General features: G+C 40.3%; 4 protein-coding genes across 6 annotated transcripts; 3 read left to right on the top strand and 1 right to left on the bottom strand.

Moving 5' to 3' along the window:
- Positions 1–270: 270 nt before the first annotated feature.
- Positions 271–78,327, bottom strand: OSBPL1A (oxysterol binding protein like 1A). 2 transcript variants are annotated; one of them, XM_054285002.1, is made up of 29 exons: positions 78,094–78,327; positions 77,808–77,987; positions 72,371–72,493; positions 67,584–67,669; positions 65,621–65,695; positions 64,765–64,876; positions 63,579–63,664; positions 60,176–60,320; positions 59,374–59,441; positions 59,249–59,293; positions 57,798–57,871; positions 57,655–57,718; positions 56,628–56,729; positions 55,065–55,187; positions 53,225–53,306; positions 50,504–50,610; positions 30,623–30,785; positions 23,611–23,767; positions 18,526–18,601; positions 16,803–16,937; positions 13,165–13,262; positions 12,287–12,469; positions 11,694–11,801; positions 11,513–11,602; positions 11,139–11,265; positions 7,777–7,893; positions 6,870–6,993; positions 5,093–5,183; positions 271–1,431 (listed from the first exon to the last, which is right to left on the bottom strand). In XM_054285002.1, exons 3-29 carry the CDS (start codon positions 72,489–72,491, stop codon positions 1,329–1,331), a joined length of 2,862 nt encoding a protein of 953 aa, XP_054140977.1. In that variant the 5' UTR covers positions 72,492–72,493; positions 77,808–77,987; positions 78,094–78,327; the 3' UTR covers positions 271–1,328. The 2 variants fall into 2 exon arrangements, with proteins under 2 accessions (XP_054140977.1, XP_054140978.1); XM_054285003.1 differs by lacking the exons at positions 50,504–50,610; positions 53,225–53,306; positions 55,065–55,187; ... (11 more) ...; positions 77,808–77,987; positions 78,094–78,327 and adding an exon at positions 48,001–48,128.
- A 6,611-nt stretch (positions 78,328–84,938) lies between these two features.
- On the top strand, positions 84,939–98,427 carry IMPACT (impact RWD domain protein). Its single transcript, XM_054284871.1, has 11 exons — positions 84,939–85,014; positions 85,816–85,944; positions 86,675–86,727; positions 87,014–87,076; positions 89,130–89,215; positions 90,824–90,952; positions 91,242–91,336; positions 93,553–93,626; positions 95,190–95,280; positions 97,387–97,521; positions 97,769–98,427. The coding sequence occupies exons 1-11, from the start codon at positions 84,979–84,981 to the stop codon at positions 97,838–97,840; spliced, it is 963 nt and encodes a 320-aa protein (XP_054140846.1). The 5' UTR covers positions 84,939–84,978; the 3' UTR covers positions 97,841–98,427.
- A 2,507-nt stretch (positions 98,428–100,934) lies between these two features.
- Positions 100,935–112,952, top strand: LOC128942541 (histamine H3 receptor-like). Of its 2 annotated transcripts, XM_054285090.1 has the most exons (4): positions 100,935–101,467; positions 104,008–104,174; positions 106,763–107,561; positions 112,873–112,952. In XM_054285090.1, exons 1-3 carry the CDS (start codon positions 101,107–101,109, stop codon positions 107,555–107,557), a joined length of 1,323 nt encoding a protein of 440 aa, XP_054141065.1. In that variant the 5' UTR covers positions 100,935–101,106; the 3' UTR covers positions 107,558–107,561; positions 112,873–112,952. The 2 variants fall into 2 exon arrangements, with proteins under 2 accessions (XP_054141065.1, XP_054141064.1); XM_054285089.1 differs by lacking the exon at positions 112,873–112,952 and having other exon boundaries at positions 106,763–109,941.
- Positions 112,953–112,969: 17 nt separating this feature from the next.
- On the top strand, positions 112,970–119,572 carry LOC128942543 (histamine H3 receptor-like). Its single transcript, XM_054285092.1, has 3 exons — positions 112,970–113,216; positions 115,810–115,976; positions 117,728–119,572. Exons 1-3 carry the CDS (start codon positions 112,970–112,972, stop codon positions 118,511–118,513), a joined length of 1,200 nt encoding a protein of 399 aa, XP_054141067.1. The 3' UTR covers positions 118,514–119,572.
- The last annotated feature ends 2,324 nt before the right edge of the window (positions 119,573–121,896 follow it).

Below are 121,896 nucleotides of genomic sequence, written 5' to 3'. Positions count from 1 at the left end.
TATGGGGAATGCGAGAAGTGCCTAGGATAAAAATAGAAAGCATCTCATTGCCTTATTAACAGTTTCAGTAGTCACTCAAAGCTCAAGCTGCAGGAAGCTCAGTTCCCCAGCCCTCCCCACCCCCTAGAAAGAGACTCTGCTTATGGAGACGAGAGGTCCATGGAGCACAGGGAAACATAATACCTGTCCTCACTGCAGCAGGTTTGGGATGAGGCTTGCTCAGAAGGGGTCAGCACTGTTGAACATCACTCACTTTTTAGACTAGATGCAAGAAGTTTTGAAGCCTTTATTTAGTAGCAATTAAATTATTCAATTAACACTAACCTCCAGACAGCAGTTAAAATACTGTACAAAGAGCAGCTTGCCCTCTAGAAGCTCTGTACACAGTTCAGTATAAACAGACTAAGATTGAATGCACCCCACTGAAAAGGGGTAAAGCAGCTGTGCACAGGAGGCCTCACTGAGGTGCTGTACTACCTTTGAAATGCACAAGACTTCCTTGCAGGGAGTTTGCACAGTACAGACACAGTCCTGTCCCCCTGCCATGTTCCACCAGGTCATTCCTGGACTGATTAGGTTCTTGCGGTGGTGCTGGGCACCGGAACTTCTAGTGCATGAAACAGATTCTTTTAAAACCTGTTACTAGTGTGCAGTTCAAATCAAATCTGTAGATATTTAAATGGCTCTTAATTCCTTAAATCATAAGGTTGGTAGCAAAACAGGAGAGCAAAATTCAAAACACACTGCACAAAACATTGAATAAATAACCTCTGAGTAATGTTACCAGCTTAAACAACTGCATTACTGCTCCAGAGATGGGAACACTTCTGGAATCTCCTGAGCAGAGCTCAGCTTAAGGGAATTACTTTAGTAAAAGAAAAGTCACTTTATGAAAAATTACATCTTTACAGAAGTGACACCCTTTTCTTCATTTAAGAATAGAATATTGCAATTACTTTGTGTGCTTTTTAAACATTCCCATGTCACAATAAATAAAACCAGTTTTACTTGTGCCAATGTTATCTACAAAATAAAGTATTCACAGAACAGCTGAAGGTGTTCTATTCCTCATACACCACAACCTAATATAGGTGTACTCAGGGCAGCTTGAAACCACAGCAACTTTGTCCATGCAGGACCCACCATCAGCCAGAAAAGTTATTCCCCTACCTTTAGGACTGCAGATCATGTACCACCAGATTTATTGCAGAGATGCTTAATATTCTGCTTGATAACATGTCAGTATTTTCAGGAGATAAGTAGAACAAGGGAAAACATTAAAACAGATTAAGACTTATTTGTATTGGTCAGAGGCTCCTTACTGCATTTTAATAAATATCAGGCAAATTAAAGTAGTTTCTGTCCCAGTAGTTGCCAGAGTAAAGCCAGTCCTGTGTACCAGTGTGGGGATTGGGGCCTTGGTGGAACCATCTGCAAGGAAACACACAGCATGTTAGTGAAGCTATTAAGACTCCCTTGTACAAGTTCAGAACTACTATGCTGCATTTTCAGCAGATGTTATAAAATACACAGCACAAAATAATTGTTGCAGGAGTCCTCTTGGTTTTAAATTTGTGAGTTTAAAGTCATGTTCAGTGATTACATTTCCCCATTTGCAACATTGCTTAAACATCTCTGAGATGGAATTACTGACACCGGTGTTTTGCCATTTGAAGCTGCCAAGATTACTGCATAAAAAAAGGACAGATACAGCTTTATTTCAAAGCAGTTTTGAAAAACCATTCTGGCATGCACAAGCAGTAATAGTTGTTGCAAGACATGTAAACACCACAAGCACTGCAGTCCTGAAAACAAATAGATCCCTGGATCTAAATTACCCCTTGTTTTTTTAAAGCCTTGTTTTGCAATGCACTTCATCATAGAATTGTAGAGTGACCTGGGTTGGAAAACACCTTAAAAACCATCCCCTTGTTTGACCTTTCTTTTCTGGTTAACATATGTGTAGAAGCCCTTTGTGTTATTTCCCAGCGCTTTGCCAAGTTCTGGCTTTGCCTTGGCCTTCCTTACCCCATCCCTCTATAACTCATCTCTCGGTTCTTCACAGGTGACTCGTCCTTGTTCCCACTGCCTGTGCTTCCTTCCCTTTGGTTTGACCAGCAGGAAACTTGGAACAAGTGTGCCAGCTACCCTCAAGGAGGATGAAACATCACCCACGGGCTGCAGGAGGAGTTCTGCATTATGACAAGTTAACTCTGTTGTGTTACACTGTTGGCAGCAGGAGACTTGATCTGAATGCCCAGAAAGCTGATTCCATCTGCACAGAGCTCCTTGAAAGCTTTTACTAAGCTTGTTATTAATAGAAACACTGATGTTGAGCACCTGCTTTCTTTCCTTTCTTCCCTCTTCCTGCTTAATCTGGAGGCACCACATAGCACACAGTGAATGCCACTTTCTGTTTGGCCCAGTTACTCAATCTTGTGCCTCAACAGTGCACAGTACCAGACCTCAAGCATTTTGACTTCCTTCTGTATTTTGCCAAGCCACATTTATGGCACGAGCCAGCTTTGTGGAAGCTGTTTCTGTGGTAATGTGCTCCTCAGCTTCCTTTCACCTCTCACTGACCACAAAAACCAGTTGTTTCTGTGACTCACTAGAGTGACCACAGTCACTTACTTAAGTAAATGATCTGTGTGCAAGGCAGCCTGTTTAACTCTGCTCTTCCCTTCTCCAGCAGTGTTTCAGAAGAGAAAAGGCACATTTGAACCGAATCTGATTTAATCTCTTTAAAAGGCAAAAACCCAAAGGCCACCAGTACTGCAGGGTTGAGCTACAAAGCAGGGCAGCTAACAGGCAAGTCTTGCTTGGCTCAAAGGACTTGAGAGAGCTGTGCTGCAAGAAATGCCTTGTGCTGCCTTCCCAGGAGTAACTGACCAGGTGAACACTCCAGTGGTTCTCCTGCTGCCCTGGTTAGGTTAACTGAAGTCAACAGAAGTCATTCACCCCTAGTACTGTACACAGCTCACTCCAGCTTCTCCTCCCACAGGAGGAGTCAGTTATATCCAAATAAGAGGTGTATGGATCTGCTTAGGTGTCCAGTTCACTGGTGACAGCAGCTCATTCCAGAGCTAAAGCCAAACATTTGCTGTGAGACAGGGCTATAAGCACAGTGACCTCACCTCTCAGATTAAGAAATTCTACCAGCCTACACCTCATTAGTGTGTCCTCAACACTTGCACAGGTCAGGACAGAGTGCCCTTCCTCCAGTGTCCACCTACTTCAATAGGAAGGGGAAAGGCAGTGGGAGGAACTAAGCCTGAGAGACCTGCAAGACCTAAATCAGTCAGGGATGTGGGGAAGATGGGACAGACTTCATGAAAATCAACAGACCACTGCTGTACTTCAGAACTGAATTAGATATTGTTACTCGAGACTTAAGATTACTTGTCAACATCTAAAATATTCAGTGTTCAACATTAATCACCTCTTGAGAAACACCTCACTTGTAAAATGGGTTCAGAACAATAAAATTATATATATTAAATTGAAATATCACTGGGCACTTTGGAGAATCATCTTAGGAAGGAGGAATTCTACCAGACAAAGCAAGAAACCTGTTTTTCTGTGGCAAGGAAATGGCAGCAGTTTAGATCTGAGCTCATAATGCACTGCAGAATAAGACCTACAGATGACCTGGGAATGGGTAGGACAGTTCTTCACAGCATGCACTTTTTCCCCCAGAGCACAACTCTCCTTAAACTTAACATTCATCCTTTATAGGCAGCCACACCTGGCATTCCTACTAAAGAGATCAGACACCAGGAATTTTCTGCCAAAGCTTTAGGAACATCCTGGAAAGCAAAGAGTTCTTAAAGGATACCCCAGATTAGTGCTGAACAGTTTTACACAATGCACAACAGCAGATGCAGAACCTTGTGAATGGAATCTGTGCTAATTATATAACCCAAAAACCACAGCTCCATGGGAATCCTCCAATTTCCAGCCTCAGGTGCTTTGAGCTATATTTGCTACTTCAGGCACCTGGAAGAATACTGTGTAACTATCTCAGGTTTGAAAACATCTGGTGAGAGCTAGAAGCACTCTGAATTTGGGAAAGGAAGCGAAAGGTGCAAGGCTGTCCAGCACTTAGAACCTTTACAAAGATGTTATTCTCCATCAGTCTCTATGCAAACAAACCCAAACACTTCAGGAGAGCAGGCATAGGAAAAAGACAAAGGCAGACATGTCCAAACCTGGGATTTTGGGATGATGGGTGACTTCATTTCAAAAAAAAAAAAAAAAAAAAGAAAAACATGATTTATTGTTATAAACACTTTAAAGATATTTAATCCAGAGTGTCTGACTGTATTAATAATACAGAAGAGAAGAACCTTGCTTATTTTAAGTTCAGCACTACTGTTGTTTTTTCTGAGAAGATAATGCCAACTCATTATTATACTTTTAAATAGACTTTGTCTGGTCAAACTTGATTCATCTGGTTAGGTTTTCACAGCTTGTGTGTAAGAGCTCCCAGCTGACTCCTTGTAGTTTAAAGAAAACCCCCAAAACATACTGGCAGGCAGGTCCCTTGTATGCTAACTTCTCCCTTAGCTCCTCTTTTGTAGTTAGGGGCCCCCTCCATAGGAAGGCAGGGTCTTGGATAACTGGGTGATAAACTGTGAGAACACAGCATTGCCAGCACAGAGCCATGGGGCTGAGAAGTCATGGGTGAGCTCACAAGGAGGGAGCATCTCCTCTTCTCTTTGGCCAGGCATGCAAATGTGAGGCAATTACAAACTAACCAGCAACAACAGTCCTTACCAGCAGCCCTCAGAGGTAACATCTTTGTCATGCCAGAAGCAAGAAGTGCTCAGAGAAGACAACAGTTTGTGTTTGCATATGGGTGTGCAAGCAGTGAGAGAAGGAGCCAGAGCAAGCCTGGGGCTTCCCTCTGGAACTACATCCCGCTGGGAGCGAGTCTGCAAACACAAGGCAGCACTGCAGACCTGATGCTGTCTGTCTGCTCTTCATGCTGACACAACACTCGCTGCATGTCACCAGTGGAGACTGTCACCCAGCTTGAATGTTCAAAGCCTTTATGTAACCACACACACACAGAGGCAAGGGCACCAACCTCGTCTTCCAGTCTTCCTCTGACTTGGAACGATTTTTGCGGGCGGTCCTCTGTTTTTCCTCTAGCCTCTTCTTTTCTTCACTAGCCAGATCTTGAAGGAATAAAAATCCACAAAAATATAGATATTAAAGCATAATATATAAGACAGGGACATTACTTCATCTGACCCAGAAAATAAATAAGGGCAGTAGTAGGAAATGTCCATTTAAAAAGCTATCTACAGAACACTGATGGTGACTGGTTTAGTCTAAGAGCAAAGTCAGGCCAAAGGATCAGCCAGTGGCATCCTAGTCTTTAAGGCTGCTAAATATATATTTATCCATGGGCTGAGGACTCTGGAAATATGTCTACATGATAGCAAATGTGAGCTAAGGGAGGTGGCATACGTAGAATTTATTTCAGTAGGGAAACTTAAGATATGACCAATTTATTTCAGAAATCTGGCCACCTGCTTCTTGTTGAGTTTTGAGTTAAGTTGCTACTAGTGCCTAGTTCCTCATCACCAGAGGTATAGAATACTCATTTCCAGATTACAAAGAATTGTCTCTGCAGCATCCCCTCATTTTTTTTTTTGTAATGCAGTAATGCAGCATCCCAAACAAGCAGAGCAGTTGCTTCTCTTTGCCAAGAAAGGACAATCAGAAGGTCTGAGGAGTAAGTCAGACTCAGAAGCAGATTAGATGAAAGTCAATCTCACTGTCCTGAATCCTCTAAAAGCATTTCATAGACAAGTTTTCCAAGAATGATTTTTTAAACTATTTCTATCAGCCATTCCCTGTCAGCTACTAACCCACTGTGTATTACTAGCTGCAATACAAACTTCATGCTGCTAGTGTATCATGAAGGAATATGGTCTGTTGCTAACAGCATAGTTATTTGCTCTTTAAATTTACACAGACAGATTACTGGGGATGCTCTGAACCAACTATATCCATCATCCTGGCCACAAAACAGTTGTACAGGCAGGAGAGAGTGGTTGTGGGAATTCCCTGATCTGTTTTAAAAGCCTCAAAGAAACAGTTATCAGCTTCTGAGTAAAAAGAAATAAAACAGCACAACTGCACTGTGTTACACCATGACAGTGATTTTTATTGCTAGATCTCAGACTACTTACCAGAAGTCTCATAGTTTTGGCCCTGTTATACAGCTGAAACCAAATCAGGGTTTCATGACTTACCCAATCAGTTAGCAAGCCAGAGAAAACAAGAGCCCCCATACTGTTAGTCTACAAAGCTGGCCATCCTGCTTTAATGTTGGTTTAAAAGCACACTACTCTATTCACTGGAAGTCTCATCATGTATTTCTAATTCACTATTCTAGGACAGCAGAAGCATTCAACTCCCAGTGAAGTATAATTTTGCATCAAGTGTATTTTTTGGCTTTAATAGTTTTGACTGCGTTCTCAGAACTGGCACAACAAAACACTTCCTCTGGATCAGGCTGATGGAAACAGACAAACTGAAAAGTTCATGAGTATTTCTTTAACACTATGCAGGTATTGTTTATCAACACTGCTTTGGTCACCAGTCTAAACCACAGCAGCAGATATGGGTGACTATGAAGAAGATTACCTCCATCCCAACCATCCCCTGTACGGGTGGGTGACACCGGAAGCTAAACACAGCCTGCAGAAGGTTGTGCTAAAGAGTTACTGCCTGGCATCATGGAGGAATGCATGGGGAGCTACTTCCTCTGGCTGTTCATCTAACAACTTTTTTTCCCAGTCCCTCAAGTTTTATGAAAAAACAAAACCCCCTTTGCCCATAGCTGAAGTTACCTATTTCTCCATTTTCCATAGCTCTGATATCTGGTCGTAGCCGGCAGTCAGTTTTGGGAATGACACTCTCCATTTCTTTGTCCAACTCATTCAAAGCCATAGCAAAGCTTGTAAAATTATACATCTGAAATTCAGAGACAAAGATGAAAGGTGACTTTATGACACCTCTAGCTACTGTGTAAATACAAAAGGAAACTGCTGTCTAAAAAGAAACATCCAAGTGCTTTTGTATTTCTTAATCAGTCAATATAGGATTGCTCAAGATACCAGCAAAACTGCACTGTCAGGCAGTGTAGGTGATCCTTGCTGTTTCTGCTTAAGGAGGCCAGCATCCAATTACTCAGTGCACTATTTCTCCCTTATCTTCTTTTTCCAGTCCTACTGGTATTTTCTCTATCTCTGTGGAGAGATGTCTCCCTTGATTAATACAGTGGGGGCATCTTTTCTGTACCAATTTCTTTGTCTTCTCAGTTGCACAGAATACCCTTGTATTCTGCCTAGTGGTTCTCCAGCTTCACAGCCCTTCCCACACCAACTTGTGTGCCATGCAGGTCTGTCCTTGGAAATGTCTGGCCTCTAATAAAGCCCCTCAGTGTGATTTCTTACAAGGCTGGTGCCTCAGTGGGTGAAGCAGGGTGGAGAGAAGAGGTGGGGAAAGGCCCCATGCCCCTATCTACATGAAGCATCCCATTTTCCAGAGAAATTCCACGAATCCTAGATTGATCCCTGTGGCAGTTATCCTTCCAACCCCACATTAGAAAGTTACAGTTGTGGTGGGGAGGCTTGTTGCAATAAACAGGCAAACCCAGATTTGCTAATGACAAAGACAACAAATGGATGTGCTTTGTGTAAACCATACAGAGTAACAAGATAGCACACACTTTCAATAAGGAGAAGCATAGCTGACCTGTGCTGAATTTGGGGGTCTTGGAGTTATCTTCCATAGCAAAACACTTCCAGGAATAACATACACACTCTCAGAGTCAGGCAATGGCATCTCATCAGATTCCTCGGTATTGCCCACCTAAAGGCGGCACACAAAGAAAAGAGTGGTTCTTTGAAATCATGAACCATTTACACCCCATCATTCCAATATGGAACTTACAGAAAATTATTTCCTTGACTAAAGGTGAGTAATTTCAGCAAAGAAACTTTTCTTGCCAAGGATTGAGGCATTTATATAGCACACATACTCCCAATTCTCTCCCAGTGGAACTCTACCAACAGTTTCTTGCATCAACATCTTTGTAGATGTAAGCTGGATGTTCAAGCGCTAAGAAATGTCAATTTTTCCACCTCGGAGATATCCTCTTTCCTCAAGTACAAGCATTTTCATGCCTGATACTTAACTTCACTACTGCTTCATTAAAGGTGAAGAATGGAAGCCACATTCCTCATTCTTCCACAACAAAGAAATGCCAGCACATAATGCAGATGCTGCCCAGTTTGTGCACAACAAAAAGCCCTTTCTACTGCTCTGTGCCCAGAGGAACCTTCCTTTGCATTAACCACTGCACCACTGAAATGGCAAACTGTAAATGTGAAATTAATATCCTAATTAGCTACAGCTTCTGGAAAGGGGATGAAGGGTGACACATACAACCTTGAGGCAGCTGTAGCCACAGGACTTTTCCCAGAAAGTAAAAAAACCCACAGAGGGTTAGTGGGACAGGAGGTAACTGGTGATCACAGTGTAGGTGTGACCTGAGCTAGATCTGAACCATTTCCCATTTTACACACAGCTTAAAAGCAGCTGGACTCTGATGCTGCTGACATTAATTCCACCATAGAAGTGGATGCTGGAAGATCAAACTAAAGCCATGCTGGACAATGAGTAAGGCTCTCCCAGGAAAACCTGGTGTCACAATCACAGCTAAAAACAGCAGCATGTTTCAGAGATCACCAGAGATTAACACCAAACTTAAAGGCAACTAATGCTGTAAATACTTTGGCTACAGGCCAGCAGCTTTAATCCTGCTGCTAATAAGCTTTGCTCTGCCATGGTTGCATCAGATAATACTGAAAACATTCAGTACCCAACATGCACTCCAGTTGTCCTCTGAGATTATTCATGTGTTGCACTTCCAAGAAAATCAAAAGTAGTAGTAAGGATTCTGCTTCACTGAGAAGCCTTTCACCGTGCTTCTAATAATGAAAGTCAGCAGAACAATGTGCAGACCAGGTTCAGCCCCTCAGCTCTTAGGAAGACAAACAGGGCTTTTAGTTGACTGTATCTGAACTGGCAACCCATCATTCTGTTCCTTAAATGATCCTGATCAGTCCTTCAGAAATTGAGAATTTGAAGCAGAACCCATCAGAAAATTATCCTCATATCAAAACAAAGACAATTCAATATCAGACTGTCGAACTCCAAGGCTTTTATAGAAAGGCTACAATACACAATGCAATTTCTGCCTTGTTGGAGAAAACTTTAAAATAGCATAAGAATTACAGAGAAATAGGTAATGTGGATTTTCATGTGCTCTTGACACAATGATCCATATTTTATGCTCAATGCTACTCAAGTATTCAGTATATTGCTGTGAGAATAGTTAACACATCTGCCAAAGCAAGACCTCTATAAATGAGGTGTCTCTAAATGTGGCATGTGTGAGGGCAATTGCTATTGCCTACATTATTCTCTTCCATGTATTTGCATTGAAAATTCTCCACAAAATGCTTCATCTTGATTAAAAAAAGACTCCAGTTCATTCAGAGCAGAACCATCCTGGTCTAACTGTGGGTCTACTATAACTCTTCTGATGTAGTAAAATATCACTTTTGCATACATGAAGACTTGTCTAGTTACCTGAAAAATTATTTTCCCCTAAGTTTTATTCCTGTAAAAATGAAAGGGATTCAGGGGAAAATCTGGGGCAAGTTGCAAAAGGACTCTCATCCTAGCAGGTTCCCTCAAGGAAGGCAGAAGCATTTCCTGATTGGTAGCAATGTAGCACTAAGTAGTAGAAGTAATACCTGGAAAACAACTACATAAATCTGGAAATTCTAATGAGAAGTTTAAAAAGCCATGTACCTTCATGCCTGAATGAATCCTTCCCTACCATGAAGGGACAAACCACATTCAGACGTTGTATGTGAGACTTGGCTCACCTAAATGCCCCAAAACCATAGAATGTACCAGCTGCTCAGACAAGGGGCACTGGGAGTACATATTCAGCACAGAGTAACCTGGTTCATACCTAGCCTAGTTCATACAGAGCCTTCAGTTTTCTACATAGAAAGAGTTCTGATAATTGAGTAGGAAAAGCATTTTCCTAGAGTCACAGCAGCACTGCAGCTTGAGCTTTATGCAACAGGATGCTTCATTTCAAAGTGAAAAGCAGTGATCATCTTGAACATGGTTGGAAAATGCAAACAGGCAGCTGAACAAAGACACAGGGAGTGTTTTTCTTTATTCCTTCTCCCTAGAGTTCTCCAGGTTAGACTCCCAGAGAAGCAGCAATCCCCAGTGCTTTACCACTCTCCTGATGACAAGCACTGGAGCAAGCTCAGGTACAGCAACAATCTGAACCTGCACAGGCACAAGTGCTGTCAGAGTTCTCCCTCTATTTTCTTTATAAGTTTCTTCAAAAACTATCAACACCCAAACAAACAAACAAAAAAAAACTGGCTGCAGTCACCAAAGGGGAACAATCCCTGTTTAAACTACTGTCCCAGTGACTGCTCTTCACCAAGCTGTGTGTTGTCACCATCACCATTCATCCTAAACAAAAAGATTACTGCTAATCAGAAATTTGGAAGAATTATGAATGAGGTTTTTTTCACAAGAGAAAAAAAAAAATCAATTGTGAAGAAAAATAAAAAATTGCCAGCACTTCTACAGTTGTGAAAATTTAATAGAAAGCAATAAAACAATCCTTGTAAAAGCTGGAAAATATTATCTTCTATCAAGTTAAGAAACTAAGCTGTCCTTCTAAGAATCAAAATCCTCCCTCTAGAATATGTTATTATACATGATCAGAAATGGCCCAACTAATGCATATGTTATTTCCTCCATGTAACTTTGGAGGAAGAAGCAGGTAATGAACTAGACAGTATTTCAATCACACCAAGTTTTGGGAAGTTTGAATACAAATTCAAGAGAAAAAAAGCATTTTATCCCTTAATATTGGTACTCATCCAATCTGTTTTATAGCCTGCCAGGAAAGAGAAGATAAGTGAAGGAAATCGTAATGCTCTTAAACGCTACTACAATATTTAGCTCTCTGATCATGCTTTTGAGATCCCAACTCTTTACATGATTAATACCTGTTTACTGCTTTTCTTCTCTTCTGTATTTTTCTTGTCATTTTTCTTGTAAGCTTCAAATGTAGCTGGGTCAACACTGTACAAACACTCAGTCCACTTGCCATACAATGCACAGAGTTTCTTTTTGCTGTCATAAAAAGCAGACAAAGTTTACAAAGGAGCTTAAAGAGATTTATTTCCCACTTCAGACAAAAATATGCTAAAGAAGACCTTTTGAGGGCAATTTTAAAACTCCATTACTGGTACTGCAGAATTCATAACCCTGCTGTTGCAGGTTCTTGCCTTTGAAAGACTCTGTTGAAGGCATTAAGTTCTACAGCTCCCCTCAAAACCAAGGGCAGTCATTTGTTTCCCATTTGGAATTAAGCTGTTACCTTTTGTCCTGAATGTAGCCTTCAACTTTGTGCAGCTCCTTCCCAAAGAGGCCACAGGGCTTGAAGCTTAATACACACTTCTCCCCAGTTCTAAAGGCAGAACAAGAGAGCACTAGTTACTTCCAAATGCTTTTCCTTTTCAAACTTGCAGGAAGCGAAAGTGCTCACACTCTTAACTTACTTATGGTTAGTTATTTCCACGTTTCCATACTGCTCAATCCAAAGTTTGCCCACAATAATGTTATGCACACAGCAAGTAGGGTTTGTCCATGTGTAGGCTTCGTTGTGCCTAAGGGAAGGCAATAAAAATTAAAATATTGTATCTGTGTACAGGATGTCTGTCCTTCAATAAGTCATTATCATTCCAAGTCTTGAAGTGGGCATGGCAATAAGTCAGTAAACCCAAGAAGTTTATTAACCTGTTGCTACTGATTTTACCAGCTCCTTGGAACAGTCACTTTGGTGCCATCACTGTTAGCATGGAAAGGTGTGAGGAAAGCCAACAGGACTCAGGCATGCTGGCTTTAGCAGAACTGATGTCCAAGCACTTGGAGAACATCCAGGCCCAGGTCCCCACTGGTGCTATTAGCAGCATGCATGGGGAAACAATGGTAGTTCTTTTCATCTTCCTATCCCCTCCTCCCCACAAAGTGATCTGCCCTCAGGCTTTGGGATGTGGGTACTGGACACCTCCATTCCTAAGCCTGAGACTAATTCACTCTAATAATCAATGATGAGGCACTGTACCCCTTCAATTATTACCGATCCACTTACTCAAGAAGCTCCAAAGTCATCGTGCCTTTTGGTTCTGCTTCCACACTCTTGCCCCAGAATTTGAGTTTAGGATAAATTGATCCATGAAACACAAAATCATTATTTAAGCCTTCAGCATAGAAAGCACTGATTGGTGGATGATGGCTGACTTGCTCTGAGAGAAGTCTAAATCCAAGATCATCTCTGCAAAATAAAGATAACCAAACCATGTACCTACGTATCAAGTGTAGTGAAGCTGCAGTTGTTTTTCCTGAGGTGAAAGGGATAGTTGGATCCATGCATAGTTGCTGTACTCAGTGCAAGACATAATTAAAAGCCTAGGCTAAACTGAAAAGATCAACTAAAACACAGAAAATCCCCATCCTAAATAACTAAGGACTTAATATAAAAAAGAAACAAGAACTACCAGATCTGATGAGTCAATATAGCTACTTTTGATACTGATCTCTTTCTTAAATCTTTACCTAAACATGGGCCAAAATATTAACTGAAAGGAAAATCTGCCTTGTGTAGCTGTACCTATTAATAGACTCATGCTGCTTATTAGGTACTGTGAACACTCCTGTACACTCTCCTTATGTACCATTCACATTTTTCATTCATAAGGTTTCGGGGAAAAAAATTAATTTTTGTAGCTAAAACTTGCTTTTAAACCTGGCAAATTTCATTGCCTGCTCTGAATTGAAAAGTTAAGTAGTTTCTCTTCACTGAAAGGTCAATTGGTGAACATCAACACGCAGTGCATGCACCTGCAGCAGCTGCTGGGAGAAAGGCTGGAAGCTTATGAGCTCAAGTGCAGTCTGCAAGCCAGCCAACAGATCTAATGAACCATCTCTGCCATGGAATGCCCCCTCCAGTGCAGCAGCCCTGTTCATTACCTGATCAGTTCATAGGTCTCTCCAAGCAATGGGTTGAATGGCTTCCCAGTACGTTCCCACTGCGAGGCTACAGCAGACACAGCAAATGCAGCCACACACTGCTCGGAAGAGTAAAGTCACACAGTTAGCCAACAGTAGCCATGGTGTTACAGAATATCAAAATACTTTCCAAGACAGGAGTCCTGGTTTCTGCTGGGATAGAGCTGATTTTCTTCCTAGTAGCTGTTTTGGATTCAGAATGAGAACAATGCTCATAACTCAATGATGTTTTAATTGCTGCTAAGCAATGTCTAGCAACAAAGTCAAGGACTTTTCAACTTATTATACCACCCCACCAGGCTGGGGGGAACAAGAAATTGTGAGGGACACAGTTGGGAGAGCAGACACATTGACCAAGGGGATATTCCATGGCATATGACATCATGCTCAGTATATAAATAACCTAGAGGGGAAAGAAACCTGGCCAGGGGCTCCTGCTGCTTGAAAACTGCCTGGGCATTGGTCAGTGGGCAGTGCATGACTGCACTGTGCATCACTTATTTTGTATACTCAAATTATTATTTCTTCTCCTCTCCCCCCACTCCCTTCCCAGTTCTATCTCCCATCCCATGGAGGAGGTGGGGGGAATTAGGGTGAACAAGTGGCTGTCTGGTATTGAAGCTGCCTGCTGGCTTAAACTCTGACAGTTCTGGTCCTGTACAAACTCCCACCACATGGATCTGACTTACAGTGCACCTCTGGATACTGCTTCTTGTCCAGGTCATCATAAATCACCTCCAGCAGGGCTGCTTCCCTCAGGTACTTACACCTTTCTCCAAGGTGCTCCACTTGTCTGGGTGACGTGTAACATCACCCTTGAAGGAATATCTTTCCTTCACACCTGACATGAGTCCCCTCCACAGTGACTTGTGTCACTTTTCCAATCCCTCTGTCACTGCCTCAGTTCCTAAAAAGGGATCCTACCTGATTGGCTCCCTTATCCTTCAGTTCCAGACTACTGGCTCTGTTATTACCCCAACACTGGAGCAGGCTGGTGACAATGTGTTCGCCTGGACGACAGCCGAAATCTTTTTGTGTATCTCACAGCTCACTCAGGGACAGGGATTGTGTGGGTACTGCCTCATGTATGAATCTTTCACCTTCCTCCTCCCCAGTCAGCAGCTATCTCTCCTCCTTCTCCTGTTCTCTCATGACAGCCCTGCTTCAGAGTAGCCTGTCTTGTCTACATCTTTCTCCTGCTCTCTCTTGGCAGAAACTCCTTCATCCCTTACTAAAGGAGCTGATTTTTGCTTCCAACACTTCCTCTTGTGTATAGGGGTGACTGACACCAGCACAGGTTGGTTCTTAGGTTCAGCAGTGGTGCCAGACCCAGGAGTTGGAGTAGCTCCAGTGCCTCTTGTTCTATGGTCAGATCTGGAGGCCTTCTCTTGCCCTTGAGAGTACTGATGTGTTGAACAGAGCTCATTAGGCCTGGGCCAGGCCCCAGCACCTTGCAGTGAGTTCTGTCACTCTAGAATTGCCAGGGTGACAGCATACTTTTTCACAGAATCACAGAATAATGAGGTTGGAAGAGACCTCTAAGATTATCAAGTCCAACCTATGCCCTAACACCTCAACTAGACTATAGCACCAAGTGCTATGTCCATTCTTTTTTTAGATACATCCAGAGATGGTGATTCTACCACCTCCCTGGGCAGAGCATTCCAGTACTTTATTATTCTTTCGGAGAAATTTTTTTTCCTAATGTCCAATCTGTGCCTTCCCTGACATAGCTTGAGACTGTGTCCTCTGGTTCTGTCAGCTGCTGCCCCGTGGAAGAGACCAACTCTCACCTGTCTACAACCTCCCTTCAGGAAGTTGTAGAGAGCAATACGGTCACCTCTGAGTCTCCTTTTCTCCAGGCTAAACAACCTCAGTTCCTTCAAAGGTTCCTCACAGGGCTTGTGTTCCCAGCCCCTCACCAGCCTCATTGTCTCCTCTGGACATGCTCCAACATCTCAATGTCCTTCCCAAACTGAGGGCCCAGAACTGGACACACTCAAGGTGTGGCCTCACGAGTGCCAAGTGGAGGGGAAGAATGGCCTCCCTGGTACTGCTGACCACTCTATTCCTGATCCAGGCCAGGATGCCCTTGGCCTTCTTGGCCCCCAGGGCACACTGCTGGCTCATGTTCAGCCGGTTGTCAACCAGCACCCCCAGGTCCCTTTCTGCCTGGGCACTGTCCAGCCACACCGTCCCCAGCCTTTCCAAACATTTTATTAAATTCTCAGGATTCTGCACTTGCTTAGGAGTGAAATTTCAAGACTTTAGAGATGCCCACTATCCTACTGCTTACCCAGATTATCCCACACACCCTGCCACTCATAGTTTTCCAGTCCTGGGGCAGATCTCTGTGTGGTATCACCAAATAGTTGTTTTACCATAAACAAGACCAGAAACACATTCATGAGATGCAGCAAAGGAACAAATGGATTTGATATCCTGATGATATTCAAAATTCTCAAGAGGTAATCAGCCTGGAGGAGAAGGGGATGATGGAAGAAGGTATCTCCTACATGGATTGGCTCTCTGACAAGAAAAGGCAAGAGGTGTAACTATGAATGGTTTCCTATAGATGGCTCCCAAGATGTGGAAATGCTGGCAATGTACTAGCACCAGCTCAGAGGCACCACCAGGAATCAAAAGACAGTGTTACAAAGTACAACAAAATGTTAACCTTAATCCAGTCTCCAGAGGTGATAAACAGCACAGCAGGGAACATATACAGCAAATCAGATGTTGCATAACCCAGCTCAGAGAACATTCACAGCAGCAAATAAATCAACATTGCAACCAGAGACTACCAAACTAATATCATAAATGCTTATAATGAATTTTCTTTATTATGCTCTGATCAGATTCATTGTTGTCTCAACCCTTCAAGCTCAGCTCCTTGTGGGGTGCCATGAAGGACTATTGTGGTTTAACCCAGCAGGATAAACACCACACATTTGCTCACTCAGCTCCTCCCCAACCCAAATGGCATGGGGGATAGACTGAGGGGATAAAAAAGGTGAAATCAGCGGGTTGAGATAAAGGCAGCTTAATAGGGCAGAAAAGCAAGGGAAAATAATAATGATAAAAGAATGACAATCATCACAAGTAATGCACAGCACAATAGCTCATCACCCAGGGACTGATGACCCATCAGATCCTGAGCAGCAGCTCCCAGACAGCTTTCCCTTAGTTTATGTACTGAGCTCGACACCATATGGTATGGAATATCCCTCTGGACAGTTGGGGGACAGCTGTCCCAGCTCTGCCCCCATCCCTGCTTCTTGTGTCCTTACTAGTGGGGTGGCACACAAGGAGCAGAAAGTCTTTAAATTACTGTAAATTACACAGCTTAGGCACAACTAAAACAGTGTGTTACCAGCATTATTCTCATTCTAAATCCAAAATACAGCACCATACCAGCTTCCAGGAAGAAACTGAATATCCCTGTGAAAACCAGGACAATAAACAAAACTAGTAAATGAATAAGAGAACTCAACATGCAGCAAGTCACAGCAGTTCCTCCTACAATGAGACTACGTAGAAGGAAGAAAGATCCCATAACACTGAGCAAGAGCTCACATGAACAAGCAAAGCCAACACACCTGCATCCTCTCAGTGGTGCTGGAAAGCGAGCTGGCTTTGTGGATGAGGTACGTGTGCTCCATGTACTCCGTGAGGCGCTGCAGGAAGCTCAGGGGCTCGTTGAATATAACCGGCATTGTGATCTTCGACAGCTCCTGATGCACAAATGAAATTCCTGTTACAGGCTGAATGATTAGATACCCTGACCCACAGTAACCCAAGTGTAATTGGCTTATTACAAAAATAAATGATGCTCTTAGTGCTAATGCAATGTGCTTGACCTGGCTCTGCTAATACTGAAAGGACAAAACCCTTATGAGCTCAATAAGCAGAGCTGTGCTGGTGTTAAGGCTACTTTTAAAACAAAAAGTAAACCAAGCATCAAACTTCCTATCAATGAAAGCATTAAGAAGGTGAGATGAAACAACAGAAAGAAGTATTAGGGACCCCTTTAAAGACTAAGTTATTTTTTATTCCATAAACAGATATAGACCATAGGCCATCTAATCACTTAAACATATTATCTTTTTTTGGAGGCAGGTGGGCAGCTGGGGGGAGAAGAATAAGAAAGAACAGGGAAACATGGTGGTACAAGAGTAAAAAGAGGGATTCTGTATTCTGAAGAAAAAAGGGAGTTTGCAACAGGAATAAGAATTTAAAGGAAGCCCTACAAATTGGATGCTATCCTCTCTCTGCATTTTTAAAAAGCATGCCCTCTGAACACAGCAATGGTTTAAACTGCCTGCCACAGCAAATTAAAAGGCTATAAATGTGACTGCTGGCCAAGGGTGAGGCAAACAGCACCATCCTGAGCCATAACAGCAGCAGCACCTGGCACCAGGAGCCTTGGCAGATGCTTTGGTACAAGCCACTACAAGTTCTGCTGCCCCCCACAACTACAACTTCTCTGCAGAATTAAGACCCTTTTTTCCTGCACATACCTTATGCAAGGCAGGCTTTCAATCTGTTCTTTGTATTTTGTAACACTTTTCCACTAAAGACACTGGGAGAAGCCTCAGACACTTCACATCAACTCGGGAGACTTGGAGCTGCTGATTCAGGCATTCCCCAGCATTTCCACACCTCATTGCTTGATGCTGCTCCTAACTACACCAAGGGGAGGAGGAGAAAACAACAGCAACTAAACCCACAAACTTTCCCTTCTGTAGACTACTGTTAGAGACTGACGGAGGTTTATCAGCAGCAAATATTCCCAGCCTATTGTAGGATCTAATGGAGAGAAGAGCTCTTCTCAATTCACACCTAGCTGGAAGCAGATTAGGTGCCAACGAGCTAACTCTGATCTGGCCACCGTCTGGGCAGTAACACCATGGAAGGGGTTAGACTCAGATACTAAGGGGAAGGGACAAAAGCAAAATTAAAGTGGTTGTTTTTCTGGGGTTGTTTTGCTTTTCCACAGTCAAAATAAATTTTAAAAAAACCCGCAAAGTACTTAAAAGGCTCAAGTCAAGACACTTTACTGAAAGAATATTGCTCTGACTAGTTCCTACCTTATTAAGTTAAGAAGGTAAAGCATAAAGCAAATTAAGCATAAATAAAGCAGCAAATTAATAGAGCATAAGTAGCAAATTAAAACGAAAAAAACCAACCTAAAACAAACCAACCCCATAAACAAACAAAAAAAATACATACAAAAGACCTCTTCTCCCAAAAATGTTTTCGTTTGGGCCTCAAATAAAACAATCACTCCCCATTTTTTATCATAGCTTTCTGATTACCTACCATGCCAATGCATTTTCTTAAGATACTCCAGATACTGAAGTCATTTCTGGAAAACATTGGAGATGGTAAGCTTGTTCTGTGGAAAGAAACAAGGGAAAAAAGCAGAAGTAAGAAAAGTTTTCCAATACTAACCATGACTAAGAAATGCAAGTGCTTATTTATGAAAGGAACAGTTTCCCAATTTTTAAATCAAAATCCCTGGGGCAATGACAGTGCTACTTTGAAGCACTAAAACTGTTTTACCTACAAAGAAACATTAATTTCTCCAAAACCAAAACCATTACTTTTGCATAACACCAACAGAAGAGAATGTCTACAGCAGTCATCAGAACAGTTTTCACAATGGCACTACTAAGATATTTAGTTGTGTCTTTGTGAGAAAGTGGAAGTTAACTGAATAGGTACAAAAGTACATTCACTGTGTCTGAACAGATCTGAGGGTTAAAACAGTGTGTTTGTCTTGGGGTTTTTCTCCTAGTCACCTTTACGCTGACACTGAAGGGCCACAACATTTTTGGCCTGTTTAAAACCAGCCCTCAGGAACAACAGAAAAAAGCAGCATCATTAAAGAAGGGCAAACGGAGCAGCCTCTTCTACAGGGGGCTGACATATCCCAAAACAAGTCATGAGCATACTTTCAGGGACCAGCATTTAGGCTGAGAACACAGCATGCATTTCTCAGCCTCATGGGAAATCAAGCACGCAGTTTGTTCAGTTTTCTTACTGCTACTGAGCAGCTCAACTGTTAATCCAATTTACTTCTAGAAAGGCATAAATATTGGTCAAAGTCCTTTGTCCTTTGACAACATAAATCCATTTTTGGATCATGATGCTATTGCCAACAAACAAAATTCACAATTTTTCTGTTCTTATCAATAGATAAAAAGTACCTAGAGCTTACTCAAACTGCATGAACTATTAAAGTTTCAAAGTTTAGTTAACTCCAAATTATTGTGTTGCTATCCTAACCAAGGTTGCCTTGTCTTTGCTCAAGGTAGCTAAAGCAACCTTTTTCAGAGATTGTGAACAGGCTGTACCTTCCTTCTCCACCCCACCTTTCTGATAAACAGAAACACTGCCTTTAGAAAAAAAATACTCAGGCTAAATTGTTTGTTTCAGTAGCCCTACTTGCTGTGCTACCTCCCCTACTTATCTGCCACTGGAACACCTTTACCAGGGCTGATGCTTCAGTCTTCAGAAAGAACAAAACCAAGAAATGTTCCTTAAAATCAAACAAGCCCCACCCCATCAAAAACCCAGTCATGTCTGATCTCCTCATGGTAGCACACTATAGTGTTAGCAAGTAGCTACAAGCCCAACACAGACTTGTTTTACTCAGCTCCCCTGCAGAGGATGAGTGGGTAGGAGGATTTATTCTAATTGACCAACACACCCCACTCACTCCCCAGTCTGACTTTTCACTGAAACAAAAATATTTTGTGAAAAAGATCACCCTGAATAATATTAAGTATAAAATACTTCTGTGGATGTTTTGATACATATGTCCAGGAGAGGACAGTGTCCATCCACCAACTACTCAATCTTATCTTCACTTGTAATGTTAACTTGTTTTTCCTGCGTATCCTTTAATGCAGGCAGTCAGCAAAGTGGGTATTTTTGTTTTAGTAAGTCCTTCTGCATGTTAAACACATTAACCCTTAGTTTGCTGAAGTATACCAAGAAACTGCTTTCCTTACATACTAAAACTTACATTTTCATTAAAGTTAACCTGCCCTTTTGTTCAGTTTGAAGGTTGGCATTCAGTTTCAGCCACTCATCCATATTTGCTGCCTGTATCAGTCAAATCTGCTGTGGGAGTTAGTTCTCTTCTCCCTCTAGAACACACACACACACACTGAAAGAACAAAGCAGTTTTAAGCCACCAAGGAAGATCCCAGGGACAAGTAAGGACATGTGGACAAATGACAGGCAGCCAAGACTTGAGGTCTACTAACCTTGACATACTCCCTGTGATCAAACAAATTATTTTTGAATACAAAAATTCCTCTCCAGATGTCAGTTTCAAAAACAACTCGGGAAGTTAATTTTAGCTTTAAGTGACAAAAACATCTGCTGGAATTTCTGTGCAGTAGAACAGATGAGATTTATTTAGGATCCTTTACTTAAACAAAAAAACACTTGCCCAAAGCATTAGTTATTACACATCAACTGCTACAGGAATCTTGTGAGGAAGGAAACATATGGAGTGAAAAAGGCACGTTTAGCTCGCTTTTCATGCCAACCTGAACACTCTCCTGGCTCCCATGAAACTGAACACCAACATGTTTACATTCTGAAAGGCCCCCAGTGCAGGGACCAAAAGGAAAGCTGACAACAAAATTTAGCAACAAGAGGAAAACAGCAGTGACAAGTGGATATAAAATGTTGGCACTTCATACAGAACATTTTTATGCACTGGAGTTTTTGGGGGTTTGCTTGGACTTTTCTGAGGGGTGAGGTTTTCATGCCTTTTTTTTGGCTCAGATGAAAAAATTCCCCTCTTAAAAAGAAGTTATTTGCTTCCTGATTATTTACTGTACTACTCCGTCTCTCAAATCCTCTCCCAAGAAGTGTAACAAAAATTAGGTCTACTCTCAACTCTGTGAACAATTAGCAGGATGTACACTACATAAAAAAAACCCAAACCAACAAACAAATAAAAAACTCCCACCAAAACAAAAAAAACATCCCAAAACAACACCAAAAAACCCCCCCTAGAATAAACTTGCATATTATACTGGCTTCACTGATTTGTAGATGTACTTCTCAACACTTTTAATTCCTTGGAACCAACAGATTTATTCCTACGTTTCCAAACCCAAAGCATGTATGCCCCTCTTGCCAAGCAAAAACCAATCTCCACTCCTCTGTGGAAAATTCTCAACTACTCAAATAATATTTAGGCTCAGATTAAAGCTCAGGTTGTCTAGATGAAGACAGAAAATCTTATTTAAACTGTGGGCTGAGCAGTGTCAGGTAATCTCATGTGCAACCTAAAGGCACAGATGCTCTACTCATCTGAGGGTACCAAGATTTTAAGAAAAAGAAATTAATATGGTCTATTTTCTAAGGGACTTGTTTCCATGTGGTTAACACAAATAGAAGTTAAAAAAAGTAAAAGTTATAAGCAAATTCAAAGGTGGAAGGATGGAATTAAGTGATGTTAAAACATTCTGAATCCCTCACTTGTCCTAGCATCAAGAGGTTACAGTTTTTGCTCTGAAAGGCCCCAGGTGGCAAAGCAGGCAGTGCCTATTTGACCAATGCACACAGTTAGAAACAGACCCCCTGACAAAACAGGCACAAATTGGAGCCAGCAGCTCCAGGCAGGTAACACAGTTCTGAGGTCACAGGAAACAGATGCTGTACCAGGCCAAACGTGGCTACTACCAACAGCCTCAGAAAAGAGGCTAAAAACACCACACATCTCACATCCCCTGAGATGGTTCTCCTGATGGTGAAGTTTAAATTGTCTGAGCTTCTGGGGAGAAAGAGTTTGCATCAATATATTTGGGGACAACTCCCAGTGTGCCAGGTAAAAAAAGCCTAACATTACAGCTCAATCTATAATGCTGTTATAGTCATTTAATCCCATAAAATACAGCCATATATTCTATAGCCATTTAGTCACATAAAATAAGGCCACACATTCTTATCTAAATGCAGAATAAATTCAAAAAAGTTTCCACTTTTCTTTAGCAGTAAATTATTAGCAAATTTATGTACCCATTTTACTCCAACATCCTAGGCTCTCTTTACTACTAGAAAACAGGCAGCTCAGAGAAACAACTGAGGCACATGTATTTGTTACTCTTCATTACTCTTCATAAAATCAGGAGCTCTGAAATGCTCCTCCAGTCACCTGCTCCCTGCAGTTTTGACAGCACTGTGCAACATCACAAGAAGTTGGAAAGTAATTTTTTATAGTAGATGGAAGAGTAATTCCTGTTTGAGCTCCTCAATACAATGCAAGTCAACATGCACCATCATTTTCATGTTCATTATGTACTGCATTCTCTCTCCTCACTGTTTCCAAGGCAGTGAAGGCAATTCAGATGTCCACCTTCAACTACTGCTTCCTCCCCACTCACAAACTTCCTGCTCTGATTAGGGAAGGCACTTAGCCAAGGCCATAAATATCACTTTGCTAACAGCGCAAGAGCAAAACAACATGCTTAGTCAGCTGGTTTATGTTATCTCTCCAAAACACTCATTCCTCCACCCAAGCCCTCATTTGCTTCAGTCTGTGTCTAGCATGAGACACGCACAGGTCGACCCTTGAAATATCAGGTCTGATGCCACCAACTCACTTCAACAGCAAGTTGAAGTGAAGTCTGAACTACCAAGACACCAAGTAACTAAAGCCTATCTAGCTTCCTTCTGTAAAATTAAATATTATTTTCCTGGTTTTACAGAAATGTGGTGTCTCCTCATCATCATCCTGTACATCCAAAACACTTCCAGAATAGTCTCTTTGAAACATGCTGAAGTCTGGCTTTATTTGTAGCACAAATGTTATATTGCCCTTTCACTGAAACTGGAGAATAGTGGTGTCTGTTACATCTCATTAACTCCAGACCTATTGTCCTCCTTTATCGGCAAGGAAACAAACAAAAATGGATCATTTGACAACACAAAATAAGCACATAAAACATGGATGAGACTTTTAGAATAAGACTCCTTTTGTTCACATTTGAGTTTCTGATGCCAGGCTAGCAATATTTTTCATTCATTCCTGATACCAACAGAAGGATCAAATAACTCGAAATTAAAGAGGCAATAGGAGGTACAGGTCATTAAAGATAAATGAAGGAATTAAAATCCACATAGATTTCAATAAGATCTAATAAAAAACAAGTGTGTCCATTTTTAAACAGCACAATATGTTTTCTTTTTACTTATTTAGATTGGATCATCAAGATGAAAAGGAGCACACCTTGGAAAAACAGTCTTTATAAAATCATAGCACAACCAATTACTTGTCAATCATCCCTAGCAAAGTTTTAAAGTCAGTTTTTCAGAGATTCCTGTGGTCTATTACCATTAATGCACATGATAGAACTTTAAGAATGGACAATATCCTACCTGTGTTTTTTGATTCCGTTTGACAGCGCCTCCCCACTTCCACACACCTTTTCTTCAGACATGCTTGAAGTTATTGTATCTTTTGAATCCATGCTGTCCTCTAAGGAGTAGGCTGCTGCTGTTTCAAACCCACTTAATGATTTTTCAGATTCCGAATCTGCAAAAGAGCAGGTGCATGTTAATGAATCTACCGCCTGTGCTAGGCTTCAGCCACTAACAGATCTCCCTGCCTTGTACAAAACTGAAACCTAAGTAGCCTACTGTGTCCTGATGACAGCATCCATTTGGTAAGTAACTAGTACTGCCAGAGACTGCTGCAGCCCAGCATCTAGACATAAAGAAATTGCACAACAAGCAACACCACAGTACATTAAAAATCCTCTACCAAACTGAGCCAAAATCTGGCATATTTATTAAATTGAAGCTACTAGACCTTGCCTAGGACAAGTGCAAGTGCCATACAGATGCCAGTACCCTACCAAACAAACAGATACCTTGAGTAGTGACTCCTTCTTCAGCTAGGTGTAAGTTCTAAGACTCTCAGTGCTGTTCACCAACCTTCACTTCCCAACTCACTGAACAAGTATCAAAGAACAGAAGGATGTATCATATAGATAACACCAACTACGCAGGTCCCAGCAAAGTCTAAGTGATAAGCTCACCAATCAACAAGATAAACTTTGTTCTGTGGAAGGCAGGTTAATAGTACAATCCACATCACATCTCAAACTAAACCAAACATCAACAACAAAACCTTCTTTCCAACCAGAGTTTTGGTCAGGTAGTGTTTGTCCAGCTCTGGAGAACAGACAGTCTTGCCCCAAATCAGAAGGTACTAATTTCCTGGCAAAGGCTGTATTTTTGGGTTAGGTTTTCTTTCAAACCTGACAAGATTATCTAAGGCTTATCCAATTGCAAGTTCCAGGAAGTAAGGGAACAAGTCAAGACATCAACTTCTATCTCATTTGAAAAATTCTTTAGCAGAAACCAGGTACCACACTGAATGGCAAACAGCTTAATGCAAGCCTCACTGTTCCTGAAAAACATAAACTCAATCTACAGTAGATGGTATTCCTGCTATGTACTGCTTCCAGCATATGCTGTTGCTCTTGGCTGCAAAACCCCAGAGAAATAACTGCAAAATTAGCCATTCTCTCACACACTCGTTCTAATTCAAAACCAGTAATCAAAATCTGCTGAAGTAGCACAGAGTCCAGAAGAATATCTCGCTCACAGCTGTCTAATGCCAGGTGCTTTCTTGTTTTGGCTTTAAAAAGCTATGCCAGTAGCTTCTCCAGAACATGCAAATTATATATTGCTTTGCTGAAGAGTGTGTGTATATACATACATACATATATATAGATAGGAGGACTTTCTACCACATCCAGATCACACAAGGGTCAGGAACAGGACAGAATCCTGATAAAATGGATGGGCTATGTCACAATGTCTCCATCGCTTCTAGAGAGAGGGATCTAGAAGCATAAATGAGATTTTTCACTTAAAACATCCATGCCTATCCTCATCAAGACAGTTCTGAAATTAAGCCAGTTGCTAGGGAATGAAAAGAACTGCCAGCTGGTGCTCAGGATATGTTAAAGAAGTGGACTGGCACTCCAGAGAATCTTCTCACAATTTTCCCCAAATTTGTCAGTCTAGTTCTGTGCCAAGTTATGACATAACATATCAAAGCATTAGTTTGGTGGGTACTATATTTAACAAGTAGGGTAAGGAAAAGCATTTTTACTTGAGACAAGTTTGTTACATAAAATACAGATTTGTCCAGAGATCCTAAACCCTGGTAGCCAGGAAGATGGAATTTTCTTCCACATCCAAATACTGCAGAGGAAGAGACTCTAGGAGTGTGACCCAACTGGGGCCTCAGCTTTCTGACCACACAACAAGCTACAAAGCTCCTTGAGGTATGTACTCCACCTCTCTTTTGAAAGAGCCGCTCATCTGTGCCAACAGTTATCATGACAAGAAAAGCATGAAGCCAACCCAGTTACACAAGGAAAGGCTGGCTCCTGTAGGGTCCTTTCTTCTCTTGTACCATCCAGGACTGTCTTGCTTTCAGACAAGTCATAGCGTGCAAATTCCTTCAATCTGAGTCTCTGCAACAGACCCAGGACTCCAGAGCAGAAAGGTAAGAGCAGATAAGCTTCACCAGAACTGCCTGTCACTCTTGCATATAATTCTCAGTATAACAAAGATTTTTAAATACCAGACACATTCAGTTCTCCTCATGCTGGCCTTACAGTGCCAAGAGAGGATTCTGCTGGACTGAGCTCTGCATCTGTAAACCTCTCCAGAGCTGGAGACACTGACCAGACAGCCTTCCCCAGGGCATGAGCCTTACCTAATGCAAGAATACCATGCTATACAAGAAGAAACAGTAGAAGAATGAAACACAACTGTTATAAGAAACTGCTCCCTAGAGAAACCTCACCCATTTTCCTGAGAAACAGAGAAAGTACATCTACAACAGTACCTGCCATCAACAATCTCAGTCTCCAATCCCTAAACCTCAGCCACCTCCTTTAACCCAAGGAATTTAACAAGCCTTGAGAGACTGTTAGGATGTCAGAGTGCACAAGCCTGGTACTGTACTGGGAGCACAGATCAACAGGCAACTCAAAATGAGCTTTTCCCTGTGCACTTGCAGCGAACTCTTTTCTGAATTAAGATTTACATACTCCCCCGTCACTGCAAAAAAAGATTTATATTCACAAGTTTCTACAGAGCAGCTGTCAAACAGATGACTAGGAGAAAATGAAGGATTTTTTTTTTTAATTGAACTTAAGGGGTTGTGGGCTGAGGAGGGGGGAGAAGGAATAAGAGTCCCTGTACAGAAGCCAAAATTTTAAAGTGATCTCTGAGACAAGACCAGGCTGACTAGGAAGCTCTCCAGCTCACAAAACCTGAAAGAGTAATAGTACAAACACCAGCTAAATTTTGCGAAAGTGGGAGAGCACAGGGAAACAGCAGAAGCAATGACAGAAATTTAACTCAAGGGACTTCATTTCCTTTTGCGACAACTGGTAAGTTTTCAGATGCAGATAGGAAAGTCTGGCCAATATTTTTGATTAATAAATTAACCTGAGAAATATAGTGTTTAACCATTAGCACTGCTGGGTTTCAGTTCTGACCAGGTGTCTCCCATCCCTCTGAGACACCCGAGTTCATTTTTTAAATTCTATTCAAGGCAAGAAGTGGCAGGCAGCAGTGTTCTCACAGAGGCTGTGAAGTATTTTTGGTACATGTTCAAAAAAATCCACTTGACAAACTACTCTAAACATGGAAGGAAGGGCAAGAGGTTTGTTTGCTTTTTGTATCATTTTTACTTTCAAGTGATCTGATTACTGTAGACAAACTGGGAAACAACAAGGGATGTAGTCTGCTACTTATTGTACCATTTAGGAGAGTTATTTATAAACACAGCACCCAGTAGTGCTAGATACCAGCAGAAGCTATACTATGACAGGTTAGCTTCAGTGTACTTAAATATTCCTGTAGCTAAATAACTGTTTTTATTGCAAGATTGCATGAATGCAAAGCCATCAATAACCCTCTCAACACACACAAAAATCCTGTTTGCAGAAAAAACCCCACTTCTCAGATAAAACCCGTTTAAAAGAGAAAAACAAAGGAAGATCTAAATTCTTCCCAAACTGGGTGTACAATTTGCAAATGAAAAGGGAATCTTATCTGAAAGGCAAAAATGAAGTACTTTTACCCTTCAATTCTTGACCTGCTTAGCCATTTTTCAGCCTTTTGAATGACCTCTGCATTCCTATACCATTTTCATATGCTCCTGGTCTGTATTAATCAAAGCTAACAACTTCTCCACTTCTCTAGGAGACAGCATTGGTCTTCTTGAATTTTGCTACTTGTTCAGTGCTCCTTCCCTTCCCCAGAGCCCTCCCGTTCCACCCCACCCTGCTTTAAACATAGAAGAGTTTGACACATGTTAAGCATTCAATCCTGAAAGTGAGAGCTGCAGCACTCTGTGTGGTATCGAGTTTAATTACACATTTCCACCACGCCCATGATCAGCGGATCACCCCGCTGGGAAGCGCTGCTGACTGACCTATGGCTATCAGAGTTCAGATTAATAACACCCTTAACTTTGCTCTTCTTAACACTGCATATCATGCTTTGGTAAGACAAGTAACTGTAATTTTCTCTAGGTTCTTCCTTTAATTTCTCTCTCTTTGCAGGGATTTAGGAATTACTGCAACAGTCAAAAAGTACTGACAACAGCATATCACTTAAAGATACAAAGAAAGGAGACTTCAGAAAATCAACTCCAACTCCAGTAAGTAATCTTACCACATTGCAAACATTTTCCTCACTCCAGTTTTGGAAAAGGAAGAGGATATTTCTGTAACTCTGGCCACAATTTCTACAAACAGAACCACACACCACAGACTTTAACAGTGAACAATTCAGTCTATGCCAACACTAGCAGGTAGCATGGATCAGGCTGGAGCAGATCTGCAAGAGGAACAGATGGTGCTGAGGACTTGACAATCAAATCAGATACATTTCTAGTGCTGTTCTCTTCAGATCTGCTTTTACTCTGCTGCCATGGACTGAGCTCCAATAGGAGCTGGACTGTATCTTCTGATTCAGCTTCATTCAGGAGCAATTGGAATTTTCTACAATGTGAACCAGAACATGGCAAATAGGGACAAGTAGTTGCTGCACCGACTACATCCTTTTTGATACACCTCTTCCTCAAAAACCTGCTTGAAAATTGCTCTGAATTGCCCCATTAGTGATACTTCTGTTGAGAGTAAACAAAAAATTATTTTTAAAACATTAAATAAATAAATAAATAAAGCAGCAGTGGCATCTTTTTTCAACCTGTCAAGTCAAAACTAACAATTCTTCAGCTCAAAGTGCAAGCCTGCTTATGCAACACTCTCACTTCTAAACTCACTCCTACAGCAGGGATTTAAAAATTCATAGAACTGCAAGCAGAAAAAGATGGCATCCTGATAGAAAAAATACTCTAAGTAGTGGCATTTTCCCACTGACAGACATTATAACTTGTTCTATCACCCTGTTAAAATACATTGGTGTTTGCTCAATCTCCCACACAACTTCAAAAGGTAATTCATGAATATGGCTATTTGTCCAAAATCAATATAATTTGACACCATCAGTTTGCAAATCAGGTTAAGCAAAAGCTTTGCAGACAGTTGTAGCAATTTAGATTTCCAGAAACAAAAAAAACTCTCTCCTCAAACTATACCAACAAAAAACTAATTCCATTCATGCTTAAAGTGAAAGTGGTAACATGTATTCAGCAGTCAGGAAAATACATCACATTTCCCTTTTTCTAGCCACCTCCCCATCCCCACCCCCTTCAGAAACAGAAAGGACCTTAATCTCTGCAAAGCACTAAATGTGAACGACCTAGAGAAGAGAATCTAACACCAGTCTGATTAAATTGACAGACAGCCAAGAAAGTAAGTCTGTCCCAGAAAATTATTTAAAATGCAATTAAAATGAATTATGTCAAGTAAGTTCTCCCAAAGGAGAAAGAAATCATGTTTGGGTTTTTTTAGGTATGTTTGTATATATATATGCACTCAGCAAGTTTCCCAATTTTACAAATCCACTTGATACGATTTGTTTGTAGCTTGCAAGGACAAAACTACCACCTCTGACAACAGGAGAGGTGGCTTTGGACACTTTCATTCAACAGTATTTAGAGATCAGGTCAGTTATGAGATGTGTCAACTAGCAGCTCTTTAAAGCTTAATATTCTCTCATATGCACAAGGCAAGCCCAGCTGGAGAGACTACATTCCAAAAGCATCAGATAAAGAATTATTCTCTGCTTTGTTGACAATCAAAAGAGCCTGAGGCCTTTCAGCAGAATTGTTCCTTTGGTTCCAGAGGAAGAACCTGTTTTAGTGTTCCTCAGTCTCTTCTACTTGAAGGCTTGATAAATCTGCTGCCGTGCCAAACAGCAAAGTCTCCTTCACAAAGTTGATTCACTGTGTTCCTGTGCATAGACTTCCTTTCCCTGTTTTTTCACGGCTTAAGTTTCTCACTGCTGAACACCTACCAAGGAGTCTGGGAACACTGCTTTTCTCATCTGTTCAGTTCAGAACACTGCTTTTCTCATCTGTCAGAAGCATCAGACAGTTCAGTTCACAGAAAAAGTAACCCCATCCTTGCTAGTGAAGTTTGCCATCACAACCCAATTGTCAGCTACAGTTAGATTGTGTTCACCCTCAGGCTTTTCCAGATACTTTGTAGTTGTAGACAGGTGTGCACTGCCAGATCACCCAGTTAGAGCTACTGCTGAGCTGCATGCACTATGTACAGCCTCTCCATACAAATGCACGCTGCAGTAATTTCAGGCAGTTCAAAACCTTCCAACTATTGGCATGTTCTGCATATGAAATTATGAAACGTATTCAACTGAAGAACAGATAAGGAAAGAAAAGACATTTAAGAAATGCATGCAGGATTTTGATTCATCCTTTTCTTTCACGTTTAACACTTCATGTACACAAAACTGAAATAAAACAAGCCCTTCTTATTATCATTATCCCTAAAAATTAGGGTTTTTATGGTCTTAGTCTTAACAACACAACAAAGGAAAAAGCACACATCACCACAGACAAAGCAAGTCAGAAGGCTACAAGATACAGTTACCTTTCCCAAAATAGGAGCCTTATGTTTTGCTATTTAAAAAAAAGGGTGTAGACTCTCAAGCAATCAGACCTTTCACTTCTGTCCTGTGGTTTTCTAACCTTTGGTCATCCTAAGGTGAAGCAATACAATTCTGCAGGTGAGCTCTCTGGCAAATTTTTACAGTCTTACTCATAAAACACACCAAGCTTCCTCCTAAAATTAGGTCTGTGTTAGAAAGGCAGAAATTTCACTTGAAGTTAGACTGCTTCCACCTTCTTCCCCCACCCCACCTGCCCCCAAAGCATTTACTACACACATGTTGTCTACATACTCACATTCTAGACATCACCACTTACCTGAAACAGCATCATAGAACTGCTCTTCACTGAGGATGCTGAGAGGCGGAGATCCCTTAACCAGAGACTGCTCTAGTTCATGGTGCTCGGTAGCAAGTGTCTCTAATGCTTCTGACAAGATCTTGTTTTTCTCCTGCTCATGCTCCAGTTTCAAATTCCTCACCTATAAGTAGATACATGTATGAATAAAATCTCATCTCTCTGAAGAATGTGTAGCTGGAAGCTATTCAGAAAATAGACTCTAATGAATAAATAACTAGCAAACAGCTGGAACTGAAACCGCATGGATTAATGAGAATATTACAGTACTTGTGTGATGACAATAAGGTTGTTAGTCAGCACTTTTAGTAGCTGAAAAATCTGACACGTAAGATCTGACAGTATCAATCACAATTCTGTAAATGAATTGAAGCCAGATAACTATACCCTAAAACAGAGGGGAAATATTTACTGCTCTACTTGGATGACCTTAACTATGGAGTCAGTGATCGGTTTCTATGCGCACCAAGCTCCTTCTACTAGTCCGCTCCAATTTAGGCCAAGCAGCATCATCTAAATTGAATTACAGAGCAAATGTGAATGCCAGCTACAAATAACTACAACTGAACTATGAGCTGAAAACATTTAACCCTGAAGATTACAGAAGGAGGTTAAGAAAGAGATTCCTCTGGTAACTGACTTAACATTGATATAAACAGCCCTCCCTCTGAACTCCCTGAACAATTTGCACAGGAGCCAGAAGTTAACAAAAAGAGAAGCCCAGCCAGCAGACAGTGGACCTTTTTTAAAACCTTTTTTAAACACACATGCAATGGGCTCCAGGGCAGATGATGTTATCCATGTTTTGAGTTCAGTACTAGTAATGGAAAAGCAACATGTCCTTCCTATTTCCTCTTTTTAGTTTTTGCTGATGCCTCCCTGCCTTCTGTGTCTGCCAGTAGAGGGGAAAGGGCTGTGGCTGAAGGCTCAGAAATGGCCACTTCTCCCAGCCCAACAAGGCTTCAGTGTGCTGCTACCTCTCCTTCAGTCCCTGAACCATCGAGTCTTGCCCTTTCTTCCTTCCAGTCCCTTTTAGAAAGCATCCCCAACCCCTGCCTTGTCCTCTAGTTTACTCTCAAAGGTCAGTTTACAACACTAATTCCCCCTCCACTAAGAACAGGCAAGGACATGACAATTAATCTCTTGGAACAGTTACAGGGACAACTTACACATATACCAACATTACCTTTTTGAATCTAATTTAAGAACTGCTCCTATGTCCTCTCTGGTTACAGTTTACATTAAAGCTTTACTTTGGAGGCTTCAGCCCCCTCGGTTATAACCACTTCTCAAACAGTGGATTCAGAGCTGAGCACAAAAGGAGCTAGCAAGGAGATATTAAAAGAGATTTGCCACTTCCAGAAAAGAGCTTCTATGCTGGTGAAAACATATCCTCTAGAGAAAGATTTATAGAAGAAATTTTCACCCCCTCAGTTGTGCCAAATACTAAATCAGCTGTTTTGGCTGCCAGGCTCTGAGTATAAGGGGGGAATCCAATTAAATGATAATTAAAAGAGTATAAAATTGGGTTGCTAATTGAAAGCAGAAAAACCAGTAAGTCACTTACTGTCTAATAGTTTCACTCTGAACAAAATAAAAAAAGTCTGGACTAGTTACTGTCACTTTCATTTAAAGTTCACTCTGACAGTACCAATGAAGCCAATTACTGCAATGTTTCATACAAATCAGACATGCCATTGCAAAAGATCTGTTATTAGGCAGTTTCTGCTAAATACATTTGGTACGCTGTCAAACAGTTATGGAAACACCAGCTCAGAGAAACAGCATCAGTATTTTGCTCTCCTGATATAGGGAGGATAGAGGACTGAAAATAAAATGGTACTTTTCATTCTTATTAAACAGCAAAGTAAAATCAGTTATGAAAATGCTATTTGCAATAATACTGTATTTGTACAATTGAATTAGATGCCATTATACTATAATGCTTTGGTAAGTGATTTGAGTGATTTAAATCTTTATCTAAAACTTATAGCAAATTAAAATAAAATTAAAACAATCTAAAACCCTGGACCCTTTCAGCATCCTTTAGTCACAGTTGTGTGACTAAAGAAGCAACAACACACACAGGCCTAAGACCACACCTGCTCCAAAAAAGTATTTTCTTGACCTTAAGGTTGCTCTGTCCTATCATAATGTAGAGCTATTCAGAATTGCAGAAGGTGTACTACAAATAAATTCTCTTTCTGTAAAATCAATTTCCAGCTTAACAGTAAGGTTCACATTTCTGTATGCTCCCAGACCTCCTCAGTGCCAGACACTTACTAGTACAGCAATTATACACCAGTAGGCAACAAATACCCAAACTTTTCATCTGTTCCATAAGCAACAGAGTGCTAGCCAGAAGCTAAGGAATAAAGAAAACCCACTTAATTTTATTGCTTACAATTGTTGGGATGTTCATTCATAACTGAATAAACTGGATTTAAAGCAACCTTAATCAATATCTAGGGGCTTGAGATGGAAAGTTATAATATAGCCTTTTTTTTCAACAGTATGGAGGTTATGGGATGGACACACACATTCAGACAGAGTCCAGAGATTGCCCTACCAATCTCTACAGCCTGGCACCTCTACATTAGTCATTCCTTGAGGGCCGTTGTCAGGAAACACTGCAACAACACCACATCCTTAAGCACCAAAGCAGTTTCACAGCATCAACATGAGAATGAAAAAAGATTGAAAAAACTATTCTACTACCCTTATTTTATTGATTTTGCCTGTAGAGAAGCAATGCTGGGAGAAATAAAGCTGGCACAACCCTGACATACTCAACAACACAGGAGAAAGAACCTTGCTTGAAATAAGCAGGGGTTTTTTTGAACACCAAGCAGCTTTAAGAGATACTTCCATTTTGTCAATAATAAAAGTCAAAGTAATGAAGTTCACCTCCTAAAACCTACTTACAGTAAATTGAATGTAAAGGGATGATGATGTTTTGCTTTCTCAGAATCACATACACTCTCTTCCCAGTTTAACATGAAACACTGCAGGCAGATTGGTGCTGCTTTCAGAGCATAAGATTATTGTAATTGACCAACTGAGTGATAAGTTTTCCCAAAATGTAAGCAGCAGATTTCCATTTTGCATAATTTTGCCATGCTCTATTTCTCATTCACAAGACATGGCCAATGAACAGGATTCTGAGGTGAATTAGTCCATCTACCTTGCTACTCCACCACCACTTTTGGAGATGGCATTTCAGCTTTATCCCTTTTGCAGAAGCTGTTTCTTTCCCATTGTGTCTTTCTTCAGTGTCTCAACACAAAAACATCTGCAAGATTACAGAAGGAACGTCCAGACTAGCTTTAAAATTTGTTATTAACACAAAAAGTGTAGGATTCATGTAATAAGCAGGAAGAAGAGCATAAAACAAAGCTGAGAAGCATTTCAGTCTATTAAACTGATTGCAGAGAGATCAGTGTTCTTCAGTGAAGTATCACCTGATTTTGTGAAGTTGCATCAGCTGAATACTAAATCATTTTATGAACTGACAGAAATATTCATGTAATGCAGTAAATATCACACCAAAATGATGCAGATACCTGTGTTACACACAGTTCTGGAAATCCAGTCTGAGCAAGAGGAAGTATTGGGATAATCATTTTACTGACAGCCTGAGTAAGGCACAGCTGGTCATACAGCTGTGGTTTCTGTACCTTTCATGGTGGTGCCTGAGCTGACAGACAGATGGCAAATCTTACTGGGTTCAGCTCCTCATCCTCCAACCATGGATCGGCTGCCACCATTAGACCCCTGTCACTGGTGCCCACAATGCCTGTGCCACCAGCAGCATTCTCAGCTTTCCTCAGAGCCTTACACAGAAGGTGGCACCGAGTGCTCAAGTGAACCTGGCATGAGGCCAGCTGAGTTCCCAATGCCCAACTGGCCAGGCCTCCTACCTTATCCCTGTCAGGAGCTGTTGTGAACCACAGCAAATAGTTATCAATAAAGCTGGGCTTGTGCTCACTGTTAGACAAGGACACTTTAGATCAGTCCTGTTTCCATCTCCAAAGAGAATGGTATTACAGTCAAACTTCAGATTTCCTGTTTCTGATGGAAGCTATCGACCCTTGTCTCACAGAAGCAAACAATCACTCCATCATTATCCTTACAGCTATAGACATAGCTATAACCTCAGACTGAAGTCTTGGTGGTTCTCTGTCAGTGTATCTAGGTCAGTGCAACAATCCACTTTTAAAGACATACTTCTCCAGCTGAATGTTTGATATCCACGGTCTGGTAGCTAGTTTCACTTTTGGTTTAATCGAATAGAAATCTGCTACCAACAGCTTCCTATATAACATTCCTGTAAACACTACAGTAAAATTTGCTATTTGTGAACTCCACATTGTAAGTTTAAATGGTAGAAGTGAGTTATTTTAGCAATCAAACTGCTCTTTCTTTTGTTAAAGTAAAATAACAAACTATTTGCAGATACTCTATTGCCGTTCCATAATATCTGAAATCCTGCTAAGCACAAGAGCATGGTTTAAAAGTTAATTTCTTCATTGTGTACTACTGGCAAAAACTTCCTATGCTTATTCCAAAATATCAAAAAGCTTATCTGTGTGTAACATACACCAGTCCCACTCTGTTCTGTACCCTCAGTCTTACTTAGGTAGGTAGGAGACCAGTAACAAGCACCAAACCACTCTTTTTTATTCCCTTTTTTCTTTTTTAACGGGTAAAGTCTTGAACTATATCAGCACAGCCTGTAACCAAGGCCTCTCTGTCCATCCTGAAGACATCTTAGTACAATACACAAAATACTTGCTTTGTTTGGTGCTGGATGCCTTTAATTTAAATTAATGCACAACAACAGTGGCACTTCTGTGGGGTAGGAAAGGATCACACCACTCTATGCTCAGCTAATAACTGATCATCTCAACAACATGCTGCTGCAGCTGAAAATAAGCACTAAAGCAAACATACAGCAAGCAAGGCATAAAACAAATACAGACACCCAATAATATGCAGTGCTACATGCTTTCAACATTAGAACAGTAAATTAAAAGACAGCATACCTTAGATCCTACTTCTCCTGGACTGAGAGAAAAGACAGACTTCACAACACCGCAGTGTGATTTAGCTGAATTTTATTTTCAGGCACTCAACTTCAGTGCTAGGAGCGACTGCCCAAAGCACACAGACTTCAGAGTTGTGCTGAAAGGAAGTACCTCCTCTTTCACAGAGAAACCATGAGGGGATCTGAAGGCAGACTCTGCTGGAATGTCAGAACACTGCGTACCAACCCTGCTCTGCAGTAAGCTGAGCACAGGAGAGCTGCCCGTGACACCGCCTCACCAACCACTCTGATGCCTCAGAAGGGAGGGTTTGCTTTTCAAAATGAATGGCCTCGTCCAACTGCCACAGAAATTCCATCCCCCCAAAAATGTCATTTCTGATCGGATATTTGCCGCAAAGCACAGAAATGAGGTGCTAGTTCTCAGCTGGAAGGCAGGGGCTAGTCTAACACCTGGCTGGAAATTAACACATGACCAAGGAATCAGAAAAACACTGCTATAGTAGAACTGGCATTTTTATGTGAACATCTCCCAGTGCTTTATATGTGCAATAATAAAGTAAAGCAAATCAAACCTGCCATTTGTTTCACACTACATCTATTCTTCTGAAGCTGATCGTTTCCAGGGTCAGCTACTCCAACAGGACATACTAGACTGAAAGACAGAACTTAGCACTGCACTGTAACACACTGCACTACAGAAGATTCGTCACAGAAAGCACCAGGAATCCAAAGCAAGAACTCTGTCCCTTCTGTGATTTTCATACCAAACGAAAACCCCTACCAAAAATGTGAGGCAAAGAGTGGAAACCACAACCTCGATGCAGAGTTTGATATATACACAGTTTGTCTATTCTAACAAGCACAGTTGTAATTTTGCTGTTAGTACAATACAGTCCCTATTGCTAGTGCCTTCTTGCATAAGCCAGTCCCTTGTGATGTTCAGTTTGAACTAGTGCTGAGTAAATCTATTAATGTAGAATGAAAACTAAAAAGTTTTATAAAGAGCCAAGCCTGCCTCTGTGTCTTGAACAAAGGTAGAAATATAAAGACTATTTTCCTCGAGGTGTATCTGTTTAGAAATGGAACAGTTCTACATATTTTGCTAACTAACTTCAAAGCATGCTACTGCAGCACTAGTTCTACAGGATAGACTTCTAAGAAAAGTGCTGTTAAGACTTTCTGCTACCTGGAATAGTACCAAATTGCTGCTTAAGCCTGCTACTGAAGTGAAAACTGAAACCAGTTGTTCTCAAGGAGAACTCACTCCAAAAGTTCTCATAGTTTTAACCATAATTGAACTTCAATACTTCCCAGATGCTTCCCAGAAAGAAAACAAATTTTAGAAAAGGATTGATTTTTACCTCTTCTCATGGGACTTAACTCCCACTAAGCACACATCAGTATATGATATGAATATGTATAATCATGCTTTTCTCTTAAATCTTCCACCTCAAAAAGCAGGAACAGTTCTAGTTTCAGAATGCTGCTTTGCAAGTATGCCTCAGGTGTTTGAGGCACTAGATAAAGGAATGAGTGACTTACGAATACTCCTATGGCACATCAAAAAACTGCAAGTGTGACAGCACACATTAAAGCAACAACAGAGTGTTCCCAAACAGATGCAATCAATTTCATGAAGACATCCCCAGATTCCTAAAGCATGTAAATATTTTACACAAACCTTTCAGAGTTCTGATCTGTTTATACACAAGCCCTTCTACAAAGAACCTCTTGCTGACTCACTACTCCCCAGCACCATCAAGCACAAGGGACTTGTGACAAATGTCTGCTATGTAAACATATGTTAAAGTCTTGCATCCTAACTCTTCATTTGCTGGAGTAAACCAGCTCCTGTAAACTTCATCACAGCCTTGGCTTTTCCCAGGGAACAGAGGACTGATCCAAAAGAGGTCATTATTTACTTCAGCCATTACTTCTTGCTCAGGTTTTCCCCCTCTCTGTGCCATAAGCCTGTCAGTTACCCAGCTTCAGAGATCTATCACACCTAAATCCAGCATAGTTAGAAAGTGAAAGTGAATTAAACTACTGCTACTCCAACTACTGAAAAGCAAAACAAGATGTGATCACTTAATTGAGGAGGTAAGCTGAGCTCACTGGTGATAGGCAAATGGTTATTTACTGTATCACAAGACAGCATCAGTCTTCATCTCCAAAGTCCAGCCAGCCGACTCTACAGCATCAGAGTACCACATCTCACTGAGATGATCATATTCAAAAGAGAAAACACTTGGAGGCAACAGCTGGCTTGCTTTCAGACCCATATACAGAAAACATCACCAATACAGTTTCTTTTTGTACAAAGGCTGAAAGACCCACATACACACAACCAAACCCCATACATACCAATTTAAAGTCCTGGTAATCTGTTCTCTTACATCCCAACCCGAAGTCTATAGAGGAAAGCAAAGACTTTGTAGAACAAGTCATACGACTGCCTCAGTCATTCCCCAGATGAACACAAGAGTTCATTGTTAGTCAACCACGAACATTCACATCAAAGTTCAAGAGGACGAGTTTAGCAGGGCTGATTTGGAACTGTTACATTTCATTCTTCTGAGCACACAGTTGTAGTATCTCCCTATATTTGATTTATTAATATAAATTAAATTCTGCTAATAAAGGAAAGGATCAGGTATGATCATAAAACTTAGAAAAATACAGCAGAAGCAGCAGTAGAAGCAAAAGTCATGCTATCCACACAGAAGGAACTCTTACTTTGGCAGGATCATGTCAACTCAGGCAGACATTTAGGCTGTAAGAGATCAGATATTCAAGAGAAAAACCAGAGATGCTGAGAGCACGCAGCAGCCTTATCCCAGTGTACATGTCTAATATAAAAATTCATCATTCAAAACTGCTGGGAATAACAGTTTCTGAACTGGCCACATGCTAGGGACAAGGACTGTTTGCCTCCCACCTTTCCCTCCTAAGACACTAACACTTCCTCCTCAACATGGACCTTGCTGCCTTCCTTACCCTCTCCTGTTTCCACATTTGGCTATGTCAAAGTCTGTTTATTCAGAGGCTGTTGAAGCACTGCAATTTTAACCAGTGGAGAATGTCGCAGTTCCCAGCCAGGAACCTGTCTAAAAGCACATGAGCAAACTGCAGAGAATAATTGCTGATTGCAGATTAGAAGGCTGGTTTTGGCTAAAAATCTTGGATTTGAGTTTTCTGTCAGAGAAACTGCTTTCTTCAAAGTGTTTCTGCACAGTCAAGACCTAAAAAAGCTCTTTCTGGCTTGTTTCTAAAGTGAGACTCAATGGCAATTCCAAGTCTTCCTCTCAAATGTATTTGTTTTTCCCATTTTACTTTAACATTTTAACTGTAATCTGATAAATGCCATAAGGTCCACTTAGGTTTGAGAGCTACAGAAGTTGCCAGTCTCCAGAGCCCATTCTGTCCCTACTTGAGTTCCAGTACTATAATACTGATTAGTCAAATACCAGGACTTCAAAGAAAAAGCCTTCTGTTTTTGTCATTTTCTGTGAAGTATTGTTTCTATTCTGAGTAATGCTGAAATTAAATATTGCTGCTATTCACTCTTGCCAATACTAATGCCAAAACAAGCTGGGAGTCAATGACATCTGCAGCGATGCACGCATTTGGGAAGCACGCTTTGAGTTGCAGACCTACGAGATTACCAGAGAAAAACCACACCGCAAGGATATTTCACTGCCCCAGTGAGTTTAAGTGAGTTTATGTTCTCAGAGGCATATGCCACAAGTAACTTTTCTCAAACTAAAGGTCTCATTGAAGCTGATCTATCATACTGATACCAGCAGAACCAGAACACCACACTGCTGCATGCTTTCAGATCTGGTAGAGACAATTTTTTGTCGTCTCCTTTTGAGGGACTGGACATCTTTGAAGTTTGCTAGTCCTACAGAGAGACCAGATTTTAAGATGTAAGGGCTCTTAAGAATGCATACAGGAAACATTTTCTTTTTATTCTTGAGGACTGTTTTGAAAATAGATCTTAAGGCAGTTTTGATCTAACTACTTCCCTTAAGCATTCTTCCGTATACACCACTGATTACTTTGATCAACCCCTTTGTAATCTCTCCCCCACACTTCTTCCCAACTGGATTATGGCAAGTGCATGTAATGTTTTCTCTTTTGAAGCAAATGTCATGTTTTTGCCATGTTATTGTTGGCTCTTACTGGCTTAGTAGTGCTGCTGGACTCAATTGTTGACTCAGTGAAAACAGCTTCCTATTAAAAAAAAATTAACACTTCTGAGGCTGGCTGTCTGTTGTACAAGCTCTGCATTGGGAATCTTGTTAATTATTCATCATTCATTAAGTCCAACTGATGGGTTTTGTAAGGAGAAATTCCAAAACAAACATGCATGCCTGTACAGTTGTTCTGCATTTCTGAAAAACTCAAGATGTCTCACTTGCCAGTTTTTATTTCATTTTGGATACCAACCAAATTGAAGTGAAAAAATGTTACATAGGCCAGAAATCAACAGTGAGTTTTACAATGCAATGCTGGAGTTCTTGTCTCCAAATAAAATCCACCTTGGAAAGCATTCTTTGCTGTTTCTGCTATAGTCCAGAACACGTTCTTCCCACATTTCCAATATTAAAGAATCAAACTTCAAAGACCAATACAGATGCAAAAATCCCACTTCTACTTCAGATTTTAGAAGACTTGGAGCATTAAGAAGATTGCCCCTTCTTAGGGATGATTTTTCTCTGAGACACTGTTTTTGTCCTTACTCCTAAGCAGGCAACAGCCAGCAGACTTCAGCCAGGCCCTGGGTAGGGTAATAAGACATTTCCTGGAATTAGAGTCAGTCATGCAGACATTTGTCCAGCAGTTAGAGCAGACAGATAAATATGCTCTGGAGTACGGAAATTCAGTGCAGAACTAGATAATCCAACTGTTCTCATTAGTGGAACAGATCCTTTCTACTTATGAATGATCTCAAACACTTTCACCCTTATGTGATAGAGAATTTATACTGTTGTTGTGTTTGAGTTTTTAAAATTTTTTTCAAGAACATTGCAGCAACGTTATTTACTTTTAAGTATTCTATTTACTACTCTCCTATATGGAATCCAGCAGCATCTATAGTTCAGAGGAAGAAGTGACCCCAGATTAAACTTCTAAATTCTCCCCACTACAAGCTGAAACAGAATCTGACAGTCTAGAATGACATATCATTTTTTAGATTCATTAAATTGCATGTGTAAACAAAGACAATACTAGAAAAGCACTGACCACATATTATCAGCTCATCTTGGACACAGGGTTCCTTGAAATTTTCTAACATTACTGTACTGGACTGCCCCTTAAGTATTTGTATGTCGAAGGATTGTTCAAACTAGAGAAGAGGGGGCTCAGGGCAAATCTCATCTATATACATACCTGAAGGGAGGATGAGAAAACAGCTGAAGCCTGGCTCCTCTCAGTAGTGCCCAGTGGCAGGAGAGAAAAAAATGAGCACAAGTTGAAAGGCAGGAAATCCTCTATGATTGTCAAAATGTCTTCTTTTCACTGTGATGGTGACAGAGCACTGACACAGGCTGCCCACGGAGGTTATAGAGCCTTTATTCTTGGAGATACTCAAAAGCCATCTGGACATGGTCCTGAGCAACCAGCTCCAGGTTGCCTTGATTGAGCAGGGGGGGTGGACCAGAGGGCCTCCAGAGGTCCCTTCCAACCTCAACCATTTCCATTTTGCTCTTCTGTGAAATTAGGGTTTAGGCCTTAGTCCAAAATGTCACTTCAGGGGTGGAGGAGATTCAGGTCAGACAAAACTAGATTTCTGCTATCCATAGGCACAGATGCCTGCTGTCTAAGGTTTCCAGCTGTCTGAAACAGCCAGCTCATTTTAACCTCAATTTGATTTGTCTGACCTTGCAGCAAGGTGTTTCACTGGAAAAACACACAATCCAATTTGGATGCATAGCACAGGACACATCCACAATTAATAATCTTGGCATTTCCAGAAAGGTATAAACTACTCACAAACACGGATTACCACATTACCTAGACGAGGTATACTACTATATTGACAACTCAAGATTTGTCCTCACCACAATGATCAAAGCCTTGTTTATGGGTATCTCATTAGTTTATGTCTATCAAGGGAAAACCACCAAGTTCCTGCAGATGCTTTTCTGCTGCTGCAGCTCTGCACAAGACCTGGAGGCTGATACTCTGACCATTTACACTGAATATTTCCAGACAAGATTAGAGTAGTTTTGTTCTCTCTACCCTTTCTCTCACCATAGTTTTTGACTCAAAAAAGAGGGATGTGCAATAGCACCACTATTATATTTCAAGACTAACAAGAAGCCGTATTCCTATTTAAAGGTCAAACATATTTGAACAAGATTTTGTTGTGGAAGCTTGTGTAGCTTTGGCAACATAAAACTCCTTGAAGCAGATGAAAAAGTTTGCAGTCTACTAAAGTACCCCAACATCATGAAGGTACACTGCAGACCCTTTCAAATAGGCACACTCTAAAGCCATTCTCAAAGTCTCCTAGCACACCTATGGATCCAAGAGTTATTGCATTGATGTTCACATTTTAACATTGATAATGTAGCCCTGACAAGCACGAGAGGAGGGAAAACATTCCTATTAAAAAACACTGAGTCCATTTACCTTACAAATGGTTCAACATGAAGCTATGCAAACAAGGTAAGCACATCACAGGTGTCACTCCCAAAGACAAGATGTTCAGATGAGGGCTGTGCTTAGAAAGCCAGGCATCATCTTTATACAGGCCTCATCAGGATGTTCACAACAAATGGATACACTCTGTTTGTAAGAGGAGCTCTACCTTACCATTTATTTGCAGTAACATTCAGTTCACTATAAATGGAGCATAATTTGTTTTGTGTGTGCTAATCAACCAATGTGGAGAGCATAGGCCTGTATTTCCCATTTATACATAACACTGAAAGCGTTTATTATTAAAGTGTATTATTGCTGCATTTCAAGGAGAGTGACATTAAGAACAATACAAGCAATGTAGAAGGAGCTTACTAACATTCCTTTATGAACAGGCATGGCATGTACCTTCAAGGAAAACTTCAACACCAGTGATTTATTTTCAGGGTGTAAATGCTTTCTAAACACAGTCCATTTACCAATTCTAGTGATATTGTCAGTGACTCAGCAGCTAGCATTACACTAAGGCATTTCATCGGTGGACAGCAGAGCAAGCAGAGATAACACACTTCTGAATACTAATATTAAAACAAATAAAGCTTTTAAAGTCACTGGTTTTCTAGGGGGGTGGGGAGAGGGAGGCCAACAAGTACACATTTGGACACAAAAAAACCACACAAGAGGTCAAACTCCACCATTGCTTACCCTGATTATAAAAATGGTATCAGCTCTAATAAGTCAGAATAAAAAAAAGTCCAAAAAGCAGTTCTGGTTAAAATACCATGACTGTGACCTGGTGAAGTTTAGGTTATAAACAAAAAACACAATGGACAACACACCCTTCCCATAAACACTAGGACTGTCTAAATGGAAATCACCCCCTTTTTTTATTTTTACTTCATAGCTGGAACACCCCTATATTTCATGGAACCAAAGTGACTAAAATAAGCCAACTGAAAAAATGAGAAAGAACATCAGGAAAGTAAGTTTAGATTCAGTCAATCTTCTTTACTCAAGGAAAGGCTACACATGGACAGCTTATTAGCCCATAAGGCAAGAGATCTGGCATCGCTGATGTTTAAGGAAACCAATAAAACTAAAATATACTAAAATCTCACTACATGACAAATTTAAGATGATGGAACAACTGATAAGTGGCACAAAGCCTTAAGTTACTTACACTGCCCAGAAACTCTGCTTTAAAAACAGCTTCACACAAAATACATGCATAATAAAGAGTTAAAGTTCTGTCTCCCCCAAAAGCATGTGTTAATATCCAATACTGGATAGACTACATGAAATTTTTTTTTCATACATGTAGAAATTATTATTTTTCATACATGTAGAAATTATTTATCAATTATGAGAAATTATTCTCATAAAATAGCTTTTATCAGACTTACATAGAACAAGAGGCCTTATTTCCTTATATATGAATTTTTCATAAATCAAGTTTCAAGAAAGAGAGGTCAAGAAGAAAGATACATCTTCAGAGAATTAGTATATGCGTTTGACCACAGTTATCCAGTTTGGTGTTCTGATGTTTTATGCAGCTGAGACACAAAACCAGACCACTTAGCCAGATTGTGACTGCAGTCAATTAACTAACACGCTTGCCAAGCAAAATCCCAGCAAACAAAGTTAACAAATATGGTGATATGCATAGAGATTCAGCCTCCTGGGTTTTTTCAGGGCCTAATTTTTTTCCTGAACTGTTACCAGTCCTTAACTGATAATACACTGGTTGGCTTGGAGCAAACAAGTTTTAGAACTCTGCTCTTCAACCATTCTTCCAAAACACATCAGGTACAAATTAAACCAGAACATGGAAAACAAGCTGATCAGTTTTACATGCCATGATACATCACAATGACATCAGAAGAATAAAAGTGTGTACCCTTCTCATTCCAGTTTGTTCTCTAAGCAGGAGAAAAAAACAAACAATATTCTCATAGCATTAAGTAGTGAAAACACTTAGAGAAAATATCCATCTTATACATTTCTTTTTCTGTTTGTCTCCATTAGCTGGGAGACAAGGGCATAATTTCACAAATACATTCATAGAAAACAGAATTCCTAATTCATATTTGAGAAGCTTACTCTATCAAGAACTATTCCATTAAACTTGATTGCTGCTCAGTTTTTCCCCCTGCAGCCTCAGCTAAGACTGTTTTCTCAGCATTAAAAATTAAGTACTCAAACAAGTGGTACACAAGATCTTAGAAGTAAACCTCAGAGCAGGAGCTGCAGAAGCACATTAAGGAGGAGTCTCATTTCAAACCAGTATGTTTTTACACTGTGTTTCCCCAGAGGCCCATGAATGGATTCCAAGTTAGTTTACACAAGGCTGCTTAACAACAACCGCCAACAAAAAACACATCTATGGGCCAAGCATTAACCCACTGTGAAAAGTGCAAGAGCAGCTTAGCAGTGGGCTTCCAGCTGGGCTACAAAGTGAGCAGCAGGGAATGCCTTCAGACAAGCTGTCTGACCAGCTTCCATGCAGGCTCTTTGAGCTACAGGTCAGTAAGAGTCTCTGTGTCACTACAAGTCAGTATGTCACTTTGTACACTTCAAAGTAACCTCCTTCCTTGCAGGTGGTGATATGTTGTATCAGCAATCTTGAAGAAAACAAACAAATAAGAAAACAATAAAAAACCCAAACCCACCAAAAAAGTCTCCAGAGCTGGGACCCTGCAGTATTAAAAAGACCAGAAGCACTTGCCTTTTAGCCTATAGTAACATTGGAGCATCCTTTTGTGAGCCAGAACCATCTTTCACCCAGAAGCCTTTCCAATACAGCACTTGCCCAAGGATCTTACCAACTGCTTCAAAACCTATCAAATGCTTCAAAAAAAGCACTCTGTCAACATACATAATGCCCTTTCATAAAAGAACAGGAGTAATATTTACTTATCTTTCCCCTGAATGGAGACTCAGTATTTCTTATTTTAAAAAGCTTCTGTCTAAGGCTGCTGCTGCTTAGCTTCACTTCCCACTCTGGTGACCTATTGAATCTTGGCTGCTCTAGGGAAATCTCAGAAAAAAGAAGTTATGCTCTTTAACTCCCTCACCTCTGAGATACTTTGGACTTGCCAAACTCCTGCCTCTACTGGTAAGGACATTGTCTTCACAGACCGGTAGTTGGCTTTATACCTGCAAGGCTGCAGTACACTGGTAGAAAATAATGCTTTCAGAGGAAGAACACTATGCCATCCACAAACATCTCACTATCAGGTTACTCGAACTTTAATATCTTCACTATAGAGCTTTAGCCCAGATGAAAGATGTGCATATAGAGAACCCAAAAATTAGTATAGCACAAATCATCAAAGAACTGTCAACATTCTAGCAGGAGAAAAAAACCAAATGACTTTCCTGTCAGTACCTTTGTTCTCTTATACACACTGTCTATACAGCATTCCCCAACATTTTATATCCTCTGCTCCTTGCATAAGGGAAAAATACCATTCTTTACTAGGGAGCCCATCTGAGCATAGAGAAGCTTCCAATGAACTTGTAACCTTCAAACAAGATTCAAACTGCACTAAGTGTTCCTAGTACACTTCCACTCATTTGGAGGAGAAGGGATCCAACAGGATCAAGTCAGTTACTGACCAAGAGCCAAGAAAGGTTTTCTTGATGTAGGTACACCTCGATTCTCTCAATACCAAACAGCTCTTGCTGTGGTCAGTCCAACCATCAACTGTCTGAAAACTGTTCTCCTTCCCACAAGCACACAACCTGAACAGCATTCCAGTTGTTCAGGGCATTGCCTACAGGCCTTGACAGGCTGAGGTTTTCCCTGGATTGCCGCTACTTTCAGCAAGAGCTGAACAGAATGGACAACATTAGTTCCTCTGTGCTCCAGTGATTGAAAGGAATAAAAATTAAAAAATAGGGCTAGCTACTTGTTTCAAAACACAAAGAGAAAAGATCAGAAAAACAAAGGCAGTGGTTTTATCAGCTGAGGGAGTATGGATTCTATAGTTCTAGGTCTAGTTCAGAAGCCAACCAATACATGACCCCCCTACTAGACCTAACTTGGAAATCTTATCATTAACCTTTTTCTTAGCTTCTCTCATTTTATTTCAGTCCCTCACCCCTCTTCATCTCTCCCTCCCACACACACCAGAGGCTCCCTAGACCTTATAGAGGTTAATGTAGCTGATGATATTGCCAGATGGAAGAAAAGGACTGCTGATGGATGCCAGGACTTCTCTAGCAGATTTGCACAGGGTGCCTTTATCAGCATTTCTCCCTTGACTGCAGATTCTCATCACTGCTCTCCTCATCTGCACCCCCACAAAGAAACAGATAATAAAATTCCTCATTAAGGAGTCATCTGGACATAGCCTACAGGCACCTTCTTCATTCACAATACAGTAAGGTAGGAAGGAGGTTTAAGTGATAACAGCCGTGCTCACACTTGTCTCCCAGAAGACAAATCAGAAATATATTAAAGACAACTATTTATATGCCAAAGAGCATGCAAGCATTCACTCACAAGAACACATACAGACACATCTAACATTCAATTATGTTTCCAAGAAATCTGAAATAAACTAAGGCAGTGCACTGAACTTCCAGAGACTGGTATTTACCAGTTGAACTGTGCGCACATTTTTTATTTACAGGATGTACATACAAGAGATAGCACATTACGCCATGGTAAAGATAACTAAGTTCAAGGACTATGACCCACGGTATATTGACATTAAAAAGTTTTGTGAAAGTGACAAGCTTAATTTGTTATGACAAATTCTTCATAGCTGAAATATACAACTCATTTAATGAAAAAAGTGAAGAAACCTTTCCTGTATTCCTTATCTCATCAGCTAAGGCTTTTCACCAGCTTGTAAACAAGTCCCCTTTTTAAGACAAAAACAAACTGGAAAGAATGACAACAACTGCAAAGGCTGAAGATCAAAGCCACAAACAGACTACAAATGAAACCATCTTACAACTGCTACACGTTCTACACTGTTCTACACATGCAATACGACTTCTTAATTTACTGTTACATATAACCCTTGATGGTAAAAGCGAAACTTAAGAGTCAAGATACTCATCTACACACTTTACTTAAGCACTGGTTAGTGAAGAAGCAAGGCAAAAAAAGGAAAAGGCAATTTCTTTAAATAAATAATTTTTTTCTATCAATTTCACACTGCTTCAGTACAGGTAGTTCAAGTACTAGAGATGAATTTTAAACTCATTCAGAAAATCTAGCAGAGAGAATACCGTGAAAAGAATCTTAAGTTCAACTCCTCCTACAACTACATAAAATAACTCAGGATGCAAAAACTGCTAGAATCAAACTGCTTTAGGAATGTAGGTTCTGATATTTGCTAGAAATAGTCCAAGGCAAATCCTGCTTTGAAACACTACTTACTAACCTTGTGCCAAAGTCACTGCAGAAAACGTTTCAAGTTGTGCAGGCTGCCTCCGACACCAACGCCCCAGCATGTACTCAGATTAAAGCAACCAAGTTACATTCCCTTTTCCCCTCGCATGTTTTAACTATTTGGCAAAAAGTATCTGTGCTCGCATCTCTTTGACACTGACGGGTTCATCCCAATGTCAAGAAGGAAGCAGAGCCACAGAGAGCAGCCCCCAGCCCATCGCGAACGCTACATACCGCGGGACGATTCTGGGCAGCGCCGTTCCGAGGGAAGCCGCCCGGGCCGTAGCAGCAGCGGCGGCAGCACCTGCCGGGCGGGCACACGCCGCGGGCGGCCCCTTCACCTTGCACCACACGCCGCGGGCTCCGCGGCCGCCCCGGCGCGGCGCAGGGCGGGGCGGGGCGGGGAAGTGGCGGCCGCCCCGCGCAGCCGGGGCGCGGCTCCGCTCAACGCCGCTCCCGCCGGGCTCCGCCGGGCGCGGGGCGGCGGCGCAGGAGGAGCAGGAAACCAGCCCCGAACGGCGGGGCGGCCACGCCGGCTCCCAGCCCGGCTAAAAATGGCCTGACGGAGCGAGCGCGCCCGCCCCTGCCGCGCCCCCGCCCCGCCGCCGGGCTCGGGCGCTGCCCGGCGCTCACCGCCGCGGCTCCCGGGGCGGCCCGCGGGCTGTGCGGGCTCCGGAGCCGTGCGGGGCCGCCCCGCAGCACGGAGTCCCGCCGCAGTGGGTTATTTTTGGAAGCTCCCCCCGCCCCCCGCTCCCGGCTCTGCGGCGTCACAGCCGCTCCCGCCGTGCGGAGCGGGGAGGTCACGCCTTCCCGCGGCCGCCCGGAGCCCGCACCGCGCCCCCCGCCCGCCGAGCCCCGCACGGCGGCACCGCGGGCAAGGAGAAGCGGCGGGCAGACGGAGCGATCGGAGATTCATGCACCATTTCTAGCGCAAGTGGAGGACGGCTGAAGCTGGCTGGTTTAGTGCTGCGTTAGCAGTTTCATCTGCAGACTGCGCGATTATGCTACAATTGCCAAAGCACAGTGATAAGTAACACTAAATAAAGTTTCCTCTAGAGAGCAAAAAGTGCGTTCGCTGTGGTTATCCTTACTGAAGTGAGGAGCCTCTCCTCATAAGTCAAGCAGTAGCTTCTGGTATGCTGACAATTTAAATTAGAGGGAAAAAGAATTCTCCTTAAAGAGGAAAGATAGAAAGGCACCAGGCTTGAGAAAACATTAAGTCTAGAGATAACTGGATTTCATGGGACATGCACAATACGACTGCAAAGTTGTATATATATTGCTTTTAAAATGCCAACAAAACTACAGTCCTGAAATCAACCCTCAGCAGCAAAAAACCAGGGCCCTGACTTATAAAGGACAACAAAGCCAAATGCTGTGGGTTTAAGAACAATAATGATCAATGAATGTAGCTTCTTGGAAAGCTGCAAGCCTTAGGAAGAGATTATGTCATTTTAAAAAGCCTGCACTATATTTCTGAACTTAGTAGTTTGAAGTTTAAAAATACCAAGGAAAAAAATTCTCCAGGATCACATCTTCTCCCTGTCATGACCGACTGATTTCACTAGCTATGGTGGAAAAACAAGTTCACACCTCAGCCTATCCCTCTGTGCCCAAAACCATGTGCTTCCAGATTAAAATAAGGCCTCTATTACACCTACAGAGACTATTCAAGTTCAAGTAAGGTGACATTACAATTTCACCATATGCTTTGCCATACACCATTCTGGAAAGCTATTTTAGTCTGGCTTGAAGCAAGATGCCAACACAATTAAGGAATACTAACTAACACTATACACCCACTGTTGTAACAATTTCCCCCTCATCCGCAAATGAAGCTGGCAACTTTAATATCAGACTTTCTTAAGGAAAAAACTCAATGTGAAAAAAAAAGCAATGGTTGTTCCACTGTGCTAGAACCTAAGTAAGTCTAAAAGACTCATGACTGGAAACAAAGGACTTGGAAAGGAATGAAAAAAAACCAAACCTAGACAATGGAGCCAGTGTTTGTAGCTCACTGTTAAATAACTGGAAGACAAGCAGCATCAACACAAACCTCATTCTGAAACACAGCTTACTGAGGACAGTAGAGTAAGAGCCTAACCCGGGGATTATAGTTACCACAGTACAGGAAGACAAGCTTATTCCATGGTACAAGGGTATCGTCAAGAAGGAAGAAAAATACCAGCTCTCCTGCTCTAGGAACTAGTGAATTTGACATATATTCCCAAATTGAAGTGTTTGCATGATGTTTAACACTATACAAGACATTTGTTACTGGGAAAGCCAGAAGTTCAACAAATAGCATTTGCACACCCACTAAGCACATGGTCTGAAAAACAAATTCAGAAGCAATATTGTTCAACACTTCCGTTAGCTAGTAAAAACTAAAAAAAAATCCAAAACCTAATTTTCTCAATATTTTGACCTTCAAATCAGCAAAGCAACAGCTTTATTGAATTCAAGCATTCAGTTTGAACATTGCAAGCAATAGCTTGTAACCAAAATGTCTCTTTTCTGAACACCCAAATACTAAGACATCCTTTTGCAAAGGCATATACCCAGTGTTTCTCTATGAGAATAAATTTTTGTCCCATTCAGAATGCAAAAGGACAGCTTACCAGCAACATGGAGTGGTATGGGTCTGTGTATTTATTTTTGTAACAGGTAAACAGGGAACTAGACAAATATGCTAAGCTGTTAAACCCTTTATAGACCCAAGCAGCACAATACATACCCCTTCTTGCTTTGTGAACAGGTTAAGGCACTCAGCCAGAGCCTCACATGTTTCCTGGGATACTTCAGAGACCACATCAACTTTCTGCAGAAGGGGAGAAGATATTCCTGAAAGCACAAAAATATTAGTAATGTTAGAAGGACATTGTAAATGTCAGGATTCTTTAAATTATTTATTCCTCTAAGTAATACAGACATAACATTCACATGTTACAGGAAGGCTGGTGCATTGCAAGATCTGTGGGAGGGTTTTTTTTGCATCCTTTCCCTAGTACTGGTATAAGAGGCACATGAATAGATTGAGTTTCTCTTTCAGCATGGTTTAGAAAGCAGAGGCAGTAAGCCATGGCAGCAGGACACTGGGAAAGGAACTAGCAACAATCTCCTTTTAACCACTTACTAGACTTTAAAGCCTCAGCTGACAGAATTTAAATAAAAAGGATTCTGCACTGGTTTACTATAAATAGAAGTGTAAAATTTAGATTATTTTTTGCCTTCTGCCATGTATTACATAGAAGAGAAAGAGCTTACCACAGTGCTCAGTGCAGCTGAAAATTCAGGTTTGAGAAAAATACATTGAATTGTAACTACAAGCACACTGAACAAGTGTGGGGGAAGGGAAAGACCTTATTTTCATGGACTCATGTGTAAGTAGTACAGCTTGTCATGTCACATCCTGACTTCTATGACCATTTAAAGAAGGAACTGCATGTCTAGAACCAGCAGGAAATCATAACTCAGTCAGGTGGTAGAAATTATTGGAGTCAATCTGTGAAGTTTTCTGATACGCAGCAATTCCTTGGAAATCAAGTAAGTAATTTTCTCAGGAAGTATAGTTGTTGCAATTAAAATAATTGCAACATTTAGTGCCTGCAGACTCCAGGATCAGTTGACATCATTTAGTAACCCAGGTGCTTCGAGCTGATGTCACACCATTGAACATTAAGAGGTCCATCAGTGACAGTACCAGAGTTCATTTTTCAACTTATACTGCTTATGCAGGACAAGATACAGTACATTTCCACACACTAACTGTGGTCTCTGAAACCAGAGCTCACCACTGACTCAAACTGACTCTTCCAGCAGCTGCTAAGAACTGCTAGTGCCTCTAGAAGGAGGGGCAGCACACTAAGTGCAGGGGACATCTTTATTTGTAATATACAAGATGCATAAGTCTCAAAGATTCAGAATGGCATGCCAAGTCCCTGGACTCAGAACAGCATGTTGAAACAGGGAGAGAATTTTAAACACCAAGTGCCAACATAGCCATTTTTATATTACTCAAATGATTTTAGGGAAAACGCCACACAGAAGGGTTTCTAACTCCGAAATTTGCATTCTTCTGGAGCCAGAGGATTCAAATACTTTAAAAATACCACAACAATGGGAGAACTAGAGCAGTTCTCTCTGCTGCAACCTACAGAAGTTACACATGATTCCAGAAACAGTTCACTGACCTAGCAAGTTACAAACCTCCCTTGGAAGGAAAACAGGAACTTATTACTGCTATTGGCCAAGACTAGTAGTTTCTAGGAATGGAAGCTGCTTTTGCTTTACTATGGGTATTGGTTGTTTAAGTTGTGTATTTCCTCTAAAAAAATGTTTTTCTTCTTTAAAAAAGAACCTCACTTGTTCTACAGAGTCAGGGAAACTGCCTCTATAGCTACCAAAGGGAATTTATCCACCTTATTATAATTTTGAAACTGGGGTTTTTTGTGAAAAAATCTGTTTTACTGTAACAGTAATTACAAAAGCTTCACAATAAGTCATATACATTATGAAATGTCCCTTTGCCTTGTGAAATAAAAACCTGGTAAAAATTCAGTTTATGAAAAAGACAGTGTAACATCACAGAGTTACTTATCCCATTAGCATGTGGAGAAAAAGCTGTATTTTTAGCCTTCTTTTGCAAAGGCACAGGGATGAAATAACTTTTTACTCCTCAAAACTGGTATTCTACTACAGACTAGGTATCTGTATAGACTAACAACTTGTTCTCTAATCTGAGCTACAAAATTTTAGCCACAATATATAACTAGGACTCAGGTCCAAAGGACCAACAATTTTTACAGAACTCCTTTGTGTGTTTAATACATGAACAACTTCTCTACATGTTTAAGGCATTTAATAAAACAAGTACAAATCTCTAGCATCTTGATGCCCGTGATATATTTTAGCAGTTATGCTGCAAAAATCTAAGTACGTGTTAAGAATTATAACTTGCAATGAAACCTGAGAAGTTCAAATCTGGCATAAAAGTCATAGCAAAATCTGTGGAATATGTCCCATCATATCATGCCTCCAGTTCTCTGTATAGTTTTGTGATTTCACTGCTCTTTGTACCTGTGAAGAGACACTCATGCACTACAACAAGCTACCAACCCCAGATTTGGTTTTAAAAAAATCTTGAAAGCAGACTCCTGTGTTATATTTTTATGATACTATTCAATAAGGACTATAGCTAGAGGCAGTTTCACTGCATTTACAGCTGCTAATAAAATTTCTTTCAATCAGCATACTTCTTAGTTGTTTCTCCAAATCTGAAATCTTAATTGTTAGCAATTACTGTAATGCTACTTTATTTGAATCTTTTTTCATGGGGAAAATTGTCCTCCATTTTCAAGCTCCTGAAAATTTGATTTTGGGGAAATAAAAGCATCCTGTTAAAAAGAGAAAATTAGTTGCTTGGTAACAAACTACATTTTAAATTAATCAGCTTTACCTTTTGTAGCATCCAAAGATTTAACCATTGCAAGGAAGTCTGAAACCTCTTTACTGAGTCTTTGTTGGCATGCTTGCGCTTTCTGAAAAAAACAAGAATAGCTACTTCAGAAGTACCTTGTTCTAAGGAAAGTGTATGTTTACTTTCTTTATTATAGTGAAATTTTAAAATCTGGACAGCCCAGAGACTGATATATTAAAACTGAAGCAAATTACTTAAACTACCTTCAAAGACACAAAAGCAAACAGAGTATTTATGAACATCTTATCACTGACTAGATTTTATTTAATTTAATGTAGCAAATCAACCCGTCAAAATTGTTGTATGTGCCACTTTTGCTATTCACCTCATTCTTTATTAAGCAGTTTAAAAATCTGGGAAGAACAAGTACTTGTTCTTTGAGAAACTTAAGGACAAAATAAGCACATTCATAGGTTAACTGATAAATGGCAAGTATAGTGGCATGCAGAAACCAGCCCCAAGACCATATTTCAAGCCCGCATTCAATCCTGAAGACAGTTATTATAAAACCATAGAATGGCTTGGGTTGGAAAGGACCTTAAAGATCATCTAGTTCCAGCCCGTGGTCATCTACACCTTCCACTAACCCAGGCTGCTCAGAGCCCCATCCCACCTTGACCACTTCCAGGGAAGGGGCATCCACAGCTTCTCTGGGCAAGCTGTTCTAGCACCTCACCATCCTCACAGTAAAGAATTTCTCCCCAATATCAAAACGAAATCTCTCCTCTTCCCACTTATCCTATCACAACTACATCTAGTGTGTGATCACTACTACACAGTTGGCCTGTGTAAAAAGTCACTCCCCCTCTTTTTCATAAGCCACCCTTAAGGCCACAGCGAGGTCTCCCTAAAACCTTTGCTTCTCCAGTTCTCTCAGCCTGTCTTCAAAGGAGAGGTGTTTATTCATTCCTGGTGGTCACCTTTGTGTCCCTCCTCTGGACCTGCTCTAACATGTTCACATCTTTCTTGTGCTGAGGACCAGAGCTGGATGCTGCACTCCAGGTGGGCATCTCATGAAGGCAGAAGAGGGGGGCAGAATTGCCTCCCTTGCCCTACTGGCAGCTCTGCTTTTGATGTGGCCCAGGATGCAGTTGGTCTTCTGGGCTTCAAGTGCACTGTTATCTATTAAATAATACCATCTTCTGTAGCCTGCTGGGGACTGCCAGTGCCAGTGATCCTCCCACCTCTGCTGTGCCATGAGCTACTTCATGTTCTTGTACTAAAAGGAATGGTACAAGCTGCTTGGAGTTTAGCCACATGAAGATTTTTACACTGCAGCATCAACTTTCCATTAAAATAGAAGGTTTTAGCAGTACATGTATAGCAAAAAGCATGAATCACAGGCTGAATGCTAGAATTACCAAAGACTACTCAATTCCATTGCAGATATGAGCAGTCACCATACAATGCATCTGATGTGATCTGAGGTGATAAAAGATCGTTTCTAAAACACTTCATTGCCTGTTCTGTAGAGGCAGAACTCGATGTGGGTTAGCTTTGGTGACACCGGGACTGGAGGATAACAAGTAGAATACACAAGGCTCCCTCTCCTGGCTGAAACGCTCAAGCAGCTTTCTATCTTACAATAGTGCTGGCAAAAGTGAAATCACAGCCCTGTAGCTACGATAAACATGTCATCTTAGCCACATAGTCTGAGCAGGAATACATGACAGCAAGCAGTGCAAACACAAGTAGCATTTATGCATCCATGGGTGGAATCATCACTTTTAGTCAAAGGTATATTGAAGTATTTTAACACAAAACAAGGCTAATCTGCAACTGCCCAGATGCATGAGCCAGGTAAGTATTCAGTACATACTTTTAGAGTGTCCTGTAGGTCTGTAACAGATACTGCATCATCTTCATCATCACTGCTCAGCTGTTCCTGTGTGCAGTAGTGAGTGCTATATGCAGAGTGGTCCTCTATAGCTTCTAGCCAACTCTGGAAAGGAAAAAACAGAGTTAATAAACATTTCAAAGGTCATCCCCAAAACAAAGTATCATGTAAGCAGAACAACAAAATTTTCTCTTTATATAAATAAGATAGTCATTAGTAAAATGAGACATCTCAATAGGCAAAATATGGTTTGCTAGAAAATGCAACATGTATTGTACATGAAATACTCTGTGGGCAGAGTACCACAGACTTAACTTATTATTAACCCTTAAGCACAAATGTAACCCATGCCTCAGTCTATTCAAGGTCACATTGAAAAATCTTATTAATTAAAAGACCATAGGGAATATATTTTGCATCTTTGGGTTTCTGTTCAGAGAGCAAGGTCCCTGTGACAAAGTCTGCTTTCTTATGTGTGACAAACTTTGAGCACAAAACCTCAAGCACTATCATAATTAAGGGGTAGATTCTTCTCCTGTTCATTGGATCACAGAGTGGCTGAGGCTGGCAGGGACCTCTGAAGGCCATCTAGCTCAACCCCTCTGCTCAAGAAGGCCCACCTAGAGCTGGTTGGCCAGGACATCCAACTGGCTTTGGAAAATCTTCAAGGATGGATATATCACAACTCCTCTGGGCCCCCTGTGCCAGGGCATGGCCACCCTCACACTTTTTTCTTATGTTCAGAGAGAAATCCCTGTGCTTCACTTTGTGCCCATTGCCTCTGGCCCTGTCACCAGGCACCACTGAAAAGAGCCTGGCTCTGTCCCTCTTACCACCTCTCCTCAGGCATTTACAAACATAGGCAAGCTTCCCTGAACCTCCCCTTCTCCAGACTGAGCAGCCCTAGCTCTCTCAGCTTTTCCTAGTAAAAGTGATGCTCTGATCCCTTCAATCACCTCCATGGCCCTTTGTTAGGTTCTCTTTAGTATGTTTGTATCTCTATTGTTGTGAGAAGCCCAAAACTGGACACAGAACTCCAGCTACCTCCACCCAAACTCCATCTCTAGTTAGTACACCTGCAGAAGCACAACAGTGAATGTACTACAAATAGCCCTAAAACTGTTCCAGAGCCACCTTTTGAGAAAACACAGTTTATTAGATCATCTGGTAGTATGGTTAATAATAGACTGTGCCATTAAGCATTCTTTTGTTTGGGATAATGAACTATGAAAGTGCAACAGAAGGAGGTTGCAATAGAAATTTACCACATGGAGAAGTGAATGAAGAACAGGAAGTTAGATAACAGGGCATAATGCAGGCACAGAGCTGGAAAACAAGGTAGCACTTATTTTAAAGAAGAAATAATTACAATGGGCCGATTTTTTGCTGCCTAATCTGTAACCATGATAAAAGATTTAATACCTGCAGCAATGCTACCAAGTCCTGATGATCAAAATATGAAATACACTGCTACTAATGCATCCAAGTAGTATGCAAATTATTCATTACTGTATTTTAATGCCTTTGATAAAGAGTCATTATTACCTCTCTTGTTTGAGAAGGAAGGTTATTTTTAGGAATCTTGAAACGATGAACAGTGTCATCAAAACATCTGACAGAAAAGAAGCAACTGTCTGTTGATTTTACCTAGAGCAAAGTGGAGAAAAAACAAAATCAGTATAATGAATCAGTCAGAAAAAAAAAAAAGAAGTGCATGCAAAGTATAAAATTATACTTAACTCAGTAGTTTTCGCCTCAGCTTTGATCCAAGTAATTGTAATTTGTAAAAACCTTGGTCAGAACAGTTTTCCAAAGTGTATCATTATGTTATTAATAGCAATACAGAGGTTCTTATGGTTAAATATTATATTTGCATTTATTTACACCACTTGATTCAGACAAAACCTCAGCAACAGTTCAAGATCACCACTATTAAGGAATTTGTAGATACTGAAAAGCAAGTCACTTTTCCATACAATATGAGTGTATATATAAGTGCAGTATAATAGAACTTGTGGTGCCAAACTATGATAGGGCAGTTATAGAAATATGGAAATTATCTTAAATGCATCTTTCTTAAACACTTCATCTTGCTGGGCATTATAAGTGACACCTGGCATTTGTTTTCTCTGTTCACCCCTTCCAAAACAGATTCCCACAAGCACAACAGAAATCAGGAAAGTTTTCCAAATGTCACCTTCAACATTTTTTAGTCTTTCCACTGAGATCAGCTTAAGTTATGCAATCGGTCACAAGCAGCCAGGGACAGCTAAGGAGGAACTGGAGCTTTGGCTATTCCAGATCACATGCCTCAAACCGACCCAGTCTGCTTTCAGGATACCTTGTGTGTCTAAATCTTCAATGCTTTAGAAAGCAATAAAGGAGCTTTATGGCCACTTTACATAAAAGAACACTTTGCTGGACAGGAACAAGCATTTCTTTCAACAGCACAAGCTTTCTCCCTATTTTATAACAAAGATCAGGTTACCAATCCAGTGGAAGTTTTCATTAACCAGGAATGAAATACAATGGAACATAAAAAAACAACTCAGTAGTTACAACACATTCCTACCGTGCAGACAGCTTGTGTTAGATGCTTGCACCCCTGACGATGATCATTATTCACAGCATCAGCTCTTTGAAAGAAGAAGAGATTTAGTGAAGAAGACAGGAATTATTTAAACTGCTGTTCAGAAATTTAATCACAGAACTTACTGTCTCCGATACCAGGAAAGCACTCCATGTTCTAGAACTATCCAGTAGAGTTTCCAACCAAAAAATCGTGAGCTCTAAAAGAGGAAAAAAAAAGGCTAGGTAAGCTCAACGGAATACTTTTAGTACAGACAGCTCAGTGTGCAGCTGCAGTGTGAGCTGCAGAACTGAGCTCTGGGTGCTAGGAGCCTGAGGCAAGAGACCATGAAGTGGCAATGACCCTTTGCTCAGCCGAAGCCACAGGGACTTTGTGGTGTCAGGAGCTGAGGACTCAGCAGGAAGACTCCAGACTTTCACACACTTAGACTGCAAGGACTGAAAACCCCAGGGGTTCCTTGGTTTGGGTACCTCCTCAGAGGCACCAGCCCAAGCTGCTTTCCTGTCATTGCACAATGATTAAAGTAAGGATCCAGACATCTGACACTCAGCTATAGGAAACCAAGGGTCAAGCTGGTAAGGAAACCTTGTCTGAGTGAGTGTAGTGAGTTTAGGGAGCTAAGCTGGGCACCTGTCAACTCCCTGGAGCCACCAACTGCAAAGGGATTTCAGTCCCAGCAATTAAAAGTCTCTGGTGGAAGAAGTGTGATGGACAGAATGACTCCTGCATAGTCAGACAGAGAAGCTTCCTTAACACTTAAAATTAGTAAACATTACAAAAACCTTTTTGGTTCTGCATATCCTGATGATCACAGCAACTATAGAGTATTTTACAAGTGCAGCACTACTCTCGTTTTTGGAACCACCTAAAGATAAAAGTTGAGCCTGCTATTCAGTAAGAACTGAAATATTAAAATGTATTTTTTAATATTACAGGAATTCTATTTTATAATATCAAATGAGAAACAAAACACATTGACATCTCCAGCTACTACATTTTATCTTTCTCAAGCTTTAGCACACAGTTCTTTTTTAAGAAAAGTTCCTTATATTACAATTGTGATATAGGAAAACTTACACTGAAGAAATCTTTCAAGATTTCATTAAGCAACACAATTACACATTCATGTAGACCTTAGATTCACTTGAGCAACACAGCAAAATGAGCTTTAAACTCTTTGAATGCCATCTTCCCACTAAGTTTTAAAATTTTCAGAAGATGATGGCAAAACATTAGTCACAGTTTCTTAAAGACAATGTATCAGCCAGAGATTATCAAAGTCATCTATTGAGGAAAGAAAAAGCATTTTGCCCACACAAAAGGAACAAAGCCTTATCACAGTGTAGCTTTGCCACAAAAATTACAAAGAAATAAAGATTTTAGTTACTGAGGTTAAGATCAGGGTACCACAAATCTGGTAGTTGCTCCACTCAGCCAGCCCATCTATACATATTAGACAAAATTACTATTAAGTACTATTCAAAAATTCTTTCATTCATCAGTTATCACTAAAATACAGAAAAAGGACATACTTTGAAATCTTACAAGCTATTTTAGAAAGGGAAATAAGCCATACCTTCCACAGGAGACCCTCATATCGCCTCAGGGGTTTGTTGATAACCTGCATAGAAATGAAAACTCATATAGGAATAGCTTCAACTAGACAGCCTTGGCATTTTAAATTGATACAAAAGTTCCTACCTTTCCAGTTTTACCTGCCAGTATCAGTTTCATTTCTGCACCTTGGGCTAGATCAAGGGGTGTCTGATCTGTTTAGTAACAAGACAAGGCATGAGAATTTGATGCAAATAAACTTAGATGTACTTTAAAATAATTTGACACTCATTACCCATCAGTTTGGCCTTCAAGCATCTGCACTTATAATTGGGAACATCAACTCCTCAAGGGCAGAAGACTAAAAAAGGTATTGAACTTTAAGGCACTGCACTGCTTGTCAGAGTTCTACTAACCACAGAGAGCCCTTTGCCCTTACTAATTTAAATTTGGTTTTAGCTTCCAGCTATAAAAACCAGTTTAGGACACTCACAAATACCAAGACAGAGGCATCTTTAAACAGAGGACAAGAACACAGTTTGCATAACATCTGCATCAAGTTTTCCTCTTTGTGGTTTCACTAGAGGCCTTCTTCTAAGGAGTGACTTTGTCTTGGGCACATTTTCAGTCTTGTTTTTTTTTGTTACCTGTGTTCAGTGTTTAGCATCAAGAAAACAAAAGCCAGGCACATTTTACTGTTAAAACAGTCAGTAAATTTTCCAGAAATGTGCAAGCTTGGACAATAAAAGCACATACAATAAGTATTTTGCTACAGTTCTCCAGCCTCTTGCAATTTAGCGACTGTTGGCCTTCCTTTATTAGTGATACAAGGCTTGTAAAGCACTGTAACATTTTGCCTGAACGCTGTGTAATAAGTAACACAGCTTGCAGAAGATGCTGAATTTGTGTTTCCACTTAACATTTAACATACTTTTCATTTGGTACTCACCATTTTTATTTCTTATTTTAGGATCTGCTCCATTTTTTAGAAGCTTCAATGCACAGTGCTTATGAGCACGGTATGCTGCACAGTGCAAGGGCGTGTTCCCCATCTGATCTGTACAGTTGATATCAGGTGGCTTGCGCTTGTTTAACTGGAAAAAAACAAAGTTCTGCTTACTTATCAGTTTTCCCCCCCCTCCAGATGCCATCTTCTCTCTTTTGAAAATTAGTTGTTCCTAACTAGGATGCTTCAGTGTAGATCTGGCAAAAAAGAGGGCATTTAGCAAGAGTTATGACAAGGGCAAGGAGTGCAACAATCAAACAAGACATTCAGCTAGAGTAAAGAACTTCAGGGTTTTGCTTGCTACACCCCTTCCACCTCTGCTGCACAATATGGACACATTTTTCTGCTCAACTGCAGTGCCAGGGAAAATTGAACATTACTGCAGTTCAGTCATTTATATGCTAGAAGGGCCCTGCCCAGCTCTACTGTCAAAAGTCTGCTGTTCTTCATAGAAGACTCCCAGGCACAGTGCAGAAGTTAGCACAGGCCAGTGCTAATCCAGAAAAAAAATTGTGCAGCCACCCTGATTCAGAGAGTAAGAACTTTGTACTGAAGGGTGGCAGACCTGCCAGTCCCAATGCCAGATATCCTAGGCCATTTGCAGCTCCTAGGATAGGCAATCTGTTATACAAACAGTTTTGCTGAATTCTTAAGTCTATTAAGATAAAAGTAGCTATGTAACCAAGAAAAAAAAAAACAACCAAAATTGAGTTTTACTTGCACACAATATAAATGCTTTGAGAAACTGACCCCTTCAAAGACAAGGGTCATGAAGCATGACACTGCTAACTATAATAAAACACCACTACACTTCTACTCAAACATGTGGCTACTGGATGCATACATGGGGGTTGGACTGAATGATCTGTAGAGGTCCCTTCCAACCCAAACCATTTCATGCACTACCAGCCACTTAAGCTCACAAGCCAGATGGGAGTGCCTCACTAGAAAGGCTAAGTTATTGATAAGCAGCCTTAGGAGACCAGAGTCACCAGTGCATGACAACAACTTTTGAGAAACTCAGTTTAAGTACTCATATTAGGCATATGCTATCTTAGACAAAATTACAAAATAATAACAGAATTCCCATGGCCACAATTCAACATCAACAGCAACTACTTTATAAGTATCTCAGAAGTAGTCCTGTAAGGAATAAACTACTTATCTGTTATACAAGCTGTTGTTTACAGATCAACTGGTAAGAGAACAAAAGTCAAAAAGAGGGAGTTTGTGGAAGTGTACCCTCATCAACACGGTAGTCAAATACTTGCATTCCTGAGGATTCCCAAGCTTTAGCTCTTTCCAACCAGTTGTTTTACATTTACTTCCTCTTCTGACTTCTTGATCCATACCTTTTAAGCCACATGCCTGTGCTTTCAGCACCTTATGCCATGTTACAAGGGAATATTTGGAAGGAAGCTTCATGCATCAACTCATTCAGATAAAAATCTCTCCAGTTAGTTCAGGAAATGTACAGTACATTTTTGAGAACTCACAGGAAGAACACACTGGCTTTGCCTCAAGTAGACTAAGGAGCCTGGGTTAAGATTCAGCTGCTGAAGATCTAATTTCTAGTAAATAACATATTCTGGTGTTAGCTGTCACAGTAAAAGTAGATATAAGCAGCTAAAGTTCCATGAGCATCACAGTCTGCTAATAAAAAAATTTAAGTAGGAGCAAAAATGCCTGAACAATCAGTAGGTAAAATATGGTGAATTTTGGAGCTAAAGGGCAGTTCTGAAGAGCTACACAAATTCTTCACAGAGGTATTAAGCTAAGGGTAGGAAAGTCAAAGGGGTTTACACCATAGAGCTGTAAGTGTATTCCAAGGAACACCTGTAAAGGACTGACTTAAAACTGACTCCAGGTCAAAAACATGACAATACCACGAAAAGTTTCAGAAGTCAACATATAGCTGTCTTCACATATACAGATCTCAAAGATAGCAAATATTAAAAATAAAAGAAATATTAAAAAGAAATAAAGTAAATATCAAAATTATTAAAAATAAATAAAAGAAATATTAAAAATACAAAAATATTTTTAAAAAATAAAATCACTTAGAAATTACAATGTTCACAGGGAGAATTACATGCTCATGCATAGTAACATGCCACATAAAAGGAAGCAGAGTTTTTTAATGACAGATTTCTAGGAGTCACTTTTTTCCTGATTTTATTTTCATATCAGCTTAAGGATTAGTCAGCAGACATGTAACAAATATTAAAATTACCAGAATCAAGAACAGATCACTTAGGTCAGTATATTAATTACAATTAGTACAATTGTGCAGTGTATTAATGCATTATTTTTTTTTAATGCATACTTTTCCACATCTTAGGTGCTGTGTACAGCTCTGGTTCTCTCTCCATTTCCAAGAGGACAGTACAAAAGCTCCAAAAAAGAATTACAAGGATGACCAAAGATTTAACAAGGGTTTCCATGAAAGGAGCTAGAAAGACAAAGCGCTTTGGGCTATAAGAAAAAAAATTAGAGTGGGGGAAGTAAATTGCAAAGAGATGTTCACTTCTGGCTTCCAGGCAGAAAAATAAAGAACATCAGATATCTCAATATACAAATCTCACATTTGTGAATTTTGATGCCTGAAAAGGCATTACTAAAGGTACTAAGTAGGTAAAAACCGTTCCAGACTGCATGTCTTACTTCCCAGGACACTCTTCAGGACTTTCCGAAGTGTGAGTTCAAGCACTGGGACTCTGCTTCACAACCCAGCTGGATTTGGTCCTGAGCAACGTGCTCTAGTTCATTCAACTCTGCAAACAGGAGCTGGACTGGATCACATCCAGAAGCACCATCCAGTCTTTCTGTGATCTACTTCTGCCACAGCCTTACCAGGCCATCACACTGTTCATCTGGGATTACTATGAGTGTGCACACACAAAAATACACAGTTTTCAATTTCTGCTCAGCATGAAACTGAGCTGTGCAGACAACTGTCCATTAAAAACTACAATGGATGCTAATGAGAAAGAGCTTACTTTCAAGATTGAAGACAGGCCACACTGTGATGAAAATCCAGACGTCCATGACATTAAAGTATCCACAATAACATAAACTTATCTCAGCAGACCATGAACCATTACACTGCTGTTTACAACTAACTAGCTAACTCTATCTAAAGGATTTGAAAACATGAAAGAAGTTGAAAACTGTTGGTTTTGCAGCCTCCAACAAAGAGGAAAATCCTTGAGGGTTCAGCACCTTACCAATATAACACAGGGCACAGCACTAATATTCCATAGTCACAGCCTTTGAAATGCAAAGCACAAAGTCATAATTTGTTACATCAGCATAATGGATTGAATCACTTGACTTGAATTCTTACCAAGGCAGTCAGTTTCCCTGTTTCCCCCTCTCTTGCTGCTCCTAAGAGGAGTTCTTCCAGTTTCCTTTCTTGTGTCCTTTCCACAGCTAAAGAAAAAAAAAAAAGTCATTCTCAGTAAAGTACATATGAAGTACAGCATTCAAACAAGTATAGCAAAACAAACCTAGAGAAGCAAATGTTTCCAGTATTATTTAATTGGGACAGGTATAAATAGAATATTTACTCAGAAACATCTGTGACAGAGCAAAAATATGTTCAAAGCATACAAACTCTGATAAGATGTGCAAGTTTGTATACACATACAAATATATAATACTATTATTTCAATACTTAGAACCAAGCCCACTCCCTGCAGAAGGGAAAATGGGAACTATGCAACAGCCTCATCTCAGATCTTCCCTATGTATTTTTTAGCTTCTCTTCTGCTCTTATCATCCTACCAAAATTTTATTCTTCTCTAAGGATTCAGCAGATGAGCAGTGGAAATGAGTTATTTGTGCATTTGCACGTAGAACCAGAACAGAGATGACTTCCTATATGCAGTCTGTGGTAGTGGACACAGAGCTCCCTCAGTACTTAAGAGTATTACATAATAATACCAGGAAGCAACAGTTTTTGAACTCTCCGAAATTCTAATCAGTGAACTAGATTAGTATTTGGACACCATCTGCCTCATCTCTGACACCTGTGAGGCCATGGAGGAAACAAGGGGAAGTGTTTTTATTTTTTATGCATTTTGACACAATGTCTAAGACTGCAATAGCAAGTCCTAAATCTCATCCATAACTGGGTCACCTTTGCAAGCTGTTGGGAATTTCGCTCTCTAATGATTTGTTTGACACAAAGCCACTTACTGTTCTTGACTTGACTTTTGTCTCTTCCAGTGAGCCAAGGCTTTGACTGCCCACATACCACTCAAATCTGTAGGAAGGACTATCCCAGCAGGACTGAAATAGTAACCTGAATAATGCTATTTGTATTCATAATACTTAACCCTCGAGTCCCAAAAAAACCCACTTGTCAGTACTGAAGACAAGAACTAAAAACCATGACTGTTTTCTTTCTAATAACCAAATTTAAAAAGAAAATTGAATTGAGCTTCTGTAACTTGCAGGAAAAATAGCAGCTTTTAGAATGCACACATGTTAAAAAAAGCCCAAAACAAACTTTGGCCTATTAAAGTTACCTTCCAACATATTCCTTATGTCTTTGTCATGGGTAACTTCTTTTGCAGTCTCTCCACTGCCGTTAACAATAGAAGGATCAGCATTATGCTGCAAGAGTAACATCACCACCTCCTGAAAAACAATTTGAAAACCAGTGCTTATCTGTCTGTGTAACTGCAAGGCCACAATCAAGCTTTCCAGCTATTGACATGCTGTAAAATGAGCTTTGCAACCAACAGCTTCTCACCACTGCTGGTTTCTTACGAAAACAGGAAGGGATGTTTTAGAGAGATTGAAGAGTGAGACTGACTGCAACATTTTCTCTCCCATCAGTCAGCTGAAGGAATCAACAGGAGGTAAAGCTGAACAGATGGACCCTGAAAAGCTGGTGTACCTGGTGTGAATGCTGACTTGGACAGATAAAAATGGTACAACTGGCTTTTTTGACAAAACAGTAAGTAGTCACTCCTTCTGAAGGGCCAAGATGTTATCCATAGAGGTAGTACTAGTTTTGGAACGATGGTGGCAATGGTGGGGGAAATCAAACTAGTGTAACAGGCGTATAAAAAGCTCTTTAGTTCTAATTAACTATGAAGAAACAGCCCTTCCAAACACCAAATGGGCCTGTGTGTCCTAATTTAAGAGCTTTCCCCTCCAGAAGCTACTAAGATTAAAACAATGTGGTTTCTCTCTGTGGTTTTTTTTTGGACAGTTATGCAAGCTAGGCAATGTGCCTAATCCTTCTGAACACACTGTACCAAAACAGACAATAAGTCATTTTTAGACCCTGTAAAAACATCTTTTTGAAGTGATCTTATTGCTAGCACTTTCTTAATAACTCTACAAGTGAGGCTTAAAAAAGGCACCATACTTTACCTTACGGCCCGTGAAAGCTGCACGATGGAGCGGAGTGTCCCCCATGTCATTCAGCACATTCACATCTGCACCGGCCTAAACAGCAAGACCAACAGACATCTGAATATCCTTCCAACAAGAACTACATGGCTATTTCCCCTGCCTGGGGGGAAGGGGAGACAGGACACTAATGTAGACCTAGTGGCAAATCAGATCAGAACTGTAATACAATTATTCTGGAAACAAGGATAAAGTATGTATCTAAGATCCATAGCCAACATTCTCTCAACTGCTTCAAAAAGGAAAAGCCCTCTGCATTTTTCCAGGAATATCTAACACTTTTAAGAAGAGAGTATATGGAAAGTAAGTTGAAAACAAGGGGTGGGGGCTGTTATTGTCTTGGTTTTTGTTTGGCTTGGGTTGTTTGGGATTTTGTAGGTCTTCCTGTTAAATCTCCCTTCCTTTTGTCACACACTTTCTCCATCCCATGCCTTTTATCTGAAAGGAGGAGTGTTTGCCACACTGCACAGGCACTCTTCCAAGAAACCAAGAAATCCTATCCTTCTTTCATTAAGTATTTCTTCTACACCACTCTACCTAACCTCTCAAAGGGTCAAAGAGAGGGCAGAGCATACTTAACTTCATCACATATGCTCAGATCACATGATTTAGCCAGGTCATTGCTGTCTGCCTCAATTGATGAACCTGACTAGTTCCAAAACTGTTTCTGATAATGCCTCCTTCACTTGCTCTTTGCACAAGTACATACACACTTATACTTGCCTAGCTTTCAGAAGTGCACAGACTCACTTATTTCTCACTTTGTTCTTTAAATAGTACCCTTTCAAGAGCCCTATCAAAAGAACTAAAAGTATTTGTACTTCTATACTCTTCCAACTCTTCAGGCTGGATGCCTGATAAATGCATAAATCAAGTGATAAAACTTTACCTTCTGCTTTAAATAGCCCGCTTGAATTGAAAACGGCTTTATTTGCTAAGCAAGTGTATAGGCTAGAGAAGAATTTCTCAAAGAAGTCTCAAATTTGTTTCCTCCTTTAAAGTCTGGACTATGCTGGCAGCTTTTATTCTTAATGAAAATCAAGTTTAGATTAGCTTTGCACTTGAGCCTGTTTATCACACTGCTGCCATCCAGCAAAATCTTTCAAATATTAAAGAGGGTCTAATATAGTTAAGGTTGGTTGAAGCTACCCTGAGAGCAAAACCAAAACACAATTCAGTCAGAAACCACATAGTCACTGCATTTGCAGTTGTTATGCAAATAGAAACACATAAATTTTGATAACACAAGTCCATAGTTTCAAAATTCACCATGCAGTTCATTATTTCAAAGACGTTAGAAAGAAATAATGAGTCCAACTGTATTGGCCTGTGCCTGAGAGAAACACATACAGGCTACTTTGCACAAAATTCTGTGCATACTTCTATGCACTATATAAAATTAGATCATCCAGCATTTTTTGTATTTGAGACACTTTAGACTTTTCTACAGCTTGGTAACTGAAATTGCCTAAACTTAAGCACTTTATGTACAACAGTAAACTAATCAAACCATTGAGGTCATTGCATTACTAGTATCACACGCTGGCTTATTATACACAGATACCCACTAAGCTTCAAAAAACCTGAACTTTCACAAGTGCATACTTATATATTTATTGCATGTCTTCAGTTCCTACATGCAGACAGTGACACTCCAAGAGAAAACCAGCTAAGTACCAATAATTGTAAAAACTGATCAGAGTAAGGGCAGTATGCTACTGTATAGACTTCCACTGTCACTATTTTGGGTCCTTCTAAACCAGGCCAATCTTAATGCCACAACAATCAGTTATGTCTATGCTACATGTAGATAAACTGTAGGAGTGCCTCTGCCTCTCTGCAAAGCCTCTTTTCTTCTATCACAAAAACCTGAAGAAACACTAACTGCTTCTAGCACTACACAGAGAGGAAAACAGATATATACCTTCAGCAAATCCTCTACCACAACAGCATGTCCAAAGTAGCAAGCAAGGTGAAGAGGTGTCCAACCCATATTAGACTTACTTCTGCCTAAAAGACAAAACAGGAAAATTAAGTTTTGATCACACAGTACAAAAGAGATACTGTCATGTGCTTGGAGGTTGTCATGGATGACCATTTTTCACAGCAGCAGAGGAACAAAGAGGCAGGAATCACCCATACTACTCATTATTTAAATCACTAAATCAGGAGGCTGTTTGAGAAAGCTGGTTTCAAATCTAAAAAAAAAAAAATCAAAACAAAGCATCAAAAAAAAAAAAAACAAAACCAAAAAAACCCCCAAACCCTAACAAATCCAACAAAATCAACCCCAAAAGGCCCAAACAAAAAAACCCCACAACCTTTTGAAAGGGAAAAGTTATGTCACCTGACTGAGAATAAAACTTTTCTTTGCACGTAACACCTTACAATACTAGCAAGTAGCTTCAGTTACTTTCATTCTTTATTCACTATGAAAATCACACATTCAAGCACATTTTTCTCTTGTTTTTCAAAAAACTCTTTGATTTACACCATTTTATTTTCTTCACACAAATGAGAGGTAAGACAACCCATCTTTCAAACAAAGGATTCAAAATAAAATAGGTGGAATGATCTAATGTTGAGGGTTTTGTTGTTAGTTTTTTTTGTTGCCTTGTGCTTTACTCAGTTCTAATAGAGACAGCCTCACTAAGTAATGTGCTTTGAAATCTTTATGCACAGTGGAACTCATTTATCATCTACAACTCTAAGTTGCAGAATGATAAAGCACAGACAAAAAGCAGGTACAGAAATGAACATGTAAAGGAAAATATGATTTATGCTTTAAAAAGCATTTAAAACATGACCTGGAACACTGGCTGAATGAAATTCAACAATTCTCCTACAATCGTTTCTTTTAAAAGCAAGATATTAAAGCATTAAAGATTACTCAAGTTAACAACTCACTTTACTTTCCAACTGCAACACTCAACTATATTAAGCAAAAGAAACCTGTATCTTGCTTTTAACTAAGCAATACACCCACAGCTTTACAGTGTCACCTAAAAGCTATCATTCTGTACTTGGAAGAAAAATGAAAATAAGGCAGTAGAAATTGTTTTGAAATCATTGCCACCATTAAGTTTTCCCCTGTCACATAAGCTCAAGTACTGAGGCATGGAACATGCACAAGATAAGTTTGCCCTGAGAAAACAAGCCACAAGGACAAGGAAAATAAACTGTTCATCTTGAAAGTTCATCATCTCTCTTGCTCTCATATTAAAAATTAACATTAGAACATAGATCAGAGCTGAAATATTTTCCCATTTCTTACAACTGTTTCCAGCTAACATTCCCACCCTTTATTGACAATTTCTTTTGTAATTTGATTCTCTTTCTTCTCAACTCTTGTTGTTTCCAATCCCAGATTTAGATCTTTCCCTCATTACAGTCTGGCCTACACCAGACCTCCTACCCTACGTTACTGATGGGCCAAAGTACCACAGAAAATATATCCTGTGGGGACCACTAACTCTGGGGGGGCTAGTTATGTTGGATAACATACTAAATGGACATCACTCATCCCTCAGTCCAGTAGGGAGTAATGTTCATTCAAAGACTACAAAAGAGATCTGAGTTGCACTGAATTCATACAATTAGGTCAAAACATTTATTAGTTAACAGCACTGATAAGGCAGTGATGCTGCCAAGGAATTCAGTCATGAAAAAAATAACCAGGAATCTGTCCAGATTTATAGTTCTTACTGAATAAAGTAAGAACAGGCCCTTGTTCTGCATCCACTTTGAATGTCTGCGTTTCTGATGTCAGCTGACCATTTATTTCTTAAGCTTTTGAGGTGTTACTTCTCTTCAAAGTGACCACAAGTGTTTATACTTTATTATTATTTTAAACCATGACAGCATTACACGAGGGAGAATGCAAGGATAGAAAAGGAGAAATAATGTAATTCCAACAAAAACCATAATTCCTTTCCCTCTTACACACAGCTCTTTGGTTTAATGTCACTTAACTCCAAGTCCCAAGTGTTACCATTTGCTTAGAGAATGGAGACAAGGTAGGCAGCCATTTTCCAGCTGTGGACTGCTAGGCCACTGTGCAGTGATTCAAATGTTAATTTTGCCATAACACACAATTGACCATTACCCTTACCTTATGGAGTTTTTACATTGCAAATTCCTAGATACCCTGTTTTCTTGTATTTAAGAAGAATGAGCCAACAAGAGATGGCCTTAGAAAACACAATTATTTTGGATGAAACCTGGCTTTGGTACTGTTTTAATGTAGATTCCTTCTTTCTAAAACAGTGAACTGAGGAACCAAAAAAGAGAAGTTCAGATAATTTGGCTGGATTTCCCTCAAACAAATCCTGCTTATCTGCAAGCACTGACTGGGAAGAATACAGTCACAGCTGAGCAAGTACAGGAAGCCTAAATTTATTTTCTCTTCCTTCACTTTGGTAGAAATTGTGATGTCTAGGGTCACTCTTGTCAGACTTGACACTTATGAAGGTACAGCACACACAGCCTCAGATGTAGGTCCCCTCTGAAAAGACAAGGAGAAGATGTCAGACAGGCTTTGACACCCAGACACACCAACCTGTCAAACTTAGGACTAAGAAGGCACATCCTGCAGGAAGTTTGCACCTGCAGTGCAGCCTCCCACCTGCTCCAGAACCACTTTATTCCAAGCCAAGTGGCACTGCTGTATCAGAAATCCTGAAGGAACTGTTACTACAGCAGTGAAGACATTCCCTATACCCTGACTTTCTAGGGACATCTATTATCCAAGGTAATGACAGAAGCACAAGAGGCTGTCAGGAAGAGAAGGAAGATAGTTACAGTCTACAGTGTGTACTTTAGTAATTGCATAACAACCTGATGATTAACTATCTGGTGATACCCAACAGATCAGAACTTGTAGCAAAACATAGTGGTTTAGCTAGTAAGGAGGCAGAATGCCAGGGCCAGTTGTACAGCAAAGGCTGTTTGGCCTGAATTTGTCTTAGACTGTTTCCAATGGAACACTTTATGAGAGCAAAGTGAAACAAGTCAGTCTCTGAAAAATGACTGCAGAGAAACAGAGATTTAACTCTGAAGTTTCACACAGCTAGAGCACTTCTCCCAGATAACACTAATTACACTTCTGTGTCCTCAGACATTTAGAAGAATTGAAACTTCAAAAGCAGAGATTTCACAGTGAACAAAATCCATATTTGGAACTAGTTTAGGTTAAATATAATATCACAAACACATTTCCTCTAGCTTCCTAGACCTCCTATTAGCAAGCAAGTATTAACCAGCTGGCATGCACTTCTAAACTAGAAAAACAGCTAAGCACCACCTTTCATTTCATTACCTGACTCTCTCCTATGCTGCAGACTTCCTGACCAGAGACCCATTTGCTTGATATAACAGACAGCAAAGTAAGCCATTTCATTATGCTTTCTTGACTTCAGATTATGTGTAAGAACACATCAGAGACACTCTGAAACCTCTTCTAAGCACAGGAGACTTCAGGAACTTATTTATGGGCACTACGCATACTGAATATTTACCAAGGATATACTTCTGAGGGTGGAAGACTTCAGCTTCATCAAAGTATGTTTGGTTCCCCTTTAAATTATGAACTGGCTCCCCAAAGATGAAGTAGAAAGAGCTTGGGTTTCACAACTTCTTTTCTGAGGTGAGCACATTAACCATTGAGAAAGCACAAACATGGCTGAGTAGTCAAACAAAACGATAAGTAAGCTAATGATTAAGAATGAGACTTGGGAAAGGGATAGAGCTTGTCCAGGTAATAGGAATCCCTGCCCTTTAGGGCATGGTGTTCCCTTCTGTTATGGTTGAGAGGAAGCTCAGTGGATCTCTTCCCTCTCCCTCTGCAGCACTTTCCTCTCAGTGCTGCTAAACAGTTAAATGACAAACAATGGAATACCAGCCTGGGTAGAAAGAGTGACATTCACACCCACATCTTGGAAGCAACCAGAACCATAGTGTAAATAAAAAGAAATATAAAACTGCTAAAATAACAAAGAAGTAAGGTAGTCTGCTAGCAAGCTTGCAAATCTAGTCCCAGTTTGAAGTTTTAATGCACAGCAAGCAAGCTGCTCAGCCACACCTCTGTTAGCTGCACATAAGCAAAACTTCAGCGAAGGCCAAAGACCCAGACGAAGAGCAGTCTTAGTTTCTCTCCCAAGTAACCTAGTATTCTACCAGAATTAAGATATAAACATTTGCCCCAAACATTTTTACAAGTGGCAAGAAATGTAACGGTTCTACTGTGTGCTAACAAAATATGGCCCTAAAAAACCCCAAAATAATAAACCCCTACACTTAGCAGAGCACAAATGACAGACCTGATCTAATATTCTCTGCAGCTCTGATGAAAGCTACTTACCTCCCTGAACAATCCCCAGGTACCACAATCTGTTTTGTTTAGTATTCTAAAGCTTCAAAGTTGCCATAGGCATGAACACAGGCAAAAAGAGGTACTGAGTCTTTGTCTTGTTGACACTTCCAGTGTCTATGAATTTGCTGAGTTTTTCTGTACACTGCAACTATCCATACTCTTTTATTATTATTTCTCCCCTAAGCAAATATGCCCTTAAGTCACAGTGTAAAAGTTGTTTAAGTAGGTTTTTTATTACTCTACTGGGCACTCCAAAGAAAGCAAGATTATACTACCACTATCAGTTTCACTACATGTGATTTCAACAGCAAGATTACAAACACTTGAGGAAGGCTACTAACCTTTACAGTTGATATCAAAGCTTACTTCTCCTTTGTCCAAGGTATCCAACAGCTGTTTAACTTCTTCAGCATTTCCATTTCTAGCATCATGGAGAAGCTGCTGTTCTGCTTCTGTAGTCATCTCTGATAAAATACACAAAAGAGGAGATTTTGCAATTGGTTCTACTGCTGTAAGTTATGGCTTAAAATTACATTACTTTTAGCTGGTATTTAACACTAACCCTGGTATGAGAAAGATAACTACTCTCTCTGTGGCACACACTTAATGCCCAAGCTGTTGCAACAGCCCAGCACTCAGGCTACTAAGAAGCATTAAAATTCCACATACAAAGCAGTTAAATAACCAAATACCCATATTTTGTTGCTTCTCTTGTTTTCTAGGTTCTAAGGGTGGCTTGGGAGTTGAAACTCTATGCCACAAACAAGGCAAGCTTTGCTACAAGCATAACCAGTAAGCATTTGCTTTTTCCTTACAAGGCTTTCACCCTTATCCCTTCATGTATCCAAAGGCAACAGAAGTGAAAAAAAGAGAAAGTTAACTATGTACATTCATTAACCCAAGTATTACCTGAGAATTAATTGACAATTATTTTGGCTGCCAGCCCTGAGGAACAGAATGTCTTTGCATGGAGATGTCAGATACCCATCAGTGATTAGTACTATCATCTCTTGAGCCCGGGTATCTGAGGCCCTGCAACCTTCACTTGAAGGGGAATGGGGGACTCAGACAACTTCATAGTTTTGACTTTATCTTTAAGAAACACAATAGTACAATATAAGGAAGTTAAAACACAACTCTAAAAGATCACTAATTAATTCTAATCCTACCATTGCACTTAAACTGCAAAGGAAAAAAAAAAGGTATTTATGTCTTTCAAAGAAGGGAGAAAACAAACCCTTTTAATATAACTATTTTACAGCTCTCTATTAGATGGGGAGCCTTAGATCTTTGGGCAAGCAATACTGCTACTTACCAGCTCTGTTTAAGAATACAGTTACTAAGTGATGTCTTAACCAATATTTTTCCACACTGAAGTCACAATCTGAAGTTGGTTTGCCTTTTTTTTTTTTTAATGCTATTGTAACAACTACCAATTGTATGAAGCCTAACAAGCACAAGTGCTGGACTCTGCATCTGGGACAGGGCAACCCTGGATGTGGACTGGGGAGTGAGATGCCAGAGAGTACCAGTGCAGAAAGGGACCTGGGGTGGATCCTGGTTGATGGCAAGTTGAACACAAGTCAGCAGTGCCCTGGCAGCCAGGAGGGCCAACTGTGTGCTGGGGGGCATCAGGCACAGCATCACCAGCCAGGCAAGGGAGAGGATTGTCCTGCTCTGCTCTGCACTGGGACAGCCTCACCTCAAGTGCTGGGGGCAGCTTTGCGCACCACAATATAAAAAAGGAATTAAGCTATTAGAGTATCCAAAGGAGAGCAATGAAGATGCTGAAATATCTGGAGGGGAAGCTTTATGAAGGGAGGCTGTGGTCATTTGGTTTGTTCACTCTGAAGGAGACTGAAGAGAGACCTCATTGCAGTCTTCCACATTCCTATGGGGGAAAGCAGAGGCGCAGGCACCAATATTTTCACTCTTGTGTCCAGTGACAGGACTTGGGGAAGAAGCACAAAGCTGAGTCAGGGGAGATTTAAGGTGGGTATCAAGAAAAAGTTTTTCACCCAGAGAGTGGCTGAGCACTGGAGTTGGTTCCCTAGAAAAGCAGACACAGCACTAAACCTGACAGTTCAAGAAGTCAAGAAGACAATGCTCTCAGCACATGGTGTCACTCATGGGGCATCCTGCAAAGCGCCAGGACCTGGACTTGGTGATCCTGATGGGTCCCTTCCAACTCTTCAAACCCTTCAAGCTTATTCTATGATTCAACCAGACCTAGATACAGCATTTCCCTATTTAAATACACTGCTTTTAAGTGGTGTCAAGGAACTATGTTAAAAACAGCTTCAAAAGACTGTGCTGCTATAGACAATTTATTGCTGTTCATACAATAGGAAAACAAGAGACCCTGTCCAAATTTAATGTCTCCAGTTTGGTATATTCACCCAACACACTAGGTTTACCAGGTCCTGCAGTTAGTTAATGATTACTGGCCTCACATAGGTAGCTTTCCTATACTAGCAGAGGTTTTGAATGGTCCCACAAACTGTTTACACTCTGCTGTTCTGGACAGGCAGCTTGATTGCACCACACACACTCACAGCTTAAATAGATGCAGGGAGCTCTTTGACTACGGTAAGATAAGAAGCCACTCAGCAAGAAAAGAGACAGTGAGAACACTGGGTAAGGAACAAAAAGCCTGTAACAGTGGCAGATCCTGCAATATTCAAGACTGAGGCAGAAATTAGAACAGGACAGACTGCCAAAGAGCTAACAACACAGCAAAAAGGTTTCCCTACCTTTTCCTCAATCAGCAAAGGCAGAGAGACTCTGTTTCCAAAGAATTTGACAAAGACTAAGCAAGCCCTTTCTAGCATATTTCAGAAGAACAGACTGGATCAGTTACCTGCAATCTATCACAGACATAGGATACAAATGCCTTCTCCAGAAGCAGTTAGTCAGCACTCTCGTTCATGCATGCTTTTCAGTTCTACCAGAAAACAAAACAAAACGGTACTAGTTCTTCTAGCAGTCCTTCAAGCCCTGAAGCTACTGTCTCCTTTAAACAGCAATCTATCCACTTGTGGAGGCCACACAGCACAGTTTATTGTTACTGGGGCAGGTATAATTTTCCTCTGTGAATCAGTTCTAGCAGTGTCTAGAGAATGATCAAAATCATGTATGTTAATGTACTATCAGCCTGTAATACTATCTCTGAAGCTGAGTGATACAGTTTCAGCGGGACACAGAATGCAGCACTGAGACTCATACAAACCAAAGATAAGAGGACAGTTACACTCATTTTGCTGGCTTCTGCTAGCCATCATTGGGGGGGAAGGGGAGAAGAAAAAAAGCAAAGTCCATCGTTCATTTTCACCCCCTCCCACACAGTATTGCTTTATCCACGTCTCAGATGAGAAACCCCTGTATCGTTTTTCAACATCCCACATACTCAGCAGGTACGAATAGCAATGCATTTTCAACGCATTAACAACCTGCTGTTTCCATTTGATATTGACGAGAAGGAAGAAAAGACTGTTTGGGAAAGAAACCAAGACGCTGATTCAAACAAACAACTCTTGCATGCACAGCAAAGCCTGTTATGTGCATGAGCAGGATCTCAAACAGATCAAAATACACAGAAAGTTCAACCACTATATAAAATAACTTGCATAGCTTTTCTACCACCGAATAGTTGTAAGGTTAAAATCACTGATTTGTTTGTACTCTTAAAGCAAACAATAGCAATAGAGTAATATGCATAGTAACATGGACTGCCTGCTTCACTGATTTAGTCCTCAAAGACCTTGCTGTTCAGGCCAAGCCTCCAATTCCAAATACACTTTGTAAGCCTGCAGCATGCAATGACGCAGAATAATTACAGCCTGGCTACTAATCACGGAAGGATCACTCACGTGAAAGTGTTTCTACAATTGGGGCTGGAAAGTGCATCTGCATGCAGTTACCCATCAGACAAATGATAAAGAACATACAGCTTCAGCTAATAAGCTAAATGACCTGCCAAAATAAAGCTGGCAGCAAAGAGACTCTTAACAGAACCTTTTTTACTGTTGTAAATACTGTTTTAAGCAATAGGATTTGCTCTGTAATGGAGATGAGAAACCACTAACAGAAGTCTGAGTGACAAGCTTAGAGTATGGAAACAAATCAATGCACAGGCACTCAGGTGGTGTGCACTTGCAGCTGTAATTTTGTTCAACTATACTCCTGCACAGACAGGAGTTTATTTGGTCCCATGACCCATCATGAAGAGCTCTAAAATCCCCACCCACCAGTTTTAAAGCACCAATCCAAGCCATCAGCACTGAGGGAGAAACTTTATAGTTTCATTTGGAATTATTAGCCTTAAGATACTGCTAGCAGGTTCATCTATATGGATTGTGCTGCCTCTATGCAAATCCACTAGCCACTTAAAAGAGAACACATCTTTCATTCAGCTGTGCTGCCATCATTACCTTATTCCATCAATCAGCTGATACAGGTAAACTGCTTTTTATGGCCCCTATTTAAGCCTTGTGCCCTTGAGAGGCCTGCATGGCAGTCTCCACAGTCACAGGTACATCATGACAGAACAACAGCACAGAACATTATTCAGCATCCCCTCTGCAGCTGAGATGTGACTGCAAGGCACTTCTGCTGAACTCATTAGGACTACCACAGCAGTACTTGACTGCTAATTGAATCTTATCCTTTAAGAAGGTATAAAAAATAGCATTGAGATGCTCCGCTTTTATCTTCTTCGATAAGAAGAGTGATTCTGTCACGCTACTAGAGGATCTATTTTCACACAGGGGCTGCTTCCAACACAGAGAACACAGGCTACCATTCTGCCTGCATGCCTGCTTAAGGGAGCTTTGTAGAATACTTCAACACAAAAGGCCAACCAACTATATACAAACTACCAACTTTACCCAACTGCTAGGATAAAGTCCAACCAAAGAAACCCACCTGCTTTTCTCAACGTGACCTACGAAGATCCGAAGCGCCACTTATGACTATGAGGCAGCACTACTTGTAAGACCCACTTGCTTTTACTTTGGTTTCTTCTCCTGCTGAATCCTCTAGCTATGTACACAGCCCAGAACAATGACAATATATACTAAGGACAATATGAGTGGGTTTCACTCACATACAGCTAGAAAAGCAGGAGAAACAGCACTAGCACTGGCCAACTTAAAAGCTCCAAGGCAGCGGCCATGGGTTGCATAGGAAGTTTTCTCCTCATGACAAAGAGTAAGGCTGGCAAAAAGCACAACATCATCTAATATTTCAATACATCTTCCTCTAGCAATGAAAATTAGATTCCTGTAGGAGAAGCTGATACATGCTCAGGAAGATTTCTTACATGTCCCAGCACGCACAAGTTATGATGTGATGCTTGCAAAGAAGGCGGGCAAAATGCACCAAACTGCACAAACAGACAGAACCTGTCCACAAACCCGCACAACACACTGTACTGACAGGAGCTGCTCCAAGAAGAGTGGTTGTACTAGAAGCATGAGTGATGTTATCTAAAAGTACTTGTTTCAGTCTTTGGGTAAAGGGTCATAGAAGTTAGAAGCTGGTCATGCTTCTATGACACAGTCTCCTTGTGAAAGCAGCACCTCTCTAAAATCAAGATACTGTCTGTTTAATAGCAATTTACACATCTGCAATAACACATCTATTCAGCACCACTCCCAAGTAGCACCACTACTTAAACTGATTCTCGTTCTTGGGCATCTCCTGGACGTTTCCCTCACATATTTAATTTCTGTTACATCAAACACTTTCTTTCAGCCCAGGCGCTCCGAATAAGCTTACCCACAGTTCGTGCGAGATCTCACCCGGATCAGCAGGCAGGCACAGTCCCAAGCAGTGAGAACTTCAGCAGGACGGCTGGAATTCCCTACGCCCGCCTGGAATCGAGCAGCTCGTTCCGGTCCCGGGAATCAAACACTTTTCAAGGCGAGTCAGGCGCGTCGCAGCAGCGGCGCTCCTTGCCTGCGGGGAAAGGTGCGCTCAGACCTGCGAGCACCGGCCAGCGCCGCGCCCGTTCCAGGGAGGGGAACAGCGGGAAGAGGAGGAGGAGGACGGAACACCCACGCACAGCAGCAAGCGAAGACACCGCTTCCCAAGGGCGAGAGACCACCCCGGCCCCCGCCTCTAAGGCCGCCTCCGCTTCGTGCCTCGAGCCGAACCCGGCTTGGGGCCGTCCCCTCAGCCCGCACAACGGACTCCGGAGGGGCAACAGCGACACCCCCGAACACGCTCCCGCCGGCTGCGGGGGAGAGGCGGCCACGACAGCAACAAAGCCAACGCCACCGCGGGAGGGCGGCGCATCCCCCGCCGGCCCCGCGTCCCCGCCGCGGAAGGAAACCCGCCCCGGGCGGGCGGGCTGGCCCACTGCCGGCCTCGCCTCGCCCCGCGAGCAGCTGCCACCGCCCCGCGCCGCGCTACGCGCACCGGGCGCGGTTACATGTGACCGGCAGCGGCGCCCCGGCAGCTCCCCCCGCCGCGCAGGGCGGGCGGCGCGGGCTCCCGGCGGGGCGGGGCGGGACGGGACACGGCTCCGCCCGCCTGGCCGCCGCACCGCCCCCGTGACCGAGACCGGCACCAGCGCGGGGGCCGGCCCCGGGGGCCGATATCTCGCCGCAGCCCGCCCGAAAAGCCGGGACGGTGAAGCGGGGTCCCGTCCAGGGCGCTGCGCCCGCCCCCCCCCGGCCCTCTGAGAGAAAGGGGCCTGCACCGGGAGCAGCCGGCGGCGGCCGCTCTTCCCAGGCAGGGACAGTGACACCCCTGCGGCTCCGGGGCTGCCCCACAGGTACCACCCTGTGCCCGCTGCGGTTTGGTGTCACACTCGTTTCAGCAGTGCCGAGCGACAGAACGAGAAGCAAGGGCCATAAACTAAAACACTCCAAGTTCCACCTCAACATGAGGAAGAACTTCACGTTGAGGGCGTCTGAGCACTGGAACAGATGCCCGGGGAAGTCATGGAGTCTCCCTCTCTGGAGACATTCCAAACTCACCTGGACGCGTTCCTGTGTCACCTGCGCTGGGTGACCCAGACTTGGCAGGGGGTTGGACCAGATGATCTCCGGAGGTCCCTTCCGACCCTAACTGTCCTGCGAGTGCCACTGTCCAGGACAGTGCCACTGTCCTGCGAGTGCCTTCGCCGCCGCTCGGGTGCGCGGGCTGGGCTCCGCTCTGCCCCGGGAGCGCCCCCGGCTGGGGCGGGACGCGGCGGGGACAGACACCGAGAGGCCCTCAGAGACACGGGGGGCAAACCGGCCTCAAAGAGAGCTGTAACACTGCGAGAATGGTGCATCGACAGAGGGGAAATCAGGGTCTCTTTGGAAGCCGCTTTGGTCGCGTGTACAACCGTGGTGCAGGTGAAAGAAGGTTGTCAGCACACACTGCTTCTAAGAGCAGCACAGCCAAAAGCAAACTAAAAGAGAAATTGGGCGCTACTAGCGACAGAAAGTGAAGTACTCACTTTTTTCAAGGCCCTTTCGTCCACGTCTCCTTCCCCTGTGTTTGTCCTACCCTTATTTATTCTCCACTACACCTTTCATCTGAAGAGCTGGCACCTTGTTTTTCTGCCTTTAGCACATGAGAGGGGTTTTGCATTTTGAAAACTCCCACAGTGCCTCTGAAATGCTGCAACAGTTTATTAAGGGAGCAGAGAAGCTTTGCAGTGTTGTGGGATGAACAAGTCTGTGTCATATGCAGAAGGAGCACTGAAGAGGCAGGGCGGGAGCCACAGGTGCCGTGACAAACTATCACAAAAGATTTGTATGAAACTTCTGTTCTAAAAGGGGGCAAGTTTTGACCTGAACAATTTTTCTGAAACTCTTCATGCATAAATAATGAGACAAGCTTCATTTCTCTGTATTGTCTACAGCTACATGTATTTTTAATCTTTGAAGAATGACATAAAAAAAAGAAAAGGAACAGTTTCACGCCTGCAGATAACACAAATGTATCATATTTGAACTACTGCCTTTTGTTACTTTTAATTAGTTTTTCTTACTTAAGATATCTGCTTCCAGGGATGCTTTAGTAATACTTATATAACATCTGAAAGGCTTCAGGGAAGGATCGCATTGGCTTTCTTTTCTTAGGAGCAGAGCTTCAAGTTGCTGCCCTTACTTTCAAAGCACTAGCTGTGTCATCTTCATATACCTTTTCCTTTGTTTCTTCCTTCTGCTTCTCACTTTGAGCCATCTTTCACAATGCCATAAATGCTTTAAGCAACCTCACAATAAAACCTTTTCCCATTTTGTATTTATTTTGCATATGAACACCAATTTAAAATATGCATATTATCACCACATATTTCTTACAAGTTTTATAACGAAATTTAGGTATTGTCACCTACCTACTCTATAACTCATTGCAATGCAACACAGAGTTTACAGTTCAGTTTCACTCTTCAGCCAGTTAGTGTAGGGTTTTTCTCTGAATCTGAGTAAGAAAAGCCTGAAAACAAATAACTTAATAAATTTAATTATTTAAAAAGACAAAGTAAAGGCCAACAGAGACAGGAAGTAAATCAGAAGCCATGGTGTCCACGATTAATCCTGGATGGACTTCTCCTTTGGCAGGCTTCCATTCCATCTCTGGACAAAGGCTCCTCTTTGGTTGCAGTATTTTAGTTTTCTTACAAGAAAACAGCTATTCCATAAAGGATGTTCACAAGAGAGCTTTACTCCTTGTATGCTTCTAGATAAGGGCAAGGCCATGCAGTTGCTCTAATCACCTGCACTCTGTGCCAAGGAGCTAGTGAAGCTGGTCCTGCTTCCAAGGGTTTTGTGCACCACAACCCAGGCCCAGAGGCAGCACAGCACAGACCTGGGCCTGCTCCACTTAACAGTACCGTGAATCACTGACTCCTGGATGTACATCTCCTGGATGTGATCTCCTGGCCAGGATCACTACACTTCCCCTGCTTCCATCCTCTCCAAAGAGTGTCTATTTTTCACCCATGTTTTGCCTCCTTGCACATCCCAGAGTAATAATGTCGCAGTGCATTTTGGACTTTGAAGTGTGGAAATGAAAAAGAGAGTGTTGCTGATATCGAGGTTTTGTTTTCTTTTGTTTTGCTTTGGTTTAGTTTCGTTTTCATGTCATTCCTTTTTCAGATAACTTGCTGAAATTAGTGATTCAGAAAGCATGAAACATGTCCCATCTTAGGGCTGAACACACTGGCAAACAGCCTTGCACAGAACTCACTGAACTGTTTTGTTTGTGATTTTTACAGTACAGTAGTTTTTTATATCCTCTCTGTGATGGGACAACCTTTATTGCACTGACACTGTGTTCTTCCTCTTCAGACTAGAGCACACTGGTCAATTTGAGATGTATGACTGGGGAACAGAGTGCACACAGAGAAATGAGAGGAGGAAATAGTAAACTACACGTGATGGGTTGTATGTTTGTTTTCACACAGTAACATGTTAAATGACTGTGTTTGTTAGCTCACCAGCAGCCCTAAAAATTTGTTCCTGGTGCATTTCCTGAGGAAATTGCTCCCCAACTCTGAAAAGCCAGGCAGCAAGCACAGGTCCTTGCTGTATTTCCATACAGATTTTATTTACTAGGCTGGCAAAACACAGACACAGCAGAATTAATTAATGTGCTGATGCTCTCAGATGTGATTCTTGTGGATCTCCCTGGATCACCATAAGCAACTGCCAGCAAGTGATCAAAGCAAATGTTCATGTTGTTCTGAAGTGCCTGCAATAGGAATTCTTGCAGATGCTAGTCTGTTGCTGAAGTTTCTTTCATAGTTTGCAGGTAATAACCACATAATGTAGTGAATTTGTGGATGGTGTGAGATGGATTGCCTCCTGAGCTGAGAAATGCTTTTTGCTGCTCAAAGCAACAATGAAGCAAGCTCAGGTGGTTTCTTGAGGTATCCTGTAGCAGGGAAAAAATCCTATAACAGAGAAAAGTTTCTTTTTGACAAGCCCTTTTTTATCTGAATGCAGGTATGGCAGGAGAAAATGTGAGAATTCACTGCTGGTCTTCTTCTCTCAGGAGGCTCCTAAAACCTGCTAGCAATTACTTCATAGAAAAGCTTCTGGATTTCTGTAGCTCTACAGAAGGCAGTTGTACCCTGCTGTAGCCAGCAGAAAAACTGGGTTGTGGCTAAATGAGAAGAAACATTTCTAACCAAGGTATTAAATCACCTGTACATATGCTTCTCCTTACATATGCTTCTCCTTAGTCTTACCAGACATGTAGTTTTAGAACAAGAACCAGGCTTGTTTAATGCACTTTGTTTTTCTTGTGACTGAACCAGTTTGGTTTGGTTTTAGTTCCAAAATGATAAATCAGCTGCATGTGGAGAGTTTATATCTATGAACCATACAGCTAATTTATGTCAGTTTAGACCACAATCTAGCAAAATGCATCACTGTGGAACTGAAATCAGCTGAACTACTATGTCCTCAAATGGATAAATGCTCATTATTGGATGGTCCAATTAACATTTCTATTACAGAATGAGATTTCTATTGAATGTAGGGTGGAACTACAGCATTAGAGAAAAAATTAGTCTTTTGTTGGTAAGTAACTATAGCAAAATGCTCTCCTTGAGCTATTCTTAAGACACTAATGGAATAGTCTCAGTGGAAAAAAAATCCTGCCCAAAATCAGGGTCCAGAACTGAGGGGATTAATCATTAGTACATGACATGACATTGTTCTTGTTTCTCCTCAATCTTCCTTCTATTGTAAAAGAGGAGTTGAAAATGCATCATGTTGTTTGAACTGTTGTATGCAAAATAAAGCAGGGTTATGGATATTTTACTCAAACTTTAATTCTTCTGTATTTCTTAGTTCTGTGTTTTTCACTTATTTGTGATTCACTCCTGATTGAATGACTATTATTTGTATCTCATTTAAGCTTTTCATGCCCTAGTATTAGATTCCAGTTGCAGAATTAAATGAGTAATTACCCAGTGCCCTGACAAGACAGAACAAAGAATTTGAATTCAAGGTAGCAATTTGGACTGCTCCCTGACCTCAGGGGATTTTTTGGCTTAATTGATTTGATTTAAACTTTAAATGTTTTCCTTTGCTATCTGTGGTTCACAAAGAAGTCTTTGTGAACTGATGGACCACGGTTAGACTTTTTAATAATTTTAAATATCAAAATTTATGCATTGATGTAAAGAGTATAATTTTGGGAGATGCATCACCATAAAGAATAGTGAGGTTCAGATATACTCTTTTAGAATACCCCAAATAGTTTAGAAAACTCCACTGTGCTGTTATCCTTTGTTTGAAAGCTGTGAATATGTATTTCATTTCTGCTTTAGTAGAATGTTTCAGACAAAGACAGTAATTATCTGGTAAATAGTCCTGTGCACCATATCAGTTCAGCTACTCTGTTATTAATTTAGTATCTCTAAACATGCTGGAAATTCATTAGCCACATTTATCTCCATTTCTATTTACTAAGACTTGTCACAAATATAAATGACAATGAAAGGAAATTAGCGAGTCCTCTGAAATCTGTCAGAGGTGTCTGCAGTCCATACAGTTGTTGTGATTTATTCTCTGTGCCTCCTTATCTGGTACATTTTCTTCCTGGCCCCATAGCAGATTGCTGAAGTCTTTCATATCAATGCTTTTATATGATTTAGAGAAACACTCATAAAAAGTGCCAATAACATTTTAGAGTTATTTAATAATAAAAAATGTGTACAGTAATGTAAAGTCACTTGTTCAGCTAAGTCAAAACTAGCAACTTATAAAGCACAAGCACCACATAGAGATTGTTGTCAGAAAGTTTGTCTTGTCATAGTTCCCTATTCAGATTTATAAGGCAATTTACTATTAGGATGAACTGATGGAGCAGCATCTTTTCTAGGTCCTTATGGATTAAAGCTTTCAGTTATGCTTTGGTCAGAAGTTAATTGATTAAACAATAAGCTCACTGTCTGTCTACATTTCTTTCTCTCTCTCTTTTAAAATTAACTGGAATATGTGACTTTGTCTGATAAAATATGCGTTTTTGTCATGTTCTGAGACTAGGTATATATTCTTTTTATTATCTTCTCAAAAATAATTATACCAACTCTGTTTGTGACACCGAAGACAAAGATGGTCTTGGATTCCCTCTAACTCTGAAATAATTTCTGCAGAACTGCTGTGTAACCAGTAGCTTTCCATCCAGAATGTATGTAGTTGATAATACAGCCCTAGTTTTATCCCTACTCAATACCATCCTGGGTTGTTTTTTTCCTTTTTTCTTTTCTGTAGGTTGTTATTTTGTTTTAGTTTTTGTTTTGTCTGTTTCACCTGATTGTCATATTCATTCTGAACCCTAATCCGGTTCTCCGGAATGGGTGCAAATTCTCCAAGCTTTCGAGAAGGACAAAGCGAAGTTTACCTCGAATTCTTCCCAACTGTGTAAAAAATCACACTGGAAAAAAACCATAAATTACAAAAACTGCAAAAACGGTGAAACCCATGTTTTGCACACAAAGAGATCTTTACTGATCAGTGCCGTCTCTAAAAGAGATGCCTTAAACTTCCGGAGGTTAAATAAAAGAAATGAATTTCTAGAAGTGTAATGAAAACTGCTTGAAACACCTGTTACTCTTAAATAATTTTTAAAGAAAATGTTGTAGTTATGTCAATCGTTGCATCCCGAGTGCCATAAACACACGGTGAAAACGGCTGTATCAGTAAAATCCTCAGTGAAACAGAACCGCTTGCACACTTTTATTTAAAAACAGGATATAGGGGATACGGGAAAGTTCCAGGATGGATATAAAGGATGTGCGGTAACGCCAGGCAGGAGCGCACGGTCCGCCTGCTCCCGCAGTCCCTGCGGCGGAAGGAAGGGCCGGCAGCGTCACCGCCACGGCTGCGCACACGGCGCGGCGCCGGGGTGTCTCTGGGCTTTTCCCTGCTTCTCCTTCCTTTCTTCACGCTTCTTCCCTCTCCTTCCCTTCCCCCTGCTCCGTCCCTCGGCTCCGATGGCGGCGAGTGACACGGAAAGGGCCCAGCAGCAGGTGAGCGGCGGAGGGGGCGACGGGGAAAGCGGTGCCTTCAGGGGGCTCCTGGTGAGCCCCGGCCCCCGAGCGGCTCCGTGCCCGCCGTGGCGCCTGCACCGCCACACTTCAGGTGTTTCTTTTCTAGGTAAAAGGCATTTCCCTGGTTTTTCTCTATGGGAATTTGCTGAGTATCCGCTCCTCCTCAGGACGAGCTTAGTGCCGAGCCCTCGGGGTCTTTCCCCTGCCGGGGTCCGACCCGTCCAGCCAGGAGCAGCGCCCGATTGGTGTTGGCACCTGCTCCCTGTCACTTTGCTCGCCTTGTCGCTGCTGAGATGACAGGCTTATCCAGAAATATTCAAAAGCTGTTGTGTGTGTGTGAGAACTGAGCAAAGGTTACTTACAAAATCACAGGGTCAGTTTGGTTGGAAAATACCCCTGAGGTCATCGAGTCCAACCTGTGACCGAACACCGCCGTGTCAGCTAGACCAGGGAGGTCACTGAGTCCAGTCTTTCCTTAAATACCTCTGGTACAGTGACTCCACCGCCTCCCTGGGCAGCCCGTTCTAATGTCTAATCACCCCTTCTGTGAAGAAATTCTTCCAAATGTCCAACGTAAACCTCCCTTGGCGCACCCGAAGTCCTGTGAATCGGGACTGGATCCCCAGTACTTAGTGCCTTCCTGTGAAGTGAATCTTGTCACATCTGTTAATGAGTTCTAGAAGAGAAAGACTTTAAAAAAGATGAAAATATGATTGGCACACAAAGTTGTTTGGGTTTTATGGGGGGATATTTTCTTTTGCTTTTTTTTGTTTTTTTTAGATTGATGAAATTGAAGCCCTTTCATCGATCTATGGTGATGATTGGTGTGTTGTTGATGAAGATGAAAAAATCTATTGCATTAAGATTAGTGACTGTCTGGATCAACCAAAATGGACCCTCTGTTTGCAGGTACAGTGGCGGTAAGAAGTTTTGCACGAATTTTGCAGTTAGACTGATGCGGGTTTAAATATGGTTTATTATCTACTCAGATGATTAAGAAGCTTTTGGATTGGAGTCTGTGATAAGACTTTTCAGTGATTCTTTGTGTAAGACATTGGTGTGCTTGTTATATATTCAGTAATTGAATATCCTAATTCCACACCTAACCAAAGGTGTATTTTGGTGTATTTCACCAAAGACTAATTTCTGAAATACTTTTACACTGAGGACTTTGTGCCTCAGTGAATCTACTGCAAGTGCATCTAGATTTGCTTTCTGGAAAGTGTTGAGACAAAAGGAAATTTGGATTAACTTATTTGATCCAAGTCCTTACTTTATGTTTCAGAAATGAAAGCAATAAGTTTACTTAGTGTAAGAAACATGGAAGTGTCTACTTAGGGAAATGTGGTACCTCTTTTTTAAGTCCAATAACCATGTGTGCAGCTTCTTTCAGTTTTTATCCGTACTTTATTTTGCATCCTTATAAATTGCCCCATAAAACATAACTGTATGTATCACCACTTTTGGAGTTTTAAATGCAAATATTCAGTGTTTCTTGTAATTCTGTAACAACATACCCAACTGCTTTCTTCATTTTTGTAACACTAATTGTAGTCCTGGTGCTTGACATCAGAGTCCTTCAGTAAAGCTCATCTAGCTGAAGGTAGTGCAATGAATACATATCCTGAATTTCTTTCAGGTGATTTTGCCACCAGGATATCCAACTGCAGAGCCACCTATTTATCAACTAAAGTAGGTGATGTTTTCTTGCAAACATTTGTGTTTGATAAATTGCCACTGTTAATTGTTTACCTGTAAGTGGAAGTTTAATTAAAATACTCCTTGAATTAAAGTATATCAGCAGTGAGGGATGTTTCCAGCAAGGATATTCTGTTCTTTATCCTGCTTTTTCCAAGATGTTTGCAGCTGGAATCTTGATGGTTGGCAAAGTTATATTTTCAAGGTGTTCATCACATTTATTTGGAAATGTTGGAAGCAGCATATAGCACAATTTTCATTGCATTTCTTTTCATTCTAGTGCCCCTTGGCTTCGAGGACAAGATTATACAGAACTAGCAAATAGCTTGGAAGAAATATATCTGTAAGTTTGAGACTGGAATATAGTAAAAGGAGACAATGTATTTTCAATTTCTATCAGTTCTGCACTTGAATGTTAAAACAGAGAATGTGAAAATATTTGGTTGTCTTGGAGCATAAGTGGAATACCACTTTTTCTTAAAAGTTAAGGGATACCTAGGTTTTAAAATAAACACATGCAGAATCTCTTAACTGGAATCTGGAACATTGTGGGCTGTTTATTATCACAATGTGCAGCTGACACATAATACAGGCCATAATGGATGCATGAGAATAAACAGCATTTAGAAATACTCAAATTGCATGATTCTGAATAGCTGTGAAAGGGGGGAGGTGGAAAATGTAGTAATTTTATATGGTTTATTTATTTCTTTTAGATCCCAGAGATTATATAAAATAAATGAAATGAAAACATAAGAAAGCACAATCATGCCCCAGACAGTGAAATCTGAGCATCTTGCATAAGAGATGTTTTTTTAATGCCATAAGGAAGAGACCACTTAGCTTGCATAAGAGTTTTTTATTTTTATTAACTGGGTTTCTTAATTAAGCAACAGATCATTTAAGCAAGTAAAATTTAATTTGAAGTGTTAAAAATGCACAAGGATTTTAAGTTAAAAGTTCTGTGTGATCATATTCACCACAGTTGTTCAGTGGAGCAAAAAGGACAGAGGTTGTCCTTAATGCTGTCCAGATTCAAAGGATTTGATGGAGTCTCTACCACAGATAGAGCTGCTGGTTCCTTTTTTGTTCCCCCTGTGCAATCCTGTAGGCTGTCAAACTGTGCTGGTTCAGCTCCCTTGTCTCTCTATCAGCTGCTGGTCAGAGTCCTCTCTGGTCTGCTCTCACTTCTGTTTGTTCAGCAGAAAGTGAAAGTGTTTGTACTTTAAGCCATATATGTACTTTAGATCATTTTAATCAGTTTGAAAACCTGGAGTAATCACTGATGTGCACAGTATTTATGGAAACCTTTTATCTAGTCAATGTCTAAATGATTGTCAGATGAACAGAGATACTCTGCATCATTTACATTGTGTTTGACCAGGTTTCTAGTCCCTAGGGATCTAAGTTGTGTAGTTCTGCAGTCTAAACCAACATGAACTATACTGTCAATCGCTGTGGAAAAAAAATGAATATTTATAGATCACAATTCTGTTTTAGGAGACACAAAGTAATTTACAACTATTCAGAAATTGTAATTGAGTGATAGTTGGACAAATTTCTGTTTACTTTTGTTAAACAGGGAAATTTTATTCCTCTTCTAGTCTCTCTCCATCACTAAAAAAAAGTCTTCAGATGTTAAAGCAGTGAATTGGTACTATAAGCTGTGTGAAATCAGGATGTTGAATTGTTCTGGAGTCTGTCTGGATTTTGAAGTGAGAGCTACAAGTTCATAAAATCCTTATTTTTGCTTGAATATTTTTCTTGAAATATGTATGCTTATTTAAATTTGATTATTTTCAGCTGTAGTGCTGTATACATTACACAGAGTTTAAATGCATAATTTTGTTACTTAACTGGTGCCCAGATGGTGGCAGTAAGAGTAAAATTAATGAGAAACCATGAGATATCTATGGTCCTAAATCTTCAGTTTTGTTTCTTAGACAAATATGCACAGTTCATAACCATTTTAACCATTTGAAATGTGTTTTGAGTTGTTTGGGTCCACATAAAGGAAGCATTTATTAACTCCTGACGTGTATATAAAATGTATTCCTCCCATTCTCCCTCAGTACCTCAATACACACCTGTGTCCCCTGAGTGAAGCCTCCTAGGCCTAAATCTTTATCTCCTGTCCTATAGCACTGCCTATTACCCAAACTGTAGTGTTTCATTCCAATGCTCCACTGATCTACTATCACAGTCCACTGATAAGTTTTTCACCCAGTGAGCTACTGAGACAAAACTACACAACTTGACACAAGCCTGCTTAAGCTCTTTATCTCACTAGCTTATGTTCAATTTCTGTGTGTCTGAAATCTGTATGTTGTTTTATGTACTTTCCAAGTGAAATTTGTAAAAGTGATTCTTCATTTACCATGACCTTTTACTTCCAGACAGAACCTTGGTGAAAGTATACTGTATTTATGGGTGGAGAAGATACGAGAAGTTCTGGTAGAAAAGGCACAGTCTTCAGATCCAGGTACTTCAGAAAATACATGGGGCTTTTATTTTCCTTCTTCCACTGTGAAGTAAGATTTTAGTACAAGTTAGTTTAGGCCTACTTTTGAATTACATCTAAATATCAAAAAACAGTCTCCTGTGTCAGGGCTTAGTGTTTTACAGTGGCAGTGTCCCTTTTTAAAAAGCAGTAGGGAAAAGAAGGTGGGGGATGGCCCCTGAACTGGAACAAGGTCTGCAGTTCTCTCAGGAATGAAATTATTTGCTTGAAAGGACAGTGCTGCCCACAGGTACATTAGGCATTGCCCTCCATCCTGCAAAGGATTATTCATACCAGTAATTAATTTCTGGTGTTGAGTGCACTGTTGGAGGAATGGGATTCAAGAAAAGATAACTTCAGTGAACTCTGCAGACAAATGACCAAATATTCTATCATTTTTACTTTTCTGTCCTTTCATTCATTTTACTGTAATGACATGAGGAGTACATCATCAGTAAGCTGCAGTGACTCTTCTGCTGTTATTCTTACAGAGTTTGTGTAAATTCACAGTTGTTGTTTCAAAAAATGGTGGGAGGTTTTGTGCATTAAAATGCTAAACTGCTATGAAATGTGTGAGTGACGTGTGCATGTACAGTGGCAAAAAGAAACAGAGCTACTTTTTTCTGTCAGAGGTGTTACCTTTGTCCTGTGAGAAATAAAAGTCTGAAGAAAAAAAAAATTCATTTTCAGTGTGGTTTCATGATAAGGTCTAATGTTAGTCTGTCGATAAACTGTGCATTTTGTTGCTACATCACAGACATTGGAGAAGTCATTCTTCACTGATGTGATTAAAGGAGTCGGCACTGAGAAGTGAAAATTTTACTGACAATATTGGAAGTTTGGGTATTTTGGCCACAACATATGGCTTCCCTTTTTGAACATGCTTTATTACCCCTCTGTTTTTTTATGGAAAATACATATATTAAAACACCTGCATCATAAGCCCTCTAAATAGGAATGAAACTGTGATATATTAATTTGGCTCTAAATCCAGATGTCAGAACCCTGTATATTTCCTCCTCTGTTATTGACTATTATTTTTTGGATGTTCTGTGAATGAAGGAAAACAGGAATTTTGGAATCCCAGAATACTTTAAGCATGTTAAGAGAGATGTTTCAAATCTAATAATTTTTTATTTTATAATTTTATACTCTCATGAAGTAGCACTGAGCAACAGCTCTACATTTTGCCCCAAATGACCAGTAAATGGCTGGAGTTCTTGTGAAACATCAGCTTGATTTGATCCCTAAATTCAGATTAAAGGTAGCATTTTGAATGTTTAATGGAAATAGTAAACGTTCTTTTTTTCTTAGAAATACTGTTACTTAGTATTGAAACACAAGGTCTTATGGAAGGATGCCATAGTATGAATATTTTATTTTTAATTCCTAGGAATTTTTAGCTTAATACTGGGCTGAGTACTTTTGGGTTTTGTTGTAATTAATGCTGCTATTCTGCATTTAATAATTTTTCATGTCAAACTGTTTTGAACTGAGAAGACAGAGACTTTTGAGAAAAAGAGTTTGAAATTTTGTTTTGCTTGTCTTGCAAAAAATGTGTAATAAATTCTACTACTTGTATCTTAATAGAACCAGATATTAAGAAAACCACTGAAGAAGTTGATGAAGATGATGGAGATGATTTTCTCCTGGACTATCAGCCCACTCAGGAAGATCAAACTAAAATGTTAAATTACATGACATCTGAAAGTCAGGAAGGTAAAAAATACACTCTTGTTAATTCTGCTGAAATAATTTAAACGATACTTGAAGATTCTGGTTTTCTACTCAGCTTTTGAATAAAATTAGTGACAATAGAATTACAATAACATTTAATAACAGTCATTAAAAATGCAGTATATTTTTGGTGGGTTTATACATTATTTTCTGTACTTCACTTTAATAAGTCCCTTTTCCTAAAGTTGAGACATTCTTTACTTTTGTAGCCCCATGCATTGTTTCTGTCCTCTTAAAAGAAAAGAAACACTCCCTTGTTTGTGACCCATAGATGAAGAACTGCCCCCCATACATCATGGAAACCCAATCACAGATCGAAGGAGCACTTTCCAGGCACATTTGGCTCCAGTGGTGACAACCAGACAAGTTAGTAGAGATCAGTTCTTCTCTTTTTGCCTGTACTTTGAGCTTGGCAAAGTGTTACTGGAATATTTGGCATTTGCCAGATATGTTGGTCTGTCTGTGCATCTTTCTGTGCTGGTACTGTCTGACTAGTTATTGGTTTCTCACTTTTACTTCTGTTCCTGCTATTCTTGACTACTATGTGCATTAGATGGAGGAGAATAAGAACACTGTGATTTGACTTCTGGATGTTGGCAAGTTTATCATAAGATGTTTGGAAGTTACCAAATCTATCAGGCGTTAGCTGGAAAAGCTAACTCCTAAAATGGATTTATGTACATCTTCCCTCCTTCAGAAAGGAATTCTGTTGAAGAACACACTTGGATTTTGCATAAGTAAATCTTTATCATGACCTAATTGAGAGGGCTTTGGAGCTTCTTTTATACATTACTTTCCATCTGTTACCGTCAGCCTTCTTTGATCATCCCTTTTTAGTGGGGATCCTACTGTTCTTTTCTTTTATTAACTCAGAGTTAAACCTTGAGAGGATTTTTCTCTTTCTTTTTATGCCATTTTAGGGTTTTTTAAAATAATTTTTGGTGAGGGATATTGTCAAGTGCTTCTTGAACTTCCATGTAAGCTAAGTCAGCTACATACTCAGTGACTATGAATAAACAGTGACAGGTTGACAATGGTTTTAGGCTGATTTATCTATACAAAAGCTGTAATGTTTGAAGCCATCTGTGTTTTGTTTTTTTCTTTCCCCTCAATAATTTGCCTAACATGGACATAAGAATTCGTGTCTAAATCCCAGCATCCCTTCTGGAGCACTTTGACCTTTCAAGTTCACATGCCCTGTACATTCATGTGGGGTTTTGTGTATGTAGAACAATCTTACTCACAAATCATGATAAAAGGGTGAGAGTATTTTGAAATGAAAAAGATACATTAAGCCAATGATTCCCATTTCTTCCCTTTCTAAAGTAACACAGTTCATTTATTTTATATATGTATATATCTTAAAGACTCCCTTAAAGAAGATACAGCTGTGGCACATAAATTAATCTTTAAAGTACGTTTCCGGGAACCAGGTAGCTGGGAAATAAGTAATGTCAAAGGTGATGATTATTTCATATGAATTGTCCTTTAAATGCCTGGATTGAAACTTACTGTTTTAACATACTGTCCATGTTTATGAAAGTGTATGAAGTAATACAAGTTGTCTTCCTTCAGTGTTTAAAGTAAGGGGAAGATAAATGTCTGAAGCAATATTCTCCATTAATAATAGGATTTTTTTCATTGAGATATCTTTATTTGAGGTGATTTTTGTCAGTTGAATTTCTTCAAGAAGAATTGGAAATAGCACAGTATAGCTAGAGCAGATATTAAATATATCTGTTGATTACTCCTCTGAGACATTTGTTTTTGAATGGAAGGCAATTTACTTGCCAGGCATGTTTTCCCAAGCTTTCTCAACTTCAGTAATGTTTTGTGTTATGTACTAAAATGATGTCTTAATCAAAAGCTCTTCTTTTTGCTAGACTATTGGAAAGGGTTGAACAATTCCCAGCTTGTTTACTTAGTAACATATGATGAGCTGATATTGGTAAATGTTTTGAATTTGGTACTTCTTAAGAGCAAAGAGATCATAGACATGATGGGAATATCTGTTTTCTGGGAAATACTGACACTTTCAGACTCCTAATAGGATGTTTTTTGTTTTTACTTTCTTTCTGTGAAGTGGAAACTGATAAAAAGCATGTTTGAGGGAAAAGGAAAAACTTGAAATGTAGTATCTAAACATCCTATTTTTGTGAAATAAGTAAAAGCAGTGTGTAGTGGAAATATGTATGTTGTGTTCTTTTCCAGCTTAACTGCTTAACTTTATTGTTAAAAAAAGTAAGCAGGTGCAGTTGATACTGAATACTGACAAAAATATTTTCTGGATCTTACATCTCTTGTTTAATAAAGCAATTTGACACTTCTACATCTTGAGCAATAATATGAATGTACACAATGTAGAAATTCAAGGGACAAGCTGTTTTCAGTATCCCAGGAAAATTGTTTAAAACAAGTATGAGAATACTGAGAAGCTGCTTCTTGAGTTACCAAACATTTTATGTCAAAGCATAAAATTATTTCATTGTAGTATTAGAGAGATGTTTGTTTAGCAGTGATTTTGAGAGGGATGTATGAAAGCCCTGTTATAAAAGGAAGTTTTTTTCTGTTGTTTTTTATAGGTTAAAAGAGTTCTTGAAAAATTATATGAGAACAAGAAAATTGCAAGTGCTACCCACAACATATATGCATACAGGTGAGATACAAATCGTGATTTTTCATTTTTCTTTTTAGTGTTCTTTCACAAATGAGTGCAGGACATGAGAAAGAAATTCCTTCCTATTAAATTCCTTGCTATTAAAAGAAATTTCTTGCTTTAGGGAGTAGGTTTCTTATTTGTATGGTTGGTGTTGCAGGTGTTATTTTGAATTTCAAGTCAAGAAAGTAGAACATACAGTAGGAAATAAGATAGCGAAGCAGCATTAGGAATAGAAAAAGGTGGATTTGAGCATGTGTTGGTATACTTTCGCAGTATGTCTGAGCATGGAAATGCCACATCATTCTGAACTAAACGTCTTTTTATTTGGGTGAAGTAACTTCTTTTTCCCCCCCAATCTTATATTTAGAAATAGCTGAAATGTTCAGTTGAAATAAGAGTCGAATCAGAAAGCCTGATGCAGACATCTGGCATATGACGTTTCAGCTGAAATACCAGAAACTTCAGGGATTATGAGGTAAAAATGAGTTTGGCAGTCACCTGCCTCTGGCAACTTTTGTGAACATAGCTTATGTGACATTAATTGGTCTTAGTCCAATGTAGGTTTTTTCCAACCAGTATAGATTTTCTCAAGAATGTAAGGGACAATAAAAGGGAGGAACTGTAGGAACCAGTCATCTAAAAAAACATGCACCAATGCTTATTCATTCATGCCCATCCTGCTGTGATCCTAAGGAAACATGAAATGAGAGCAAGTGAAAGCTTATTTTGCCAAAAAGTAAAAGCTTCTACCTGAGTAAAAAGTTTCTGTAAAAAGGGTGTTTCTCTCTCTTCTCACAGATGATGATCTGGCTTCCTTCACTCATATTACCCAAATCCACTTAAACAAAAACCCCCAAAAAACAAAAAAAAGAAAAAAAAGAACAGGCACATACTTACTGCTTCCTCTTTGTCATCTAGCACTAGAAGCCTCTTTTTCATTGTGTCAGCTGTAACTAAGTTCAGAACTTAGGAAGTAAGTTGGTAACAAACAAACTTATTGGTCAGTAGACCTCTGAGCATTACTTATGGAAAATTAGGCCTGGGCAGCTGTCTTCTTTATGAAACAATACACCCAAAAGTTTACTGCAGTGTCCCCTGAGAAGGGAGATGACATGGAGAATCCAAGGGCAAATTTCAGTTATAGTTTCATGTTGTTGCTGAAATACAAACATAAGTAATTATTAATAATATTTTTCTCCAAGTTTTTCTTCTAGGGGTATACTGTTATTTGAATCTATATCTGGTAGAGTTGGTTTCAGCTAGATGCAATTATTAGGCTAAAAACCTGGGTATTTTTCTGTTTAGGGACTTTAAACTGGTAATGACTGGAGTTTACCAGAAGTAGCTGAAGTCTGTGTAAAAGCTTCTCAAAACTTGTTCTACTGTACAGATAAACACTTGTGGTTTACCCTATGCCTCATCCTGTTTTCATGTAAATATGTGTAAGAGACGATTAGAATTGATGCACACATGTATGAAAGATATGAGACATTAATAATGTAGAAATATTCGTTGAAAATTAATAAGCTGATTTTTAAATCTATTTTTTTTCTTTTATAGAATATACTGTGAAGATAAGCAGACGTTCCTACAGGATTGTGAAGATGATGGAGAGACAGCAGCAGGTGGACGTCTTCTCCATCTTATGCAGGTTGTAGAAATTAATCTCTGGCTTTTGGAAATCTTGAATTTATATCGATTTTAAAAATCACTACAATGTAAATGAGCTTGTAGAAGCCTATTTTGATTTTTGCTCTGCTAGCAGCCAGCGAGATGATTGCTTTCTCAAGATGAAAGGAGAAACACAGACTGTAGCACTTTCAAGTCTCAGATCATAGAAACAAGTGATTTTTCATAGGTGGCAGTAATAGTTTGAATGGGTTAAAATATAACTAAGTTTTAAATGCTCTGCTTCCTGTGTGGTGTAAGGTACACAAAAAATGAATACTGGGAGAAGCTGACTATCACAATATAACTGCTGACCTGTGCACAACCTTTCATGTGGTTTCCTTGAGTAGGCATAATAAAGAGACACCAATATATGAACTGGCAGAGTCGAACTTCAAATATAAAAGGAATGAAGGAGCTAATTTGTTTTGATAATTTAGTCTGTTTTGTTGTGCTGTTTTCTGTTCTGGGTCCATAGCCCTCATACTCACATATATTTTAGTTCTTCAAGCATTGAAATAAGATTTGGCAAAGGTGCTACTAAACATGAGTGAGTTGAGATTGATAAATTTTGGTTCATGATGCAAGCCCTAGTAAAACCATAATTAAAGTAGCACAACTACACGAGACAACTGTGTGCATCTTAATGCTGTGCCTCAAGTCACTTAGCTGTGTGAGCAGACAAAATATTTATTTTTATTTTAGATTGATCTTCCCTTCACAACAGGAGTTTTATTTTCTTGTCCTTCTCTTGCTTGAATATTCTTTTGCTTAATGTGTTGCACTCTTGTTCCTGGAAACTTTTCTTCCCCCACCCATGTTTCCTTTGTTTTTTCTGAAAAAAAAATATAGTTGAGGGAAACATTTTGACATTTTTAATTTTGAACTTTTTCAGACTTCTAAAATAACCAGACTTGGGAAGTTTAAATAAATAAACAAATTTAGGTTATGTAATATATGCAAGTATATATGCTAAGTGTGAAGACATTATTGTTATGAAAATAAGGCAAAGATACAATTTGGCAGTTACTGTGCCTCAGTTTGTTCTGAGATTATCAGCTTTTTCTCAGCATGTTAGTGCACACTTTTGAAAGTTGTCTAGGCACTTAATATTCCATAAAAATCCCATTTAGAACATGACATGAATGTCACATTCAAATGTGAGTGGGTATAAATTACGGGGATCATCATTTTCCATCTGTAATCCTGTTACTGGAAATATTTCTGTTCTGGAAGAATAGTAAGATAAGGATAAGAAAAGTTCAATTTTCAGCTATAGGAAAAGATTAGAGTAGTTTATGGGCTGATTTCTGGACGCTCATAGATCTTGTAGTTTTTTTTGTTTTGAGCTCTTATGACATATGGGTATGAAAATTAGGTAATTTAAAACATTCATTGTTGCTGAATTTATAGGGTTTTTTGTTGTTGTTGTTTTGGGAGGGTTTTTCTTTTTAATAGAAATGAATCTTGTTTCAGATCAGACCAGCATTTCAAAATAGCACTTTCTGGTTACAAGAAACTGCATTTTGGATTAGCACTATCTTGCTAATCCAAAATTTTTTTGTTTTACTGTTTACTGCCAGGAGTTGTTTACTGCCAGGAGTTGTTATACATATACTTTATGGCAAATACATAAATGTAGAGTAGAAAATTCCTGTCACAGAACATGGTCCTAGTCCTTTCCATTTTAAAATTGTAAGAATATTTCTGTTTTCACAAGCAATGATTGACTCTTCTGAAAGTATTGTTCCAGTTAGTCAGATATCTGGTTTTTTCTCCTCAACAGAGATGATTAATGGTTGCTAACATGCAGATATTAACAGCACTAGGTTGAGGCATTTTATATATTCATATGTATAATGCCTGTGGCCTGGCTATTATTAGCCTCATCCACCACCACTTCAAAAATGTGTATAGACAATCAGCTTAGTGACAGAGTAATAATTGATCATACCACAGCATAAGAAATGTAACTCAGTATTTTTTAAAATAAAAGATAGTAGACCTTTTCTGTGTTTCAAATTGGTGTCAGCAGTAAACCAGGATCAATTAAAAGATAATGACTTTTATTGCTTTCTATTATTCACAGATTTTGAACGTGCACAATGTGTTGGTTGTGGTGTCCCGCTGGTATGGAGGTATTCTCCTGGGACCAGATCGTTTCAAGCATATAAACAACTGTGCAAGAAATGTACTTGTAGAGCACGACTATGTACCATCAACGGTATGTCTCGTCCCTCCAGAATGGAGGCATTTGCATGTGAACTTGTGGGACTTCCCACTGTTAGATGAAGCCAGAAGAAAAGTAATACAACCTGTGTGAATGGATAAACATGTCCAAATTTTCATAAATCTCTGTAAACTGTGAATACTGTTTATATTAAAAATAATTCTCGTGGGTAAAGTTGGGAGAATACTTGTGGTTTACATTAATATTTTTTAAATTTTGCAATGCATTTTTTTCATTTCAGGAAGAATCATCTAGACAAGCTGGAAAGAGCAAAAAGATAAGGAAGGACAACAAAAAGAAAACAGAACACTAATTTATTTTTTAAAAACTTTAAAATGTTATTTTGCACATATTTATACAAAAAACCCTGGACCTTATTGCTTTATCTTATAGAATGGACATGTTGTATTCAGAAGAGAATTCAGTAAAGCCATAGATATATTTTCACCTTGTTTTGTGATTTCTTCTTCTGTTCTGAAGTAGAGCTTAGATACAAATTTTCTGTTTCTTACACATGTGAGCTCCTTGTTACGAGGACAGTGCAGCATCTGGAACCATTGCTCCATCCCACCCCTTCCCACCAAACAGCAGCTGACTAATGGAAAATGTGGATTTCTCATCATCTCCATTTCTGGAGTCAAATATATGTCTTCTATTAATAATTGAATTCTGTAGTTTGTTGTACTGAGAGTGGGACTGGAGTAATTCATATACCAGTTACTTACAGAGTTTTAGATTCTCTTTTGTGAAAGGAAAGCATGGGATCAAGTGTGGTGTTTGCAGTGCCTGGTCCTGCCTGTGCAGTCCCTGATCAGATGCTAGATAGGGGCTGCTTGGTGACACATGGAAGGCTGAACATGGGCAGTAAGCTAAGAAATGTGATGAAACTACTGCAGAATTTCTTTGAGGATTGTTCTGTGATGGTTGGCACACCAGGAGCTTATTGAAAATATGAGAATTTCATGTTGCATAGTTAAAGGAACCAGTGAAATAGACCATACAGTCAGTGAGCAAGATGAATCCCCATCTTGCTTTAAAATGTCTGAAAATGGACCATCAGAGTGGAAATGCATTTTTATTTTCACACAGTTTCTTTCAGAGAGAGCATGACGTGCTGTCTAACTGTCTTGTGGACACTTTTGGTTAGAGAAGTTACAGTCCCTTCCTATTTTTGTTTGCAAGCATTTCCTAAGTTTAAACTTCCTTTATTCTAAGAAGTAGATACAGGACAAAGAGATTACAAAAATGTCTCACAACAACTCTTAACTTTAAAATTCTTCTGGGACATTAATGCTAAACTGAAGCAGCAGTTTTTCACCATTTTTGTTATCAAGTACTGTAAGGTTTTTAAGACATGCTGCTCACTTGTGGAAGAGTTACAAATTTCATTACCTGGCAAAAGAAGAAAAGAAAAGAAGGATGATAGAATTAATTTATACCTAAAGTACAAACGCCTGTCATAAAAATATGTCAACAAAAACCAAAACATCAGGAAAGGGTGGATAGTGGCTTTTATATTTTTGGCCCCTCAGTTTTAATATATTTTTAATTTCTTGGTTTTGTTTTGTTATTCTGAAAATGAATCGAGTAAAGCTGAACACAGGTTAGTCGTTACAGCATTAGAGTTTCCCACAAGGTAGTATCAGAATGATTTTTTTTTTCATTGTGTCTCAAACATAAATGAGCAGACTAAGATATCTGCTGTCTGATTGGAGTACTTCATTAGCTGAGTATCTTCTGAAGAACTCCTTGGGGGTTTCAGTGTCAGTCATTTCCTCTAAAGGTCCTGCATGCGTCTGGAAATCTTCCATGCTTAAATATGAAAAGTCACGTTCTTAAAATCTTAACTTTTAAAAGTGAAAATAATTGTCTTTCTTACAGCAGAATACCAATTCTGGAGTGTTAGTAATTTCTTCATATTGCAGGTAGTTCAGGGTGGTAGTTCTACTGTTTAGTATGTGTTTAATGTGGGGGAAAGAAGGATGATAAAGATGAGACATTTACTTGTGAATCCTTTTGGAGTGTTCATCTTTGCTATATATTTATTGCCTAGCATGTCTATTTTAGTAGAAAATGGAAGCAGTTTAGTTGCTGCTTCAATATTTTTCTAGCTGGACATGTTCTAGACTTATTTAATCCTTGTCATAGCCACACACACAGAAAAATTCTGCTAAAAGCTCATGAAGTGGATCTCCTATCAAACTTCACTTCATATGTGTAGATGCCTTGCAACACATAGGCTTTCCAAGCATGGTGTGGAGGAATTGGGTATTTAAGATTTCAAGAAATCAAGTTAGATCTAAGATCCAATAAGAAATTTTGAGGGAGGGAGGGAGAATACAATTAGGCAACTATATATTCCAGAAAAGCACTCTGAGATTTAAGCCATGTGGCAAGGTCAACTGGCTCTCATGAACAACAGTGAAACTGCTGAATTTTCTTTTGGGGCTTCAGTATGGCTAGCAGAAGAAAAGCCACTGGTATTACTTAGTAATAGTGCCACAGTGTGTTTTCTGCAGTACCTGGACACGAAATAAAGCTAAACCAGTGATGGATGCACATGCTGTGAACATATTTGCATGGATAATAAAGTTTTTTATTTTTGTACTACTGACATTCAAACATTCAGCAAAAGCACTTGGCAAATGCTAATGAATTTGTTCCCACAACCGAAGCAAAGATATGACAGCCAACGTTTTCAAACTCAAGTATTTAAAAATGGACACCAAAGTGTTTTTGGAACCCATGATAAAAATGATCAAATTTTTACAACTGTAGAATACTTACAGCTCTCTGCAAGTGGCTTCATTACTAATACAAAATATAAGCATTTATGGAAGACACACGGTTTTTCCCACCAGCGTGGAAAGAAAAGCCTCATCCTGTTAAAGTTAATTGCCAAACTCTCATTCTCATTCAGGGAGTCCATATTTAGTTCCTGAGTTCTGGGGAAACAGCAGCTGGTGATGTGTTGCTGAAGCTGCTGCTAAGATTTTTGAAACTGATTTCAGTGAGAGTTTTGAACTTATCTCTGAGGGTTGAATCATTACAGGTAACTGCTCTGGTAAGTAACTGTATGTATACTTACATCGTATCTGTTTTCAGTCCCAGAGTGCACAAAAAGGAGAACAGCAACAACAACGAAGTTGACCATGCCTTTCCTCAGCAAAAAGTATCAATATATAGATAGAGAAGGGCCAACGGCTTGCTGAATTGCAACAATGTCAGATAAACAAGGATGAAATTAAAAAGTAGTTTAAATTCTCATTATGATATGTACACAGATTGAAGAAAAAAAATTAGAAAATGTTGTGTATAATAGTAGCAAGCAAAACACATCAGGAAGGGAGGGAGGGAGGGAAGCAAGAGGGGAACCTCAAATCAGCCCTCCTGACCTCCACAGATAAGGATCATGTTGCTCAAAGAACTTGCATTTTAAAATACGAGCTTGAAAAAGCAGTATATTTCTTAACCAGAACTCTGCTAGAGTTCTGCTTTAAGAGACTCTTAGGAAAACTAGATTTATCCAGTATCAAAAGCTTTTTATTTTTTCCCCTCCTGAGAAATTTTTTTTTTTGGATGCTTATTGGATTTTTGACCCATCCTATTTTAACTCCTTATGAATCTCAACCTTTTGGAAAACTTTGCCAGACACAACTTCCTTCCCAGACTGACCTGGCCTGGACACCCACCATGCACAACAGCACCACCGAAATTCCGCACGCTGCTGAGACGCGTAACGAGACTTGGCCCAGCCAGGCGCTGAGCTCCGAGTTCTCCCTGGGTGTGTTGGCGCTGCTGGCTTTCCTCATGGTGTTGCTGTGTCTGGTGACCATCCTTGGCAACATGCTGGTGATCCTTGCTTTCATTATGGACAGGAACCTGAGGCATCGGAGTAACTATTTCTTTCTGAATCTTGCTGTTTCTGACTTTGCAGTGGGTAAGTGAGAGCTGTGGAGCCATGTGCTAGTTGTGCTGTAGGACTCTTAGGAGAAGCACTGGTGTTTGTTTTCTGTGTGTTTTCTTCTGAGAGAACTATTTCCCAGCTGTGTTTGGGGGAAGGATGGGGAATGGTGGAAGCTCCATGAAGTGTTTTAGCAGGCTATCATTTTTTAGAAAATAAAGGATGCTTTGTTTAATATTTCAGAATAAAATACTAATATGGGAATTTTATCGACTAACAAAGAATGGGAGCTGTTTGTGAAGAGTTCTGGCTGAAATTTAGATGGTCTAATCAAATACAGCCTACATTGTCTGACAGCTCTTGCATACATGATCAATATCTTCTCTTTCAGTCTGCTATCACACAATACATATCATTACCTGACATTTGTTACTAAATAGCAATGAATGCTATTTTTAAGCATTTTGCTATACATGCTTTATATAGAGAAATACCTTAGGAATATGTGTTTGTATAGGAAAATAAAAATTACAAATAAAGCAATTTTAAAGAAGTTTGATGCTACATGTGTATTTATACATAGGGACACATTTAGTTTTGAAACTTTTACAGAGAAAAAGTACAATTAAAACAGGAGTATGATGTTCAGTTGGAGGCTGAGCTATTGCAATATTCTGTGAATTGTTGGGTGTGTTTCCAAAAACCTTGGTTAAATTATTGAGTGTGTAGAATGATGGTTTTAAACAGTTGTGGCTATTTAATGAAATCTGTATCCTGACTTGTCATATCACAACAATTTTTAAGTCCACTTTTAAGAGGTATACTGAAAGAGCAGAAGAAACTTTTTTTACAAATTTTTTTGCCAGAGCCAGAAGTTCTGTCAGGGGCATAGCTTCTAATAGTCCTATCCTTGTGATGTCCATATCTTCTTGCATAATGTTTTGATACCTCCTTGCATATGCTTGATGTCTTTTTCCAGCTTATTTCTCCCTTGCTGTGCTACAGAGCTCTTGCTGCCTATTCTCCAGTTACAGTGCACTGGAAAAAAATAGAGCAGTGAGCAGAAAACCAGTGGACAAACTGATGTTCTCTCATTTGACTCACCATCTAGCATCATACTTAACAAACACCAGCCCTAGCTGAGAACTACAAAGTAAACAACCTCTCTGCCAAAGAAAGAAGTACAGCTTACTTGGCATTTCCTACTTTCCATGCTTTTTTGTTTAGTGATATTATGTTTACCTTAATGTCTAGTTTTTAATTATAAATTTTGTTAAAAGCTTTGCTTTTGTCTTAGTTTGACTTTAGAGTCAAACTGATTTGTATTTTTGTAGCTATATAATTATGCCTAAATTATCCTTGCTTTCTTCTTGATCTAAATTGCGAAAAGCTTACAGAATCATTTGCTTATTCTTTTAACATATCTAATCTAGCTGCTTTTGACATTCAGCAATTTTTGCTTTGTCTTGGTGCTTCAGTACCTATCGCAGGGTTTGAATAGAGACGTCTTGATTCTTAGTACAGGGAGAATAACAGGAACTGTAAGATTTTTATGGAAATAGAAACTTTCAAGATACTGTTACAGGAGTACACACTGTTAGGTGGTAAATCTAAAGTTGAAACCAAGTTTTTTCCTGATGTGAATGTTAAAATCTCTAATGTTTTACTCAAAAGACAACATGCTAATTGCTCTGTAAATGCAGTGATTCCATTTTGTTGCAGCCTTGTTGCTGTTCACTGCATTTCTGCATCCCAGTTGACTGCACTGTTAGTTCTTCAGCCTCCCAGGGATGTGTTGTGATTCTGTGTAGGGTGATTATCTCAAAATCCATTAAAATGAGGTCATATTGGCACTTTCACAACATTTGGATTTAGCAGCCTAAATTTAGGTAGCAATGGATGTGGGTGGATCACTTGTGTTCCCACAGTCTGGGGAGTTCCCATAGATAATATCCTATCAGCTCGCCCCTGAAAAGTAGTTATTATCAAGATTTAAGATGAGGCAAAAGGTTAGGCTGGGTGTATTTAATTAACTGTGCTGTTCTTGTCAGCATTTTGATCATATAGTTTTTAAAATTAGTCCAAAACTTGTATTTCTGTAAGAAGTTAACTGGAATATTTTCCAACATCTATGCTTCTAAGAGGATAGAAGCATGGTAATTGGACAATTCGTTATAGAAAACAGTGAATAGAATTGGCAATTGGATAATTTGTTATAGAAAACTTTGGGAGAAAGATGCTTTTGTTTGTTTTAATTTCAGCAGATTACACAGAAGAGTGTTTACTTCAGCAGGTAGAGCAGTCAGCTGCTCCTTCTTTCAGCAGGTAGTGTTAATTGGAGAGGTAACAATGATACATAATAAACATGATACACCTTTCAGAGGGGTATTAATTATAAGAACGTGACTAGTACCTAGTTTGTAGTAAAGGTTCTTCAGTTGCAGGATAATACAAAGCCATCTATGTGGCAATTCCAGCCAGTATTGATCAATCTTTTGTCAGATACTGCAGAAATACGTCTCTGCTCTCATGCAGTGCAGTGCTGACTGACGTGTGCATTTGGTTTCTTTTCACAGGTGTGTTCTGTATGCCGTTGTACATCCCTTATGCCCTGACAGGAACATGGCACTTGGGAAGGAGCCTGTGCAAGCTCTGGCTGGTCATGGACTATCTCATGTGCACAGCTTCAGTGTTTAACATCGTCCTTATCAGCTACGACCGTTTCCTGTCAGTTACAAAAGCTGTAAGGCTAACATTTCTATTTATTGCTTTCTATATGTTGGGATTTCTATAAAGCTCAGAGTGTTTCACAATTGACACTTTGAGCTAAATGGTGCTCTGTTATTGGTACCATTTTTTAATAAAGAAATTATGATGCTTCAATGTTGTGTTGGGACTTAGGACATTGCCTTGCTGTGATTTCAATGTTACCCTCGTGCCACCTGCACTAAAAGTTATTTAATTACACTATTAATTACACAGGAGATGGGAAGGTCCAGGTGGGAAAGGGACAGCAGGCATGTGGAGAACTTGGGCTTTGGCCATTAGAAGAGTTGGTGGGGATGAAAACTAGGTTGAGTCAAGGAAGTGCTTAGGCTTGGATAGATTTTGTAAGAAGAGCATTTGGAGAGACAGTGAGATGGACTGAGTGAAGATCAGATGAGGATCTAAATTACTGCAGGGGGTGATTGACATGCGCTGACAATGAGCAGTTGAGTGGAAACTGATCCCTTGAAGCAAAAAGAAGAATGAATCAAAATATATGGAGAGATAAGAGAAGTCTCTTGAATGTTGTCGTTCTTCTGTTTCAGAAGATAGCCAAGGAATCAAGTAAGAAATATTATCATTCACCATTTCTAAGCTCTGCTTGGTGTTTGGTCATAGAATCTGAGAATGGTTTGGAAGAGACTTTAAAGATTATCTGGTTCCAACTCCCTATCATGGGCAAGGACACCTTCCACTAGACCAGGTTGCTCAGAGCCCCATCCAACCTGGCCTTGAGCACTTCCAGGGATGGAGCATCTACAGCGTCTCTGCTCAGCCTGTTCCAGTGCCTCACCATCCTCATAGCAAAGAATTTCTTTCTAATATCTGACTTAAACCTACTCTCTTTTGGTTTAAAGCCATTGCCCCTTGTCCTATCTCTGCTTGCCCTTTGGATCCTGGGAAGCTGCAGTCAGGTCACCCCAAAGCCTTCTCTTCTCCTGGCTGATGAGCCTGCTTGCTTCAGTGACATGTTTCATATTAGACTGGGACCTTCTCATTTGGGAGGTGCTGGTACAGTACCTAATCACTTTCTCTTCTTCCCTAGTGGTGTGGTTTTTACAAGTTGGTTTTTGCTAGTTTGTTGGTTTTTTGGTTTTTTTTTAAGCTGAAGAGTAAAATATAAGAATCTCTGTATTTAAGACATTAACGAAGCTGCAGAGCTCAGAATAAGAATAATGTGAAATAAAAGGGCCTCTGTAACTTAGTTGAGATCCATGTTCTTGTGCCATTGCTGATGGTCTCCATTTACATGATCACATTCTGGTTTTCTTCTTTAGGGTATTAGGATGGAATGAGTCTAGGAATGTGTAACAGGGCTGTTATCCAAAGAAAAGACACCATGCTTCCTCAGGGACTTGGGATCTACCTCTGCCTCTGCTGCAAACCTAGCCTGTTGCCAGGTTCCAGTCACTCCAGACTTAATAATTTGTGAGGCTGTGCTCAGCTTGTTTTCTGCCTCTAAATTGAGCTGCTTGTCTTGCACAGGGTGCCAAATTCATTACTGCAGATCTGGAGCTGTGCACAGAGCTAATATGATGCTTTAAGATGTAGAGGAGTCTGAATTTTCAGGCTACACATATTTAAAACAGAGAATCCAAACCAATGTGCATAATCCTGAACTACTGCTCTGATACTTGCTGGTGAAATAGGGACAATGCCCTTTGTGTGTATGAGGCTGTGAAGGTGCCATTCATTATAATTTGTGCATCATGCAGATGCTTTTCTAATGAACAGTATTGGAAGCTGATGAGGAAGGCAGCAGTTTTGGGGAAAGCCTGAGATGCCAAATGTTGAACAGTATAGAGGAAATAAAGTCGTCCAGCTCTTCATTAACTTATCTTCTTGTGCTATGAAAGATGGAGGGGACCAAGAGTATGAATGGGCTATTACAGGGTGGGCTTAGCTCTTGTATTTCCTAACGCTGGATGATTTTATTTTAATTCTTAATGTGCTGTCTGGGTAGACATAAAAGCATCAAGATTTTCAGTAGTGGAATGAACTGTTTACAAGGTAAGGCTAACATTAAAATAGAGTGATTCAATAAGGCAGGGGGTATTACAGTGTATGTCTGGGATAGATTTTTCTGCTATGGCAAGAGGAAACAGTATGAGAAATTATATTGTCTGGTGTTTGCAGTCTCACATGGCAAACTGTCTAATATAGAAGGCTTCTTCTTTTGCTGGACATGTAGGAACTCCCACAGCTGCTTTCACTCTCTGCTGAGCCTGGGCTGATGAATCATAAACCTATTTCTCACCAATTCCTTATTGCTACTTTACTGTGTGGTGGAAACAAGATATGTCCTTTCATACCTGGAAGCCAAATGATAATTTAGCCGTCATAATTTCTGCTCCTCTCCTATGTCCAGTATAAAATAAATCACAGAGCTACAATGTAAGGAGAACAAGACTAGCAGTTTTTCAGAACCTTACATAGTGAGGACGTCCTAGGTGTCTGGGGAAATACAGAACAAATACTATATTTGGCTTGATTACATTTGGTTTTTTGACGTAATTTCCCCCAAAATGTTGTCTGAATATGTGACATGTCCTTTTTCCCTCGCAGGTATCTTACAGAGCCCAGCAGGGAATAATGTCCAGCTCTGCCATCAAGATGGTGGCCATCTGGGTCTTAGCATTCCTCCTGTACGGCCCAGCCATCCTGTTTTGGGAGCACGTGGCCGGACACAGCGTGGTGCCTGTGGATCAGTGCTACGCTGAGTTCTTCCACAACTGGTACTTCCTCCTGTGTGCATCCACCCTGGAGTTCTTTGTGCCCCTGCTCCTGGTGACCTACTTCAATGTGCACATCTTCCACAACATCCAGCGGCGCCAGCGGCGCGGCAGCGTGCAGGACTGTGAGCATGCCAGGAGGAGCAGCCTGTCCTGGAGGTTCTGTGGCTTGCCAAGGCCAGGGGCATCATCTCCTTCGTCAGAAGCAGAGGACAGTGTTTCATCACTAACGAGGTCGTGGAGACCAGCAGTGGTGGCCAATGGTCCATCTCGAACAGAAACCAGTTCTACAGCTCTCAAAAGGAACTTTTCTGCTTCTTTCTGTTCAAGTTCTGGATCAAAACTGCAACGGGACAAGAAAATAGCAAAGTCTCTTGCCATAATTGTCTGTGTGTTTACCATTTGCTGGGCCCCATACTCTTTATTAATGATTATCCATGGGGTCTGCGAAGGAAAGTGCATCCATAAGTCCCTCTATGAAGCAACGTTTTGGCTTTTGTGGATCAATTCCTCTTTGAACCCATTTCTTTACCCTCTCTGCCATATGAGGTTTCGAATGGCTTTTCTGAAGATATTATGTCCCAAAAAGTTTGCAGCATTGAGATCTGGTAACACGCCTTCTATTTAGCGAGGTAAAAGGAATGTCTTACAAATAAGGTTCCTCTGTCATTTAGTGATACCTTTTCATATGTGTCGGCACGAATAGAGAAAAAACCTATTTGTTTACTAATGACATTGTTTAAGAGTGCAGCAGAGTTATGTAGTTGCCCCAATATTGCTAATTTTCAGGATCTCATTTTTGGTTTTGCTGGTATGATGGTAGATTAATTACCATCTAGTGGATTGAAAAGAATAATGAGCTTTGCTGGATGTTCTCTTGGTTTGTGGGTGTGAGGTATATTTTTTTCTTTCTCTTTTTTTTTTCTTTCCTTTGTTTAATATATAGAGCTGGCACTGTGAAAGAGCTCTGCTCTTGCTATTTTCATAGAGAGTCACTGGAGGGAGATACTTGTTCATGTATGTGTTGAATTAAAATTTATGTTCTATTTATGAATCTAAAGCTATCAGTGAAGAAGCAATACTACTACATTTTTCAATGATTGTAAAAATACTCACAGAAGCAGTATATTTTCATATCATAAACTATTATGAAGACAAGAGAGTGCCCTCTCCTTGTTAGAATCCCCACAGTGAGCAATATGCAAGTGAATGGACTGCCTAACCTGCCATATCTGTCTTTTTCAAGTTTTAATGTAGCTCATACCTGGCATTGCAGGACAAAGTATATGTAAGTTAGTAATTCTGAATGATTTTTAGAGAATGAAATTTTCCATGCTATGAGAATTTTGAGACTGGTTATTAAAAGTGTCAGACACAAATGGTTGTTAGTCTTCTCACCCATACTGTTTTTTCACCTGACAGTGGCTGCCCCTTTGGTCATGCTTAAATGATATTTAGTGCCAGATTTGTGCACTATGTGATTGCCTAAAAGATAGGCCAGGCTTGGGCACGTGATCACATTCCTGTTGAATTAGCAGAGCAAGCAATGCTAAGTTCATACTGGATTTTTGATTTTGGCTGTCTGTGCAAGAATAGACAATAGCCTCTCCGGTGTAAAGCTTTGCAAGTGCAAAGATATTCCATCAAAATGTCTGGAACAAATTTGATCTGACAGAGTGATTTTTTATACTAGATCAGTGCTTTATGTCCTGTTACTGTGACATTATATGGATTTTCTCTGCCACAGAACAAATATCAAACTTGATTTTTTCAATTAGGGAGCAAGGGCCATATTCACTGCTTGAGAATGAGATTTACAGAGGTCTGGAAGCTGATACAGAGATGTTTTAGGCAGCTCTTAACAAACAAAGCAGTTGAATGTCCAGTGCTGAAAGGAGTGAGTAAATGTCTTGGAGGAAGCAATGGAACTTGATTACACCCCATTCCATGTGCCAAGCTTTCTTACCATATGTTGAGTGTTGCAACTCACCCAGAAGGCTTTCATGGATGGGTAAGTGAGAGTCACTGGCTACATTTTTTTCTCCCCTTTTGTGTAATTTTATTCCTCTTCGTTTATAAATATAATAATGTATGAAATATTGAAAGAGAAATCTGATGCACAGAACAATGAAGAGCAGTAGTCAATTTAAATGGTTTTTAATCTAATTTGAAATTGGCTGTAGGAGTGTTGCCATAACAGAGTACTCCTTTGCAAACACAATTCAAACGCATGGAAACAGCTTAATGATAGCACAAAAGTTGATGGCTTTGAAGAGCTAGAATGTCTTTTTGTTCAGAGGTCTGGAACTGAAGGCTTCTCTTGCCAGTTTTCACACTGCTGGAAGATTATCTTTCACCATTCATTCTTGCTATGCTTCCTTGCCTCACATGGATAGTGTTACGGATTGTGAGCCTAATGGCTAAGAAAGGCGCAGCTTCAGGAGGAGGTCATTGATTCAGCACAGCTGTTTTTACTGTCATGAGCTGTGGTGCAGGCATAGATTTTGTGTGGTTTGCTTTTCTATGACGCTTTCTAAAAAATCTAAACACACACACAGAGTTAAAACATTTATAAAAGAGCTCGTGTACTAAACATCTGTTAAATAGAGAAACTGAAGATGGGCCCAAGATAGAAATGTGTTTGTGTTGTCTGCTTTCTATCCCTATGCTTTTAGTATAAAAATCCAGTTTGCATTTTGTGCTGAAAGAATGTATTGCTCATTTTGGAAAAATAACCTACAAAATTATTACCTAGATAAACTAGATAATCCATGTTTTTTCCAGCAGTGCTGGAAAGCTAGTTAGTCAGGGAATTTGCCAGGCAGCACAATCTGCAGCGAATTTGAAACAACATAGCATGGTGAAGCTACTAGACATAAGTGTTTTTTAGAGTCTGTTTTACACACACACTATTCAAACTGTTTTCTCATGTCACTCCTGTGTATTAGATGCATTTGTTGTATTTTTCTATTTGTTGAAAATTTTGCTAAGTTCTCCCATGGTAAGTCAAGCACTGGGTTGCTGTGCCTACCCTAGGTCAGGGTGGCATCATAAATATTCTCCCTTGTAAATTACAAATGAGACATTTTTCAGGGTTATGGTATGATACTTATTCAGCATTTGTTCTTATGCCCCCATACGAATGGATGTTTCTTGACAAACGGTTTTCTAACCCAGATCTCTCTAACCAGTCACTCATCCATTTCACTATTTCATGTCCTTAAATTTTCTTCTGTCTTTGCAGATGTTCAGTAGGCCTTCTAAATACATGGTGACAGTAGCTATGTGGGCTTCAACTTTGTGAGCTTCAACTCAAACCACACCAGTTTGTTTCTAATCTGACCCTCTCATATTTAAAAGAAAAAAAAAAACACTCAACAAATAAAAATGCATGTTGGAAGAAATTGTGTTATCTTTTTTTTTTGTTTATTTCTGAAACAAATATTGAATGCTAATGATTCTCCTAATGTCCATGTCCTTTATTTTCCAAAGGAAATACCACATAGATTTCCCCCTGAGTGCCACACAGAACTATGATTAAAACTTCAACATTTGATTTATTCCCTAATTATGAATACAAATTACTACATTCCCCTTGTCCACTAATCCAGTAATTTTATCAAAGAAGACAACCAAGTTGCTCAGGCATGATTTACCCTTGGTAAGTCCATGCCAACTGTTCCCAGTCGCCTTCTTCTCCCCCAGGTCCTCAGAAACACTTTTCAAGGGGACTCACTCCATTATTTTCCCAAGAACTAAAGACAATCTGACCTTTTATCCTTGTGGCAATATTTGAAAATCAGTTTTCTGATTTTCTTCTTTCTTCAGTGGTTGGGAATCTTCCTTTATCTCCATGACCATTCTAAGAGGATAGAAAGTGGCCTTGCAAAGGTGGTAGCTGGTTCTCTTGATAGCACCGTGGGTTCCATGGATTTTTATGGGTCAAGTCCCCTCAAGTAATCCTGTTTTATTCTCACCTGCTTGTGACAGTTCTCATCCTTGAACTCATTCACAAAGCATGGAGGAAAGGGAAACCTAGATAGTGAGGAATGAAGCTAAGAAAGCATTGGGTACCTCAGCCTTATCTGCACCTGCTGTCACCGGATTACTGGTCCCATCCAGTAAGCTACCCATATTTTTATTATTCACCATTTTGCTCCTAATGGGGTGGCTGAAGTTCTTCATGTTGTCTTTGATGTCCTTTACAAACATCAACTATAGGTGAGCTTTTGTTTTCCTAATATCATTCTTATGTTGCCAGACAACATTTCTAAATATCTCCTTTGTATTCTGTCCCTCCTTCTAACTCCTTCATGTTGCCTTTTCACATTGTAGTCTCCAGGGTTAGCTACTGTCATGATACATCTGCTTGCTTTCTTGAGAGCAGGGATGGACTATTCTTGTGCAAGGACGTTGCCGTCTTTAGAGGCCTGCAGCTTCCTTGAGCTCCTTGTCTTTTGGATCTGCTCCCGTGGGATTCCCACTACCACTTTCCTAAACGGAAATCTGCTCACCTGAAGCCCATGGTCTGCACTGCTGCTCTCCTTCCTCATCCCCTTTAGGATCTTGAGTTCCACTACCTCATCATCACTACATCTGAGTCTGGCACTGGCAGCACATCCCCACACAGCCCCTCTTTACCACTGAGTAGGTGTTTCAGTTGTGCATCACCCCCATTAGCCCATGCAGGATTTGTGTCTGAAAGTTCCCCCTGACAGCTTCCAGGAACCCTGTTCACTGCTAGACCTGTTGTGTTGGACTTCCAGCAGATGCCATGAACACCAAAGTCCTACATAAGAAGTGGGTTCTGTGGTCCAGAACCTTCCTTGAATTGCTTAAAGAAGACTTCATCACCTTCCTCACCCTGAGCTCTGCAGTGTGCTGTCACCATAATGTCACCCGTGTCAAGTGTGGCTTGGTGGCTGCGCAGGAAGCTCCAGTACTTCCCCTTTGCTTCCCAGGCTGCAGCTGGGAAATAGTTCTCTCAGAAGAAAACACACAGAAAGGTAGCTGTGTCTCATTGCCACATTTTGCCATTCCTGAGGTCTCTTCTTTTTCTATCATGCTACACCTTTTGCTTTAATGGCTCTTTACAACAAAATTCCCTTTGTTCCTCAATATGGTAGCAGAGCACTGCATCTTTCCTGCCCACATTTTGCCCACCTTCTCTTTCCTTGTTTCTTGCCCTATATCTTCCCAAGTACTTGGCATTATGGCTGCAGTTTGAAATGCTGGTTGCTCAGTGTGCTATGGTGCTACAGAGTCAGTGAGTAACAGCCATAGCCATGGCCTACCAAATTCTGTGCACTCCCACCAAAATAAATGGAGTTGGGATGAGGAAGGCATATCTTTTCTCACACCTGAAAAGGGCTAAAGGCTTGGTACTTCATGGAGTTAAAGCTTGTCAAGGATTACTTGAAAAGTGCAGGATTAGATGGGCTACACCATAAAGACCTCCAAAGTCCAAGTATTTAGTTTGTTCTGCCCAGAACTTCTGGTTAGGATGAGCTGAAGAGGTATTGGTGATGCTTCTGCTGCACGGAACTGTATTACAAATGCTCTGTAAACAGCAATACTAAGAGATATCTCTCTGTTATTAACTGTAAGATTTAAAAAGTGGTGTAGCAGCAAGTGCAAAAGTGTTTACATTTTACTGTAAGGGAAATAGAATTGTAATAATTTTATTATTGTTCACCACTGTGGAGGAGAAAATGAGATATGGCTTCAGCACAATTTGATGTGCAAAACCACTCACACATTGCTAATATGCGAACTGCTTGACTGTGAGAAGAGTTGTTCCATGTCCAGGAAAGAAACTGATTGTGAGGTGTCTTTTCTAAGGCCAATAGGTGCATTCAAACCAAGAAATGTCAGAGAGCCCAGGTCTTCAGTTCTTGTATTCCATTTTTTTGATACTGTGAATATTTTCTTTTTATGTTTCAGTATTCAGCCCAGCCTGTTAATAGACTTATCTCAACCTTTTGGATAACTTTGCCAGACACAACGTCCTTCCCAGACTGACCTGGCCTGGACACCCACCATGCACAACAGCACCACCGAAATTCCGCACGCTGCTGAGACGCGTAACGAGACTTGGCCCAGCCAGGCGCCGAGCTCCGAGTTCCCCCTGGGTGTGTTGGCGCTGCTGGCTTTCCTCATGGTGTTGCTGTGTCTGGTGACCATCCTTGGCAACATGCTGGTGATCCTTGCTTTCATTATGGACAGGAACCTGAGGCATCGGAGTAACTATTTCTTTCTGAATCTTGCTGTTTCTGACTTTGCAGTGGGTAAGTGAGAGCTGTGGAGCCATGTGCTAGTTGTGCTGTAGGACTCTTAGGAGAAGCACTGGTGTTTGTTTTCTGTGTGTTTTCTTCTGAGAGAACTATTTCCCAGCTGTGTTTGGGGGAAGGATGGGGAATGGTGGAAGCTCCATGAAGTATTTTAATTGCCCAATATATCTCAAAGTATGTTAAAATGAGAAATGCATTCTTTTTCATACAAATACTTCTAATGTTGCTTCAAAAAAAAGAAGTGACTATTGCATGTGAATGCTTCTTGAAGGGGTTGTTTGCTGCATTTTATGATTTACCCTTGTCTTTCCAAATATAAGGTGTTCATCACACACTTCAGAACAGGCGACACATATTTGGCAGCTATGTGTGATACATCCACGTAAATGAATTACTTCTCTACAAAGTACAAATGGTTTATGAATGTTATTACACTACAGCAAGACACTTTATCACCCTGAGCTTTTACTGGCTTCAGCTTAACACAGGCTATTGATCCGATGCTTTGTTTGATACCAGTTTGACCCCTGCTGGCATCCCTCATCTTTATTCCTAATTGGTCCCCTCTTCCCATAGTGTCACTGCAGAACTCCAGGAGAGTTTGTTGCTGGAGCTGCCATGGATCCAGTCCTGGCTGGTGATGCCAAGTGAGGTGATGGTGGAGTGAACGCCTTTTGCAGCACTCCTCCACGGCTAAAGCCAGGGAAACAGCCCATGTGGCAGAGAAATCCTGACAAAACCATAGTTCTATGGCAGATGTGCCAGCAAATGTCGTGACTTGAGGCTGGCAAGGAGGTACTTCTGCACACAAAGGCTTTTTCTTCAGGATGGTCACAGAGTATGCACTGAACTGTGAGAAAGGAAATCGTGGCCACAGACCTACTGCACTTCTGACAATACCATCCCCCCAAAATGCTGTTCCTTTGTCAGTGCTGTGTAGGCACGTGTATTATTTAGCCTTTAAGGTTTTCCTTCATTTATACCATTTATAACATGTGCTGCCGTATTCTGAGACTTGCCCCATGGAGCAGAAAATGAAGCCTTTGCTTTCCTGCTAAGGCAGACAATTTGCTGGAGCTGCTATTTCATTGTTCAGGTTGTGTGCAAAAGTCTGTTTCTCCTCATATCTCAAAGTTTAATAAGAGAGTTAAATATCTGCCTTCAGCATCTGTTCTTTGTGGCTGGTGCCTCATGCATTCTTAAGTCAGCCAAGAGGAAATGATTGCCATCAGTGTTAGATTGGCCTATACAGACTGTAAATTTAAGATTTTTGTCTCTGATATCGGTTGGGAAATGCTTTATTTTCTAAAATTGCTGTGGGTTTTTTTTTAATTTATGAAAAGTCTGGAATATTTATGGGGATGTGACTCATGTCTTTTGCATCCACCAATTAGTAAAAGTAAGAAGAGCTTCAAATATCAATGCTTAAAACCTGGGGTTTGCCTCTATATTTATATGTATAGCTAAAAGCAGTCATTACTTTTTGACATGGTGCCAAACATTGATCCCACTGAAGTTTGTGAGAACATTAGCAGTTATTAGCAAACATGAAAAATGAGTATTTAGTACCAGAGTGATGCTGCTGGTATTAAAGGAATATGTTCAAATAAGCCATCAGTATTGAAAGTGCTGTGAGCATTTCCCTGTTGATAACAGTCTGGCAGCTCATTGCCCAGAGTTTTATTGTCAGTGGACCACATCACGCTGGATATGTTTAGTAACTTCTAAGATCTTGATGGACTTGTCAAGAAAGGAGTAATCTGGAGAGTTTTAAATAGAACTTGATGCAATATATAATTTTCCATTTGCCTCTGGTAGATCAGCATTTTCAGGAATGTAGAATCAGCTATTGCACCACACTTTTGAAAGAATGTTACTGTTAAAATGAAGAAGTTGATGGCTTAAAAATAAAACATAAATATTGTTTTCTTAATTAGGAACTTCAGTGGAAGTTCTTTTGGACAAAACACAAATTTAACAAACCAAAATAGTTCTGGAGTTATTCTCAGGTAAAGAAGAAACATGAGATTAAAACACTCCTTAAAAATGAGAGTTTCATACTTCTGCTGTGTCTGCTCTATCTCTGGTAGAACGCCACACAGGCTGCCCAATATATTGTCTTCAGTTTACAAATGCTGACCAATTTTACAGGAATAACTGCCATCAGCAACATCTGCAGATGTGTTTGAGGGAAAATTCTAATACAGATGAAAGAATAGAGGAAATAAAATGATGAGGTTACCTATCAGAATGCAACCACTGTGCATATATGCTGCAGCACTAATTTTATACCTCTAGAGAGTCCTAGTTGGTTAGACTTGAATTTTTTTTTTCAGTAAATTTTTCTTTGCTGAATTGCTTTCAGCTTATTCTCAACAACCAGCATACATAAATCACACTAAGACCTAAGACATAGAAAGTCACCATCAGATTTCATGAGAATTTAAGAATGTATGTATATAAATTACATACTCACCTTAATAGATTTGTTGATTTTTTTCACCCAAATACCAAAACAGTGTGTCTGTCTGCTTCCAAGACTTTGCAGTCCCTGTGAACCTCATGGTGTTTTTGTTGTTGCTGTCTGCAGGTGTGTTCTGCATGCCCCTCTACATCCCTTACAGCCTGACAGGGAAATGGCACTTGGGAAGAGGCATCTGCAAGATCTGGCTGGTCATGGACTATCTCCTCTGCACAGCTTCAGTGTTTAACATTGTTCTTATCAGCTATGACCGTTTCCTGTCAGTCACTAAAGCTGTAAGTAACCTGTTTAGAGCTTCTCTGATTTTTTTCCTTGGATGGTTATATTCACCAACCTCTGCCATGTTGACGAGTATAAGCCCAAATTTAAAGAAGATAATACCCCTCAAAAATATACTGGCATGTGGTGATTATTAGATATTTTGTAGCCAGATGGGGTGAATATTCTACATTGGGTATGCTTCACTGCAGAGCCAGTCAACCAGGAGTTTTCTCACAATTTCTGCTGCAAGCTGCTCTTGTGTTACTGCCTGAGGAAAAACAGTTTAGGGGGTATAAAGGGTAAGGCAGCTGACTGGTAAAAAAGGGCCAGGGAAAGAGGAAATTCAGAGTAGACTGGATTGGCGTTTGGACCTAAAATCAGGCATGAAAGTGAAATACAGTGGATCTAGGGCAGTAAAATAAAGGACACTGGGGAGGGTGTCTAGACCTGAGATGTGGTCAAAATTTACTCTAATAAGACCAGGAGCAAGAGCAAACAGGCAGAAAGTTGAACAAAGGGCAGACTGCAATCACTGCCTCTAGATGTGCAGCAATAAACTCCTCTTTGTGTCTGGAGCAGAATCCCAAACTTCAGACACATTCTGCCTCTGCTTTCTGCAGAGAATCCTACACGCCTGGTGTGAGCTTTATGTCTTGGGCCGTGTTGGGGGTGGAGGCCAGCATTTCTCACCAGCCACTGTTAGCTCAGGTGGCAGGGAATGTCACAGAGAACTAAAGGTTCCAGCTCTTTTGTGTGTATGAGACTGTCAACATAACTTCATGCAGTAGAATTTCAGTCTTACTTGTGGTAATCAATTTAACTTCATATAACTGCCTTCTTATCTTATTTTATTTTATCTTATTTTATTTTGTTATTTTATTTTATTTAAGGAAAAAAATATTGGAAATCAAATATCAAAGTTTTTGGTATGTAAGAAACTACGCTGGAAAGCTAAAGACTCAACATTTACAAATTGCAAAATTCAGAGCGCCTCTACAAATGCAATTAAGACCTATCAACATTTGTATGATAATTCTAGTGGCATTAACTCAAGCTTTTGTTATCAATTGGATGTCTAAGCTTGCAGAATTATACATTTGTCCCGTGAAAGGGATGAGGCAGAATGTGAGCCACATTGTATCTATATATTCTGCAAATACAGTGAAAAATATGTAGTGGCCCTGGAGTGGATGTAGAAGGAAGAAAATGGATGATTTTTTTAGTTTCATCAGCTAAGGGCTGTGCTGCAGGTGTGGTATCTATTCCTTCATCCTTATGAATTGTCTAGCAAGTAATTTTCTTATAGGTTGAATCTGTGTGTCACCTTTTCTGTTGAGCGCCATGATGCATAAAGTTATTTGTTTGTAAAATGCTGTAAAAAGCAGTGCAGTTTCCAGTGAGTGGGAGTCATGCTCCCAACAGCTATAAAGTGCTAATTCCTCTGGCACTTCAGACCATAGGTATCTCAAACAAGGCATACCAAATTACTAGGCATTGATGGATGATTGTGTTTTATCCCACGGACCTGGACCCTGACATTAACAATGTCAGGACCCTAATATTGCAGTGACATTGACTTGCAGAGAGACAGCCCTATGCTCTGTCAACATCAATGAAATAAATGTGCTTGGGGGACCTTCATCTGATCAGCATAGCCACATCTCTGTATTACCGAGCACCTCTTGAGTTCGTCTCCATCTGCTTCTCTTGGTCCCAAAATGGGTCTCTACAAGTCTGAACTTTTAATGGTTTGTTCCCCTCACAGGTATCTTACAGAGCCCAGCAGGCAATAACATCCAACCCTGCCATTGAGATGGTGGCCATCTGGCTACTTGCCTTCCTCCTGTACTGCCCAGCCATCCTGTTTTGGGAGCACGTGGCCGGACACAGCGTGGTACCAGTGGATCAGTGCTACGCTGAGTTCTTCCACAACTGGTACTTCCTCCTGTGTGCATCCACCCTGGAGTTCTTTGTGCCCCTGCTCCTGGTGACCTACTTCAATGTGCACATCTTCCACAACATCCAGCAGCGCCAGCGGCGCGGCAGCGTGCAGGACTGTGAGCATGCCAGGAGGAGCAGCCTGTCCTGGAGGTTCTGTGGCTTGCCAAGGCCAGGGGCATCATCTCCTTCGTCAGAAGCAGAGGACAGTGGTTCTTCTTCCATGAGACCAAAGAAAGAGTCTTTGGGAGCTGACTGCTCATCTCCATCCACAGACAATTCTGTAACCCCAGGAAATGACTTTTCTGTTTCTTTCTGTGCAAAGACCAGATCAAAACTGCAACGGGACAAGAAAATAGCAAAGTCTCTTGCCATAATTGTCTGTGTGTTTGCCATTTGCTGGGCACCATACTCTTTATTAATGATTATCCGTGGGCCCTGCCAGGGAAATTGTGTCCATAACTTCCTGTATGAAGCAACGTTTTGGCTTTTGTGGATCAATTCCTCTTTGAACCCATTTCTTTACCCTCTCTGTCATGTTAAATTTCGAATGGCTTTTCTGAAAATTCTATGTCCCAAAAAGTTTGCAACATTGAGATCAGATTCTTTTTAGAAAGAAGAAAAACAAGGTCCAAGAGGAGATGGATGAGGGACGTAAGTAGCCACTGTTTGAAATTAGATTTAGTCTTTTCCATAAGATTAAACTATTTGCAGAATCTAAATAAGCCTTCTGTGAAATGTCCTCCTGCAGACAAATGTGCATGACCAAGGTTTGTGTACTTTTCCCAGCTATTTGAATTGATTAGGTAAAAGCTATTGCCTCTGTCTGACTTTCCCAAGTAGTCTATACACATTATCTTAATTCTGATTGCTGAAAATGTTGTCTTCAATTGTAGTACCTCTTATATTTGTGTTCACAGATGATATTAGTTAAAAATACAATAAAGTTATATATTACCCTTAGGGTCAATAGTATTCTAAAGTTGCTCTCTTCTCTGTTCTACTTCTTTTGAATGATTTGCATTCAGAACCCAATTTTTGCCTATATGAAACATCCAATGAAGTTATGATTTTTGTTTCCAGGCACATAAAAGGATTACTTCCTTTCACTAATGGTTTTTGGCCATCAGAAGCTAAGAGGAACTACATTCAAAAACTTGCATGTATGTGTTCTCTGCAGAAGGGCATTGCTCACTGTGTTTGTTCAGATGCAGCAGTAGAGAATTCAGGGGTGTAAAGCATTTATGTGGATGTCCAAGTATTCTGCAAGAAACCAGCTTTCTTCAGATGTAGTTTTGAGAGATCATAGAAAGAGAAGTGTTTGTTCTTACTCCTTGGGGAAAAAATCCAATTCTGTTTCTGTTACAAGCCCTCAGCTGGAGGCTGTGATAAATGGTATATTTCTTACACACTGTGTAAGGCTGTGTTTGTTTTTCTGCATGAGCCAGGAAAATGGCTGGCCTGGATGGCTGCCTGTAGCATGTGTGGTGAGAGCTGAGACAGCTTGGAGGTGATCTTCTTTCAATACACATTTTCCACACTGTTAAGGACTATTTACTTGCATGGCTCTGGAATTACCTGATATTAACTTCCTTACAAAATAAACAGGCATAACTTTAAAATGTAAATAATTTCTTTTCATCACATGGTCAGTAAGTATAATGCTAGAAAATAAATGGAAGAATGAAAACTAAAGAAATGTGAGAGGTATTTAGTGTCCATTTTATCTTCTGGGTTTTTTGGGTTTTTTTTGTGTATATTTATATAGTATATTAGTATATTTTACCTAACAGCCTTCTGAATGTTCTTCTAGGCTGAACTACTGTTTAATTACCATTATATATTTTGTTATACTCTATGATAATTTATATTTTTCTACTTATACAAATTACACATGTATTCAGCAATGTAAAAATTTGAGAGACATAAGATGAGAACTCTAATATTCAATGCAAACTACATTGAAGAGCTGCTTTTTGCAATTGTTATAAGATTTTGGCCAGTGAGTTGGGCTTGTAGTTACTGATAGAGGTCAGCATTTGTGTATCTCCAAAGCATGTTAGAACACAAACCACAAAGGCCACTACACCCACCTGTTTTCTTAAAGTGCAGCATGTACCAGTCTTGCACCTGCAAAGCTTTTGTCATTCTTTTAAAATACACCTTGTAAAGTCAGTAGCATTGAGCACGTGCAAACAGATCCTTCTGTGTCAGCTTTTAGAGCAAACCCTCCTTAACTTTATGACATAGTTTTTGACTGTGTCAGCAATACAGAGTTAAAGATTTCATTCTGGTTAGCTTATCAAAAAGATATTTTTGAAATTTAGTTATTTCCATATGTAGATAAGAACACATAATCTTATATCTATGATGTGTTACATTTTTTTCTATTCTTCCTCTTTCTTGCTCACATCTTTTGCTTTCTTCTCACACCAGCCTGGCCTCTGCCTCAGCTCTTTGGTACAGGCCACAAGAGCTGAGTGCTGGCATCAACAGAGATTTATTTATAAACTGACCGAAGCCTTATGAATTCTGCAGCAGGGCCCTCTGCAAAGCCAAGGAAAGGTAAACTGCGGTTAGTTGATACAACATATGGAGGACAGGCTTAGGTGCTCTGAGGGGCAGTGAAACACCTGATTCTGCCTCCATTTGGGCTGAGCTGACATGTTAGAAGTTGTCAGAATAAACACTCAAACAGGACTGTGCTTTTAAGTGCTAACTTGGTTTTAGAGGCATGGGCAGACATTTCAGTAGTACCTCTGGCTTACTTTTGTCAGCTTTTGCAACTGTACTGGGAAATAAGTTGTGAATCTAGTTGGTCTTGTCTCCCTCACTTTTCCTGAGCTACTGTTAGTAGGATAGAGTAGTCAGAAAGAAGCTGATGGGAAGGCAAAATGGACTTTGTTTAGGTGAGGGGCTAGATTAGTCTCTTTATTCTTCTGACGTAGATTTTATTTCCAGCAGAGAAAGGCACAGAATCATAGCATTGATGCTATGGTTTGGATTGGAAGGGGCCTTTAAGATGATCTGTTCTGGGCAGGGACACCTTTCACTAGACTGGGTTGTTCAAAGCACCATCCAACGTGGCCTTGAACACTCCCAAGGATGGAATGAGGCATCCACAACTTCTCTGGACAACCCATGTCAGTACCTCACCACCCTTGAATTTATTCCTAATATCTAATCTATACCTGCCCTCTTTCAGTTTAAAGCCATTGCTTCTTGTCCTATCACCACATGCCCTTATAAAAAGTCCCTCTCCAGCTCTCTTGTAGCCCCCTTTAGGTACTGGAAGGCTGTTTCAAGGTCTCTCTAGAGCTGAACAACCTTCTCCAGGCTGAACAACCCCAACTCACTCAGCCTCTCTTCATAGGAAAGGTATTCCAGTTCTGTCATCATCTTTGTATCCCTCCTCTGGACCTGCTTCAACAGGTCAATATCCTTCTTATGCTGCGGACCCCAGAGCTGGATACTGAATTCCAGGTGGGGTCTCACAAGATCTCTGTACCTTGTACCCCTTACCTTTCACCCAGGCTGTGTAAACACTTGGAATTGCCAGGGGAAGGGTTCAGACCAAGAAGACTCTTGTGGACAGTGAGTCCTTGTGGGGGTTGCACAAGTAAGCTGCATTACTGACCTAAGGGATGCTTTCATGCTGATGGTGTGAGGTTCTTCCTATGCCTGCTCTGGGCCCATGGTCAGTGCAGGTCCTGCAAGCCATGGCTGGGACCCATGCTGATGAAGGGCATCAGTAAGGCTGATGTTTAGAGGGAAAATCTGATACCACTGTCAGATGCAGGTTTCACTTCTCCCTTGGACTGATAGAATCATAAACCAAATCAAAACTCAGATGTGCACCTAAGACCAAAGTCTAAAGTTGGATGAAATGCATTTTAGGAGGAATTTGTCTGGACCTTGGAGAGATGGCTTTTTAGTTTCATTAGTGAACAACACTTAGTCCTTCATGAAAAAAATCTTATTTGGGCTCTAACAAAA

Source organism: Melozone crissalis, unplaced genomic scaffold (assembly GCF_028551555.1).
Source record: "Melozone crissalis strain CALT ecotype California unplaced genomic scaffold, PUWL_Pcris_2 ptg000042l_1, whole genome shotgun sequence".
Lineage (NCBI taxonomy): Eukaryota > Metazoa > Chordata > Aves > Passeriformes > Passerellidae > Melozone > Melozone crissalis.
Note: the sequence above shows the minus strand (reverse complement) of the source record. Positions and strands in the feature narration are given on the sequence as shown.

Excerpts from the sequence above, each read along its gene's own strand:
- OSBPL1A (XM_054285002.1), bottom strand. The coding sequence starts at position 72,491 with ATGACTACAGAAGCAGAACAGCAGCTTCTCCATGATGCTAGAAATGGA. Across the intron at positions 57,719-57,797 it reads CTTTCCTGGTATCGGAGACA|AGCTGATGCTGTGAATAATG; the intron begins GTAAGTTCTGTG and ends CTTCTTTCAAAG. Across the intron at positions 11,802-12,286 it reads ATGACTTTGGAGCTTCTTGA|GCACAACGAAGCCTACACAT; the intron begins GTAAGTGGATCG and ends GCCTTCCCTTAG.
- LOC128942543 (XM_054285092.1), top strand. The coding sequence starts at position 112,970 with ATGCACAACAGCACCACCGAAATTCCGCACGCTGCTGAGACGCGTAAC. Across the intron at positions 113,217-115,809 it reads TGTTTCTGACTTTGCAGTGG|GTGTGTTCTGCATGCCCCTC; the intron begins GTAAGTGAGAGC and ends TGCTGTCTGCAG. Across the intron at positions 115,977-117,727 it reads TCCTGTCAGTCACTAAAGCT|GTATCTTACAGAGCCCAGCA; the intron begins GTAAGTAACCTG and ends TTCCCCTCACAG.
- LOC128942541 (XM_054285090.1), top strand. The coding sequence starts at position 101,107 with ATGCTTATTGGATTTTTGACCCATCCTATTTTAACTCCTTATGAATCT. Across the intron at positions 101,468-104,007 it reads TGTTTCTGACTTTGCAGTGG|GTGTGTTCTGTATGCCGTTG; the intron begins GTAAGTGAGAGC and ends TTCTTTTCACAG. Across the intron at positions 104,175-106,762 it reads TCCTGTCAGTTACAAAAGCT|GTATCTTACAGAGCCCAGCA; the intron begins GTAAGGCTAACA and ends TTTCCCTCGCAG.
- IMPACT (XM_054284871.1), top strand. The coding sequence starts at position 84,979 with ATGGCGGCGAGTGACACGGAAAGGGCCCAGCAGCAG. Across the intron at positions 90,953-91,241 it reads GACATCTGAAAGTCAGGAAG|ATGAAGAACTGCCCCCCATA; the intron begins GTAAAAAATACA and ends TGTGACCCATAG. Across the intron at positions 93,627-95,189 it reads CACAACATATATGCATACAG|AATATACTGTGAAGATAAGC; the intron begins GTGAGATACAAA and ends TTTCTTTTATAG.